The sequence below is a fragment of the Neopelma chrysocephalum genome, unplaced genomic scaffold (assembly GCF_003984885.1).
Source record: "Neopelma chrysocephalum unplaced genomic scaffold, ASM398488v2 Primary Assembly neopelma1_147, whole genome shotgun sequence".
In the NCBI taxonomy this organism is placed as follows: Eukaryota; Metazoa; Chordata; class Aves; order Passeriformes; family Pipridae; genus Neopelma; species Neopelma chrysocephalum.
Window position 1 is genome coordinate 5,372,085 of NW_020897809.1, and position 143,724 is coordinate 5,515,808.

Genomic DNA, 143,724 nt, shown 5'->3' on the forward strand with positions numbered 1-143,724 from the left:
AACTGGTTCACAACACCTCTCCTCTGAAAATTTAATCTGATATATATTTTAATTATTTTGGTAGCCTGTTATACCATCACTGCACAGCACTCAGAAATCTGGCACTGAGTTCCCTATAACCATGCTCAGTGTTTTTCTTTTTCAGTCAGTTACAGTCAGTTTAGAATTCACCACAGGCTTCCCACAGTAAAAGATCTCAATTTTCATCAAATCATTAAGTTTCAACACTCTCAAGCCAAAATCCAGATGTTTTTCAGGTATGCACATCAACTCCCTCTGCTGCATTTCATCCTCCTGACACAGACACCAGCTCTTTAGGGGACGAATGTGCCATTCCCCTCCCTTCCCCTTCCCTTATCCAAGATGGCTATGGAGAGGGCTGTTTCTGCCCTCAGCTATGATGGCTATCATAACATTTTTATGGACTTCCTGCCCGGAAAAAGGACGGACACCTCCGTGGGATCCTGCTGCCCTTACCCAACATGGCTGCGAGGTGCTCTGCCTGCCTCGGTTGTGACAGTGGTTTGCAGAAGTGAAGCAGGAGCTGACACATCCTCCTCCTCCTCCCCCGAGCGCAGCACAACAGAGCACTTCACGCCAAACTCTTCATCCACCTGTTGCTTCCCACAGTTCTAAGAGGGACACTTTCTGGTAAGCATCAAACACCTCATAAAACACTCATACAGTAATTTGTATCCTCATTTCAGAATGCAGCCGCTCTCTGTATTTTCAGCTTAGTCTATGACTCAGCCCTTGACAAATTCTGAATTCATTAGGTAATTTGAAATAGGAGTTAAAAAGTGTGAGGGATAACTACACCCATCCAGCTTCTCTGAGAGCTGGCACTCACGCAGAGGAGGGCTCAGATTAATGGCCCCGATGAAAAGTAACTCGGTTGTTACATGAGGCATTTGGCAGTGCCAAAAAGATCTAGAAAGGCAGCTGGCACATACCATTGCTTTCCCCATGAGACTGTCAAAATGGGATTTCTCCAGGGGATGAAGAAGGGTTCAGGATACCAACTATGCCAGTGGCTTACAGTTTAAAGGACACAGATGCTCAGAGTATTAGTTTGTTCTACTGATCACAGCAAGGCTTGGGAAAGACACTGTACAGACAATACAGTATGGAATTTGAATCCCAATAACAGTATCTAAAAATTACAAATACTTAGAACATCAGAAAAAGATATCCAGTGCTCAGTTAATTATTTTTACTCTATTCTCTTAGGCCCTACAGATGGTAATGGATCTTCATCTCTAATTTTACTTTCAAACTCCTTTCCCCATTAAACACGCACGTCTCATAAACATTCTTTTCATTCCACCTGTATAACCACTTCATAACACCTGTAGTGCCCATTGAACGAGCACCTGTAGTACCCCTTGTTCCCACTTTTTACACCTTTGCAATTCCAAAGTGCTCTCAATTACTTTTACTTTTGCAACTCTCTCCCTCAAATGTAACTCCTAATGGACTTTAATTTATTCTCTCTTTCTCCATTTTCTTTTTGTATCCCTTTCCTTCTCCCCTTTGATTACTTATGGAAGCTTGTGTGCTGTAAGCAATAGCCATACTGAATTTTAATTTATTTAAAAAATTAGTAAATTAGGATTATATTTATCACAATAGTACAATCTTTTAAACAAGCTGATGCAAGCCGTGAAGTGGTGTGTCAGATATTTCTTTTGTTTTCTCCTGTCAGGAAAATTAAGACTATGGATAAACAGTTCTAAAACTTCCACCTATCAGACTTTTTTCTGTGTTCAAAAATCAGACTTGTCTTTAATCTTGGATTTCATTTTTTTGCTTCAAACACAGACACTCCAGTCTGGTTGTGCTGTCTTTTTCTCATTGGATTGTTGGAAGAAAACTAGGCTGTAACGAATCACATCCCCCTTCCCCAAATTACAGTGCAGCCAAAAAGAAAGGGAAAAAAATTAAGACAGCCCTGAGATTTTATTGTGCTACAACTAAACCCACAGCAATTGTGCCTTGTGTCACACGCAGCACTGCCTTACCTCGACTGCTGCTTTCCCCCTCATCCCTGGAGCTGCCTGGCCCTGCTCCATTCCTCTCCTCCACGTCTGCTCTTTCTGCCATCAGAGAACCCTCCCATGTCCCTAATCCTAACACCTTGTCACAGGGTAATTATAGCGCTGGCACGACCCCAACATCTATCTTATATCCAACAATTTCCACTTGTTTGCTCAACAGGGAATGACGGAATTAAAAATGAATTTGGACCGGAGAGGCCCGTTCAGCACCAACGACCTTGACAAAGTCATCTTTCCTTGGCTTCTAGAAAACGGGGATAAATATGATTATAGATGACGCTCCGTGACTTACTGAGGGAAGACACTGCACTAGTGACTCCACCCCAGTCCTGTCCCTGTTCCTGCAGTCACCGCTCCAAAGCTCCCCCTGGTCCAGCTACACACCTGCAACTAGAGAAGGCAAATACGGCCAGCATTCCTCCCGCCCCGGGACACGGCAGACCACACTGCGGCTTCCAGGGATTTCAACCCGGGATCATAAAACGAGCAGAAGAGCACGGGGAAGGCAGGAGGATGGCCAGGAGACTCCTGCAGCCTCTCATGCGAGCTCTGCTGAGAACGTGTCACCCCAGGTTCTCCTCAGAGCTCCCTTATTTCACAGAATCACAGAATACCCTGAGTTGGGAGGGACCCACAAGGATCATCGAGTCCAACCCTCAGCCCTGCAGAGGACACCCCAAGAATCCCACCACGTGCCCGAGAGCATTGTCCTAACACTCCCTGAGCTCTGGCAGCTTTGGGGCCGTGACCACTTCCCAGTGGAGCCTGTTCAGTGCCCAACCACACTCTGGGTGAAGAATCTTTCCCTGATATCCAACTTAAGCCTCCTCTGACACAAGTCCAGGCCATTCCCTCCCCCTTATAAACAAGGTCTGACGGGCCCCGCTCGCTCCCTCCCTCCCGGCCAGGGCACAGCCGAGGAGAACGGGGAGGGGAAAGCGACCGCACGGGGCCGGGGGCTCACTCACCTCAGCTCCTGCCCCCGTGCTAACTCGTCCCAGCCGTGCCCTTCCAGCAATAGCCCCTCTCCCCTTTTCCCGCTCCCCTTTCCCGGTTCATCCCACCGTTTTCCCCGCGCTCCCCCCCCCCCACTCCCGATCCCAGCGCCCGGAGCGGGGCGGGGCCCGCGCGTGCCGCAGCCTCACCACTCCTAGTGCGCATGCGCGGGGCGCGCCGGTGCGCACGCCGCCCGCCCCCGGCCCCGCCCCGCCCGGCCCCGGCGCCGCGGCCACACCGGGAAGGGCTCCAGGCGCTATGGCGGCGGCTGCGCGCAAGGTAAGGGGGGGAGCGGGCGCGCCCCGAGCCGCCCGCGGGGCCGCGCCAAGCGGGGCTGGGGGGACGCGCGGGGCCGCGCCGAGCGGGACGCGCTTGACCCGGTTTGTTTTCGGCCCCACAGGTCGGAGGAAAGTTCCCGCGGTCGGCGGCCGCCTGAGCGGCAGGAGCGACCGAGCGGGAGCGCCCGGGCCCGGCCGCCAGGCCTCTCCCGCCACCGGGGCAGCGGAGCGGCGCTGGGCGGGCGGAGAGCGCGGGGGTGCGCAGCGGGCCCGCCTCATGCGCAGCCACCTGCGGAGGGGCTGAGCGGAGCCGCCGCCGCCGCGCCGGGGGCTCCCGGCGGACACTGCCCGGGGCAGCCCCCGCCCGCCCGCCCCGGACCACCGCCGCCAAGGGACGGACGGACGGACGCCGGCCCTGCCGTCGCCAGAGCCTCTGCCGGGGAGCGACCTGTCAGCGCACCTCGCAGGCCGGCCCCGAGGACCCTTCCCACGCGCTGGTTTGTCCCCGGGAGAAGGAGAGTTGGGAGCCCTCTCCGTGCCTTATCAAGTTCCTTATCTGAGCGGCTGCCAGACGCTGTAGACCAGTTCGGCTTTATCTGGTGCAGGGGAGGAAAACAGTGTATCTCTCGCACCCCATCCCAAATCGAGGACCACCTATTCTGCCGTGGTTTAATTCACGAAGATGGTGAAATGCAGATTGCCGTGTGAAGCAGCTAGATCCCTGTTGTGGACTGAGGGCTTCGTATTCACCTTCCAGCTCCCGATCTGTGCTCTGTGAGAGAGGACACTAATTCTTCTCCTTCATCCCCTTCCCTAAACCTTTCCTTGCTTCCATGTTGCATTGGTCAGACTTTTGGTCAGTGTTGTTTACGGAAGGGGAGGGGAAAGAAGGCAGTTGAGGTTACAAACAAAAGTACTTGTATGACTCATCTACTTGGATTTAAGACATTATATCCTTCTTTCAAGGGGCCTTTGCTTCTCTCTGAAGGAATCAGATGCTTGTTCCTATTCTTCCAGAGGAGGATGGATTGAAAGTTGTCCATTTTAGACTTTTCTTGGGCCACTGCTGATATTATTAAAGACATAATGGGGCTTTTTCACTGGATTATTGCCAGGATTAGTTTACACACTGAAACAATGAGTTGTTAGGCCTCTCATACGATAATATTTGTCCTGCTTTAATATAAAGTTGCTGCGGAGGTGCGTTACAAATTGTGGAGGACAGTCTGCATCAGAAGAGGCTCTCTTCATCTCTGGTTGGTGTGGCAACCAGCAATCTGTCCTCGATGCCTTCAGCCTTGGCCATCTTCACTTGCCGCCCGAACTCTCATCCGTTTCAGGAGCGTCATGTCTACCTGGACGAGCCCGTCAAGATCGGCCGCTCCGTGGCTCGCTGCCGGCCAGCCCAGAACAACGCCACGTTTGACTGCAAGGTGCTCTCCAGGAACCATGCTCTTGTCTGGTTTGATCACAAGACAGGCAAGGTAAGATGTTTTTCTTTATTTGAAAATATACTGAGCTGCACGTTGGCTTTAGCAAGTCCCTCTAGGCTGCAGATCACCCTGGTTTTGCGGTAATAAATATGGCTGCACGTGGAAGGGGTAAGGTTTGTGTTAAAATGATGACTTTTCAGGTAAGTTGGTGATTTCTGACTAAGCAGAAACTTTGAATATTATTAAAAGTATGTAAAACTAACAGTTGAAAATGGTGGTAAGTACTGAAAAACTTATATGTGTATTCATTGCTGGAAGTAGGTGATTTTCAGGTGAGTCATAGAAATGTGAAGGCGCAGGCTTGTATCAATATAATTGTGTAATAGTATTTGTTCAAATGCTGAGAAATTACCGTTTTATTTGAGCATGTAAATGATTCTCATTGTGAGGAGTGTCGAAAAATGGATTTGAAAAACCCCATTGTGTTTTGCACACTCACTGTTCCTACTTGCCCTATTGAAATTTTATAGAGTATTTTGTTTGGGTCTGGTAGAAGTTTTGTTGCTGGCAGCAGGAGTGTAACAAGTGGCATACAAGGTGTATTTTCTCGTTGATAGTGAAAATGGTTTTAAAATATGTCCTGTGTTGCCTTCACTGTTCCTCTCCCAAGGCTGGCGATCTTGTTAAGTGAAATTGAGGGGTTCTGTAGTGCGTGTTTTGTCCACTAGGGATTGAACTGGGACAAGTAAAGTTGTTTTACTTAATAACTGTCAAGTTAATTTTAAATATCCAGCAAGAAAAGAACAAAGTGCAGACCTCAGTTCCTCAGCACTGTATTTTTTTCCGAATATATTCATGTTACACCCTAGAACTTTATGTGCTCTAAATCAGCTGATTGTTAACTTCACACCATGCCCTTCTGTGAAATGCAGTCAGTGTAGCTCTGGATTTTAAGAATAATGTGGTCTGTAATTAATGCAGGTTTTTTAGTAATATGACACAGCATGAGGAGCAGTACAAGGCAGTCAAAGTTCTTAAACCTTCCATTGTTAACTATCCTGTGTTATGCAATCCTTGGGCATGATGGGACAAGACAAGCATTTAATTTCTTAAGGCTGGGTTATGGCATGGCTTTCAAGTTACCTGCAGGTAATTGTGCAAACTGCTATCTGTATGAAGTGTTTCATTAAGCATATTGCTTTGGCTCTGCTGTGTGTGTCATGTGCATTCTTGGACTCTTGAAAGCTTAGGTGCTTGAAATACTTTCAGTTTAAGCTTAGTTTTTAACATTTCGTTTGACTCAACAAAGTAAAATGCTCCAATTTATTGTGCTGTCTTTAAATTAGAAATGTTGTGCATATAGCTTTGTATTAACATTTCTCATGACTAACAAATATTTTAAGACACCCCCTCGTGCTCCATTATGTTTACAAATAGCCCAGCCATATTTTAGATGGTTAGCTTGGCAAAGCACTGAGTGTCTGCTGACTAATAGACAAGCTTCAAGGACTATCAGCTGTGGGTTTTTTGGTTTGTTTTTAAATTTCAGTTAGCTTTGGCTTTTCTAATATAGGTCAAACATTTATATGCTTATTCATTTTATCTGTCTGTTTTAAAGTAGCAACTTGGCAGTAGGAAGTAAGAGGATGATATGTGATAGTTCTTGAGATTCCATGTGAAGATGTGATGGGAGTCTGCTAAAATTGCCCAGGTGGAGATCTGTAGCCATAGTGGTCAGCTGAAGAGTGAGTTTGGGATCATGGATAGGGATCCATTCCTCTAAGTGTTGCATGTTAGATGTGGTGGTGCTGTAAAAGGTTTTTTAAAGCATTGGTACAGCAGTGTGGAGAATTTCATATTCTGTGTATGTTTCTTGGCAATATGGTCTGGTTTTTCATCTGGTAGAGTATCTGAATGATAAATTGTGAGATACCTGGAGGAGAGGGGTAAGTGCATTGTTAGAGATAATGGATATCAAATGCTGTTATGAAAAGCCAGGTGAAAGATATTGATAAATACAGGCTTGATCCTGAATTGCAAGAACCACTTCAAAGAATTCTGTGGTGTTTTCAAAATACAAACAAAAACATAAAACTATGCCAGAACATTTGCATGCAGGAACATACATTATCATTGTTTACAGAACTGCTAATAGGCACATCTCATTTAGGAAACTGTCATTATCCTATCAATGACCTAAATTTAAACTTGCACGAATTGTCACAGTATTTGTAAACATTTTTTAGAAGCTTATATATAGGACTCTTATCAATTCTAGGTTTTTTGAAAGATAAAAGACATTGAAATGTTAATTTAGTAACAGAGAGAATAATTCAAAATGGTTCATGAATGATCTGGAACTGCAGTTTCATTAGTTGTGGACTTTGGCCATACCAGTTTCTGGCATTCCCAGTCACTCGGTCCAGTCTGTGCTGCCTCTTGAGCTGCCTTTCAGTTATACTCTAATAGTCTTTTTTTTCTCTGAGGATTTGGAGTTTATTTTAGTGAATCATGTGAGTGATCCTGTTTACTACATGGTCTGTAAACAATTTTATCGGCATAATCTGTAAAGAGGGGTAGAACCCAAAGAGAGGGAGCATCAGTAAACAGTGGCAAGGAAACTACACAGTGTTTTTTCTGAGGCAGAGGTAGGCATAATTTGAAGTATGTCACATAAGTAGACCAAGTTGAAGATGACATGTTACTTACAGCTGAAAGATGTCAATGTTTACTTTGTATAAAGGCACTTCAATTATGCATGGAAAAAGTTATGTGCCCAAGGAGATAATGTCTATGTAACACCAGCATTATTAAGGATGAAAGTAGGATGGGTTTTCAGGATCACCAGTAAATAGCAATTAAAAGCAGATATTTAAATTTGGGGTTGCTTTTTAAAATATTTTTAACAGAATATCTAAGCTTAAATGTGTGTAAGATGAAGGTGGGAGGAGATGGTGGTGGGATTATCTGTACTTGGACTTTTTCTATGCTTAGTAATACTTTTATAGACAACCAGTGAAATGTCTCTTTTTGCTTTTGTTTGTAGGTGAGCACAATAACCTCTTGTGAATTTTTCATACAGCGATAACATTAGAAGATTATGCTTAGAATTAATTTTTATTTCATTTTTTTTAGTAATTACAGGTTAATCAATCTGGGTTTTTTTAGAGATGCCTGAAAAAGTGAGTCACTAGATATGTAGGAAGTAGATGTTGTGCTGAGCATGGAGTGTTCCCAATAGTGTGAATCAAAGCAAAAGGAAAAGTGGGCTATAGTTCAGAAAATGTAAATCTGTTTGCTCAGCTTATATCACTGCATATAGGAAGAAACTCTTTCAAATTGCTAAACTGAAATAGTCTTAAAGTTGTTTTTTTTTCTCTGTTTTGTTTCCATTTTTAAAAATAAGCAAGTAGAAAACCCTGGAGAATTTGTATGTGACTTCTCCCAGGCTGAAATGCTTCTGACAGATGTGGTAGAAGCTTTTAGAAGAAACGTGAAGCTTCCAACAGATATCCAGGCTTTCAAAAATTGGAATTATTCAGTGCCTTAGATTGTTGTGACTTGCTATTATAAGTACCTTTTATAGGGAATTCATTGCCACAGTTTACCAAAGGCTCTGTGAAACTGTGTGAAAAATAAAGTATTTTCTTAGATCGAAAGGACTCCAAGTAACTGGTTGTTTTTAATAACTGAAAAAAAAAATGTATAGGCACAAGTTTCTCAGTTAATGGTATCCAATACTGCTGCTTTTGTTTAATTCAAAGTGGATATGAGTTGAATTGAGCACATTCATAGTATCTTGGGGACAGAAACACTAACTAGTATATTGGAAGCCATAGTCCACATAATAGTAAATGAGATTTATGAGGGCTGTGCTTTATGGCTTCTAAACTTAAAATATGTGAGATAAAAATGTTACAGAATACTTCCTGCAGGTAGCACCCTCTTTAAAGAAAGCAAACACAAACAACCCTCCCCACCCCCAAAAAAACTCCACCAAACAAAAAACTTCCAAACAACAAACCAAAAAAGGCACAAAATAACCAACCAAAAAATCCCAAACCCCAACAAACCAAACACAACCAACCAACCCAAAACCCAACACCTCAAAGCAATCACCGCAAAGGCTAATTTGCTTTGAGTCCCTGGGAAAATCATGGAACAAGTTGTGGAACGCTTTTCTGGGCACATGAATAAGATGATTTGGTAATGGTCAGTGTAGAGTTGACAGGGGTAAATCATGGCCTGATGAGTCCAATTGCACTGTGTGATAAAATGGCTCATTTTGTGGGCAGGACAGAGCAGGGCACACTCTGTCCCTTGCCTTTAGCAGGGCTCTTGGCTCTTCCCCACAGTGACCTGTCTAAGTTGGGGCACTGCAGTCTGGGTGTACGAGCAACTCGAGCAGTAAAACAGAACTGGTTTGGGATGGGGCTCCACGGTGGTGCTGGGATGGGGTGTTGGTGACGAGCAGGATGCCACAGAGTCAGTGCTATGAGCTGTCCTGTTCAATGTTATTATCAATGACCTGGGGGACACAGTGAAGTTTAGTCGTGTTTGAAGGTGACACCATATCTGTTGGTGTGATGGGGAATGAGTTGATATGCTCAAGGGCACGGCTGCCCTCCAGAGGGACCTGACCTTGCTGGAGGAATGGGCAGACGGGAACCTTAGGAGCCTGAACGAGGACAAATGTGAAGTCTGCATGTGGAAAGGAAGAACCCCTTCCAGCTTATTAGACCCTGTCTAGGATACTGCATCTAATTTTGGACCACCAGTGCAAGAAATACATTGATAAACAGGAGTTGAAACGCTGGATGGTCTCTCTTTGTGGTGTGTTGTACTAAGGATAAAAGTATATTGATCATGAAAGAAAGAAGAAAGAATGTGTAAAAAAGAAACGTTTTTCACTTAACATTACATAGAATGTTTTGTGGATATCAAGAATTTGGCAATATCCCGGAATTATAGAACATCTCTGGATATCTTATTTGTTCAGAAGTATTTTAATAAATCTATCTTAAGTGGGGTATGAAAAATGGTATTTAGAGTTGCAGGATTTTTGTGGGAGATTTTTTTCCTACTGCTTCCAGTGGAGATTTCTTTATGATGCTCGGGCCTATTTAGTGTTGGTTTGTGCAAGGGGTGTTTAATTTCTCATGTATCAGTAGCATTTATTTTGGTAGGTACCATGTCCGTTATTTATTTTTTCCTCTACTGCATCTTTTCAGCTTTCTGTTAGGATTGTTGTCCTTTGAGAGATGAACAGATGTTTTATTTTTCAGTACTCTTGATGTTGCTGTGTCCTTACAGTCTGCAGTGGAGACACTTTATCTTCCAAACATTGAATGTTTGTTCCAAGTGCCCTGGGGGACTGACCTGGGATCTGCTCTAATGCACTGAGGTGAAACTCCAGTGCGTGGATGCTTTTGGTAAGAGGGTGATGTCAGGCAGCCCTTACGTACACCTGTTAATATTTTTATGTAAGTGCTTTTCACCCTGAGTGAACTATCCAATTTTATGCTGATGTGATCATAAGAATATTATGAGGTAGAGAGTCTCACTTTCGACAAACTTCAGCACCATACTTTTAGAACCCAGTGTAGGAGTGCGGGCGGCCATTTATAGTAGAGGTAAGTCAGTGCTGACAAGGATTTCCCTGCAGAGATACCATCTAGAGCCACTGCTGCAGAGCTAATACTGTAATTCTTGGAGCTGATCCATTGCAGTCATGATGCATCCATCCTGAGCCAGGAACACCAACACATTGATTAGGTTTTAAAAACAAACAAAAATCCCTTTTGTATTTGCAATGAATTTTTACAAACCTCAAATGAATCAGGTTACTTAGTAGGCATGAAGGCCAGTAAATGTGTTTTCCTTAGATCTCTAATAGGATGGTCCTTGTCCCAGGCTTATAAATGTAAAACCTTGCTTTCCTGTTTTATATAATCAAAGTTGTTCTTGACATTTACTTTTTCCCGTGCTAGTTGCAGCAATCCATTGGTCATTTACAGGTGGATTTATGTTGCGTTGGAGGAATACTTTGATTTGGCTTTGCCTTCTCATTTTTCTTGCTGGATTTGAACAGTTTCTGTTGCTTATTTATCTAATTAAAGTAATTGAATTTATGTATGCTGTAAGGGCCATGTGGGTGAGGAGTGTCTGTCAGTGGGCTGCTTTGGTTGGGTTGATTTGAATCTGATCTAGCTAGAATTCAGCAAAATGTACTGCTAAAGACTCAGCTGTTTTGTTGCATTTTGGGTTTTGTCATTTCTTTTAATAGGTAAAGTGAAAATGATTATTGTTCGTGGAACCTGGCCAGTGAAAAGGAAGGAAGAATGCTGTCTCCATCTCTGTAGCCAGCAATTTTACAGCCTATTGCTGCTAAATTATACAATTGTTTGTTGTCTCTGGATTTTCTTTTGACTCACATCAATACTTGCTTCCTGTTAACGTTGCTCACTTGCTGAGAGTTTGGATTATCCAAGAGCTCCGAGTTTTGTTAGATCTTGCTGTGTCAATGCATTAACGTTCCCAATGTTGCTTTCCAGAAATGTTTCTGCTTGTGGCAGAATTGTTGGAAGAAAGCTTTGCAGCATTGTCACATTTTGGTTGAATATAGACAAGTGTTTTTCAGTCTGCTTTAGGAGTGGGAACATCAGGCAGAGAGATAAGTTGGACTGTACCATCTTAATCCCCTGCAAGAAGACATATCTGTCTGCCAGCGGCCCAGAAGAGTTTCCTTTATGAGAAGGAAAATCACTGTGGTGGAGCCAGACAATTAATTGGATACAATTTCTATGTTGTATTGTAGCAGACGTGTATGATTGAGCAATGTCTTAGTTTATTTCAGTCCTGAGAAAGTATAAATAAATGATGAACTTCCAGCAGGCTTATAATAGAAAGTCCAAAATCCTGTAGTAACACTGTAGTTGAGTGGAAAAACACAGAAAATGCTAGCAGTAATTTGACCTTTCTTTTTTTTTTTTACTTTTGTAAAAAGTTAACATAAGAAATAAACATAAAAAGTACTGGGATTAGTCGAGGGTAGTTTAGGGCATGAGGAATTTATAATATCTTTGCAGAACTAAGGAACATTTCAGTATTGATAGTTGAACTATGGTGTGTAGTAGAGGGAAATAGCTGCTGTTGGTAGACCTTTTAGTTCATAAAATAGCATTAACCAACCGTGGGAGAGACTGAAGAATTGGCAGTGAGATGGACTCAATTGCAAACGTCCTAATAGTGTAAAATAGTGAGAACTTGTAACTAAATACAAAAATATTGACAGTATTGTGCTACTATTAAAGCAAGTTTGTCCCTGGTGGGAACATCTTGTTCAGTTTTAGTCTTCACATAATAATTCAAATGTGCTGGAAATATTATTGACAGGAAGTTCAATATAGGAACCATGCAAGGTCTCAGATAATATATAAGCCATATAAGAGCAGACAAGTGACCTTCTGTTCTTGTATTAAGAGGCTATTGAATAGAAAACTAAGAACAAAGTTGTTAGTGCTGTATATTTTCATAATTGCAGTTGTAATATTTCTTCCATAAAAATAAAATTAATGCAAGGGCTTAAGATGCAAAAGCTGTGGATGCTTGTTAACTGCGTTGAGTAATAACCTTTTTAAATGAAGGAATAGAAATGCTTATGTTTCAAATCCGAGATGAAAAGCTCTGTTATGGGCCAGATATTTGTACAGCAAGTTCTTTTGAAGACATTTGGTACTGGCTGCTGCTATTTGTATATGCCATTAGTCTTATCTGATAGGCAGTTTTTGCTCTTACCTGGCACTTTTCCAAAGTTGTTCCTTTTCTGGAAGTTGAGCAAGATTAAGTTTAAACATAAGTTTTTCTAAAACTTAGTGTTTGATGCAATATTGTTAATGTTCTGTAAGAGGTTTAACTGCACCCCAACAGAGTTTGATCGTTATACCTTGCCTTCTGTTTTTTTAATTGCTTTTCTTGAAGTGTAATGCTTAATTGTGTAGGTTAGAAGCCAGAAGTCAGATCTCTTGGTTTTGCAAAGCTTGGCTTTTAGCCTACCTACCTTTTTGCCTTTTAAATTTCTGGTGACCTTTCCCAGTAACTCCTAGTACAATTAACTGTCATTCTCTCTTTTTTATTTTGTTGTTGTTGTTGTTGTTAGCTGTAATAGTTGCCTGAACTTATGGGCAATAGAATTGCAAATCAGTTTCTATAGTATTACTTGTGATTTTATTCTGGTATTGCTGGTGTTTGCACTTACACCTGCTGTTTCCAGGTGCTTGAAGGATATGAAAGCTTTCAGGAGGCATAATGAATTATTTGTAATTCTTCACGTTTTTAACTTTCTTATTAAAAAAAAGCTTTGCTTTTTATATCTGATTGTGAAAGAATCCATTCTGCAGCCAAGTTATTTTTGGAGGTTTTTGATCTCTGTAGGTAATTGCAACTCCTTGTTGTTTTCTTGCAATCATTACAGGGATTCCTCTTGCTGTGTGCCAGAGGATTTTTAAGGTTGTGTCAATATTAACATATATTTTTAAAGGACGAGGAATAAGTTTAATGAAGTTTCTTTTGTTTCTGTGGATTCCAGAACTTCTAAGTCATTGAGTAGTTAGGGTGGTATCTACTTTGAGGGAAGTTACAATACTGTGAACAAGAACAGCAAATTCTATGATATGGATGAACTGTTGAAAGAACTAAAGTTGGTGTGGACCTCAGGAGGTCATCCAGTCCAGTCTGCAGTTCCACAGCAGGTCTAAGCAGTTGAGGTTACTTTTGGACTTGGGATAGGATTTTGGGTGCAAATTAACCCCTACCAGCAAATAAGCTTCTGAGGTCAGACAGATTTCCTAGGTGGGTTAACCTGTGTTGCTCTTGTCTTAAATTATGTTCTAAGTTTAAGTGTGTGTATATATAAATAGAAGTGAGTATTATGAAATATCTGGAGTACTTCTTTTATAGTGTAGCTTAAAGTTACATCAAAATGTGTCAGCTAAATGTTAAAAGAATTTCTGGAGGAAAAGAAGCACTGAATGAAAGACATAATACTGTTCCTAGTTCCACCCCTAATTCCATAAGGGTGGAAATAATACAACACTTTCACTTGTAGCTGTCAACCACTACTTCCTTTTTAAGAACTCAAAGGGGAATTTATTTTTTTTCAGTCTTCCTCTTTGAGGACTTTTCCTAGACTGCATAGTCCAGCACTTGTAAGAGAAAGCCAGGAACACAGATTGTCATAGAGGGGGCATATTTGTTTTTGGAATCTCTGTAGCTAGTTGACATTAGGTGAAGTTCCTGGTTGTGCTGTTTAAGCAGAGCTTTGGAAGGTATATAAGTACTGTCTTTGACAGCAAAGGCCAGTGATTTGGTCTATGAACAGCGGGCTTGCTATGTGATTAAAGGGAGAACTGATAGGCTGCTATTTATACTAATAATATGTTACCTATACCATGGAAAGGCATGTGGATGTTCTCAGTCTGTTGAGTGCTCTTTGCCCACAGCGTCATCCTGATCCTTAGTTACGTTTATGAACCTGACTTAATTTGGAAGTTAAAAGTACGTATGCTGTGCTTGGCTAACTTTTAACTTCCATGTAAACAGAGGGGAATATGGTTTTGGAGGTTTTTGTACTTGAACAAATGCATTGCACGGACACACAAGGACAGCCTTTCTTTCCCAACTCCTGGTTTGTTTTGGGATCTGTGTACACGTGCTGCCTCACTGCCCGAGAGCAGCAGGGATTGCACAGCCATCGCTTTGCAGGATATTGCCTCCTGGTAAATTCCATGCAGATCTACATTTTAGCTGCAAGTTGACATTCTGTGACCCCACGTTCCAACAGTGGGCTTGGGAAGGGTTAGTTTGGCAAAACACTGCACCAGCACAGCTGTCCTACTTTCTCTGAGCCACTCTGGGGCATCCAGATTGCATTCCTGAGGGCTCTTCAGGTCACCCTGTTCTGGGATTTTGCCTGCTTCACAGGTCAGCGTAAATGTGCCTGCAGTTGAACAATTTTGGATGCAGATGTGCAGGTAAGAGGGTTTTTTTGGTCTGGTTATCAAATGCAAGTGTGCTCATTTTCCTTCGTTGCTTTCCCACACAGCTTTATGTTGAGTGTTCCCAGGATAAGTGTTGCTGGATAAATTTTAGATGATGATCTAAGTTTTATAAACTAATATTAAAGGATCTTGATGACTACTCTTTATTTTGAGATCTGTAACTTGTCCTCTCTTTGGTGTGTTTCATAGTTTAAACTTGCTGTACGCATCTCCTTTTATAATTGCTGTTCTGTATTTCCAAAAGATTTAACAAAAAAAATTGCTTTGTAAGATCCTTTAAAACCTCTTATGTAGATGTAGTTTTGAGTCTAATATTAGGGTACCTGTAATCTTGTAACATCATTTGAGTGACTGGATCTGCTTGCTGGTGTTATACCTCAAATTAAGTCTAGCAAGTATGTTATACAGTTCTGCTTTAAGTATTGCCTCAGACAGTTATTATACAGGTGAGCAAAGCTGAGTGGAGACTTTTCTTTCTTATCCAGAACAAAACTTTTCACACAATAGAGGGATTTAAGAAATAGTAAGTGCTTGCTTATACTTGTGGACATTCTTTGCTGTTATGATTTTTTTGACCCATATAATTCCTGCTCTGGGGTTTCCTTTCCATAAAGCTGAGATGATACAGTGAATGGACGGGACCAACCTGCTACTGATCACAGAATCATAGAATGGCCTGACTTGGAAGGGACCTTAAAGATTATTTCCTTCCAACCCCCTGCCGTGGACAGGGACACTTTCCAGGTTGCTCAGAGCCCCATCCAGCCTGGCCTTGAACACTTCCAGGGATGGGGCATCTTCCAGTTGTTGTTTGTTTTGTTTTTCTCCCCCCCCCATCATTGTTCCTTTCATGGTCTTTTTTTTAACTTCATTGCGCTCGTTCAGTACTAAATTAGTTGGTATTATTATTATTTATTAATTATTCTAAAGCAGTAGAATTTCTATCAGTGCTTTTAATAATTCTTGATGACATGTCCCATTTCAGTGGAAGAGAAGAACACCAGTAATAAATTACCCCCAAATCAGATGGGTGTCAGATGCACTGCATTTGTTCATACAGCTGGCCAGGAGTGCACATTTTTTCAGTGATGTCTGAGCAGGTCTGAGGACCTTTTTGGCATCTTAGCAAGGGTTTTTTTTGGTTTATGCACATGCTGTGTGGACTTAGGCTGGTGCAGATGAGCTCCTTATTTCCCTGATGCATTGTATTTCTGAGCATTTGAAAGAGTATGAGCTGTACTAGAGCTTGCCTTTTTAATGCAGCCTTTGAAGTATGAGCGTTGTTTGCTGGCATCTTAAGAAGGAGAAAGTTTATCTGCTTTGATAAACAAGCCTTGAGAAAGAGCTCTATGACCTTGCTTGAGGAAAAATTATGATGGGAGGAATGTCTTGTATATTTATTTTCTATAATCACAAGTGGTAAATTCAGTTAAATGCAGCTTGTTTCAAGTGTAAAACACTTAGATACCTGTCTGCACTTCAGGCATAGTAAGGGTATTATCATTTAAATGTTGGAATTATGATAATTAACATATATGTTTAACATGCTAATACTGTATGAAGCCAAACTTACAAGTTTTGAGAACATTATAATTTAAATACTTGGGTTGTTTGGTTTTTTTCAAGTATTAGAGCTTCGAATTCTGGAGAATAGACGTGGATGACTGTTAACAGGGTTTTTTTCAGATATGTTGATATTATGTTTGGGAAGAACTATTAAAGATGTCCTGTAGCAAGAAAGCTGCATATCTTGCATCTTCCCACAATGCTAATGAGCAATTGCATTATGAAAACTGTGGTGGAATATGGAATCTTTGCTATTTTCTGAAAACTCAGAGCTGCAATTCAGAGAGAAATCATGCTTTTCGGTTTCAGTTCTATTCTTTGACAGATGTTTGTTCCAATTCAAAAGGTACTTTTTTCACCATTGATTTCTATGTTCCTTTGTGCTTTCTGGTTCCCTTGACAAAACCACTAAAGCAAATAGCATGGAACAAAATCTTGTCAGCTTGTTCTGCAATGTCCAGTCCAATGTCCAAAATCCAAAATATATTAAGGGTTTCTGAAAATGTGGGTGATAACACTTTAGAGCAAGATGCTCTCACCAGCATTAGGGAGATAATCTAATTGAACTAATTGAAGAGCTAATTGAAGAGTGAAATGGAGTAGGCAGCAAAAAAGCACAATGAACCCCAGCATCAGAGTAGGGTGTTCCTTGTTTGATTTATCTGATCCTCCTGGGACGTAAATCCTATGTAGCAGTGAGTGCCTCTGTGTATTGTGTTTCTTTGTGGATCGTGGAAATGTAATATAAACATTTCATTTGTAATGTTTATCTATTACCATTAGAAAATACAATACTTCAGAATGTGGAATTCAGTTTTCCTTTATTTTTCCTATTGAGAAGGCAAAAAAATGTTCTGCAAAGTACCAATTCTAAGCCAAGTATTTGCAAAACTGAAGAAATAAGAAGAAATCTGTGGCAGAAAAGGTTGTAGGTGCACAGAATATTTCTAAACCAGTTGTCACATGTCAGATGAGCCCTTGTGCATAACTGGTCCTTCGTCTATCCTGTCCTTTGCACGTTGACTCTCACACTTGGACCACTCTTGAAGCTAGGCTAGACTTAGACTTCAGCTCCCTTATGCTCTATAATGTTGGTGCTGTCTTCTTCCACTCTTTGGGATGAAAAGAATTCCAAGTTTTTATGAGGAGTTACCTGTCAGTTTTTGCACAGCCCTTCCCCACTCGAGTCTGTAAGGCTGGAAGTCACTGTAATCCCCTTGCTACTGTCCCTTTCTGCAAGGTAAGAACAGCATGTGGTAGCATTCCCTCAGTGCACCTCGCATTCCTCCGATCTTTTGTCCATGTGACTTTGAGGTGTCACGTGGTGATGGAGCATCCAGAGATAAGTGGTTTTAGGGGCTGGAGGGAGGAAAATTAGGGGAAAGGGAAGTGCGATGAAAGACTGGAAGAAACTTTTTTTCTGTATCTCATTCCTTCTAAAAACAAGGAACCAGTTGTGGAGATTGGTTGCTCTGATTTGAGCCTGGTGGCCATGTGGAAAGGGGCTCTGCAGGTGCTCAGGTGCTGTGGGGGGCAGGAAGCACATCTGTGTGGTCTGGTGGGAGAACTCAAGGTAAGCTGCTTGTCAGCACTGAGGCACAAAGCAGTATGCAGAACTGGGGATAGAGGGTTGGGTGAGAAGAGCAATGAACAGTGAAGGTACTGGAGTTTACTCTGGGAATTCTATGAGAATGGGATAGAGACAAGGGGATCAGTGTTGCAAGTGGATCAAGCGATGCCAAGGGGAATATTGAAACTGAAGAACAGTTGAAGCCCTGATTACACACTTTAGACTGCAAGTTGCCCTTTTTTTTAAAGAAAAAAAAAGAAAAACAGGAAACATGTATTGCTACTACTTCTCCTTTCTGAATTGTGCCACGAAGTTCAGGTGCCTGAAGAGCAGAGTTCTCCGCTGTTGAAAAATGATTGTAAATGCTGAAATTATCACTTAAGGTAACAAAGCTTTTTATTGGCAATTTTCTGTGTTCTGCTGTTTGAGTATTTAGTTTTAAAAATGCTTACTTCTTCCAGCTTAATTTAAGTTTTATCAAAATATTCTCAGCATGTTTGGAAGAGCCATCGTTATGAGCAATGCAAGAATGGTGATTGGAAGGAGCTTCATTTGTAGTGAAGTAGGTATTTGTAGAGCAGACTTTTTTATTATTGAACTACTCTTACAGTTGGAAGATAGGTCATCTTCTGTGAAAGATTTTAGGAAAAATAGTTTCATCTCTTTTATATAAAACTTTATATAAGACTGCTCCTAGTGAGGAATGTGCTATCTATGCCATATTTGAGACTCTTATTGTTTACCACTTCACCTGTTTTTACAACAGGTTTGGTTTTTGAAGGTTATGTTGTGACTTGCTAATGAGAGCATTGGATGTTAGAATCTCCTTCAGTAGTTTTGGTTTATGTTTTAAATAGCAGCTTGGAAATGTTTATGTCCTTTACATGTTTCCTGTCAGGGCTAAAATAGTTTGTTTCATACTTTGAGTGTGTTGTTTCATGAAGAAATCTAGTAATTCAGTTTGCATGGTAGTTGATACTGAGTAGAGATGAATGTTTTTATCCTTGAACTGACATGATGATTACTCTTCATATCTGCAGAAGGCAAAAGTTCTAGTTGTTTTCTTTAAAAAATAATGGTAATTGTTTTTTCTATATTAAATTAATTATTTGGTTGAGTCAAGTTTGTGGCTTGGTTCTGGTGGGTTTTTTGTTTTAGGGTTTAGTTTTTTGGGTTTTGAAATTTTATTTGCTTTTTTTAGTTGTATGGTTTAGAGACTGAGTCCTTCTAATCCACATTGAATTTTCAGTTGAAATTGTGCTGCAGATAAATCTGAGAAAATACAAGCAGTAAGCTATTGCAGTTTAAGTGATTTTGAGGTTCCAGCTGATTGATTGACTCACCATGGCCGCACTTGCTTCTGGATTGCTGAGCAAAATGTTTGTAAATCACACGCAGTTGGTAAACCTTTAGTAAGAGGGGAATGAAAAAATGAAAGGATAGCTGTTCCTGAGTGAAATTTTGTAATTGGTATTGTCTAACTGGAAAAGAAATAAATACGTTGCAGTCCATCATAAGCCCCAGTGCAAGAATACTTCTATTGTAATTTATGGAATATTATAAGTAACTTATATGGGCTATTAGTGACTTGCTTTGTGTAAATGATTATTAGTTTTCTTGTAAGGTAGTAAGTGAAAACTGGATTAATAATTTGCACATTGGTTATTCTATATATGAGTGACTGATAAAATCCAGAAGGACTTTCTGAAATTTTAAGAATTTCTTTGTAAATTATTTTATACAAAATATGCAGGTGTTGATGGAGTACTTAGGAATAAAGGTTTAAATTCAGTTGGTTTGAAATGCTGATCTTTTTTATTTCAGAATAATAGCTGTTTGAATTGCCTTGGGATTTTTCTTCTCTGTTTTGTTACTCTGAACTTTTGATGTGGTTTACACAATTTTGTTTACTAGTTTACTGTTTCTGGTACTTCAATTCTCAAGCTAAACCTTTCAAAGGGAAGTGAAGAAAACATCAACGTTCCTGATGTGCCTGTTAAGAAACACTGAGGTTGAGAAACGTGGCAGAACGCTGCTGGGTGGTGGCTGATGACAGTGTGTCATGCTTTGAATTAATTCTCCTTGGCACTGGCTGAGTTGATGGTATTGGAAGTCTGGAGACGTTCAGCTGCTGAGTCTGGAAGTTGTCAGTCCATCCAGTTTGTGCAGTCAGTAGGTGGAAAAGCTGCTCAAGTTGTCAATTCTGAATTAAGTGTGAAAAGTGTAATGTAACAAGGTAAATGAGGGACCTTGGTCTTTAAGGGAACGTGTTTGTTTTATCTGACTTAATCTAATTTTAAGAAACAGAGAATCAAGCCCTGAAATCAGAAAGTGTAGTAAAAAATACACTTTGTTTGTCCCATGAGAACTTACTAAGAATTAAATAATGGAATTATATTTAAGTTCAGAAATGCAGCATCCCATTGTTTTTAAGGTACCTTGCTGAATGCTGAACTGTTGATACAGGATATTCTGATTTGCTTCCAGTCACTTGTGTGCTTTGCGTGTGTTGCAGTTGCGTGCAGGGAGGGGACTGGTCCACACTCAGTTCCTCCCTGTGTCTGTGTGGTTTTTTCCTATTCCAAAAGAAACCAGAACATATAAACAGGGACAAAGCTGGAGATGTCCTGTGGTGCAACTCTTAAGTGGCTGTGAGGGAGAGCAGAACAGCTGCGTCCTGCACAGCGCGTCTGTCCTGCTTTGGATGTGCTGTCAAATGTCACTGCTCCAGCACGGACCTGGGGCAACAGGGAGAACTTGTTGGAATGAAAACCAGTTAAAGTGCAGAGAGAAGAAAGCAGAGAGCTGACTCTAGACACTTCCCTGACAACCTACATGGGAAATACTGAACAGTGTGGTCAGGGAATGTGCTGTGCAGTAAAGCCAAGGGGTGTAAAGCTGAGGTTGTGTGTACGGTGCCTTCCAAAAGCTGCTGCAGTCTGTCATTTAACAATATCTAAAGTACAACTTCTTCCTCAGCCCCAAGGACCTACTGTCAGACTACAGAGGCAGGAGGTAATTTTAAGATCAAGTAGGAGAAGGACTAGCTTACTTCTCTCCATGTCCGTGGTAGACAGACAAAGTCCTTCCTGCCTCCTCACGGGAGCAGCCTGGAAAGGTGCTTTCCTGGGAGAGGGCCTTGCCCTTTGCTTGCTTCCTATATCTGGTGGATTTTGTAGCTTCAGTGGATTTGTTTATGAACAATTTGTTTATGAACAATCAGGAGAGCTGTTACTGATCTATATACAAATTTCATATTCTGTTTTTCTTATAACAAAAACATCTCAGTTGTTTTAACACAGGCTGGACAAACTTTTGAAGCATGTTTTCTGGTGCACACTTGAAAATTCTTCTAGTGAAAGTGTCAGATTTTTGTGTTTATTTTTTTTTTAATGACAGGGTTGAAATAGTGCAAAGCTCTAATAATCCAATGAAACATCCTGCCAACCTGCATCATTTATTGGGTTTGCTATGCCTGGTATTTGCTTAGGAACTGAGTATACTACTTGTCTGCAGAAGAAAACTTCTTTCCAGAGAAGCTTAGAAGAAAGAAGCAATGGGGGACACACATGTTTCTTTTGAATTTGTATTTAACCATGTTGCTCTTAATGCTGCCAATTCCCAGTGGCCCGACTTATTTCCCTTTGAAACAAGCTATGGATAGCATCTAATCCTAATTAAAGTTTATTAAAGCTTCATAGTAATAGTAGAGTAATTATAGGTAGTGTAAAAGTCTCACTGATTTTTCTTTAATCAAAGTATAATCTTGTCTACAGCTGTATTAAATTTAAGCTTGTATGACAAACCTCTTGGTATGTCAAAGCTTATTACTTAATAGCAAACATGTTTTTTGTGGGAAGGCTGTGTTTGTACTGGGAGTGCAGTTTGAATCTTATGTGGACTTAATTTGAGGGCTCATCTGTTTTGATATACAGTACAGATTCTCTTTTTCGATGGAGTAGATGGACCAGTGTAGATGGGACTGATTTGATGCACAGTGCCAGTGCATTGCCACTATTATTAAAAGTCATCATTTTTAATGACAAGCTTGCTGAGCTTTCTTCCATGTTCTGTTTGGACTGTAGATTTTGAAATAATTCTTTAAATGTTTTTGCTTTGAGTTGCCAGTGTGTGTGCTTCTATTGGTAGTTGGGTTTTTTTCTTTTAGTAAATGACTCATTCTCCTGAGTTGCTTTTGTTTCTGGACTTTGTTTTTTGTTCTTCTAAGAGCACAGATAATGAATTATAGCAGAATTTAATAAGTTAAATGTCAAGAATACATTTCAACAAAGGGCTATCTTTGTAAAGAAAAAGCCTAACTGTTTTCAGAACAGCAATTTATTTTAAATGCTGATTAGACATGGAAAAGATTTACATATTAATTTCAGTTCTTTTGCAGTGTAAGACCAGTTTCTAGCTACATATTTTTTACCATTGTTTAGAAAGTTCAATTTCTATATTAAATGGGAAAAGCCTTTGACAGCATTCTGGTTTTTACGTATGCTTGTTATTCTGGGTAGTATTTCAGTAACTTGCATAATTACAGTAGCAGGAACACTGAAGTTGAGAAACCTAATTTTAAAATCTGAGAAGTAGGAGAATTGTTAATGTGGATGTTGTAGCATAGAAGTAGCTTGTGTTGGAGGCCCCAGACGGTAAAGATGGAATTAATAGTTTAGGCAACCCACAGAATGCTTGGGTATAGTTCTATAATTAATGGAAATTTCGGTGTTAGAAAAACTCCTTCATAATATAAACAGTCTTCAGCTGCAGTTGGTGCTCTGCTGTTTGTGGCGTTGCTTTGCAGTGCCCAGCCCGGGCAGTGTGTGGATCGTGGCGTTGCCCTCTGCCGGCTGCAGCTCAGCTTTCAGCGAAAGGAAAAGGCATTGCCGTGCTTGGGGAAGGCATTCAAGGATTCTTCCTTGCAAGCGATTAGCTGTGTTGTGTTTTTTACAGTAGCAGTGTGTTCCCAGGTCTGTGGAATGGCATCACTTGTTCCATGACAACTGAATAACACCAGGACTGTACAAAGAAAACATAATGTGTGATTGTATAATTCCATAGCAGGGACTACCACCCTTAAATATTAATGTGGAAATAAAAAACCCCCACAGATTAATTGTATAACTTTTTTATAATGTTATGAGATTGTCATTGGTGCCGGTTGAAATGTGCCTTTGGCCTCTGTATGGGATAGTGGTATTTGTAACCTTTTGGTGGGATTTGGATTTGAATTCCAAGTGAGTGGATGTTTCAAAAAAAAAAAGTATTCATGTCCTTCAGACCACTTTCATTCATTTGCTCTTTTGTGGTTCTTGGTAGGTAGAATATTTTTATCATATTTTATCTACAGTTGTCACTTTTCTGTTTAATTCAAAGCATTATAAGTGAGTTATGAGAAAAATCACCCGATGACCCTCCATTCAAGGAGTTTGGTAGTCAGGGGGGACTAGTCATCTTTCTGTAATTTTGCATATGCTTTTCAGGATTGAAGCCACTTAAATTTGGAATAAAAAGCTATCAAGCTTATCCTAACTGCTTGGTTTAAAACAAAAAAAAAAGAGAGGGGAATGGTGATGATACTGAAGTACAAAGAACAACCAAGTGATTCAGTGTACACAGTGTCAGCAGCTTAATATCTCTGCTCTAGTAGGTGAACTGTGAAAAATTTCAGAGTATGTTTCTAGCCATTATAAATGTATATTGACTTGGGAAGAAAAATGTTATCTTGTGTTTTGTCAGTGTTGGACAGTGTGACCTGAAATCTGCATATAGATGGAGTTGTCTCTGATTTTTATACCTGAAAGGATCTGCCATTTGGAAAATTTCCTTATGGCAGTTAAAGGATTAAAACATTAGTGGAGGCTGTTTCTTCTTAAACTGCCAATCGAGAACACTGATGCTGGAAAGAGGTTCTTTTTGTACTTTAAAAATGTTTTCTGTGTTTTAGAGTCCAAAAAATAGCAAGATTTGATAATATCTTTCAGAGATGTAGACAACTACTCCCTCAGGCTTTTCAGCTGAAAGGGTGTGAGATACCAGCAGGACTTTGCAATTCCCTTGCCCCTGCTCCTCGTGCTTACTGGCAGATTGGTCATGGACACTGATGTGTTCTGCGTACTTTTTATTGGCAAAGAGATCTTAAGAGATTTGGATTATTGGTTGTTTATTTGTGTGTGTGTATGTGTTGTTTTTTGGGTTTTTTAGCGTGTCTGAGGAAAACCATCGATGGGCACAGGTGTTAGCAGTGTAACATCCCTGAGGATTCTGTGGATATGATGGAAAATAGGTAGGATAGTCTGTGTAGAAAGCTGTACTGGAATAATTACCTTGGCAAGTTTTGCCGTGTTAGCAACCCTTTTAATCTGTGAGTCCAACATACCACGCATGTGATTTTTGCCCAGGACTAAGATGAGCATGAATCATGAGTCACTGTTTGAAACCGTAATTACCGTATCCTTGAACACCCCACCTGCCCTCTGCCCATTCCTCTCTGCTGGGGTTGGTCTGGTGTTGGGAACCTGTGAGAAGATTGTTCTGACGTTGGGAACCTGTGAGAAGGCTGCAGCACCTGCCCCTGGTTTTTTTTTGAAGCCAGTAGGACACAGCTAAAGAAATGGCTGATTAATATTCTGTAAGATTGCCTATCAAAAACCAGCTCATACAACCAGCTCTTGTTGCTGGCAGACCCATTTCCATATGTGGATTTCTTAACTTAAGCTTAAAAAATCCATCTTTTTTTAATTGTAAAATTGTGGATCTCAAATGAGCACCAGAATAAATCAGCCTTTGTTCATAAATACCAGCATTTAATTACTACTTGCGTTGAAAATCTTGACCCAGGAATGCATTGCAAATAAATACAGCCTCCTCCCAGACTATTTTCGCTCTCACTTTGTTGGAGGTATGGCTTGGCAGTGCCTTGAGTACAAATATTAAACTCCCAATTGTCAAATTTCTCCTCTGTGCTGGAAAATGAATTTTCCGTCTTTGGATGGAGCCGCACCCTTCTCTTTCGGTGTTTGGTTTCCAGTTAATTGCATTTGCTCTCTGTGTGGAATGCTGGAGTTCAAAACACAGAATGAAAATAAATTAAATTTAGTATTTTTATTAAAAAAAAAAAAGTTTTGGTCCTTACTTGATATAGAGAAGTCTTCAGAAAAGCAAGGGAGGAGCATATTGCTCTGGTGACCCCTTGTTTTCAGTATGAGGAACTGTGTAGTGAACTCTCACTACACTCTATTTGGGTAATATTTGTGGTTTGGACCTGTTACAAAAATATCTAGTTTGACATGATTAAAATTAGTGCAGTGTCATGTGTACTTAGGCAGTTCCTTTCAGTCAGGACTTGTACTTCTGCATCTTTATTGGCTGTCTTGAATTTTTATCACCATAAAATTAAACTCAGTATGGTCACTTCAACTGTAATTCAGGAATGTGCTGAACATTATTTTCCGTGTGACACCTGTCAGCTGTTAATAAATAGTTCAGGAGCAGATGATGTCAGAGAGCAAGAAATCTTTGCTTTTTGCAAAGGAGAGCTGAATTAACTAGGCCTGCTGCAGATCTTTGTTTAAAAGAAATAAAAATGCTGTAGTCAGATTAGACAAGTCCTTTCAGGTAGAATGTCCCTTGTTAAAAGGAAGGGAGATAACTTCTTCCTGATATTTTTAGAGTTTTTATGTAGTGTTATTGTGGCAATACCAAACCACTATTGCATTGCAGTTGGATGTGTCTGTGAAATCTGATGTGGGTTTTTTTCTCTATCTGAATGTGTGATCACTGGGAGTTTCCTCGGCTGTAAACCAGCAGCAGTATGGAATTAATGACAGTGGGTACACACAATGCCTGGTGTGGAAGGAGTAGAAATGAGAACAGCTTGAAAACTTCTCCCTTTATTCGCTAAGCAGTTGAAAAGTCAACACATGAGAGATTCTCCTTTGGCAGGAGTAGAGGAGCTTTGATGTAATGATTAACTAATTTAGAAACTTAGCAGCGAGTAGCAAGACAGTTAAGCAGCTTTTGCAGTTCTGCACCTGCCTTGAAATGTCTGGGGTTATGTTGGGAGTTGGAGTTTCCTGATAAAGTAACGAGCTGCCTCATTCCTTGTGCTTTCATATAAGTAGATCTTCTCTCCTGGTGGAGTATCTGGTAATCTCAGCTTCCGTTGTGGTTTTACTTCAATTTACTTGCAAATGAAAAATGTAATTGTTTGCTGATAGAAGTTTAGTAGCCCAATTTTCTTTAGGAAAATTTCCATTTCAGTTAATTTTCTGTTAGTCACTTGGGTATCTTGTTAGCTCAAGATTTTCGAGGAAGCAGAAACAATGGATAATATTAGTGTTGCGTTTTTCTTTCTGAGTATTTACGGACAGATGCTGATAGTATTTCAAGATTTCCTCTTATTTTTAAAACATTTTTTTCCCTTTATCTTCTACTTTTTGTGTCATTTTTGCCTATTCTTCAGTGTTCTCCCACAAAAACAATTTAGTGGGTTTCTTTAGTAGGTGTTGAAGATATTTGATGTTAGTTTTTATTTATGCAAGGTTTTCATAAGGTCAGTCAAAATTTAAAGACCAGGAGAGATTTATGCCTTACCTTTGTGCTCTTAAATTAAGTCACAGTTCTATCCAAACACGGCAAATCTCCCTTTTTATGTCATAATTTTCATTGCAGTAGTCAGAGACAAAACCACAGTTTATTTTGGTCTTGCACTTCATTAAGTTGGCCGAAGAATGTTAACTATCAAGTTTAACTATTTTTTGATTGTGAATTTAAGAATAAAAATTTTAGTTTTCTGAATAGCCTTAGCATTTTTCCCTAGTGCAGGATGTTTATGGGGGCTTTTGCCTCCTGAAGGCAAGAGTAAATTGCAATCATACATTTCAAACCTTTAGAAACATGTATTTGAAAAGAAATTATGGTTATATATGGGAACCTGCTCTTTGCACAGCTTATTTATTTTATCTGGATTCTTGTGTCCTACAAACACAGTCTCTGGGACTTTGTACACTTCAAGAGCGTGTTTACTTTCCTTATTGCAAAGTTTGACTGTGTCATTTTGCCAAACTCTCATTACATTTATGATAATAAATAATTATGTTTAACTCTCAGTCTAGTTTTGTAGGCAAGTATTCCTGTAATGGCATCAGAATTGATGAGTATTTCACCAATACTTTACACTTAGAAGTGATTATCCTGAGGAAGCCTGAGTTTCTGGGTAATGGGCTATTAAGGTGTTTTGTTTCTTTATTTTAAAGTCATATTAAGTTGCAATGTATTTCCGTAGTTGATTAACACAGAGAACACAGGAGCATTCAATGAAACCTCAGAAAGTCACCTTGGCCGTGTGTTTTCCCCAGGGTCAGTGTTTGATGTGGACATAGAAGTTGATGTCAATGATACAAAGTAATCACTGGTGTCACAGTGATATGTGATACATGGCTTGGAGAAATGTCTGGTGTAACGAGAGGCTGAGCTTCCTTAATGAAATAAAGCACAAAACTTCTTTACAAGAAGTTTCAATTTCCTTCTAGAAACCTGTTCTTCATCTACTTTTTGCTGGTTTTATGAGTCCATTGCACGAGTCAGCTTTTTCATATGGAGCAGGAAAATTTTTGTCAAAGTCTGTATGTTGTGTAAGATACTGTCATCTGTGACAGCAGCAAGACAAAATAAGTCACTTTTTATATTGCTTTAGTATTCTGCTGAGTCAGTTTGAGCATCTTCGAGTGATGTGTGAGTAATCATTTCTTGGGAATCTTTTTCTTGATTGCACTTTATCAAATCTCAGCATTTTCAGGATGAGAATTTCACATGGAATCAAAATAGTAATTGAGAATTTCCATGTAGGCTGAAAATTAAATATCCTTTGTTTTCCTCAAGAAAATAGTATATAGTTAGTACTGAGTTGAGGGATTTTTTTTGTAAGAAACTTTTCTGCATTGTCTATATTCAGAATGGAGTTGCATTTCCTTTTCTGAGGCTGTTAATGTCCTTAATCTATTCTGTGTTTCCTGTACAAGAGGAAGTTTTAAAGCCTGGCATATGTGAAGGGACAGACTTTCATTCATCTGTGAAGAGAATAAATTTGAAATTGTTCTAGTTGTCCTGAAACCATCCAGAATTTGTAGCAGAAGGCTGATATTCAGAAATTCTTGCGAACTGTGAGGACAGAAGTCAAGTAAAAGAGACATTCTAAAGAGTAGTAATTAGTAACTATGGTGACAGATGTCTCACTGTAACAAGTCAGTCAGCTATATATAAACCAAATTACTTGTAAATTAGAACTCTTCCTCTACATCTCTTCTTTTTAAAAATAGCTTTTTGCATCAAAAGTAGTGACATTGATGTGTAGAGAGGGATCTATTTTTGTATGGTGTTGTCACATTTTGTGGTAAAACATTTTATCTTGAGGTTTTTGGCAAGTATCTTGTCATTCTGCTCCTTTTGACAGTGAATGCCTTCCTGGATTATTTGAGTAATCTATGGATAGATCAGCACTCGTGAGCAACTTGTACCTTTCTCAACCTCTTCATTCCGCACCTTGTGCTTCCTGCAGAAAATTTTATGTAGAAGAGGAATTAATATTATGTGTCAAGCCTGCGATTGCTTCAGCTCACATCCTTCAGCATGAACCTTCTACATGAATGTACTTACTACAGTGTTGAGGAAGGAGGCCTTACTGCATAGTGGGGGGTGGCCAGGACTTGTTCTTCTGAGCCTGGGTGTTTGAGTGCATTTTGCCATTGTGGAATGTGATTATTGGGAGGTGTTAACTGCACAACTGTCAAGTTCGGTTAGAAAGTCTTGTTTCTAGGAAATACTTTGTGAGGTTATTTGAATGCCACCAGTTCTGCAAGAGGAGAGTGAAGGCAAATAGGTGAGGAAGGGCAACCATCCTTTCTGATAATGTTTCTATTTGTGGTGGTTGTGCAAAGTTTTGGTTGAGTGCACAGTTGGAGGAGAAATGTTGTTTTCAGTATGATCTATTACTTTAATAAAGGTATATGATCATCTCATAGAAAGGATTTTTTCCTATATAAACTAACATCATCATAATACTACTGTATTTTTTCCAGTTTTCTTGTTTTAGATGTTTGGAGTGTTGATAGTTCCTTTTAGAGCTGAAGTAAATAAAAGCAGTCTGAAAGTGGGTTAGTGATGTTCATGCAGGTCTGTGCTGTCCATGGGGTTGTTGGGGGATTCAGGAATTGTAATGCAGTTTTACTTATATTTTCACAGAATCCCAGAATGGGTCAGGTTGGGAGGGACCACAGTGGGGCATTTGGTCCAGTCTCCCTGTTCAAGCAGGAGCACGTGGCACAGGATTGTGTCCAGACGGTTCTGGAATATCTTCAGTGAGGGAGACTCCACAACCTTTCTGACCAATCTGTTCCAGTGCTCAGTCACTGCACAGGAAAGAAATTCTTCCTCGTGTTGAGGTGGAACTTCCTGGGCATCAATTTCTGCCCCTTTCTTCTTGTCCTATTGCTCAGCAACCCCAAGCAGAGCCTGGTCCCTTCTCTGACACCTCCCTGCAGACACTGACAGACATTGATGAGGTCTCCTCTCATTTGTCTCTTCTTGAGGCTCAACAGGACCAGCTGCCTCAGCCTTTTCTCATAAGAGAGATGCTCCAGTTCCTTAATCATCTTTGTTACCCTCCCCTAGACCCATTCCAGGAGCTCCTTGTCTCTAGTAGTGAGGAGCCCAGAACTATGTATTTATGAAAAAGCATATATTTCATAAAAGCAAAAACGATGCAGATCATCATGGTTTCTGACAGCTGTCTCCTAATGCAGAGAACTTCAAGTTCTGGTTACGAACTGTATTTTAAGTAGTTATGTATTTTATGTACTGATTCTGACATAGAACAGTTGACAGAAATCAGGTGGTTGACATTGTAAATACAGCCTGCTCTCTGCCATTCTCTTCTTGACTGATGCTGCTGCTGTGGAGGTGTGAGTACATGGCTTAGGAACCAGCTTCTAAAGTAGGCTCATTTTTAGCCCAGGTCATTGTTATGTACCAACCAAATTAGGCAAACTGAAACCACACTGGGTTGTTCAGCTGTCCCTGCCATTGAGCCAACTTTGCTGCTTTCTCTGATGGGTAAGAGGCAGATAACCAGGATGGTGGTGGGTTCAGCTGCCTCATTTCTTTTGTCCAGTACCACATGTAAGTTGAAGACCTCAGTCTGGAATGGTATAATGGTTGTGAAAGGTGTGGGGGACTATGGGTTGGAGTTGAGGGCAGCAATGCATAATTACAGGCAGGTGGTAGAGATTTTCCTCCTCATTTTCATACACGTGCACAAACCTTGAATTGTGAGTAGGGTTTTTTGCTTTTGTTTTAAACTGGAGAACTTGGATTGTGATACAGTTTGAGGTCCTATGTTTGAACTTCTAGCCATATTCTGCCAATCTCTTTAGTACTAATTGTTTTGAAAATGCAAGAATACTGCTTGAGAATTATATTTGGTAATAAATAGCTGAAACCCTTTGAATAGAATGTTTTTAAGCTCTACATTCCTAGTTGTAAAACTGAATAAATAAAAGTATTGCTTAATCTTTTTAGTAGCTTTTTTGTTAATAATGACCACTTCCTTATATAAATTTAAAAAATCCTTGTAAAGGAAATGTCTGACATCCTCTTTCTGCATTTTTCTGATGTAAAGTAGATTATGTGGATACCTGCAAATATGAAAGAATAGTATAGAGCTATTGACTAATAGTAACCTTGAGTCCTGAGCTTTTCACCATCAGACAGGTTCTGTTACAACTACTTGCAAATGTGGGGGTCAGATAGTGATTTAGAAAGTAAACACTTTTGCCTAATGGGCTCAACAAGTACGAGGTGGCTTTAACTCTGCAAACATGCTTTCGTGTGTTTCTTTTTTTGTGAATGCTTTTAAAATTCTGATAGGCGTAAGTGTATCTGTAGAGCTCACCAGCTAAAAAAAGCATTGCAAAGTTGTATGTCAAAAAAGAGGTCTGTGCTGAAACATTTGGAGGTACAACACACCTGGGCATGTTTGCTTTGTTCTGTTGAGAAAGGTGACATTTTTATTTATAATATTAGGAAGAAATTCTTTACAGAGAGGGTAATCAGGCATTGGAATGGGCTGCCCAGGGAAGTGGTGGATTCTCTGTCCCTGGAGGTTTTTAAGATGAGACTGGATGTGGCATCAGTGCCATGCTCTAGTAACCGCGGTGGTAGTGGATTAGGGGTTGGACTTGATGACCTCAGAGGTCTTTTCCAACACAACTAATTCTATGATTCTATGACTTTGCTACCGAGGAACACGCTGGAGCAACTCAGGGTTGTGGAAAGCATGTGTTTTGGGCACAGGTTAAGCTGTTGCTTCCTCTCCATGCTGGGCATTGCCTGCCTACCTAAGGTGCTGCTTCCTCCTCCTCCCCAAAAATCCATCCATCTTCCCTTCCCTGTTGCAGCCCCTGTGTCCTTTTCAGGCAAAGTCTGCAGACTCTGCTCACACAGAAGTTCAGCTGAGTGACAGGGCCTGTAGTGAACTTCAAAGCACTTAAATGACCAGGACATGGCAAGCAGCAGAGGGATTAATATTTTACAGCACTTCAAATACATCTGGAAAGGCCGAACTGTGTTTATACCCAGACTTGGTTATGCTGGCACAAAACTGCTTTTACTGCCACCGTTTATTTTGCTTGACAACAGGTATGAGCAACCAGCAGGGTTGTCCTGGCAGTGCAGTCAACAAAACTTCAAGGTGTAAACAGACGCGGAACAACTTGGTCAGCAGAAGAGCATATTCCCTGCTGTCCTTTCCTTCCTGCCCCTTGGAGCTACTGGCAGGTTTGGAAGGATAGCACTGAATTCCTGGGGGTAGCTGAGGATTTTAACCTTTTTTCATCAGGGTAGCTGGATTTACATTAGGCTTACACTTTGAGTTGAAAACTTGGAGTGACTTTTTTTTGTCCAGTGCTATATCAAAGAAGGTTATTTTTTTCTCTTTTTCATTACTGCACAGAAAGAGTGATTAAGTTTATTATTTTTTTCAAAGATGTTACTGAAAACTACTACCAAGTTTTACTTCACTCTGGAGATATTTAATACTTATGATCCCTGAATAGCCAACTGCCACTCCTTCACTCCGTTCAATCTGACTGGAAAATCCCTTTCTTCACAGCTGGTTGCTTTTAGTTTCATAGCGCGTGCCTGCTTGAATCATTTTAAAAAGATCTCATAAGAACTCTAAACTTAATAAACTCATTTTGTTTCTAAGTTAAAGGATCTGGAGTTTAGTAAGCGAAAAGCTATTAGATCTGTGTGTTTAAGAACTAGAAAACTAAATAGAAAAGCAATTTTGCTTGCTGCACCCCACCCTGTGAATTATGCTTGCTTATGGAGACAAATTCTTCTACTTCCTTGATAGGCGGGTGGAGTTGGGCAAGTGAGAGGAATGGAATTTAGGATCTGTCTAAGCAGACCAGAATGAAGAACTCAATCAATTGGATCTGGAGATAATTTAGCATTTGAACTTCTCTATCTTACAGCCAAAGGACTGACTTGGAATTCAGTATGGTTTGCACAGTGTACTCTGTTAGCAGAAGTGCTGCCCCCCAAATGAGAAAATACTCAGTGTTAACACTTCAAGGAAGATAAAATAATCTTTTAACAGTATGGGAGAAAAGCTTCCTAGCTGCAAGTGTGACAGATGTTGGCCATGTTAGTTTGACCCTGGTATGTATTGTTTTAAAGTCTTTGGCTTTGCACAGCCTGACTTGTGCTCAGTGTACTTCTCTTCCTAGTTGAGTTCTCAGCATTAAACGAGTAAATGAACACAGTTGTGCTATTGCTTAGTCAAATTCTGAGCTCAAGCATTACTCCAGGGCAAGTATTCCAGTTTCTAGATCCCTATTTACTTGCTGCTTTTGAGTATTAGCTTTAACACTCGGGGTGCATTTATAATGCCTGCATTAATTGTTCAGTGATTATGTATTGTGAGTAGGGGAAGAATCTGTCATCATTAACTGCAGCATTTTATGGCTTAACTGCTCTGGCTGACAGCCTTGCTGCCCCTTGGTGGCAGTAACTGTGGCGAAAGTGAAGCTGCCATCTCCTTAGTGGCTGTAGTTCAGAATTTGACAATTTAAATCTTTCTGGTTTAAGCTAATGCCTCAAAGCCTCAAAGGTTTAATGGGACCCTGAAGCACATGAGAGTTGTGTTTACTACTTTCACACAGGAAATAAGGGATGAGGAGAAGAATGGCATGTTCTGAAATTGGGATTCTCTTTCTACATTAGTTGTCTAGGCAGTGAAAATACATGCAATAAATAAAATGCAATAATGTTTAACTTTCTGTAAAAGGCAATAGCCTACATTTTGGTACTTATTAATTATAAATTCAGCTATGGAATAAGGCTGAAATAGCTTTGACTATATGCTGTGGTTTGTGTCTGCATTTTTTGATGTAGAAGTGGTTCCTCTTCACTGAATCTCTAATCTCTGTAGACAAACTCAGTTCTCCAGTAATTCTCCTCAGTGTAACTCTCAGCATAACTGCCCTGAATGTCCTGAACTACAGTTTCAAGCTGAGTTAGATGGAGCAGCAATAACATGCCCTTAGAATGGCAATGGATGGCTGTACACAGTGATAGCAAATATTACAAATATTAAAAAGTTGGTCAGTTGTTTGTTCCTGTTGTTGGACTGTAATTAAATCCAGGTAATTAAATCACTGAAAAAGTGTGCTACTTTCTTTGCAAGATTTTCTATGCATCTCTGAGCCTGTTTTTTGTCTTCTCTGAGATCCTTCAGAAGTGTCTCACCCTATATCAGGCCAGCATATGGCTTGGGAAACAGAACACCTCATGACATTCTCACTTGTCAGACTAAGTAAGGAGTTCTTTTCAGCCTCTCTCTCAAAGGTGTTACAGTAGTAATCATGAAACAGAATTGACTTTGTCATTGTTATTTGTTTTTATTTCTTTGAAGAAAACAGTTTACCTACATTTCATAAGTAAGGTTAAAATCTGTCCTCCTGGAGCAATTTGCAATTTCCTGATATCAGTTAAAATTGATATATTTTATGTGGTTAACATAAATATCTTATAGTCTGGGACCCCTGCGGAAGAATTTTAATTTCACTAATCAGGAAATATTAGGAATTTATTATGGGGAAAAATCGTAGTGGTATCTAACTGCATGAAAATAACACATGGACTGTGATTTAACAGGTTGTTGATACTCCTCTGAGTCATTGACCTAGAAAGCAATGGAACTTAAATGGAATGTGATTTTTATACACCACAGGTCAGAGCAGAGGAGGTACTTTTTTGTTCAGTTTGCAAAACTGAATAGTACCTTGAAATATTATAAATATGAAATGTGTGAAATAAGTACATAATTCCTTGCAAAGCAGGGAAACAAAGATCTGTAGGGAACTTCCTCAATGTAGTTTCTAAGGATGGGCTGTACTGGAGAAGTTTGAGTGTACTGATGAACTACAAGTTTCATTTTAGAATAAAGTTTTCAGAAATTTTGTAGAAGCAGCATGGTAAGGTGTCTGCAATTAACTGAGCTTATTAATGGTGTATAAGCGAGAGGGGATGTAAAGAATAAATTATTAAAGAGGAAATATGGGCTAGGATATCTCTTTTTGTCTGAGGTGTTATGATAATGGAGAATAAGTTTCTTGAATACTTTGTTACCTTGTATTTTTTAAGAAAGGGGGAAACCACCACTCAAATGATACACATAGTTACTGTGTGAATTAAGGATGTGATAATCCTTTAAGAGTCCTCAAAAGCTGAGTTGTTTTGAATGTGTGTGAGCTACCTTCTCTGCTCTGCGTCCAGCTCGTCGTTAATATGAGGAACAAAAAGGCTGGGACTTTCCTCTGAAGCGAGGTGTGATTTATGAAAGCTGGTATAATTAGGCCAGTATATGCTGCCCTTTTTTCCGGCAGTACCGGCTGAAGCACCTTCTCGTGTAACTTGCGTCAGCTCTCGAAACTGGTTTGCGGTGACTAAACAAACGCCTGAGCCGGTCCAAGTGAAGAGGTGGTGGAGCAGCTCGGCAGCGAGCGCTGGGAAGGGAAGGATTCATCCCTGCTCCGTGAGCTGGCACTGCTGCCCGAGCCTGGGCTGCGCTGAGGAGCAGGAAGGACAAATGGTGCTGGTTTGGCAGAAGGCGCTGTGTGACACAGCTGCTGTGGCAAAGGCGTTGGTTCGGGAGTTGGAGAGCCCGCCGAGGGTACTGCATAATTAGTAGTGCATCACATACCAGTGCACGGCCAGGAGTGCTAGTTCATGTATGGACACGTTTGATTTAGGGCTTGCGCTTCATTTTGTTTCCTAAAGATAACTTTGCTAATTATGCAAAAGTGATGGAGGGACTGACCTTTGAGAAAGATCACTTGAACTGGTGAAAACTGGTATGGAAGTAACATTTGAATTCCCTGCGTGGAAGGGACCAGCTCAGCGGGTTGCTGAGCAGTGGCTCCATTAAAGATAACTGAATCCTTTATGCCAAGACTTGAAGTCAGTGCATTTCCCCTTCCTTAGACATCAGCTATTAACATGTGGCTGCTATTACTTATTTCTTTACTAGATGCAGGAAGAAGAGTTTACAAACAGGATGAAAGGACTTGAAGATTATCACTTTCCTGTGTATGTTCAGTAGTATGCACTTACTGCACACCAGTTATATAATATTACATGTAATTTGTATTTTCTGTGGCCATTTGTTTACGAATTTCTTTTTGCAGTTTGAACTTTGTGTCTGCTCCTATTTTGTGAGTTTTGTGTGGCTGATGCTGTGTTGCACTTCTTTTCCTGTGGTCACTCTCCTGTATTTCCTTGTGCTGTCTCGCCTGTGCCCTGTTTGCAGATTCTGCAGAAGTGTGTTTGCAAGGGCAGTGATTAATCAAAAAGTTGGGAGGGATAAAAGGTAGATATTATGCATAGGGAAAAAAAGGGTGGGGAAAAGCAAATAAGCACAGTATTTGTTTCTCCTTGCCTGTGACTCACTTTTTCATAACAGAAGAATTTTCAAATGAAGCAGAAGGCTAATTGAAAACAAACAGGAAGCAAAAAGTAATTATCTGTGCACTGAATCATGAGAGGGTTCAGTCCTTTCAGACTATTAAATTAACAAGCTAATTAATTTGATTGGCTTTTAAATGTATAACTGTTATAAAAGCTATATTATATACTATTATATTAATAGATAGTATTTCATAATATGGAGAGTATTACTTAGAGTAGGGTGGGTCTGATTATTAATGCAGTGAATGCAGTCATAATTTGTTATCCTTAATTTGTGTTTACCCTCATCTTTATTTTCTGTTCCTTCAATTTAAGATCTAACGCGTATCTGTTGGGGTAAAAAAAAAAGTCTTTCACATACTGCTTTTCATTCTGTTTCTTCATACACCTATCTGAGCTTTCCTGTGCTGGCATTCCCGAGTCCCATGTCCTGGACAGAATGCAATTCAAACTCTCCAGTTAGGGCTGCTGCTTTATGCTACTTGGGGTAAACATATAAGATAGGTTTCATATACTTGGTGTAATTTCCCAGTAAAAGATGTGAAGAGCCCTAGTGCTGGGCTCTCACTGCATTCTAAACCCACCTTCTCCCTCGACACTGTGGTTTTGAGTTATATATCACTTTTTCTGAGGAGTGCAATAATAGAGGCAAATAAAAGCATGTCAAATTCTGCATGGAATCCTGAAAACAAAAGGAGTCAATTGCTTCTGTAAGCAAAACATGGGAATACATTCATTTCACTGAAGGCAATATCTTCCCCCAACCTTATGCCTGCTTTGGGACTTGATGAGATCCTTTATGAGTGCAGGAAGCCAGGGATTTTTGCCATCCCACCAGGTTTCTGTAGTAGCTGTTGTCAGCTTGAACTGCTGTGACTGACTCATTTCAGTAGTTACACCTGGCCAGTTTGTAACATCCTAGTCCCCTCTTTGATGCTGTCTGCTCATGAGCTCTTAGCCAGAGACTCCAGTCTCCTGCCAGGTGACTCATTTGTAACCTGTTCTCAGATGCAGCAGTTTTGACTACAAGTCTTGTGTCATGAGCAGTTTCAGATTCAATAAGTTGCTATTAACATTTAATTAACTCTACAAATGGATATTTACAAAGGCACTTGATGCAGCAATCTTGAGATTAACTTAGTGGCGTGAACTAGTGTTGGCTGAGAGGTAAAAGCAGCCTGTTGTTTTCCATTAGTTTCACCATGGTCTTATGATTCCTGAATTCTGTCTTCTGATAAAGCTTTTCCTTATGTCCTCAGTGCTAATCTTCCCTACAACAAGTTTGTCATGGAACACTCTTACCTTAAATGTATGAGGAGTTAGAATTTTTGTGTGTTGACCAACATAAATATAAATTCTTACATATATGTGGCAAAGGGTATTGTTGCTAATGGTGTCTGTTCCTTTCTGTGCAGGCAGTTGTTCAAGTATAGTTTGTAGCAATTATTTCCATAATGTTTTTACTAGAATTCAATTGTATGTTAAACAGCTAAAAATCAAATACAAATATTTCTTGATAATGGGAAGGTGTGGCATCCTGAGGAGGGTGTTTTGAGCTTGATACATTTATTCTCTTCTATACTGGGAGATCAGGTTATATTTTCTAGCAAATAAAATTCTACTTGAGCTTATGTTTCATCATACTTGTCTTATTTTCACAGATATTTTACTATTCTTTTTGTTTGTTTTTACAGTTCTATCTTCAAGACACTAAAAGTAGTAATGGTACCTTTATTAATAGTCAGAGACTGAGTAGAGGATCTGAGGAAAGCCCACCATGTGAAATAATGTCAGGTGACATCATCCAGTTTGGTGTAGATGTGACGGAGAACACGCGGAAAGGTAAGGGTATGGATCATTTTCTGTTTTTTCAAGTGTTTTAATTTAGAACATCTTATTGCAATTCAATGTTTAGAAGTAAACAGTATTCCCATTGTAAGAAAATAGTTTTGTTTGGGGTTTTTGTGTTACTTCTCTCCTCCTGTGCTGGCAGTGAGTCCTGTGGCCGTGCAGTAAACCGGATCAAAAAACTGCTCTGCTGAAAACACAGGCTTTATTTCCACTCCCACACCCTCAGCTAGATTTTAACTGGGCTGTTTCCACAGCCCAACTTCTTCTCTGGCTGTACAGGTGCTAGTGTGTGCAGTGGAAATGCAGGTCTGGAAAAGGAGGCACAAGTGGGATCCCATGTTCAGTTATTACCTCACTTAAATTCATCTACAGCAATTTTAAAAGTGCAGCATAGGTGTGTGTAGTGCTGTCTTGGGGTTTTTGTGCTTGGAGTTCTTTTATTATTTTATATTTGTAATTACCTTTCAAGCCTATGAACCCTAATCATGTAGCAGAAGTATGAAACTGCATTTCTTGATGAAGTAGTCAGCATAGGTTTGAAATCAGCTAATTTAATTCTTGTCAAGAGTTTCTTTCTGTGACTGCTACTGATTTTGATTTCTTCAGGTACTTTAAAATGAGGATAGAAAAAGTTGTCAGCTGAAAAATGAGGTGATGGGATTTTTGTTTGGTTTGTTTTTCTTGCTGTCCTCTTCCCAGTGTGCATGCTCAGGAGATCTTGTATTCTGGCAATAGCTATTTGTCTGTGTTAATTCAAATGCAGACCCAATCTATTTTCTTTTGAATTTATGTAGTGTTTCAGGAGCCATTTCTTTCTCTTTCTGGAGACTGGTCTATATGGGGATTATTAACTGTAATCAGTATTATCAAGACTTTTTAAAAATACCTAATAAGTATGTTACTTTCTACAAACATTGAACTTCTGACCATATCTTGTAGAATCCTAACCCAGAAACACACAGATTTGGCAATAAAATGGCAGAACTGCCATCACTCCTCTTGCACTTTACTACTTTTCTGAACAAGACCTTCATAGAGCTTATCCTTAAAGAGAAGTGTATTAGAAAAGAATGAAAGAATTAATATTAAATTGGAATGCTGATGGTAAGGTTCTTTAAAACAAACAAATAAACAAGACTCCAAAACAAAGAAGCCTCTCTCAAACCAACCCCTCCAAAGCCCAACGAACCAATCCATAGTACAACAGTAGAATTTTTTTAAGAGAATTAAGTGAACAAAAGAAAAAGACAGTGCCTGCTCCATCTGTTACTCATGATTTCATCTTTAGCCAAGTAGGTTATAGTTCTCAACTCCGAAGTATCAGAGGAAGGTTAATGAAGGTTAAAGAAAACATTGTTAAGCAATGGTCGTGGTGAAATGTTCCGTCATGGAGAGCTTCTAGAGCTGTAGTGTTTTTGAGTGATTCATTGTAGTGAAGGTCTCATCACATTGTTTCACTTTTCTCAAAGATGATGTTGCAAAGGTTCAGCTCCAGGAGGTCTAGTTGAAATTGTCTGGGAGTTACTTAAAATGTTTCCATGAGAAGTGATTACAAATATTTGTGAATACTAGCAGTACACATGGAAGAAATCAAAGGAATGCATTGCATCTGATGAACCTGGAACTATTAATTTGATGAGATGCTACCCTCACTCAGAGAAGCTGAATTTGTTCAGGTGTATTTAGACTAAAACAATTTTTATTATAAGATTTAGGTGGAAGAAAAATTAGATTTTACTTGTTTTTATCAGCAATTATTTGCAGTTAGTTTATGGGAAAGTTTGTGGAAAGTTCGTGGTAAGCAAAATCCTTGCCATGAATTCATGGCAGTAGTAGTTCTTTCCAGTGGTTTTACAAAACACCATCCCAGTGACCTGTCATTTGTGTAATGAGTGATCAGATTGTGCAGCCTTCCTTGTCCTTTTCCCAAGCTTTGAACATAGGAGCTGTGCTCATGTTACTGATGAATGTGTTGAGCTTGCTAATGAGGAAGAGCATACAGGTTTGCTTTCCTCGCTCTCTGTGCTCCCCCAAGCAGTGAAGGGAGATCATATCATCATGCTGAGACACAAAACAGCTGCATCACAGTTTGGGTGTTTACCCATGAATGCCATTGGAATGCATATAGACACAGTTTTTTCACCAGTTCATTTCACGAGTCTTAGATGTTCCTGTTAATCTAATCTAGTCATGAAACAGACACGAAAGTAGTTTTTAAATTAGTGATTCCCTTTAAAACCACTTTGCATTTTGTTATTTACATAATGCCTTACTTGCACAAGACATTTCAGCATTCTGCTGGGTGTAATTATAAGGTAATGACAGGATGGGCAGAGTGTACTTGTCTATGTAAATTCTGAATTGTGTCAATATTGCTAGAATACATTTATTTTATTGTTCTGGCTTTGTCTTAGTAAATAATTTCCTTGCAAATGTAGTCTGGATTTGGTTCATTAAAATAGTGGCATGTTCAGTATGTGATTTTTCAGGTTATCAGGTATGAGCACTGATTCCTCAGCTTCCTGCTATGCAGCCAAAGTCAATAGCGGGCCCTGGAGAAGTGTTTCCATGCCTCCTGCTTCCTTATTTGTCCACTTGCTGTATTACTGACAAGCACAGAGGCCTGGCCGTATCCCTCTCCTTAAAACAGTACTTAGCTATTAACATCTTGCTGCGCTTTTCTCTGTGTTAGTGTGGTTTATACTCTTTTAGCACTTGTTAATTTTTCCAGTCAGCACCAGAGCACTCCAAGAGTTAACTGGTGGTATTTCCCTGCATGGAAAGGAGGAGCAGCCTTGCAAAGCAGGGTCAAATAATACCAGATGATTTAGTTCAAATACAGTTTATGTACTTTTTTCTAGTCAGGTTTGGACTCTTTCGAACATCTCTTCTGTCATGGGGTGTTTGAGGGAGCCTGTGCAGTGAGGAGCCCAGTGTGTTCTGGGGGGTGGTGCACAGACCCTCAGGGGTGTGAGGGGCTCCTCAGGGCTCCATAGCGGCTACCGAGGCTGCTGTTACCGCACTAGTGAGGGAAGAATAAACCCAGAGCGTTACTTGCGAATTCTTTCTCTAGGAAGCAAAAATTGAGACAAACAGAAATGTTTTTTATGTTCCCATTGTGCTCCCTGTGCAGCATAATCCATTGGGGTTCAGGGCAGCTCTTGGAAGGGTTTGGAGTGGTGAGATGAAGTGTGGGGCAGCACCATGTTTCGGAGGGGTGCAGAGAGCTCATGACTGGAGTGTGCCACAGCAAATGGAGCAGGAGCGGGGTTTAAGTCTGTGATGGGAGTGGGGGGAGGGTATCACTCCATGGTGGGAGCTGTGGATGTGGGGCAGGTGTTTCACTCCATGGTGGGAGCTCTGGATGAGGAGTGGGATGTCACTCCATGGCTGTGGGCCGGGGGTCACTCCATGGCCATAAGTCGGTCACTCCATGGCTGTGGGGCCGGGGGTGTCACTGTGGGGCCGGGGGTGTCGCTGCGGGCCGGGGGGGCCGCGGGGGGCGGGGGCCATGGCTGCGGGCCGGGGGGTGTCGCTCCATGGCTGCGGGCCGGGGGTGTCTCTGTGGTGTCACTGCGGACCGGGGTTTTCCCGCCCTGGGCGGTTCGCGGGGAGGTGCCGCCGGGCCCCGCGTGTCCGGCGCTGTGGCGCCCCCTGGCGGCGGCGCGGCCGCTGTGCCGGTGCCGGGCGGGAGCGGCGGCCCCGCGGAGCGCCCGAGGTGAGCGGGATCGGGAGACGGGAGCGGGGAGCGGGGATGGCTCAGTCCCTTGGGCAAACCAGAGCTTGCTTCGCTGCCTTGGCTTGGCATAGACCTGAATTGAAATGGTTGCTGCTGTCCTGTGCAGTCAGCGCTGTAGTCATGTTTTCTGTGTCGCTTTCCCTTTCCCTTAGGCTTTCTCATTATTTTTGCAGTTACAATTAACTGATAGCTAAAGGTCAGACTGCGGGGTTTGGGTTGTATTTTTCTTTCTTGTTGTTTTTATTTTATAAACTTATCAAAATGCTTGGTACCTTTTCCCAGTCACTGTCTTTTGCTAAATGCTCTTTATATTGTAATATTTTACACAAATAAAGCTCCTGCAGCTTTTAGGAGGTTTTTTTTTTTCCTGTCTGGGTGTTGACAGAAAAACTTCACAATTATGTAATCTCACAGCAGACCTACCTGATATGTGACCCAAAGGTAAAGGTATCTGTTGGTATTTAATTGCAGATACCCTAATGTTTTCTTATTGAAATCACTAATTTCCTCTTAAAGATTCTTCATTATGAAAGCTATGTATTACAGGCTACAGTTAATATTACTTTATATAATGTAATTTTTAAATGTTTTTGCAAGAATGGATTTGTTCCATTATAAATAAAGAGCCCAAACCTTGCAGATTAATCTATTTTACCCTGGCATATAAGTGTAATACTTTACCAGATCAGCTTGAAAAAACAAGGTGCTGTAGCCAGGAGGATGTGTCTCCAAAGCATTAGCTTTTAGCTATGGATAAAGGTTAAAAACAACTCGGCTTAGTTGGATCATTTCTCCTGTATTTTTAGATTCTATTGAGGTAGCTTCCTCAAAGACTTGTCTCATTCCTCTGGAGTATTACCGATGTCCTAAAATGCCCACTGCCCTTTTTTTCAAAGCTAGATTAACTGTTTTGCTGATATTAATAACTGTGAAAGTAGAGCAGCTATTTTGTATGTTGATAGGTGCTTGAGGTATAGTAATACATGATAGGTGACCACATACTCATTTGTATCTCTCTTGTGGTGGTATTTTGGGTACAATGTATCTTTCCATGTATCCAGAAATAATTTTTACTTCCCAATTCATAGAACCATACAAGGTAAAAACCAATTAGAACTCAGATATAATTTGGCTGTTTGCAAAGACATTGAAACTGGTATCAGTAACATTTTTGGGAAACATTGTGAAGAAAGCTTCATGTAGGAATCAAATATTGCATTTCCTCGTCTTATTCCTTAGAATCTCTCTGGAGTTCAAAGAATCTTGAATTTAGTCCTTGAGAAACAAGTTTTCCTCTCTGAAATGAGAGGCCACTTGTCTAGGGCTGTGCATTAGATGTGCACAAGCATCCCAAAATAGAGATGTTTTGTCTTGAATGATGCTGCTTATGGTGTTAGAGAGGATGTACTTCTCAGTGGTTCCTACACACTTCCTCTGCATTTCCTTTTTGATCCTTGTTTGTAAATAACAACTACTTGGCAAGTTCCAGATGTTGAAGTGAGTGTCAATGACACAAGTTGAGTGTGTTGCCTTTTGTCCCTGGATATGCTTGTAGGAATCTTGTCAAAAAGATGGCTCATTGTTTTGTTTATACCTCTGCATTCCCGTTACCTAGCTCAGGTAAGATGCATTCCTCCTTCCTCATTTTAGGTTCAAAACACACCATTAACTTTTTAAATTACTATAGAAAAGACAAGTTTCAGGTATTTCTTCTGCACGTGGAAGAACTGGAACTGGAACTGCTCCACAGCCAGGACTAAGTACACAGCAGAGCCCCTTTGAGTTTGTAACGCTGAAATTTCCTGTCTCCAGAGGAGACTCAGGAAGGCAAACCCAGGCACTGGTGCTTGAAGGTGTTCATGCCTCTTCTTCTTTGCCTGTCTCAGGGTTTCTTAAGATAGTTTGATTGTTACTATAACATTAACCATTGAATTTACAATGCAATAGTAGTGAATCATGATGACTTAGTATTTGTTTCTTTCCAGTTACCCATGGATGTATAGTCTCCACAATCAAACTGTTCCTTCCAGATGGAATGGAAGCTCGATTGCGATCAGAGTAAGAATAAATATTCATGTATAGCAAAACTCAACTACTGTATAATGAGGATTTGATTGATATTATGTTTAAAATCAGTGTAGGAACAGTTTATTTTCCCGTGACTGTGCAAAGAAACTGCAAGGAGAGCATGGTTCTTTTGCAGGCATTATGAAAAAGAAATCTCATATGCTTGTAGCTTTTAGAAATGAACTATGAAGAATAAAAAGGTTTTCTAAAAGAAGAAACGATTTCTTATGAAGTTGGGCTTTTCTGACTGTTTGTGGTTTAATCTGCTGAAATGGGTATTAGAAGCAGAAAAATATAGGAAAAAAGAAAACAAATGAGAAAATTCTCCTTCCCTCTTTCTTTATTTGAGATTATTATTTTTGCTCCTTTAAATGCACATAGACTCTACTAAAGTGAAGTTCGTGGAAACTTAGCTGAATATTGACAGGTTTTCTGTGCATGTGTGCATACTTTGAAGAAATTTGCACAGAGTAGTAGAAACCAAAACCTTAAACTTTTTGTTTGCTCTGAGTGCCAATTACAAATGACATAATTTTAATCATCTTTCATTATCAATAATTGTATGTTTTATATTGCTTATTTAAATATTCTTTTATCATTACTGTCCAGAAACACTTGCATGAAGCTTTAGGGTGTCTTGTCTTCTGGGAAGATAAGTAAAAATAAACTGTTATGGGAAAATTTCCATATAATTTCATGTCCTAATAAGTAATAGTAGAAATGTAGAGTGTTAAACTTTTAGTTCTTCTGAAAATGTGCAAGTATAACATTTACTCTAGTGAAAATGTACAAAATTCTGTTAAGTTACCAAATATTATTTTACTCAGTTTGTTGAATTTGTAAACAAGAGTAGTATATCCACTCCTTTAATATTTACTGTTTTGTGTAAATTGGTTTAAATCCTAATAAACTAATTTTTAAAGAATCAATTTATGTGAATACTGAAATAAAAGTTGGTGAAGAGAGCTTTTAGAATAGCTCCTGTATTTATAATTTGAAGTAGTTCTGTAACTTTGAAAAAGTCTCACAGCATAGTATTAACTGGTTTTACATGTTTATGTATTAACTCTTCAACTTTATCTGAAGAGTGAACTTGAAAATACAAAGCATCTTGATTAAATGCACAGAACTAGTGATCTTTTGGATTTTTGAGCTACTATTCTGCACTTTGTGTTCACTTTCTTAATTTTTTTTTTTAGTGTTATCCATGCTCCATTACCAAGTCCTGTTGACAAGGTAATTCAGTAATTTACTGGTTTATGCCTTATTCAGCCACATGCTGTTTTCAGACTTGTTATAAAGATGAAGAAGTGGTGGAGTCTGTCCAGTTACATATGTTTTCCACTGTCTGTTTTTACCTAGTTTAATATTTTGAGTGGCACTTAAGGTAGAGAAGGTAATGCAGTATTACAGTGTATATTTCAAGGTAGTTTGACTTTTTACATTATGGCACCTGAAACATGTCTTTGGAACAAAACTATTGATATTAAGATAATTAATTTCCAGGTACAGATTGACAGACCAACAGGTTTGCATAATTTAATGTTTCATCTGTTCCGTGGGACCCAAGAGCAGCTTATGATTTGGTGTTTAGATGAGCTCTGTTGTCTTTGTATCATGTTTTTTATGGAGGAGAAGCTGCACTGCAGTGTCTGCAAAGTGCTCTGTTGTGTTCTGAAGGAAGATTCAGACCATACCTCTCTGCTTCTCTTGTGTAGCCAGAATTGCTCACTGTAGAGTCTTGGAATCAGTACTGTCAAGTGTAATTCTTAAACTCAGTTTTGGTAATGTGGGGGATTTGTAGAAAAGCTGTTAATAGATACATCCTTGAGAAAAGTGATCAGGAATTATTTCTCAAGCTTCTAAAAAGAAAAATTAACTTAAGTAGGTTCAAATCAGAGAACCTATATCTGAAGAACAAAATTTCAAGGAACTGTGGAAGCTTACTTGTGAAGTCAGCAGCCCAAGGGGTTTATAGACTGTGCTTAAGTTGGTTTCGAAACCATGTATGTGGCTTGAATCCAGGGGAAGGGTGGAAATTCTGAGGAGTGACTACAGGTATAACTGTGAAAACAGTTAAAAACCTACAAGATTTAGCAAATAAATATATTCCACTGTCAAAAAACTCTGCAAAGCAACCCAAACAGTTTGTTATGATTAAAAATAGTACAGGTATTCCTGAAATCTGAAATAGATACTTATAAAGGGGGATGGTGACTGGTAGGTCAACAGGAAACGTGATTGTAGCGTGTGTGTGATGACAGTGAATTGGAAGCCCACAATTTGTGTTTGTCCTTGGGTTGAGTGGCTTCACCTTTGTGCCCCTCAGGTTTTTTTGTCAGTTGAATCTCAATTGTAACAATAGCCTTAAACTCACTGGTGTGTTGGTGATTCAAGAACTTGTGAAGACATAAACACAGTGGGGCCTCAGTCCAGAGTTGGGAAGTTCTATGATAAAACAAGGCATAAATAGTAATGGAACAATAAATGAATGAAAATGCTATTATTACATAATTGTAAGTTTACCTTCATGGCTAGATTTAAATGAATTTTGCATTATTTGACTTTAATGGGAAATCCAAAACCATTCTGATTCTTACTTTCTTTTTCAGGTTGCTGCTAACACTCCCAGTATGTATTCTCAGGAATTGTTTCAGCTTTCACAGTATCTACAAGTAGGTTTTCTTTTAAAGGCATTTTGTTTAATTATTGTTCAAGACAAACCTTATGCTTTGTCTTTGGGCCTGTGTTTTGTAAACGAGAACACCATAAACCTTTTCTGTAGTGAAACAATGTAAAACAATGTAATTGCACATGGTGTAGTTTCGTGTAAGATTTCAGGGTTTTGCATGAGCAGTATAAACTATGTCTTTAGAGGAAACATGGAAGTTTCCTATATAGAAACTTCATGAATGCTGTGTACTTGCTTTTCCTGGCCTTTCTTCTCTCCTACCCTGCTGTCCCCAATTTTCCTTTGCTCACAATATTTTTGTTATCATCCATTGCTCTGGATGTGCTGTGTATGTGTAGGAAAGTCATGGTAACACAAGAAAGGCAACACAAGAGGTCATTTAATGTGTCAAGAAATAGTTTGTTTCTGGGAATGTAAACTCAGTGTGAATATTTGTGACCCCGTGTCCATTGGAAACAGTGCTGGCAGCCCTTCTTCCTCGTTGGCATCACCAGCCTTTCTGGACCTGCTTCTGTGTCAGTTTTAGTAGGTGTGTTTTTTCCCCACAAAAGATGTCATGTCACAAAAGGGTTAGACTGCAAAATGGCAACACATTAAAGGGTGTGCTAATAGATATAAGTACACGATTTAGAAAGGATCACAAAATCAGCTTTCTGCAAAAGATAAAAAACCATTTTTACTGGTAAATTCTGTCTAGGTTTAATTTATATGTAGTTCTACTTATTTATTTTGCCTGTTTTTGTTAGATAATGGCAATTTTTATTTGTTCACATAAATGCTGAGACTTTTGAGATAGATACTATCTTTATATGTATTTGCTGACATAGCAGGAAGCAGCTCAGGCAGATGTTCTTTCTTGGGAAGCCAAATACATACTCACTCCCCAATCTGTTCACTCTCCATATCCTGGAATTGTTAACAAAGATGCTCTTCTATCTCACTGACATAAACCAAATATTAAACAGAAATAGTAGTTCTTGCTTGGCATTTTTCTTTTGCGACCTGATTTGAGGATGAACAGCTCATTCCATGGGAGCTGCCAAGCTGCCTTTTGGTGTCTGCAGTTTTGTTACTCAAATTATTGACAAAAGACAAAGTGTTTTCAAGTCTTGGAAAGAACAACCATGTGTCCTCAGCGTGTGCAACAAATGCATGAAAAAAATGAAGGTTTTCAGGAACCTGAGGTTACAGGATATAATTTTCTAATTACACTATCCAAATAAATGTGTGGATGGATAAAATGGAACGGGGTTATTATGGTTTTGAATATATGACAGTGCTTGTCATTCACATTTCCTTTTTTTTCTTGTATTTTGTGATCTCTTCTGTTGCTTCTGATTTTCTAAGTTGTTCTAGCTGAACTGACTGGTGCCCTGCTCTCTTCACAGGAAGCCTTACATCGGGAACAAATGTTGGAACAGAAGCTGGCAACCCTTCAGCGATTACTTGCTGTCACACAAGAGGCTTCAGATACTAGTTGGCAGGTATCTGCAGGCATCCTTTTCCTTATGGACTGAACTATGCAGTGACATAAATTTTTAGCTACCAATTTACAAACAATGGGAGGGGAAAGCAGGAAAAATAATAAAAACTTTGTGGTGGTTCTTTAAAACTGTGAAAAAGATAATGTTTAATAAATGTAGTGATTGTGTGCCATTTTGAAATAGCTGTTAGTAGTGAATACTCCAACAGAATTCAGGTCTTTAAAGCAGAACTCTACTGGCACTGCATAAAGCACATATTAATACCAAAGTGATGCTTCTTTTCTGCTAGGCTTTAATAGATGAAGACAGGCTGCTATCAAGACTAGAGGTTATGGGAAATCAATTACAGGCTTGTTCAAAGGTAAGTAGTTCACCTAAAGTTAAATGTTAGTAATTCTGAAAGATAGCTCTTTTGGAGTTATTTTTGAAATTAGCTGGTTGTAGGAAAGCAGTTGGAACATAAACTTTCTAAAATGAACCTGTGCAATTTTGATAATCTGAGTAGCTCTGTTCTGTATTTCATGGAATCTGGATAAGTGGCTATTGTTTTCATTGTCCATGTACTGTCTGATATTCAGAGAAACAAATATGCACTGCCTTGATTGTTGCTTAGGCCACTTATGCCTGCCTTGAATTTTAATTTTTGTTTTGTTTCTATTTCCTCTCAACTACCTACGTTATAAGAAATTTTTCTGCAGGTCCCATTGAAGGTATTTTGTATGGGACCTCGTAGGTCTCCTAGGCTTGACATTGTCATAACAGTGTCCAATAAAAGCTCCATCATTTTCCTGTAATCAAATCTGACATTGAATGTGTGCTACTGTACATACACTTAAAAAAAAAAGGTTTACGCCCAGTTATGTCAAGCATCTTTGATCACTGATTTGTAGATAGCATATTTCCATCTATCAGAAATTGCTACCTACTTTTAATACACCAGGCTTTACCATGGTCTATTATATTTAATCAGCAAAATACTAATTTACGTTCCATCTTTGAATTATTTTACATTTACAGAATCAAACAGAAGACAGTATACGAAAAGAGCTTATAGCATTACAGGAAGACAAACACAACTATGAGACAACAGCCAAAGAGTCCCTGAGGCGGGTCCTTCAGGAGAAAATTGAAGTGGTCAGAAAATTGTCTGAAGTGGAGGTAAGGAAGTTTCATGCCAAGTCTTTTGGAAATGCTGAAATAGTTGTAACTGCTGCTACTTAAATCCCTGTTTTGTTGCCTAATGTGTAGTATGCCAGAAGCTATTGTACCCTGACACTTGCAGGGTATTAAGTAGTACTGTTTATTTTTGCTGTTGGACAATACTAAGATTGTTAAACAGTTAGAGAAGCTATTATTGCAGCTCCTCCCTTTTCTACCAGGTTTCAAAATTCGTGAAGCTGTCTTACAGAAGTTAGTATGTGTGGGAGACAAGTGAGGGGAAAACGACATACATGCTTTAAAAAAATGCTGTAAGACCTTGTTTAAACTGTAAAATTTATGGAAACATACACTTAACTACTTGTACAAAGTACACTTAAGAATGAGCTTTTATGATTCAAAGTGATGGACACTTTCTTCAAATAAGATTTCTGCCCCTATAATATCTCTTTTCCTTTATTTTCTTTTTCCTTTGTCATTATTTGCTATGTTCCCTTAGATCAAGAAGTCTCATAAGACTTAAGTGCACAAAGTCTCTATTCTCTTCATGGTTTTTAGAGAATGCAATGCTGTAATAAATAACCTTAGGAGATTTTACTTAAATACACCTTCTTATGTTGTAATAGTTCTTGACAGGTTGGTTAATGACTGGAGTTTTATGTTTACTTCTAGCTTTCTTCTCCTCTCCTATCCTATACTAAGAGAAGAATGTGCTGACATTTATTCTACTTGATCCTCCTTACTTTGATTTATGAGGGAGAAATAGTAATTTAACTTGAGTAAGAGATTTGCTTGAGTGCTTCCTGCCACATACTTATCTTTCCACACAGAAAAGTCATTGGCTCTTGGTTGAGAGTTTTTCTTTAATGATTATTATGTAATGTAGTTTTTAATGCACTTTTGTTTAAAGGTGTTTTGGTTGTGAAGGAGAACTAGGTCAGAGCTTGTTAACCCCCCAAAAAATCCTAAACCCAAAATGAATCCCCCCCATCACAGACCAAAAACCAGTTGATGATCAAAGAAACAAACCTTGAGCTGTGAGGAGGCAACTTTCTACGCTGTTTATTTGTGCTGCTGTCACCAAACTTCAGGAGCATTCCTTGCCTCCTGGAGACCCAGCTGCCTCTTGAGTAAGGGGATCTTAGTTTAGATGCTTTTCCACATTATAAAGTTCAAAAAAAGATTTAGAATGCTTCCTTGGAGCCATTTGGCTGTTATAACGTGTTAAATCACCTTTTGCTGGGTGAAAGGTATGATGAAATCTGTTGATTACATTGAATTAAAAAATATTATAGAACTTTCACAGTTTATCATAAAAGGGAAGAGAATGGTGGAAAGAGATCACACTTTTCAATTCTTTATTCACAATTATATAGCCCACTATGGGGTATTTGGTTTGGGTTTTTTTTTCCCACACACATAAACCAATTTATTTTTTGCATAATCTGTTCTTTAAGTAGAGCATTAGAGTTTTGTATAGATAATGTTTTTGCCAAGGCCTGATCTATTTGTTTAGCCTTAATGACTAGGAACAAAGCAGCTAAACATGATTAGTTACATATACTGTTTGGAAAAAGTAAATAATTTTTAGTGTTTGGTAGTTTATTGTGTCTTTTCTATTATTTATTGCATAATAATTCTGTGTTACAGCGGAGTTTAAGTAATACAGAAGATGAATGTACACACCTGAAAGAAATGAATGAGCGGACTCAGGAAGAATTAAGGGAATTAGCTAATAAATACAATGGAGCTGTAAATGAAATTAAGGATCTTTCTGACAAGCTAAAGGTAACGACAGAACTTAATCTGATATATGATGAAACTGTGATGAGTGCAACAAATAAATACAATTTCATTTCTATTGTAGTAATCAAAAAAGGTTGAGAAGCTTTTTAAACAACAGGTTAATGATAGAAAGATGCATATCATCTTTTACATATTCTTTTGGTTTGATTTTAATGTACTTGAAGCTGTCATAAGTCACTTGCTAAAAAGGTTTCTTTTCCATTCATTTTGAAAGTTACCAAATTTTTGAAGCCAAAATATATTTTAGGATAGAATTATGTAAGGTGTAAAACTTCACATTCAGCTGCTTTTGTATAGACAAATAACTTTCAACTTAAACATCTTACAGGTAATGGAACTGAGAACTAGAATTAGAAATAAATTTGCAATTTGTGTTGCCTCTTTGTGCAGTTACAAACATAACTAGCCCACCACATAGTAATAATATGGCTCAGCTGCCAGGAGGTAGGAACATGCTGTTAGGTTTGTGATTAAACTACATGTCCAAGTATATAATTAAAGGTCCTTTATGCTGGAGAACAGAATAAACACTTCATGATAAATCCTGTTCCTCAAGAGTTTCCAGTCTAGATAAGTAGAAGCTGTGGAGAGGAAGGTAGTGGTGCTATCTGTGGAGACCTGAGATACTTGTTGCATTTGTCTTGGATAAATATTCTTGGGTTCTTTGAGTCCTAATTCAGCATCTCAGACAGAAGATTTTTCTTTCCATATTAAAAGGTTCAGTTGCTGGTCTTAGAGCAGTTATGAGTTAATGATGATGCTGAGTATACACAGAAGGGTCAAAACTGAACCTTATTACTTAGCTTTGAGGGAGAAGAGTCTTTGAAACTTACCATGAGATCCAGCAAGCAAAAAGCTGTGGCTTTAATCAAGTTGGTCTGTGCAGTCAGCGTGCGTTCAGTTCAAAAGGGCTCTTGAGTTTTGATTGATTTGAGATGCTGGGAGACTTCAGGGGTTTCTTAGTTCTTGGACCCTGCTACTGTAAAATTTATGTTCCTCGGACAAAAAGTTGGTTAAGATATTTTGAGATTCTTTCTGTCTTACTGTTCTTGAAGAGAAATTTATAGAAAAACAATAGATTTTGCATTTTTTCTGCTTTCTTTATCTGACTAGCAAAGACAGTTACTGAGATCCATTCAGCTATACAAAAATCAAGGAGACATCTTCTTTCACGTGTTTGATTTGTTTGGGAATTTTTTTCACCTTTTTTGAGCAGGTAGCAGAAGGAAGACAAGAAGAAATCCAACAGAAAGGACTGGCTGAGAAAAAGGAATTGCAGCATAAAATAGATGAAATGGAAGAAAGGGAGCAAGAGCTTCAAGCAAAAATAGAAGCTTTGCAGGCCGACAATGACTTCACCAACGAGCGCCTGACAGCTTTACAAGGTTAGTCACTAGCGGGGGAGAAACTTTGGTTATTTGTTTTTCTTTTAATCTGTGAAATATCTTTTTCTTGGACTTCTGTTTACAGTACGGTTAGAACACCTTCAGGAGAAAACTCTTAAAGAACACAACAGCTTAGGTAGGTGTGATCAAGTTTCTTGTTTCAAGCTGGTTTCCGGATTTTCTGTTCGTTTACTTTTGCTATGACAGTCTCGTATTCCCGGTGTCTGGCAGAGGAGTTGTGTTTCCCCGTTATCCCAGCAGGGAGTTCTCCCGGGCATGGAGAGGGGACAGGGGTCGGCAGAGGGCGCCGGTGCTGCGGGTGTTCGGTGCTGGCTCAGGGCCCGATGCGGAGATCGGACTTGGAGGGGTTTTACGTCCTTATACATTTTTAAATCCTTTTATATATATATAAAAGTATATATATATGTATGTATGTATGTCATAGGCAGTCATTCTTTGGATGTCAGTAACCTCTCATATGTTTAAACAAACAGGAACGTGGTCTAGTGCAGAAAAAACCATCACACTTTGCCTGCTTTGTTTGATTATGTACTTAGAAGGAGGAGGTAGCATGAAAAGCCAGATACATTTCACAATGCTGTATTTATAAAGAAACAAAACCCAAAACAAAATCTTGCTTGGTTCCAAAAATAATACCCTTTCTTGATCCTAGGCATACAAGTTGACGACTTCATACCTAAAATTAATGGGAGCACAGAGAAAGGTAGTGTATCTTAAGGCTACCTTTTGTCTTATGGTTGATGTTTGAAGTTGAACAAATTCCAAATGTTCTTGAAAGTTTTGCTTTGAATAATAATCTCTTTAAAAATTAAATTGAATTTGTCCACTCCACTGACCAGCATTTTTTTGCTTAGACTTTCAGACTGAATGTTTTTAGAAGGTTCTGTAAAATGTACCAAAACAACTTGGAAGTCGTCTTTTTCTTTTTCTTTTTTTTTTTTTATGGGCTGTCACTGGAATCAGTAGGAGTTTACTGAATCATATCAGGCTTGTGACACAAGAAAGTGGGAAACTCACTGACTGCTTTTCCTCATAAATTTATTTTCTCTTGCAACACACAGACAATACACCATTTTTCTAGTAAATTTGTTATCGTAAGTAAAGTCAGCAAAACCTATTGTTTTGTAACTGACTTGAAAAATGTGAGTATATAAAATATATAAATAGTAGAAACTAATTTTTTAATGCTCAGGATTGTCTTTATGTGAAACAGGAATTAATACAGATTGAACTAAATGACAGAGTTTCTTAAAGACCAATTAGTTAGAGCCAAGTATTTTAGCTCATGTGTCTTAACATACACTTGAACTTTTCTTGAATGAAGTTATCCAGTAAGAATATGGCCTATATCATAGAGAGTAAAGAGTATTCCAGTTTGATTCCAAATTCACTAAATTGTTTGATTGGCTGATATATATCTGTCCTCCTGTGTCAATTTTTATTTTTTCCTTGACGTAACTTTCTTTTACAGTCTAAGGAATGGTGGTAGTGTTAGTTGAAAGGTTGAGGCACCTATATAGAGAGCTCATAGTTTTAACTAATATTCACAGTGTTGAAGGATTACTGTGTGTATTTTTGAAACACAGTTTTAAAGCTCTCTGTGCGTATTTGTAAACTAAGAGGTTTTTAACTAGGGACACCAATAGCAAAATAAAAAGTTTAATCATGGCAAAACTTCATGGTTGTTATTTGGAGCAGGAGGAAAAGTCTGTTAAACACCCACAGGAGCTGTACCTAAACCTCCTCTTAATGTAAGAGTGCTGGTTATCCCTCAGTGCCTCAGGAATTCTTCATTCTAATCATGTAAACCATAAAAAGATGTTGAAAGTGAGGTTGTTGGAGGTTATTAGAAAAACAGGCAATACTGTTAAAAACAGTAGCCTAGAACTAATTTGAAACATTTAGTAAAAACTGTTGAGCTCAAATACAAATCGTTTCATAGAGAAATAATTTATAACATCATATAAGATATAATTTTTAAAAAAAAAACACTTCGTGTTTGTTTTAAAATTGTTGGTAGGAATGTCCTCTTAATTTTTTTAATACTGATACTTCTTACCAGTCCAGATTTAAAAATTACCTTTTAAAAATCATGATGTGATTATAACAAATATCTTTTGTATTACTGATGCTTTTTTGTCAAAGTTGAAGAAGCAATCCCTTTTTGACTTACATTGGATTACATAAGAGTCGATGTCATCTGGATGCATGGATGGATGACAAAATGGATTCCTCTGTCCTATGAGTAACAGTGGAACTTGTGCTTAAACCTGGTAGTTCTAGGAAGCTGTTTGCCAATTTATTTGTCTTTATTAATACAGACAACATGTAACTGCTCATTCAAGTTGTCTTTCTGTGTTTATACAGTCTATCACCTTTTTTGTCCTGCACATACCATGCTATTTTATTATTTTGTATTTTAGCATAGTCTTCCATTATTCTGCCAGTTGTACCACATTCTTCTGCATCTCTGCCATACTTGGTCCTTCCACATTTCTCTGGCATTTTACAGCTTTCTGCCCTGTGTTCTCTTCATGACAGTCTGTGCCTTTCTGGATCTTCCGGTCCTGTACCCCTTGGATGACAGATGGGCAGTCATTTGCTCTGCCAGATTTTGGATTTTGTTCTCTTAAAAGCAGCAGGAGGCAGTTACTGTGGTTGGGGTTTTTTTGTTTTTCTTTTTTTTTTTTGCTGAGTAGTCTTGCATTATTTTAAAGAGCTAAGAATTTTGAGATTATAATGCAGATTGAGCAACTTTGGCAACAAAAGAGAAAAATTGTAAAACCGTGTAAAATCAGTATGTTTTTTAAGATTCCTTTTGTCTCTCTCAAAACTTCAGATCAAGGCCTCAAGGTGTGTGTACAGACACACTCCCTGGCCATGGCAAGAACAAGGGGTTTGCACTGCTTTTTTGTGTAGCAGCATTCAAGAGCTCTGTTCAGATTAGAGGAACTAAAAGCTCACGTTATAGACTTTGTAGAGGCTTTTTAAAACCAACTGTATTCAGATGATGGTGGTTGGGCATTTTTTTTCTCTCACTGCACATATGGAAAAGCTGGTGCAGAAGAGAGGAACTTGCTTATACATCAAGCCCCTGATAACAGTTGTGTAGAACTGAGTTGTTTCAAAAAATGGTATTTTTCTCAGTGAGTTGCACCACACCTGGCTTTCATCTTTAAATTTTGTGAGCCATGTATTACATAAGAAAGGTATGAGAAATTTGCATACAGTCTCTTAGAGGATCGTGTATAAGGGGAAAAAAAAGTTTAAATACAGAAAATAAATACTTTTTAGAATAACTTTGAAGTATAGTAAAGCTCAGTATTGCAGCTGAGCTTCTGATGTCGGAGCTAGTGACTGAACAGTTTGGTTAGAATGTCCCAGATTCTGTAGGTATATACTAAAAGCAGTGTTTTCAGACTGCTGGACTCTGGCTCAAATGGTTTTTGAGATTCTCCAGGAAGGAAGTGTTGGCACTTTTCACTTGAAGAGATGCAGGGGCATGATGGAGCTGGGAGCTGAACAAAATCACGTGGAGCAACTTGAGTAAACCTGGAAATTGAGCCCAGTGTTAGGATCTCTACTGTAGAACAGTCCTTTCAAAAATTGTTTCTGTGCAGTGAAACTGTTTAAAAAGTAAAGGAAGATATTCAACAACACTTTTAAAATAAATGCTTTTCATTCCAAGAGGGTATTAGAGATGAAGAATCAACATGAAGACTGATGAAAAACTTAAATACCCTTTTAAAGCTAATAAAAATGCTGAAGAATATAGGTTAAATACACATTTCTTTTGAAAAGGCAATTGAAGTACTTCCTTCTGATCAGTTCAAAAGAGTAATCTTATTTCCTAGTATCACTCAGACATCATTTCAATTTCATGTCTTGTCTGCTTGCATATTAACTCAGATTTCAAAAGTTCACTGTGAATACACAATTACAAATATGTTAATATGCCTTTCAAATTTTCTGTTGCATCAATTTGAAAATGATAAGAAGGTGTAAACTTAAGTGTTTCTTTCTCTACTAGAGCACTTTCTTTCAAAGAGTGGAGGGGACTGCACTTTTATTCATCAGTTCATAGAATGTCAGAGTGAGTACAAGAGTGTTCACATTTGCTTTAAAAACAACAGAAAACCCAGAAAAGGTGGATGAAAACCAGAATTGTCACTGCTATTTGATTTTTCTGTAGAATTGTGGCATTGTGATATCAAACAGGGTCTGTAGGAGCAGTGAGGGTATCTTTGCTCTTGCAAAGCAATCGTCACATCATCTCTTTGTAGCAGTTAATCCATTATTGTGCCCTGACCAACAAAAGGGTGGTGATGTTGCAATATAGTGTTTAAAACTGAGTGTAATTTTCACCTGGTACAAATTAAGTTGAAAGCCTATCTCTGTCAATTTAAACAAACATCACAAGCTTTTAGGACAGAGATAAGGTAATGATGCCTTTTCACATATCAATAAAAATAGAGAAGAGTACTGTTAAACTTCAAATAAAACTGGTTTGTAGCATAAAGAATTAATTTTTTTATTTAAGAGTTTATAGAAATTATGTACCTAAAGTTGAGCAGAGAGAAGCATTTAGAAGCAGAAACAAGAGAGTATCTTTTTCTGACATTATGTCTGTTGGACTCTTCCCTTTTAAATTTGGATGAGGAAGTGAAACAGACTTGTGTGACTTTACTGCTGGTGATAAGGGTTGCGGTGCTATAGACTGAATGACGTGATACTGCCAGTGTTTGTCTAAGCAAATTTAAACTTTATTTGAAAACTGTTTATTTTTAAAAATGACTGGTAGTTATCTTATGTCAGGCTGCTGTTTAAAATAATTCTAAATTTTGCAAAGATCACATATGAATCATCTTTATTCAGTACATAAAAATGAAGTTAAATGTTTGAGTAATCTTTATTTTTGTCTAGACTGAGCATGAAGAGCACACTGAATGATGTTCAAATACAGATTGGTTGCCTGTTTTCATTGTTTGGATGTTAGCTTAACCTATTTTAGCAGAACTTGGATTAGTATCACTTCTGCAAACTAAATGTGACCAATCTTGTAACTATTGGGAAGGAAAAGTAATTCTCAGTATCTAGTAAAAGATTCTAGGATGTAATCAAATCAGTAATAAGAGTAAAATAAAGTCCCATGTGTTTATGCCCTACCCATTCTTGAGAGATGGAAAGCTACAGGGTGAAGACACTTTTAGGCCTCGATTGCCTCACTTTAAAAAGAATGAGTATGAGTTCAAAGGGTTCAGGATTTTGCATTTTTTATGACAGTCTAAGCTTTTAATTTCCCATGAGAGCAAAAAAAAAGATTCCAAATCAGCAATTCATACTTGGGTTGAAAGTTTGCCTTTTCCAAATTCAAATATGTTTAATCAGACCTCACAATATCATGAGGTTAAAAACTGCAAACTGCAGGATCTGTTACTTTCCTTTTGTATGTAAATGCTACCTTTCACTCTTACTCCTGTTCTTTGCTCTGTGTAACATTGAGGGTTAGGAACTTCTGGCGAGAAAATTTATAGTTCCAGAGACCTTCAGGAACTTGAGTTTTAAGGTGTGCAGCAAATACTGAAGTGTAGAATTGGCAATATAAAGAAAGAATATATAGTTCATCATGTGGTAGGTACTATGTAGGAGTTTTGCCCCAAGGATTAAGTATAGAGAGAGGAGCAGGTTTATTACTTAAAACATAATAGTGCAATAAAAATCCCAGAAACAGGAGTCACTCATTGAAGTTATGTTATGTAGGGCTTACTGTTTTGTAATTGAAGCAGAGGAACTGAAACTGTAGGATCTGCAAACCATAAGAGAAATCTAAAACCAAAAGGAGAATCGAGACAACCATCCGGTTGGTCAAGAAGGGAAGGTTCTGAGTTGGTGTGCTTGTACTGCGTGGAAAGTGTGCATCTCCATAGATCTGGGGAAAAAGCACTTAAACAGGGAAAGCACAAGCAGAGAAATTAGGAAAACCAGCTTGAGTAAAGGAATTGGAGTATGGAGGATAGCTCAAGAAGAAAAACGAGCTGTTTAAGCAGTCTGGTATTCTATACAAACAGTGGCTGTGGAGGTATGAGGCAGTTGAAAGTGCTCATCAGTTAAGAGCAATTAAAACCTCTTGAAGTACTAAAGCTGGAATATTTTTGGTGGGACAGAAATAACAGGACACTGAAGTCTTAGTTGCAGTGCAGCTTGAATGCTTGATTTTGGTGGTACTGTTTGTAAAATCTGGCTTTGTACGTTTTTAAAGGTATTTTTAAATTATTTTGATTTTTTTTAAGCGCAGTATGCTCACAATTTCATTCAGTAACGTGTCCTGATTTGCAACATCCGCACAGTATTATGAGATCTGGCTCTGAATGATCTGGGAAGTCTGTTACTTTCTGATCATTACATCCAGTTCACTTGTTGCTCATTCCATAGCTTTTCCTGTTTCAATAACCACTGGTGAAAATCAGTGATACCGACAGCAAAAGTCATGGTGCTTTTTTTGATTAGTTCATAATATGAATTATTCCTAAAAATGGTGATGATGTATAGACAAAAGTGAGATTTGCCCTGCTAACTTCCTGTCTTTTGCTCCAATCTAACCCTTCCTTGTGTCCTTATTTTTTTCCCCTTATTTTGTGATTTTTGCATTTATGATTTGAAATGCAAGTCAATGTTTTTCCTTTTTACCAAGCTGATGTCTAAGAAGCTGTTATTAGTGGGTTTTGGATGGATTGAATGGTTATTTTTAACTTTGCCATTTGACCTGCATGTGGCAAGTAAAGTTAAAGCTCTTTAGTATCACTTTTTTCAGATGGTTGGAAATTTGTGTGTTGAGGGCCAAGTTTGCTTATATTTTGGTTTTCAAAACTGGCCTCCTTCAAAGACTATTTTGCTACAAAACCGTTGATGTATCGGGAACATGTTACTTAAGTGGTAATTTTAATGTTAACAGATCTTAGCTATTATATTGCACACAGTGATAGGCAACCCAAATGTAAAAGGGAGTTCTTAAATTGAAAAGATAGGAAATGACTAAAAACCTAAAGGGAAGCTGCCTATGAACTGCATTCATCAGCAAAAAGGAATATGGACTATGTGAAAGATGAACTGAAAGCTTAATTTCACAGCAGATTGTTTCAGTAAAAGCATTTATTTATTTTATATATATATCTCTCTGCTACTTTCTGTGACTTTAAGTAGTTTCTGGATAGCATGACAGATAAAATTCTTTTGTGCCAGAAATTAAAGATAGGATTTTTACCCAAATTTATATTTTGGTAGCCAAAACCGCATGACTTGATTCAGGGAAAACATTTAAAAATAAATCACATTGGTGAAGTTTTCTGAAATAGCAATGTGAAAAGATGCAGAGATTTGAAAGAGATGTTTTAAAGAAGACATGTCTGTATATTTTACTTTCTGATTGTTGTCTGGCTTCTGCCATTTTTAGTGACTGGGATGGTAACAGAGTGGAAAATAAGATTCTGTGTAGTTCAGTGATAACATCTAATTTTCTGTGTATTATGTAAATACATGCCAGCACACTGAAATAAACTATTTTTGTTGGCTTCAAAATACCCTAATGGTAACATTCTTTAAACACAGAGAATGCCCATTGTTCTGTAAGTTAGGAGAGATGTTGGTCCCCAAGTGAAAAGTACTGGCTGTGCTGGGCAAGCTGGGCAAGGGACTCTGGTGCTGCTGCTGAAGGTCTTGGCTGAAGAAATAGTGTCAAGGAGAAACCATGTGTACAAATAGTGAAATCTATAATGTACACTAGAAAACAGCCATGGTGGAAATGAAAAAAAAAAAAATTGAGAGTTTCTTTTAGCCATGGGAACTGAGTGTAAAGAGCTGCTGCAAAAGTTCAGTTTGGAAAACATTTGCCTCGAGAAGATTGGTTTTGTTGTTTTGTGCTGTAACTATTCTGGATTTAGCAGTTACTGCATTCAGAAAACTACTAGATCCATCACTTCATAAAGCTAAGTTTTGCTCTGTAAACTGATTATAGAAGCCTATTTTAAGCTGGCAGTTTAGCATAGATGAGATGTTACCCCTTCAGATCAAGCAGTTGATCACTACTTGGATTTTGCATTCAGCTGCTTTCTTCAGATCTATAGGCAGAATTCCCGGCTGTTTTCTTGCTGCCTTCCTCTCCACCCCACTTTCAGCCTCAGATGAGTCATGGACTAATCATGTATGAAGACTTTTGATTAGATATATTTTATTTTTAAATGGAAGAGGGCTCCTGATATCACTCAAACTCCTGACTTGTGGCAGCAGTAACTTGATTCCCTCCACGGTGCCTTCCTCGGTCTGGGGACAGTCATTCTCTCCAGCTCTGAGGAACTTGAGGCTGTCCTGAACTTGGATGATGAGTGATCACCTACAGTTGCTTGAGACCTGAAGCCAATTCTAAAAATCCAGTGTGCTGTTCAGTGTATTTCTGAAGCAGTATTAGTAAAATGTTACAGGAATGCCAGACAATATTTGTAGATAAAAGTAGTTGGAGGGAACATCTCTTTTAGACTGGTTTACTTGGCAATGGGGGAGGAAAGAGGACAGGACAATCTTTTGGCCATGCAAACCCTTCTTCAAATCTCAGGGGTTTTTTTATTTTGTCTGAAAGCTTGTCTACCATCCAGGGTTGAAAATATTGCCTCCTCACAAATCCTGTCCTGCATCTGTCCTTAGATTGTCATGGTTACAGCAGCGTGCCATCGGAGGAGTACAGGGACAGGCTAATCTTCGGAGCTGCTTGAAGCTGGAGATGCTGACTAAAGCTCACTATTTTATTTATTTTTTTTTAAATTAAAGTTTTGAAAAGGATTTACTGTCATCCAGCTTCCTGAATCTGAACTCTCCTATATGTGCTGTTCATCCAGTCTTCTCCATGTCTCAGTTGCCTGTTATCAGCACACGGAGTAAGCAGCAAACTCAGTTCCCTGCCTGGTTATCAGGGATCTGGCAGGGAAAGCACAGAGGGAAGACAGAGGCGGCTTCAAGCCTGATGTCTCAGGGGGTGTTAACAGCTTTCAACAGGATCTAAATAGAAAGATCTACTGCATAGAAATTGAGAATGTGATCTGCAAGATGCGACCCTCGATAATTTTGTATGTTGGCGTTTCTAGTTGCTTCTTAAGTAATTTGCAATAATGAAATCTCATCTGAAAAAAGAAATTAAGTAATGATACAATAGTTCTTTTAGTGTCTTTGATTAATCCAAACCTGTTCTTCCCTTGGTCCTCCTGTTTGCCTTCATGTCCTAGCTGGAGTTAGGATGAAGTTAGCAATATAATCTCAAATTGAACTTTTTAGGTTTTTGTGCACCTGACATACACAAGTAGGATTCCCAAAAATTGACTTTATATAAAAACTCAATTTTTGTGAACTTGAATGTGATGCATTCCTAGTTTTTGAAAGTTTATGCAGCTCTCTTGAAAGATTTAATCTAAGAAAGGCTGTTTCTGTGTACCTTTCACAGTTGTGATGTGAAGGGGGCTTCTCTATTGCTGTTTTACTCTGCTGTATTTCTAGATTTCTGCTGTATTGGGTGAACACCTATTTCAGGGAACCAGCTCTTAGAATTCTTTTTTTGATAACTAGAACTTGAGAAGCGTATTCATAATTTATTACTTTTGGTTAGGTTTTTAAAAAGTACATAAAATTAATTTTCCTAAATTCTCATTAGTGAACTGAAGGATTATGTAAGTTAATAAGGAGAAGTAATTATGCACTGTATCACAAAGTTCCGGTAGGCTTGTGTGCTCTGTTTCGTTATTCTGTGCCAGAATAAAGTTTTTGTTCCAGCCTGAGTAGGAAGTAATATTATCAGCTTTTAATTTGGTCATGGAATGCGCTCTACGTAGATGCGTACAGGGAAAAGCTTGTTAAATTTGAGCTTGGAAAGTAACACTTATTTTGTTTGGCAGACAAGATCATAGATGAAGGACATCTAACCAAAGTGGAAGAAACAAAGCTTTTGAAAGGTTAGACTTCTGGATTCTTTCACTGTTTTTGAAGCATGCTTTTTATGTCACTCAGTGCATGTTCTGTGTTAAGCCAGCAGTTTGAGTTTTGATTAAATACACATTTGAGAAGAAATTCAATAAAAGGGAGGTAAATTGTTTGCTGAACTCTGCTCCAAATACTATTGCAGGGTAAAAAGATTTAATGGAAACAATTTTGGAAGATTGAGTGCATGAAATGCTGATCTCAGTATTGACTGAGTTCTGACCTTAATATGCATTTTTTAAAAAGTTAAAGTACAATAATTTTTGAAAATTGAATTCAAGCTTTAATGTCTGCATAAATTTCAAACACGATCTTGGTTTTGTTACAGGGCTAAATAGAAATAATATTTGGTCTCATTTTAAGTTTTAAATAAAATTGTATTTTAATTTGACTATTTTCTAACTTAGACCCTCATAACTGTAAAATAAGCATTAACCTCCTAAATGTGCCTTTTCCAAGTAAAACATATCTGTGCATCTCTAACTCTCTTCTCTAATGTATAAAGCAAGTTAAATTAAAGGAGCTAATTAGAAAAGACTTATCTTGTCAAGGAACAGTCATCCTTATCTTGCAGTGCCAGTCAGGAATGCTACGAAGTGTGGAGGTCAATATTTCCCATGTGTCCAATAACATGAGATTGTTTGGACTTGTAGCCTGGCTCCTCTTTTGTAGCTTTTTATTGGTGTCTAGACGTACTAACTCATTTCTTTACCCTCTGTCCTTCTGCAAAGTGTTGTTTTGTTGAATGAGTGTAAGCATGTTAGAAGTTCCAGTATTCTAGAGACATTTTAATTTCTTATCTTCCTTTAGTGCATGGAATTGCACCTTTAACTTCTTTCTGTATGTGAGGAAGCTATAGACAGGGTGCCATATTTGGCAAAGAATGCATACAATAACTGTAATGTAACACTTGCATGCCACTTATTGCAAAGCTGGGAGCTATTTTTAGTGCTGGGTAATATATTCTAACTCATCAAGTAAGTATGATGTCAACACATTTTAATATACTTCATCACTTTTGCTATATTTATTCAGCTCAGTTTTATTATGGGAAATAGGAACAACTGCTGTGAAGTAATATAGTACAGGAAGGAGTTTTGTGCTTATGACTCTGGTTCCAGAATAGGAAGGAGGTTTCTAAATCATTTCTCTTTTTGACTTCTGCTGTTTCACATGTAGATGCATCTTTCCTCTGGTGCCTGATCTTTTGTGCCTTGTTCCAGAGGGAGGAGGGCGGGAGGGAGGAAGAAGCTGGTGTACCCGAGGGTGGGTGGGAGGGAATTATGAGGGGGAGGTGGGGGAGAGAGCATTAATTCCATGGTTGGAGCTCGCCTAGTTCCTCCCATTTTGCACAGAGCAGGAAAGCTGTGTTTCCATGGATGCCCAGATATGGTAAAGTTAGTTGGATACAGATCTCGTTCAGCTTAGCGCTTCTGGATCGGCCACTCATATAACTGACATGGGTGAGGCTTTTAGGTTATCCTTTGCTTAATATTTTAAAAAGGATGTATTACTTTTAGTAATTTTTTAGTAATTATTAGTGACAATGCTGTGACCTTGGTTCTGTGTGATACATGTAAAATGCTTGATTTGTAGCATCTTTAGATATTAGGTAAAAACCTTATTCCTAAAAATAGGGAAGTATCCTTTATGTTTGGGGGTGGTTATTTGCTAAAACAACAAGTTTTTAACTACTCCAATCATTATGAACTCTAAAGTCTGCTACAGTCATGGGAGTTGTTTGGAATAGCTGCCAGGTCTGAACCCCTAATGTGCTTTAACTGTACAGGTGTTTTCCCCTTCCTTCTCTCCAGTTATTTCGGTTGCATTAGCATGAGAAGAGTCTGGCTCTTCATCAGCTGCTTTGTTTGTACTTGCTGCCTTCTGTTTCGTGTACAAGGAGATGTTATTCTGGCACACAGAGATAGAGAATTTTTCATGTTAGATGAAGAAAACTTTTTTTCCTGTTAACCTATCTGTATTTTGTCATTTTGCTGATTTTCCCATGTAGGTGCATCAGTTGTCTTCAGTTTCAACTTCTTTCATTTGAGGGGAATTTAGTTTGAAAAAGCTTTCTCATGTCTCCTTTGTTTTTTATTTATTTTCATATGCTAACTCTGTTGGTATAACACACTTGATTTATTTCTTGGTGTCCTTCTTTCTTCCTGTGTCCTGGTACTTCTTTGTTGCATGTACATTATCTATATGTGATGAAATGATTTGCGTTCACCTTGCTTTTCTGCATGTATGGTAGAAGTAAAGTCTGTGTACTGGGAATGTTGCACTGACCCCTTTTAATATGTATCTCTGCCTGGAACTTGAGACTCAGGGGAAACCTCTTCTAATCTGCAAGTGGGGAGCAATGCTGTCAAACCAAGGCTCTGAACAGTCAGCCTAGAAAGATTTCATTATGTGTAACCTCACCTGCATGTTGGCTCCTCACTGAGAGACCTTCTGGGTTAGCCCACAGCAGAGATGGTGTGTCGTTCTTTAATGGACCCATCAGAACTGAACCAGAATTATTATTTAAAAAAATTAAAAAGAAAATATTTCAGTTGCGTAAAATATCTAGACTTTGAGTCAGGGATGGTTCTGTGTGGGAAAAAGATGCACTGGTATGATGAAGTCCCCTCATCTTTTGAAAATGTCTCCTTGAAAACCTAGAACTGGGAAAATAAAAAAAGGAACAGCAAACAAAACCAAAAAGAACTGTGTGGCTTCACTAAGTTGCATGTAATAATGTGGTGAGTTATGTGTGAACAGATACTTCATGAAGGTATTTTTTTAGTGGAAAGGACATACATTGCTTTCTCTTAATACAATTTGAACTGAAAATTCTTTCTAGAAATTCCTGTATTATTTTATATCTCTGTGGTTGTTTAATGGTTCACGCCACACTTCTTTTTAACGGTACAGCATGTACAAGACTTGTTGCTATTATTTTATTTGTCCTAAATACTGAAGCACAGTTTTATTCTTAACAGCACTTTCTTTCTGACTTGCTACAGTATCTGCATTGTTTTAGTTTCCTTTTCTTATTTGTTTGCTGGTTGAATCAGCTTTTGCACAGTTCCAGCTGGCAGGAACACAGCGTTAACCCAAGTTCAAGCTGTGCACGAGGCAGTTGCATCCCCTATTAGAGGCGAGGGTGGATTAATGATCCAGGGATGCGGAATCCATTTTAGCTCAGACTTGCAAAGAAATTAGCTACCACAAGGTTTTTAACTGTTTCTTGAACTGGGTCGTTTTCTATTGACATTTAGCTGTACTTGGGTGTACAGGAGAAATTATGAACAAAGCATTTACTGATTGTAGTTGCTTTTCCTTGTCTCTTGCAGAGAATCAAGCACGAGTCAAAGAATCCAACGACTTGTCGGACACTCTCAGCCCAAGCAAGGAAAAAAGCAGCGACGACACTACAGGTGAGAGTTTAACTGAGGTTTCTGTAACATATAATTAGTTTGATTTAAATCACTGAATTAATCATGAGTATCTTCTTACAAGAGTGGGGTGTATTATGCAGAGTCGGATACAAACTTAGAGCAGTATTGTCTATTCTGCAGCTTCATAATTAACTCTTGTAAATTGAGAAGAACATAACAGCTTCTCTCCAGGTTAAGAATGAAACCTGTCTGCAGTCTGCCTGCTCTCTGAAAGGTTGGGGTTTGTTTTGGTTTTTTTTTTTAGATGCTCAAATGGATGACCAAGATCTAAATGAACCTATTGCAAAAGTAGCTCTTCTAAAAGGTAAACAAACTTATTTTTGTAACTTTAGGTGCATAATCTGTATATATAATCTTTTTATGTACCTGTTTTTTATCAAAAGTACGTTGAAGTAGAGTGCTTGAATTCAAAGGTTTTAATTATGTAGTATGGAAGAGTTAAATTTAAGTATCAATAATGACTCCTTTGGGTGATATAACACAAAAGCACACTTCTGAGTGTTAGTATGGAAATAATCTGTGTATAAGCGTAGTCTCTGCACTCACCAACACTGTTTTAGGAATTTACATGTCGTGACTTCAGGTAGGGTTGAGAATTAGTCAGCATGCACTTAAGTTAATAGCCGTGGGGAGGAGGGATTCTTCCCTCACTGATATGCTTTAAGCATTGTCTAATTTTACTTGCATAGCTTCCATCACTGTCAGAAATGCTACTGTTTGTAGCTGATGGGTTAACCAAAACAAGACTTTAGTTTTTCTTTTTAACACAATCAAGAATTGAATTTCCTATTGTAGCTGTATTTAGAATGATTACTGAGCTGTAGCTTTGAGCTTTATAGCTATAAAATTAAAATTTTTTACTGTTCTTTGCACTGAGGGCTTGTGATTAAAACTTGATTAACAAGGTAATATTTACATATTCATGAGCTGGAAAATATGGCATATTAATTAGTTGTTACATTTAGCCTACTGAAAATTAATTCTATGCTTTTTGCGCAGGTAGATATTTGATAAGATTTGTAAAATTATGCTCATGTTGTGATCACAAGTAAAAAGAATGTCACAGTTCTTTGTGATTCGGAAAGACAGGAAACCATAACAGAACTTAGGAGACCTGTAAAAGAGCTTTTTTCTGCAATTGTTTACACCCCCTAATTTTACGACAGAAAGGCTTCCAAATATTGCACAAATTACTTTTGCTATTTGGCAGCAATATAAAATGGAGTTTGATATTTCCCAGTAGACATCAGTTCAGCAAAGCAGTTTAGAAAGGAGTATTTGAGATACTGAGCATGTTCCATTTGGAGTTTGCTCTAATACTTGCAATTAGTAACAAGTATATTCAGTGACTTCCTATGCTAGAAGGTAGAATTTGATAATGTTGTTTGTAGTGATTGACAGTCTTATTTTCAGTTATAAATTTGAGGTTGGCAACAATTTCTATTTGAAAAAAAAAAAATCAGTTGAAAAGCATGAAGTTCATTAAGTATCAGAACTTTTAAGTCCAGAATGGGACACATATTAAGGAGTTGGTTTTCTGTAAGCATTGGCACATGCACTGAATTCACAGCTGGAACAACCCTTCATGTGTAAACTGTATGGTGGAGAAACTGAATTCAGCTCATGTCAAAGTTTTATTTTAATTCTAGTTGGTCTAGTTTTAAGATGGCCAACTGAAGACTAGTCCCAACTGGCTCGATGTCTTAGTTATCTTCTGCAAACAAATTAAAGGTAGTTTGTGGATCCCTTAGGCTGAAACCCCATGGATTCCTGAATTCTCCTTTTATGCAAGACAAGTCTTAAGTTCTGCCAGAAAGGTTCATTGAACAGCCCAAGACCAGGCTCAGGCAGCTGTGACCCTGCTGCTTCCTGCATTGCAACAGTCCCGTGTCACAGCAAGGGCAGGTGTAGTTACACTTGCTCTGTCCAGGGTGTGTTAAGCTGGCAAGGAGGGTTAATTGAACACTTCAAAGACTGAAATCAAGTTTTCTATAGTAATATAGAAGCAGTGTTTTGCTAGTGTAGATGTTTTTATTGCTTCATCTGTCTTTACTCAGTTGAAGGTTTAAACCATAACTGTTACTGAATTTTAAGTGAATAAATAGAAAAATACCTATTTGCTTAGAGAGCTTTGCTATTGAATTAACTAAAATAATTGGAATAACTCATTCCCTCTTGAAGCTATTTATGGACATTCCTATTTTGCTCTCATGAAACCATTACAAAATATCTGTACAATGAATCATTTGCCCTTTTAATTTTTATGCAGAGCCTATAAACCCCCACAGTGTTGAGGTTTTTTTCAGAGAGCTACTTCATGTGCCTGACTTTACCCTAAAAAGGATCTTACTTGCCACAGAAAGGCTTTCAAGCGGCCTTGTCGTGCTGTCATATAATTAAGGAAGAGTGAGAACATTTCTGATCTGGCAGCTGTTTTGGACGTGGAAACATCTGCTGGAAAAGGCAGCGGTCTTGTTGGAATTTACAAAACAATGGAACAAGAAAATTATGAGACTTCTAATTGCTCTAGTTTCATCCAAGCATTTTCTATCAAAAATTTTGAGTGCATTCAGGATTAGTTTCAACTTTCTACAAGTCAGAATCAGGCAAAGAGGGGAGGGGGGGAAAGCTGTCACAGATTAGTTGGTTTTTCTTCTCCCCTTTCCCCTCTCTCTGCGAGGTAAATGACTTTAAGAGCCATTCATAACAGTTCCCTGGACACTTCTCTTTAAACAGGCTGTTTGTGACTACTTATTGCAAAGTTAAAGACAGGTAAATGTTAAACAGATGGAAAGAAGCAATAAATGTCATTGGTAGGTTGCTGGTCTTGTTCCTATCAATGCCCCTGTGTTTTCATAGTAACTACAAGACTGATCCATGGAGTCTTAATAGAAAGTGTTTTCAATTGAGGGTTTGCTGAATAGTGGTGGTTTACATAAGAAATTTTGAAAATCATCAATGGTCTATTGATGCAGAAAGTTTGGTAACTTTTGTTTTATGTTACAGTAGCCAGGTCCTTTACTTTAAATATATGATAGTTTCCTTCATGTGGATCTTACAAAACTAAAGAAAACTTAGAGTTTTGTTTGTTTGATTTCACTGGAGTACCCCGAGTATTGTCTTCTGAATAACCTGAGAAATCCTGCAAAATTCTGGAAGTGAACTACTGTGAGACTTGGAGAAATACCAGCCTGCTAATAAAGTTGCTTCCACAGGCCAGGCACATACAGATAGGGGATCAGTTAAGACCACAGCCTACGTGTGGTTCTGTGTCATCTCTGCTATCAAAAGTGTAAAGGCAAACAGAAACAGAGCTTGGTTAATATCTTCATATCTGTAAATACTAAATTTTTAGTATTTACATAAATGAATGAGGGTTTTCAAACAGTTGTATTTGACCTTTTTTTTTTTTTTTAACTTTTATTTCTTTCTGGCACCTTGTTGTAATTAATGATAACTTCTTTAACCTTCTCTGAGAACGATTAGTCCAAAGCTGAACACTTCTGGAAATTGCTCAAATACTTTTTAGTTGCAGCCTTTTACACTGATTCTCAAAACAGGTTTTTGTGATGTGAATTTGCTTAAGGGAACTGATTCTAGGCATGGTGATATTTAGTAGTTTTGTTATTTATAAATAGAGCAGTCTTACTCACTTAACAATTATTTTTCAAAACATAAATTACCTTTTGATTTAGAAGCATGTCAGGCACATGAAAATTCCCCTTTTGGGTTGGAGTAGGAAAGAGTTTTTACCTTGATTGTTCCTTTGCTCAAATGATAATGTTGTCCCTTAAACTGAGCCTCTCGTCTCCTTTGAAGCAGTACTGTCTTTTATGATGTGTGCTTTCAATGACTAGAAAATCCTGTCCACCAGCAAGTTCATTTGGGGTGTCTTTTATTGGATTTGGGACACTGCTTCTTTATCAGGAGTGATTGGAGCATAATTTGTCAGCTTCCTCATCCATTTCTTCTGAAAAGTCTCATTAAGGAGTGTTGGAAGTCTAATTGCCCCATGTCTTTATCCATGAAAAGCGAAGAACAAAACATGTTCAGTAAAGAGAAACTTGGATTTGAAACTAATAAACTATAAACCAAGGTATTTGGATGAAATATGGGGTCCTCTCTGTTCTTTCTGCTCTCATAATTTTGTTCTGAAAAAGTCTAAAAGCACACGTGTGTCCTCAGCTCTACTCAATCCCACCAATTCATTACTGTGAGAACAGAAAAAACAGCCCCTTTTTTAGAGGGATGCAGTATGAATACCTAAGCATGATTTGATAAACAATTGTTTTCATTAGGAGAACAAGAAAAAATGTATAGTTACTTTATTGGTAGCATATATAGTCCAACGTCAATGTCAAAAGCATAATGACGAACTAAACTATAGCTTCTTTTTATTTTTTTTCTTATTAGTGAAGGATCCAGACAATGAAAGTAATATTTTATTCAAAGTCTTTATCTTAAATCCATATGGTCTCTAGTTGCAGATGTTTATTAACCAGGTAGCTGTGTAAGTCCTGTACCTTTTTTTTTCCTCCCTCTCCCATGAGATGCACCTGGACTTGTTTCACTGATTACCTTCCTTTACCTTTCTCACCAAACAAGCTTTGTATCAGGTTTTAGCCCTCTACCTAAAAAGTTTATTAATGCTATTTGAGCCTATTGAAAGATCTGTTTCTGCACAGACACTGCTAAAGGAAAATCTAGTGAATGAGAGTTTCCTGGATGCAGTTCCTGGCATTGCAAATGCCTGCAGGCTGGAGTGTTCCTGCATCTAGTTTCTAGTGTGTGTCCCTTAGAGGGCGCTGCTATTGGTTACAAGTAACTTATTTTTCCTCTTTTAAATTCCTCCAAAACTTCAGCTGTAAAAGTATTTACTTTGTCTGTGACTGCAAGTCATGTCTTATAAATGCAAGAGGCATTCAATGTGCATTTTAACTAATATAAAACTTATGGGAAGAGCAAATGTTTTTATTTAAATAACATGCATAGATATCTGATCATAATAAAGATATACCTAATTAAGACAGTGAAAAAAAATGTAAAGGCAAAATTTATTTTAGTACTCACTAAGAACGAAATAAGGAGGCTGGACTTTTCTTCTTTTTCTTAACTTTGTTTTAGAAAAATTCCCTAATTTTTCCCTTTCCTCATTGGTCCCCAGAGGGAGGGTGGCAGTAGCAAACTCCTTAAGAGCAGCTCTTTGCCTGATCCCTGCAGCTGATGGGCATTAGCAGCCTCAGCAGGAGGCTGGGCTGGGTGTGTTTGGGAAAGGGGGAATGCAGGATCATTGCTCAGGGACAGGCTTAGAGTGGCTTCCTTCAAAAGGAGACAAGTCGTAAACATGTGCTTGTTGTCCCTCGGTTTTGTCAATCCAGAAATCCTTGCCAAGCTATACAGTGTTTTCAAAAACTCTCTAGTTCTTGTTTGTTACTTCTTGTTTTATACTGCATGTTATATGTAATGAATGTGTTAAAGTTTGCATATGTTTTACTCCTTTTCTAAGTATATTAATATTTTGGCTAATATTTACCTAATCCAGTTTTGAGTTTACTTTAACTAACTTTGGAAGATTTGAGTAAAAAGTTGCCAGTCATCACGTGGCAGTGCAAATTAAACTGTTGTTCAAATTTATGATTTAAAGAAAATGTTTTTTTATCAGATGAATTGCAGGGTGCACAATCAGAGACTGAGGCTAAGCAAGAAATTCAGCAACTGCACAAGGAGCTGATTGAAGCCCAAGAGCTAGCTAGGACAAGTAAACAAAAATGCTTTGAACTTCAAGGTGAGACCCAGATCAACTTGGTTGCGTAGGGTATTCATTAAAATTGTATTTATCAGGTAGTCTTAAATGGGGGTCCAGTTTCACTGACTGTCTGTTAGATAAATCTGGTTCATAGCATTCACATCTCTTGCACAGAATGTCAGAAACTTTTGCGCTTTTTTTTCCGAACTTTTTTCTTTTGCTTGTTTTTTTGAACTCTATGCACTTCAATTCAGCTCTGTTTTTTTAGTTCAAGTTAAACCAACATGTTTTCGTAGTATTGAATACATACTTGAACTCTGTATATTTTATCCTTATAGAATATATTTCTCACCAGGTACTGATTAATCTGCTTTTCAGTCAGATAATGCACATAATGGGATGTGTTTAGATCATCCTCCCAGCTATGTAGCTGTATCATTACCCTCAGTAAAGTTGTGGGTTGTTTTTTACAGGAAATAGTATAGTCCAGTTGAATTGCATATTATCCAATGTTCTTTATAGGATGTATTTACAGCTTTTTCTTTTTTCTCCTCCCACACCAGTTTGCATTTAGCACACATGGAGTTTTCGGAGCAGGCAACAGATTACAATAATTTCAAATTAATTGTAATACTACCACAATAATGGAATGATTTCTTAACATTAACTTTTATTAAACTACTCACACAGTTACTAGCTTTGATAACTTCCTGAAATAATATGTTTGTTTAATCTTTTCATTTAAGGGGAAGTTGTGACTAAAATTAATTACACGGCTGAAATACGTGTTACTAACAAAACCTCTGGGGCACATTTTCACTTTTGTTTATAGCACTCTTGGAAGAAGAGAGAAAAGCATATCGAGTGCAAGTTGAAGAATCTAACAAGCAAATAAATGCTCTGCAAGGTAGGAATTTATTTTTTCTCCCCCCACTCTTTAGGGAAAATATACAGCTTTGACTTTCTGTGGCATCATAATTACTAATAAAGGAAAATGTTAATTGAGTGTATGTTTTAAATCTGATTTCTTTCACCATTTCTTTGAATTTTATTGTGAAATGTTTCCTGTCAATTCTAATAGTAACTTAGAAAATGCAGAAGATGTAATCTGTAATAGATACCTCTTCATTTCTCTTCAGTCTTCCTCAGTTCTGAATGATGTAGGGCTTCTTACTGTGATGACCTTCAGAGCACTGAGAAGGTTTAGTCTTCAGAATGAGAGGAGCAATTTAATTTTGAATGTTATCCTGCTAGTAATGAAAACTCTCCATGTAACAAATGCTGTAACAAAAGTTAGAAAATAAAATTTGATAGTTATTTTAATGCAGAAAAAATAAATCTTTTTTTTCCTCTCAAAAAAAGAGAATCAGAAATAGAACCTTGACAGAGCCAAACTTAACTGCAAGATGCCCCTTGTTGGTTCAGTACTTTTTTGTTTTCTGATCCTTCTCAAGTGAGGTCTTGCTAATGTTTCCTCCTCTTCTCTCTCCACTGTAGTTCAGACTGTTCTGATGTTCATTGTGTGCTTGCTGCTTCCCAAACATTTAGGGTGTGACGCATCTCGCAATTTCGAAAAAGTTGTCAGGATTCTTCCTTGGCAACTGCTGTGAACTGTAGGGAGGGGAAAAAAAAACCTGGCAGCTTCATGCAGTAACATTTCTTGAAGTATTTTCATGGAATCAGTGTTTTAGCCCAGCCAGTGCTGCATGGCTTTTTATGTTTGTCGTGGAGAAGAGGAAGGACCACAGAAACAACTGAGATTGTGTCTCTACATTTGAAGTTTGTTATATGAACAGATAGGTAGAGCAAGGAAATTCAAGTAACTTGCTGTGCCTTATTTAAAAAAATTAAAGAAGTGAAACATTCAATTTAGATGAGGTAATGGCTTATATAAACGAGAGATGTAATGGAAGTTTTCCTTCTAATTGTCCTTTCAAATTATACCCAGTGCTTCAGAAACCATTCCAAGATTCTTAGTAGTAATTTTCATGTGTAAGTTATTTCTACAACTCCACCAAGCTTTAGAAATTCTTTTGCATCTTTGGATTTTCCATCATACTTTGCTTGTTTTCACGCCTGAACATTTAAAGGGACAGTTATTCATCAGCAACACAGATGGAAGAAAAGCACACATTTCTTTGAAATGCTGCCAGTACCAAGAAGCAGGAGTTTAGCTTGGCTTGATAAAGAAAATAGTATCAAGAAGATATAATTTGCATTTCTTTGCTCAGGAACCTGCTTTATTAGCAAGTCGTAGTTCATTGTGTTTTAGAGCATATTACTTAGGTAGGCTCAGGGCTTCCAAGGATACATGGAAAGGCAACTGTTGATACACCAGATGTTGTATTACTGTCAGGTTGTTCTCACCCACTACTTTGTTTGCTATTCTGTTACAGTACAAGCCTGTAGAAACTATTTTCAAACAGATGAGGTGGTAGTAAGCCTCATGTTGCACACATATATTTAAAAACCCATCATGCTGCAAGTGCTATGGAACAGGTGGACTGTTTCATCTCATACAGAATTGCTGTGGAATGTAACTTACTCTTGTCTATAATAGCTCTTATGTATTGCAAAATACAGTAGCTATCATATTTTTCCCATACTGTCTTTTTCCTCCAAAGTGGGGAATTGGGTAATTCATAGGTTCTTTAGTTTCTCTAATGAGCTAAATGTCTTGCTTGAGTTTAGAGGAGAGCAGAAAAAGCTGAATTTTTCTTCTTTGCTCTACATCAACTAACAACAAAGTTTCTAGATTGTACTGGTATATGATTTTTTTTCTGTATTACTATGTAGCTACTGAAAAATATCAAGTATAATTGTCGTGAAAGTGCAGGTGTCTCTTGAGTAGCTTTGATGCTGTATCAGTTAACAGCTAGACTCACTCACATTCTCCCTGTCATCTTCTGTAATGGATTGAGAGGACAGAAATAAATACAAGTAATCTAGGAGGGTTACTCAGTCTTGTTATCCACCCCATGCTTTCCACTGTCCTCATTTGGCCCTTTGCTTCTGAAACATGTAACTTTAAATGTGTGATCCTGACCCTCCACAGTATCTTACATTAGGTTTTCAGGTCCTGTGAAGAATTTTACCTTTTCTTCTCAGAGTAATTCTTCATTAATTTAATAACTGCTTTTTTGCATGTTAAAATCAATAAAATACATGTGAACTCTGATACGCGTTCTTTAAAAAGTAAAACAAAACCACAGCAAATTAAACACTTTGCTCCCATCAGTCAGGGTTTTAACTGTAGTTTTTCCTCTGTACTGTACTTTTTTGTCCAACTGTTTGCACTGGATTCTGTTTGCATGTGTGTTTATGAAAAATCGTTGCACTCAGAGATGTCTTTGGTAATGAAACAGTTTTGGGTGGGAATAACCTATAAGGTTTGCTTCATGCAGAAATGTCACATAGCCTCCTGTGTACGTGCCTGCTGCACATTTACAGTAGCTGTAAATGCTAAAGGACCTTCTAGCTCAGTATATTTGGTGCAGCTGTCCCTTTCATTCAGAATTCATCTTGCGCTTTGAAAAAGTCTTTTTGCAAAGAAATAATGTTTAGTTCCTCTGCTACATGTTAAGCATGGAGTGGAAATTAGACCCTGTGCCTCAAATTTTTATAGACATCACAAGTTAACTGCTGAACAGGCGAACATTTCCAGTGTAGCTTTGCAGGTGTTTGTCTTATCAGAGAAGCCTTCTTCCTTTTCCTCTTGTTCCTGAAAGCCCCAATGTTCTTGTTCTATAATCCTTGTTCTGCTTACAATGAAGTTGAATCTAAATCTTGCTTCAGATTTTGGAGAGTTGCTTTAGTATCACACACACAACACAGCTTTGTCTAAGAAAGCTTTGTTCAGACATCATTTTTGTTTCTTTTGACTCTGTGTTACATGACCCACATACATGTCTCTGTCAGTACAGCAAGACAAGATTAATATATTTTTCAATTGCATTGGGCTTCTTTAGTCCTGTTAAATATCGACAAGTTGAGAAAGGGAGTTCTGTTTTTTAGATTTTCTCTAAATACAGTTTTAAAAAATACAAATGTTAATGTTGCTTTCCAGCCCAGTTGCGAAGGTTACAAGAAGAAATTGAGAATCTTCGTAAGGAAAAGGAGAACGAGATTTCAAGCACTCGAAACGAACTAGTCAGTGCTCAAAATGAGATTCTGTCACTTCAACAAGTAGCAGAAAAGGCAGCATCAGAACGGGACACAGATATTTCCACTTTGCAAGCAGAGCTGCAGACAGTGCGAGCAGAGCTTGAGCGATGGCGGAAAGATGCCTCGGATTATGAAAAAGAAATTGTCGACCTGCAAGCCAGTTTTCAGCTCAGGTGCCAGCAGTGTGAGGATCAGCAGAAGGAAGAGGCCACTCGCTTAAAAGGTACTCCTTTGAAAGGATGTCACAGACCGGTGCTAACACAGCATCCTTCTCACTCTGGGGAGTGACAGTTACTCAAATCACTGTTGGTCTGTCCCTTTGCAGTCATTTACTGTGTCTATATATATATACTTATACACAAATATGTATATTTATGTATGTGTGTCAAGGCTTGTAGTGTTATAAAAGCTTTTTTGCATGCTTCATTAAATAGTAATTGTCTAAATTAGCTCATGTACTTTGATATCAGGACCAACTATAATTCCACTTTGAAAAGATGGAAAACTTCTACAGTTGAGGGACTCATACTGCTGCAGATTTCCAAGAGGATTTGTGTAACTTCTGTAACTTAAGCCCATAAAAGGAGAGCTTCAGACTTTTTAATTCTGGCAAAGCTTTACTCAAGACAAATAACTGTATTTTGTGTCTTAATGAAACTGTTGATACCATCTCATTTTTAACATTAAAAATGCTGTATTTAAAATTTATTAGCTTGTGTTAAGTGATGCAGTCATGAAATAATTTTACTCAATTGAATTAAATTTTATTTATTGCAGGTGAACTTGAAAAGCTGAAGGCAGAGTGGCTTGCTCTGGAAGCTGAATGTGTTAAACTGAGGAAGGAAAATACTTTGCTTACATCTGAACTTCAGCGACAAGAGAAGGAGCTTTCTAGGTAAGGGCACTGTGGGTTTGTCTAGGAGGTACCATAGTAGCTGAAGAGTTTTGTTGGTGATCTTTCCTCACAAGAGAGGTACTACATGTGTGAGAGTGTTTCAATAAATGCATTCAGATTTTGTTTATATCAGAGTATTGGGCTGAACACTTCCATGTCAGTTGTTATCCCAAGTTATGTTTTTCTGTTTTACAAATGCTTTTCTCATATTTTATCATAAGGTAAACCAACTTTGCTGCTTTTAATAAGGGCTCGGAAGCATGCATTGTGGAAGAATTTAGACTTAACAGTTATCCTTCCACTTAAAAGATAATAAACTACATGGATTTCCTAACCTCAAATTTTCTTAGCATTCAGGGTGGAAAATGATTCTCAAAGAGTTGGGTGTCTCGTGATAGACACAGTATAAATAGTAATGGTGGGCAGAAACTGTGTTCTAGATCATCTTTTCCTTAAGAGAAAAATATAAATCTTTTTTATCACAGTGTGCTGGTTTAAAAGTTAACCAGCGAGGGAAAATGAACTCAATTCAAAAGAGAGATTTATAAGTCAGAATAACAATTTATTAAAATAATGCAATAAGTACAATTATACAGACAGACAATTGGTTTTAACCCACAAAACCCAAATGTATACCCAGCACCCTGGGATATGAACAAAAGTGGTGTACCTTGGCCCACCCCCGAGTCCAAAGCAAAGGGAGAGTGGATAAACCTGCTGGTGGGAGAGCTGCTGCAGTCTGGTCAGAAGTGGTGATTGCAGTCCAGTCGAGGGTGGTGGTCCCAGTCTGGTTGAACGCGGTGGTCTGCAATCTTCCTCTGGATCCCACGAGAGGGCCCCAAGGCTCTGAAACTCCCAGTTATATACTCTCCAGTTCAGGCGGGAGTGCTCAGTCCCTCCCTCAGAGTAGGGAATTCCATAAAAGGGCATGCGGATGCTCAGTCCCTCTTCCATATAAGGATATCAGAGCGGGGAATTCCATATAAGGATATCAGAGCAGGGAATTCCATAAAAGGGTACAGGAACATCTTCCCACCTTGCAGGCCTCTACTGACAGCAGTTTTTGGGAAATGGCATGGAGGCTATAGAATACACAGTTTTGGGTTACACCCATCCAGGGATGAATTGGTCCCAGCCGTTCTAACCAGGACACACAGGTGGCATCATATCCTTTGGGAGGGGTTTTAGAGTGCAGGAGAATTTGTATTGTGCTGTATTTCTTTTGCTGTTTGAGCACATGACATTGCACAAGACCATCTAAGTCTTCTGCTTGGAAACAACTTCTCCTCTTATCCCTTCATCTGCCTTTTTTTGGGTTTTTTTTTCAGTTTTAGATAATGGAATATAATTCACAGACTAAATATGGGACAACAACTTTGTTTTATTGTGGATCTGAATTTTACCATCATGCTTAGATATATGTATGGTCTTTTTTCCCTTGTGGCTTCCTCAGTGTTGTAACATCTAATTGAAAATTAAAAATGTCTCACAGTAAACATTCAAGAAGTAATGTATTATTTTTCAGTATTCAAACCTTTCTTTTTTGATTCATTATGCCCTCATTTCTGGTTTTTGCATACACAAGGTCACACGAGAAATTACAGGATTTGCATAATGGAGATATGCAAGATCTCTTCCTTATTTTTTTTCTTGCACAGGCATAAAATAACACTACTTGGCTATTACACTGATGTTTAATGGCCTAATTTTGAGCTCTCTGATTATTACCCAATTGCACTAAACAGTTGAACATACTAGCTATTAGCTTATGCAAGGGGAGCAAGCAGAAGCACATGTGCAAACAAGTGAAATGCTTTGAACAACCTTGAACAGACTTCTTAGTACACATTTGTTATATATTTGTTATATATTTGGAGTATATAATAGCAAATACTTCAACTAATGAAATGTAGAATAAGAAAATAAAAATTAGTTACAACTACTTTAAATTATAAATTATGGTTAGTTATACACACTAAACTGTGGACATATATTTTAAAGCAAGACTGTGGCCAGCCTTTTGTGTCAGTACTGTGTACAAAGAGACAAAGATCTGTTACTGCTCTGAGCTGGTATATCAAAAATAATGTGTGAAGCTTTTGAGGATGAAAAGTGCCCGTTTGTTTAAATTTAAGATACATAAGGAATCAATATGATTTTGTTTTGCAGCTCTCAGAAACAGAGTTTAGCACTGACCAGCGATATAAGTGTTCTTGAAATGTCTCGAAAGGAACTTGAAAATCAGATGGGATCTTTGAGAGAAAAACATCAACGGGATGCAGCCAGTCTGAAAACTCAGCTCAGTGAAGCTGAGAGTCAAGCAAAAGACGTTCAGAAAGAGGTAACACAAAATACTATTTCCATTTTGAGGGAATGTAATGCCCAATGACTGGCTTTTAAGCTAAAAGAAAAGGAAAAGTTTTCTAGTAATAAAAAAGATTTCTAGTAATGAAATTTCTTCATAATTTTATTGCAAGCACTTAATGGTAACTAAGAAAATATAAACTAGCAGTTAGATTTAAAAAGGAAGATTTCAGGTAAAATTACTTCTGTGTTCATTGGGACCTTCCTAAGCTTTACTTTGCGTTACCCTGGTGAATTTACTTTTAAGGTGTTCAAATGGGTAAATTCTTGTTCAGTCTTCTGAACATCATGGTCTAGAGTTTTATTAGCTGCTGTTATGAGTCAAAATTGATTCGAGTCAGTCTGATCTTTCTGGTTTATATGAGTAAAACTATACATTCTTTACAAAGATCTCTTTTCATCTTACTGGATCATTGGGCTGCTGAAGATGACTTGCAAGTGCATAAGGGTCAGCATTTTGAGCATGTATTTCATCTGCCTGGCATCTAAGGATTGCCTGAAAGAAGGACGTATTTTCCAACACTTGCTTCCTCTCAGGAGCATTTTGAATGTTTCTTCAGTCCCTGCTCTTAGTTTCTTTTACAGTACTTTTCTTTGATAATTCATCCATGTCACATTACTTACAATTTTCAGAATTTCAAAAGCCCAGTCCTGTTAGTCTGTGTTTTTGTAATAAGATATATTTGCAAAGATGCCTAATCTTCTAAATTTGTGGTAAATGCCAGTACTGAAAGTCATTGATTCTGTCCCTGTCAGGAGGACTACTAGAAAGTTTGTGATCTCTAGAAAAAATGGGATGTGGGTTTGAAAAAGGAAAGTCTGTCCATCCTGTAGGAACATGTGTCACATTCACCCAGTACTGTTTGTAATTGAGCCACACTGAGGATTATGGCATGACAGTACAAGGCATAATAATTTTTAATGCCTGCCTTATGTTTGAGTTTGCATTGTGGGAAGAGGTTTTGATTTACTTCATATAGAATGCTGATTTTTGCACCTATTTGCTGGGTGTAGGGATTTAAGCTGCAGCCTAGATGTAAAACAACTATTCAAACGTGAAGGACTCCTTGTTCCCCCGTTTTTTGTTTTATCTTCCTAATTTTTACAGTCCTTTCCAGTATGATAATGAATAATTGGTATAAGACATGAATTAAGGCCTTGCATTTACTTAGTATTTCCTTGGTTTTAGTAATTCTAGCCCTTCAAGTCAGGCAAAAATCTTCATTTAGGAAAAAAAAGGAAATCTAAACTCTACACTGCTTCTGTGAAAAAAGAGTGTACTGATCCAAGGCAAGTTATTCCAGGCAGATGACAGAAAAGGAAGCTGTGCACTGAGCAAATGTCAGCATGTGTTGGGTGTCCAGGGGTCCACAGACTGTTCTCTCTTTGTCTTTAGTATGAAAGAACACAGACTGTGCTCTCGGAGCTGAAGGCAAAGTATGAGGTGGCTGAGCAGGAGAAGCAGTCACTCACAGAAGAGCTCAAACAGTGTAAAGAGAACCTGAAGCTGCTACAAGAAAAAGGAAACAATGTAAGTCTGTACAAAATCTGTGGGGAAGTCAGATTATGACACTGACAATCCTGTTGATTGAAGGAATATGGAAGAGTCAAATAGAAAAGGACAGACTTAAAAAAAAAAAAAGGCTGTGTACTCTATTTTTTTTAGTATGTATATATATATATGTGTATATATATATATATATATATGCAAAATTCCATTCTGGTCCTACCTGGGCAAATTTGCAGATCATTACACTGTTACAGTTACACATGAAAGTTCAATTTACGGTCGTGTGACAGGTTTAGATATGTCCTTAGATATCTCCTCTCTTGAAAACATATGACTTAAATGCTAGTGAACCAGAACTAAGGAAAACTCTTTGACTTCAAAAAATGATACAGGGGTGAAAGCTTAAAAACCTGTATCCAAATGAATTAAGCAACCTTTTTCAAGATGCTTTTTATTTTTTTAGTGTTTATTATGATGGACTCCTTACTCTTGCTCATTCTTCTTAACTGGTTATTCCTGATGGGCTCATGCTTTAAACAGTACAGTAGAACTGCCCCTTCTATTCACTAATGAAAATACTGTTTTCTATTGCAATTAATTTGAGAGGTTGTGTCATTAGAACTGAGTTTACAGCTAGAGACAACTTTTTTTTTATACTGCGATTCTGAAATCCTCCAAACATTAGGGGTGTGGCAGACACATTATAAGGGGGGTCATGGCCTTATCTTTAGGTACCTTACTACCCTGGGAGGGCTGGTTTCTTGTCTTCCTTTGCTGCCTGTGTGGTCACTGCAGGGTGAACAACTCCTGTAGTGGACAGTACAAAACAGGCGAATAATGAATGCTCTGTAATAGCCTTCTAGAAAACTGTTTTTCTCACTACAAAGAAATTTTACAGTACCCCATCCTCTAAAATCAGCTGATTCCTAGATGCCCAAAAGTTTGTATGAATACCCTTGTCATAATCAATTCCTGAATATAAACCTGTAACATTGCAGAGCTGTCAAAGATGTAAAGAATTCAAAGCCCTTCTCACTTCTTTCAACCATATTTTCAGAAACATGATTTTATAATGTTTTAATTCTCTTGGAACCTGATTCTTGCTCAGAACTCTTCTGCAGTGCTCAGGTAATACTGAGTTACTTAAGTAGGCAGAAGTCAAAAACAACCAGCAAAAAACCCCACCCCATTTTAGTAGAAGAGAACATACTGAATAAAAAATAGTGAATGTGAGGTTTTCTGCTCTGTTAAAAACATTAACCTCAGAATTAAAATGATCAGTGGAAAAGGGTGATAGTAGAGGGAAGACATACTGTGAAGGGAGTTGTCACACCTGATGACAGTGGAAATGCTTGTAAGGTAAAGGAAATTTTAGGAAGAATTAGAGGTAAGTAAATGAAATCAGGAATCACAGCAGTTGCCAAAATCTGCTTCCAGAGGAGGAATTAGTTATGACAGTTGAAACCTGGAGGTCAGGGTATGATGAAGAGCATCCAGCCATATAAGGACTTGCAGGACAAACTCGCTGTTGAGCAAACATTGCTCCCCATCAGTAATGTAAAACATGTCCATTTTGGGGATTATTTCAAACATTGTGGATACTGGGCTGAGTTCCAAGGTCAAATTTTTGAAGTACCATTGTCCTCTTTTGCTGGAATCATTATCTGCTACTTCATTTCCGAGGAACAGAAAGTGGATTCCCACTGTGGGATTTGTTCCTTTTTGCAGCCCATCTGTCTCTGAGTTTGCATATCTTCATATTCTAATAAAAGATGCACATTTTTGTTAAAGCACCTAGTTAAGTGCTCCTTGACAATAAGAAGATTTGTTACATATTGATAAGTTTGTGAGGGGAAAAATTTAATTGTTTGGAGGCAATTCCATTGGATGCAGTGGATATTTATCACCGGTTTCATGTGCCAAGATGCCCCAGCCACGGATGTGTGTAACTCACCAAAAAAATAAATCCATAGACTTGTTCAGTGAACTCACAAATGTTAGAAAAGACAAGGCTTCTGTACTCCATTTGGGATATAATTTAAATTTAAAGTTTTTATACTTCAGTTTTACTTGTAAAAAACTTGCAGTGCTGTGTTCTTGACACGCTTAGCGGTGTGGTGTACTACTCGTGCTTGCATGCTTACAGTCACTGGTTATTTCCTGATGCGCTTCGTACGACAGATTTAATGGTGTCAATGGTTTGAGAACATCAGCTGCTCTGGTTGATTTAAACTTCTGGCACTTTTGTGAACACTGCTGTGATTATTTCTGCCAACATGCTTTCTGTGGGAAGGTGGCACTGTGATTTGTGGCACCAGTGACACAAAAATAATCCTGCATGAAAATTACTTCAATAGTTACACATAATTTTTCTGTTAAATATTTGCCTTGATTGAAAAAAAAAAAGTGATTGAATGGCAGAGACTAGAATGCCTTCTAATATTCCTGTATTTTGAACCATATTGGAGGTTCTATGATTAAGTGACTTCTGCAAATTCATAACAGGATGAGATTTGATTTATGAATCACAATGTTTTAGAAAATTCAATCATGAACTTATTATTTGTTTATTTATTTGACTGAACAAAAATCAAGGTAGCTTCAGCACAAAAAAAAGCTTTAAAAATATTTGGCATGGTTTGAACTTACCCCTGTGTGTCTTTGTGTGTGCACAAATATGTAGGCTAGGATACAGAGAAAGCAGATGTCTTCCAAGGACAGCTTAAAAAAATTTAGGTCCATTTTTGCTTTTAATTGATCATATCATGGATAGAGGCTGTCCATCCAGAATGTGCAGTAGTTTACAGCTAATTGAACATAGCTGAGAAAACGTGTGGCTGGTTCTAACGAGGCCATAAGCTGAAGGAACCCTACAGGCTGGTTTGGCCCAGCTGCAGCATCTGATCCATTTTCAGAATTGCATTTGGTCACAAGGCTGCTGACCTGGCAGAGATGCTGAGCTTTGTGGTATCTCTGATGGAAATGTGCTTCTCTGCTTTATAGTAACTAAGTGTTGATTGTACAGTCATGTTACAATCTCACGGAAATGTCTGAATGACTGGGTTTGCCTGTGGACATAGTTAATTGACTCACTAATGGAGGAAAAAGATTGTTTTTCCTGGAGGCTGGTGATGGAAAATGGGAAAGGCTAACTAGCAAGGAATGAAGAAATACCTGAAAAATTCAAAATCTGGTGTGAGTCTGTCTACCTCAAGAAATCCAGATGGGATTTCCTCTCACTTAGAAAAACTAAAACCAACTATAAATAAGATACAGGCAAATCAGTTTAAGATTTGTATTGTTTTCAAGTGCTAAATTCCAAGTTGTGACAAGAGGTTTCTTGGAACATTTTCTGCTTACTTCCCTTTATTTTTAAACATCCCTGTTCATTTGAGTAGAATGGTGTACTAACTTTGTATACCAGATTAGATAATGCTGTAATGTGTTAGATGTCTTTAATACATTTCAATTAAAACAAAACTTACTGACTTATTTTCCCCCCCTCTAAATCATCTTTACCTGATTGATTTTATAGCACAAAGTGATTTTTAATATCCCTTCCCTTCTTTAGCCTTCCATATTACAACCCGTCCCAGCCGTATTCATCGGCCTAATCCTGGCTTTCCTGTATTGGTGTTACGGCCCATTGTGGTAGCGAAAGGTACAAGCACTACTGTTCAGTCAATGTATGTTTGTCCCTCTCACCTGTTTGTGCCATTTCTGTATGAAATTCTGCATGGTTCAAATGCTCACAGGTATTTCTTTACCTGAAGCAAACCCTTCATTTAATATGCCATTCTGTTGATACTGACGAGCTGAGCGATCAACTAATCATTTAACATCTATGTGATTTCTTTAATTCTAACGATTAATTTCATCCTAACTGGTTCGGAACGTGCCTCTTCTAACTCGGTCTCAGTTTGTCTTTAGCAAATGGGCTGCCTTTTGCACAATGCTGTGATGCTAGGGCTTGTAAGAAAACTTAATTGCTTGATTAACTATGGAAAATGAAGAGTTTGCCTCTAATAATAAAAATCAACAAGCTTTGGTTCCTATCTATGGACTAAGAAATTCCACTCTGGCTCTAAACACTTTAATTTTTCTCACTATTGCTGATGGAAAGATGGAAAAAAAGACGAGAAATAGGTGGTTGGTTTGTATTCTGAACTCTCAGCTTGCATTTTTTCTAATGTCTCTCAGTGTGTCCTCCTCTTGAAATGCCATTGTTGTCATGCAATGTTGTGACAGTCCGTTAAAAATGATGTCGTTAGGATCTGCTCCAAACTAACGTCACAGATCTGGATTTGAACATGCCAAAGTTAAAGATGCAGTACTGAATAAACCTGTGTCTAGTGATGACTTGGCACAAACCATGTTTCAAACACCTCAAGCCCTCGCATGTTTAAGAGCAGATTTCTGAGGTGCCTACACTAACGAACCTGGGAATTCGGAGCTGCCAAACGTTCTCCTGCTGATCCTCAGTCCTGAAGAGTTGTGGAGTTCCCTGTGCTAGAGAACACGGTTTGCTGTGATGCTCCGAGTCAGGACTAGCCTGCAGCAGGGCTCGTGGGTAACATTGTAGTGATGCCTATCGAAAGGTACTCAAGCCTTGCAGGAACCATGAGGTAAACTGATTAGTATGAACTAGAACAGATATGATATTGATTTCTTTTTTCTCTCCACACAGAGACAATGGCCTTGGATGCCTGTGATGGCAGCTTTGGTTGCTGTAACAGCCGTGGTGCTGTACCCAGGCCTAACCAGAGCTTCTCCATGAGAACTGTTGTTGAATCCATACACCGTCCTCCCTTTAGAAGCTGGCAACATTCATATACTGAGGGAAAACAGATTAATTCTCTTCCTTTTTACCTCTTAATACAGCACAGCTCTGCGTGAGAACAGCAGTAGGGTCATTTGCTTTAAACTGTATAAAATGTATCTGTCTATAAAGAGGGAATAAAATTGTGATTCATCATACTGTGAGCAATATTTTTGCTTACAACTTCATGCAAGTTTTAAATTAGTATGTTGGGGTTCTGAATACTATAATGGTGGCCTAAAGTAGGCTTCTTGGTACCAAATTATTTATAATGGCTAGGGTTGTGGACACTGACTTTAGAATCTGATTGCCAGAAATAAGAGGAAAATACATTTCTGATTTGGACATCCAAGCCAAGTAACTTTGCAGATACTTGGGAAACAGATGCAGTGTGCTCAGTGCCTTTCAGTATGATCTATTTTTTTTTTAACTAGTATATCATTTATTTGCTGTTAGTCACTGAGCTGTTGGGAACAAGACTTTAAGAAAACTTCTCTTACCACGCCTTTCGAAGGAAGCATATTTTTCTTTGATAAGGATTGCTTTATTAATAGGTTTGGGGAATAAACACAATTCATGTCCAGCCTTAAAGAGATAGAGATATTGATGGTGAAGACCAGCCTAAAGTATTTAGTGTGCGCGAGTGCGAGTGTAGCATGTGTGTGTTCTTGAGTGAACTGAGGTGTTTCTGGGAGCAAGTACTTGGTCATTTGATGGACATAGTGCAGTGATTCAACTTACGTTAACTTTAGTTTGAATGTAATTTATTAAATTTCATATATTTAAAGAGATACGTTCTTTAAAAGTATGAATACCTTCTCACATATCACATGTATCAGTTTATTTTTTCAGTCATTTGATACTCTCTGACTTGAGCTGGAGAAGCTCTTTAGATAAGCTTTTGTTGACGTAACTTTATTAAGAGAACTGCTACAGTATGTCTGTGATTAGCTGAAAACATCTAAGATACATAAAATACTACGAAATTGGAATCATATGCCTGCTGAAGTATTGTCAGGTGAAGATGATTTTAATTTGGTAGTAAAATTTTGTGCATCCTCATCACATGGCTGTAAGTATGATGCAGTGGTCCCCATTACAAAGTTGATTTTCCTTATCTAAGTACTATAACTATTGCTATTTGCTGACTTTTGGTGGGAATCACTGTAGTTAGTGCTGAATTAAATGTAGACTGTAGTTGTCTTGTTCAGCTCAACAGTTCTGTCAAAAAAGTTTATTAAAGACTTAAATAATATGCTAAAGAATGGTAAAGTAAAAGGAAACTTCAAAATAGGGAGGTAATCTCAGCAATTCAATTGGCTTTAAAGGATGTTATGGCAATCGACAGATAGTTTAAATAATTAAATAGAAATTTAGCATATAATTTACTTTGTGAGGTTTTAAGGGTCATTGTCCTTTAATTAAAGGTTCTATCTTAAGTTACATGGGATTTGCTAATGGGAGGATTATTAGTTGGAAAAAATAGTCCACAAGTGACTTGTAGAAAATAAATATTGTCATTTAGTTCATTCATTTCATCCTTTTCAGTTGCAGGAAGCCACCCAACCACAGAACACTCGTATGCCAGTGGTACTTAGTACCTCTTGTATATAGGTTATTGCAAATATTGTTCTGAAATGCTTAACTTCAGAATTACATTTTTTAAAGTAAATAATTGTTTTAAATCTATTTTGTAAAGATATAAAAATACAATAGAATTTCTGGAGTACAGATTAAACTATTTGCACTAACACACGTGATGTGCATGATTTAATAAAATAACTTTACTCTCCCTATGCATGTTTGAGTTGAATGTCATTTGAAAACAAGAGATTCATGCTAAGTTTCTTTTGCACTAGATATTGCCACAGTTATAGGCACAATGTCTGCAGCATGTCCAGTAGAAGCAAAAGACTTTTTTTTTTTTACTTTGTATTTCACATTTGCACTGGTTTTAAGTTTTTGTCTGGCTGATCCCTCTCCTGTTTGTGGTTTTCAGAAAGAAATGGGGTAGGAGAGAGCCGTGGAAGGCTTAGGAGCGCATTTCCATGGGGGAGGAAAAAGGTGTTCAGAGCTGAAGGGTGGCTGTGCCTGTGGCAGGGTGGTGAGACGGGAGGAGCAGTGGCTGCAGGTCCTGGGCAATAGAGGAAAAAAGCCCTGCTGGGGGAAGGGACCTGATGCTGCCTCCTCACTTATTCAGCATCTCAAACTCTCTATTTGTCCCTCTTTCAGCTACTGTTTCTTTTTCAGTGGATTCTCTTCTCTCCTCCCTGTATGTAGACATGGTGTGAGGAGGTGGAGCGGAGCCTGGTGGAGCAGGGGTCCCTCCTGCCTGGCAGCAGGGAAGGTGACAAGTTCCCTGGGAACAGCTGGGAGGGACCTGAACTGCAGCAATGCTGCCTGGGACACAAGTTTGTTCATGTATTGAAGACTAATGTTGAGTTTTCAGAAATCTTTAGAGCATCAGAGAGCTGCAGCTTGAGACCCAGCGTGGTTGTATTAAGGGAGAAATATTTCTAATCTCATTCTGTGCATGTGTGCATATTTATATACACATAGTACACATTGCATGGGGGTTTATGCTTACAAGTATACCTGTGGTTCCCTAATACAGTGCCTTTCCCAGGAGTTCTTGACAACTGCATGTTCAAAATGATGAGGAATGAGCTAAAATGCACAGTTCACTCTTATGTTGTGAAAATCCCTGGAGAAGGGTTGAGTAACTGGGAAGCTGCTCTTCTTCAGTGCTTTGATGCTAAAACAGAAAGTGGAGTTATTTTGCAAGCACTCCTTGCACAAATCTTTCTGGTTTTTCGTTGCTTTTTTTTAATGGTAAATATGTATGTTCTTTTACATTCAAATTTAGGTTCTTTCTTCTGTAAGGCTTGATTAGCTAAGCCCTGGAGTTACTGTAACGAGCAGCTTTTCACAAGTGTGAGATGCTCTACTTGTAAAACAAGTGCTCTGAGCTTGCACTGAAGTTTGAGGTTCTGAAAAGGTTCCTCATACTAGAAAAGTTAGAGAGTTGTTTTATCAGTTGCTAGTTCAATTTGGAAGATTTACTATAATAGAATATCTGAACACTTCTTCAGGTTTGTCCTGGTGTCCTGACTGAGGCACCTTTTTTAAATTCTAAAAGAATTCTACCTACACAGGGACTACAATAGCAGGCCTTTTATTTAAAAATATATAGTATGTAAAAAAAATATAGTGTGGTTTTTCCTGTTCCTTGTAGCTGAATTAAACGCATTCTTCCAGAGTCTTAGCCTCATCCTTCTTGCAGAATCTCTGGATTTTTTTGGTGCTAAATGGAGAATTGGGAGCCTGCACAGTATATTGCCAAGTGTTCTCATAAAACAGTGAGACTTAGTATCAAATGACTGATGGCTGTAGCAAAGGTAATCACCTGTGCATGTATTTTTGGGGTATATTCCTAAGTTATTTTTCTAAAGTATGTTACCTGTTCCAGAATTTCAGTATGCTTTACATAAGATTTTGAATGTCTCCTGCCTTAATCCATAGGGTTCTACCACTTGCAAGAATCATTTCTTCAGCTTGAATCTTCTCCATGACAAAACCACTGCCGAATTCATTCCACCAGCAACGTCTGAGTGCTTTAAAACACCAGGTCACCACAACAGCTTTTGGGAAGCCACTGTCTTTTGCACTGGCTCTGCAACTGGGGCTGGCTGGGTTTCACCTCCCCTCAGGCTGTTCATCCACCATTAGCGTTTCATTAGCAACTGTCTCAAGACTTTGAGTCTCCAGTTTTAATAGCAATGGATCATATAAAAGAATTACAAGCCATATTCTTTCCTTCTCTCTTGCGTATACCTCTGTTTGAAGGGTGATTGCTTCCAGCAAACAGCTGCATTGAATTCCCCAGATCCAGCTGATTTACTTATCCCAGTCCCTCTTTGCGCATGCTTATGGACACAGAATTCTTCTTTCTCCTCTGGTGGGGAATTAGGCTGCAATACGGGGGTTTTCGGCCTTCCTGGGTTTTTAGTTTGTATCCATTTACTGAAAGTGAGCAGAGGTTTGCCCACAGAGCCAAGTTCTTCTGCTTGGAAGAGAGGGTTGCACCCACTACTGTTTTATAAACTGGTTGCTACCAGTATCTGACTAAAGGCTCCCAGCAGGAGGAGGTGAATGAGCCATTGGATCCCAGGTTTCCATGTTAAGGGCCATTAGAGGCTCAAGTTCCCATTTGGAAAGGTAACGGGAACCCATCACTTTTCTGGATGTCACAATCATAAAACTTCACTGCTTTCAACATCAGCAGCAGAGTGTCAAGAAGTTAAGCATATGTTAGAAAAAAAGAATTCTTGCTTTAAGGACTTAAGAAAAAGGATCACTCTCCTCTGTAGGTAAGTTATGTGAGCAAATATTGTCCCCTCAAAAAGACCCCAAAACAAAACCCAGCCTTGTGTTTGGGTTCATCTTGCTTTGGCTCCCCAAAATTGGACTTCAGTATATCTCTGAGGATATTCTTTGGAGGATATTCTGCTGCAAATGTCATCCTGATCTAGGGATTTGACATGCCATGATCATACCTTCCAATCTTACTTTATATGAATGGATTGAATTTCTGAATTTTTATTTCTTTATCCCTCTAGTTTTTGTTGTCAGCTTTTTAAACAATATGTAATTTTCTGAATGTTCTTTTTTTGAAGACTAGATGCCAGAACAGAACACGTCCTTACAGTAATTACCTTACTGACATCATATAAATAGACAATAAGCTTTATATCCTGTTCTGGTATTCCCGGTTGACTGTCTACCAGAACTTATTTTGGGATTCACAGACTTCTAGCATCTGGATTTTCATCTTGTGAATCAAATCAGTGTATTTCTTGCAATATTGTTTGGTAAAAATCACTGTAGGCAGCATTCCAAGGCAGCAACGTGTTCCCATGACTGTTCAGCACTTGAGAGGTTTTTTTTTTTCCCTTCAGGTTTTTACAGGGATGATTACTGAAGCTCTTCTAGACTATTGATCATACACTGCTGAACAGTAGTGAGCCAAAACCAGATCCCTGAAGCACAGTAGGGAAAACATTCATAGAATAATTCCTTCACTTAGTTTTTGCAATCTGTCAGCTGTTCTGTAATCTGCATTATTAGTTACAGTGATAGTAGTGTAGTGATCACTTTTATTGGAATGTCATGATTTACAGAAGCCTTGCTTTAACAACACCAATAAACTCATTTTGTTGGTAAACTTAGAAAAGTGGAATTTTATTTTTAAAATGTTTTGACAGGCACAAATTATTCTACATTCTTGAATTTTGTGCTGACTGCTTCCCATGGATTGCTCTGATTTGCTTAGATCTTAGGGTGGAGCAAAGCCAGTCCTTTTCCCAAGATCGGATGTTTTACCCTCTCCCCTCAGCCCCATTGTGTTGTTTGCCCATTAGTGCCACTTCCCTCTGCAAGGCATTGCAAATCCGAAATGATTCCCTGAATTTGCCAGTGTGCCCGGCCTGGCTCAGCGTCGTTCCCAGTGCTGGCTGTTGGCAGTTCTGAGGCTCAAGGGATGTGCATGTGTGTTCGTGGCTGTTCTGGGGTTGCGCTTGCATGCGGCAGAACAGATCGTGATCGCTGGCGTTTGGCAGCCACGGGAGCGGGGATGTGATGGAGATTCTCAGTGAAATAATTCTCAGCTGTCGGATGGAGGTGTTGATAGGGAGGTGGAATTCTTGTACTGTGTCAGGTGACACATTGAAAATGCAAATGTGCTTCCAAGCATGTCATCTCTTCATCGGGTCTGATGAACAAATCCAAAGCCTGGGTTAAACTAAAAGTAGCTTTTTATTACCTGATCGTATTAGTTCAGTAACTTGAGGCAAAAGGTTGAAGTGGTCAATTCATTCTGTTCTATTGGAATAAACTTAACCAAAACTTGCCCATATTTCTTTCAGTACCCTCTGTTGGGAGATGATGGTTTGTTGTTTTTTTTTTTAAAAAACACCACACACACACACTATGAGTGGTAAAGTACTGCCTTCAGTATGGAATGGATTTACTATTTTAATCTTTTCATGCTAGATCATTTATGAAGTTTATATTCTATTTATATTTCTTGTAAGGAGTTCTTGCTCTGGAAAATAATATTATTGAGTATGTCATCAGTTTTGATGTGACAAAACTACTTCTTGTCTTGAATAATACAGTGGCTCTTACTTTAAAAATGTTCCAAATATGCAATATGTCTTTTTGGGATGAATAAATGGTAAAAAATATGAGAATAAATTTACAACACAACAGAAAGCTGATGTGTATTGTACATAGTCTTTCATTCAGCCTAACTCCAAATTTCAGCACTCCACAACTTCCGAACCTGCTACACTCTGCTTTATTGCGGTAGAAGACAAGTTACTAATTAAAGAACCAATTAAAACTTATTTTAAAATTGGAATCTATTTATCTGCTTATTTTGTACGAATGGGATTTGCAGCCACATGACCTTCCCTGCTCTGTGTGACGTGGTAAAGCCAGGCTGCGACAGGGCTGTGTGTGAACCCAGGGAGAGGAGGGCTGGATCAGGGGGCAGGAGTTCAGCCTTGGTTTGTGCAAGAGTTAAGTGGGTTTTGGTGACCAGACACCTTCAGGATATCATTCTTTAAGAAAACCAACAGTCCTATGGTCTTTTATCTACACTGTGAATCAGATGGAATTCTGGGGCTCTGTTTCGGTGCTGACTCAGAAGGACAGTTACTGAGTCACTTACATAGTTTTCAGCGAGTTTGAGGAAGGGCAGTCCCCTCCCTGTTTGCTCTGTGGTTTGGATCCACCCCAGGGTGCAGTTTAAGTGCACATGGTCGCACTCCAGACTGTGGTAAGTCCTGGTGTAAGACCCTACGTAACTTGTCTCTGCTATTTCTCTGTTTAAAAAGTTTGAGTCAGAGTTAACATGAAAACATTCTCCCAGGGGCAGTAGATGTTTGGGGGTTTTGAAGGGGGGGGAAAAAACAGCCTACAAAAGGGTTAAATACATGTCCTGCTCTTCATGGGGTGCTGTTGGTAACACCTGACGTGTGTCAGTGACTTTGTCTTGACTTCTGGTCTTCCAAATAGCAGTGCAGAGCACTCTTCCTTAGACACTGAGTGAGTTTATATCTGAGTAGCCTAAAGGTGAAAAAGGATGATAAGGTTTGTGCCTTTGTAAAGGTTCAGTATGAGGATTACAGGCTCATTAGGTGTGATACTCGAGGTGTTTGGTGTTTCTGTTGTATGTGTAACAACCACAGCTGAGTGGCAGCAGAACCTGACTGTAATCCAGCTGTAGCTGGGCATTGTGAGACACATTTATTGTGCTTTTTTTTCCACTTCGTAATTATTGCAATGGCACGTAACTGAAGATGTAGCCTGCAGCAACTTCAGTCATTTTTAATTGCACTTACACCCTCGGGCTAGCCAGGTGTTGGTGTGTCTGTGCTACATGTTGCAGCAATAGTATGCCCTTCCCCTGCAGACTTCTCTGAACTGTAATTCTTCCTTAGTTTTCAGTCCTTTGAGATTTAAAGGACTCTCACCATTTGTTTAATCAGTAAATTTAAAGTTGCTGCCATGGTGCACCTGCAGGGTAGTACCATGTTTATATATTCCCTAATATATAATAAGTTATTAACAGTTTTCCTTATTATTACTTCCCATGAAGACTGCTTTTGCAGCGAGTGAGGGTGTTCCTTAGCACATCCACACCCCTGTTCAGGAGGAGACTTAGTAGATAAACAGCAAAAAAATCTTTAATGACTTACATGGTGTTTCTCATTTAAAATCTAGAGAGAGTGGTAAAAAATTATTTGCCCCAAGCTAATGTTTCTCCTGGTAATTAAAAAACAAATACTGGAATAATTCCATCAGAATGAGCTCTTCTGGGATGTTTCTTTGGTGAGAACTGAATTGCTTTATCAGATGTGTAGGATGTCGCATCTGCTTGGAATGTGGGTCTGCAGGATGTCCCTGCTACTGAATGTCTGTCCTTAGATGGGCAGGGAAATGTATCAGGGAAGCCTTTGATGTAAAGTTTATCGAGATGGAAGATGAGACCTCTGCACTGGCAGAGATCCTTCTCAGCTCAGGAACCTCAGTTCTACTCCTGTGCACGTGGACTCATGTAACAGTGGTGTGTTCATTTGGTTCATTTAATGTGAATTGTTTCCAGTTCTCATAAAATACATTTCACTGGAGATTATTAAAACACGGTAAGTTTTTTTATTCTAAAATAAAGAACAGTAATTGAGTATTTAGTAATATCCTGCAGCTGTGTGGGTTAACATTTTAATTTCTTGGACTGTAAGTAGGGCCTCGCTGAGATTCTGCTGGCTCAGATATTTCATCAGGAAACTGCTGTATTATTCTTTAGATTTTGAGCACGTATTGGAGTCCTTTGGTCCTTCTGGTTGTGAAGATAGTCTGAAAATACAGAGTTGTAACTGTGTGATATGAAGATCGCTTCCTGCAGCCTCTGAAGAGCAAGCTGGGGGAGCAGTCTGTTTGTCCTGATGAGTTTGACCGTAGGTGTCTGTGATCCAGGTGTGAGCAGACATCTCCAATTGAGGAGAAAGAGGATGATGACTCAGGGCAGAGTCACATCCTGTTAATGCTGGTTAGGGACACCACCACCTCACTCTTCCTGCTTCTGATGAATGGGAGCTGAAAAGCCATAAAAAGAGAATCCTTGAAATGTGAGAAAGGGAAAGCCAGTCCTTCAGAAGTCTGTGGCTGTAGGTGTAGCTTACCTGTTCAAAAGCAGCTCAAGCTGAGCACTGCAGGTGCTGGAGTCAAGTGGACCTCTTTCCACTGCTGGTGGCTGTTGCTGCCCCGTTGTTGAGAGGCCGCTGGCTGCAGACCCAGGCACACACATACAATGGCCTTGCTTCCCTCCAGCTGAGACTCCTGTGGTTTTCTCTGCAGTCGCAGACTGAGATATTTGCTGTGATGTGGATTCTGGTGCGTTTGGAGAAGTGGGTTCTAGGGTTGATTTCATTAAATGTGATTATACCTGCTGTAATGTCCAGAGTGGGAGAGCTGAGCCTGGTAGTTGGCAGCACCCACGAGGGGAGGCTGTGAACACCTGTCAGTGAAAAGCAGCATCTGGCTCTTGCATCTCAGTGTACTGTGCCCTGCCTTGTTGGCTTTCAGCTGGAGTCCAGCATTTATGCTAATGGATGGGTTAGATTGGATATTGGGAAGAAATTCTTCACTGTGAAGGTACTGGCACAGGTTGCCCAGGGAAGCTGTGGCTGCCCCATCCCTGGAAGTGTTTGAGGCCAGCCTGTATGGGGGCTTTGAGCAACCTGGTCTAATGGAAGGTGTCCCTGCCCATGGCAGGAGGGTTGGAACGAGATGATCTTTAAGGTCCCATCCAACCCAAACTGTTCAATGATTCTGTGATCAAGTGTATTTATGCAACTTGTGTTTTACCAGCACACATTGAGTGAGTGAAGCTGTGTTCCTGTGACCTCTGGAGTCAGGTGAACACTGTAGCAGAAACAAGCAAGTGTAGCAGAGCTTTGCATGAAACTCCACTTATCTCTACATTGTTATAGCAGGATGAAGCTTTGTGCTTCTTAATACAGTTTTAGTGGCATAGAGGTTCAGATAAAGCTATTTCAAGCTTTTAAAGTCCACTGTCTTAGAAGGATAAAGTTGGAGTTGAGATGTGGCGTGTGCTGTGTGCACAGATCTCTGCTGAGGCATCTTAGTTTGCAAAAGGGTGTTCAAAAACCTTCCCCAAATATATTGGCTTCCTCCCAATAACTTTTAAACTGGCATTTAAGCCAGAAAGGATTTTTTCTTTTATTTCTATGCTGCATTGCTTAATGCATGCAAAACTGACTCTTTTAAGCAAGGAGCTTTTACTAACAGCTTGAGATGTCAAATCACAAATTTCAAATACATTTCAAAACATATTTTGTGATGCAAAATACTTCCCCTACAGCCTTCAGGAGGAAGTCCTTGCTGGTAGTTGCTGCTTCTGTTTTTCCTCAAATATGTCAGGCTGTTTTTGCTGAAGTAAATTACTTGTCATCTTCAGTACATAAAAGCCCTCGTAGCTGCACTGGCTCTGAGTGTGTTGCTCCAGCAGCCGTGAGCTGCGTGTTTGTTTGGTTTGGTTTCATGGACAATAAGCTGGTGGCCTGGGAAGCGTGGCCTGGCCTGTGTCACTGTGAGGGGTGGCAGGAGCCTGCAGGAGGAAGTTCCAGGTGTCTTGAGAGGAAGGAAATGAGGGGAAAACAGCACGTTTTGGGGAAAGTTCCCACACAATGCAAAGGAGAAGCACGGGGGGGGGGGGCATCAGAAAGGGAAGGGCAAAGTAGGTTTGGGAAGGATGGGGGTGTTCCTGGGTTTTACCTCAGAGGAGAAAAGTACTCTTCCTGCCTTGAGGGATCATCCCCATCCTCTGTTCCTGTCTGCTGCCTGCCTCCCTGAGCCAGTGTGGTGCCCAGTGCTGGGGGAGCTGCCCTGCCTGACCTGGAGTGCAGCGAGGTGGAAGGTGCTGTTTAATGTTTAATGCATTGTGCAAGGGAAGGGCCTCAGAGACAGTATCTGCCTTCCTTCCCTATGCCTGAACCTCATGGGAAGCCTGCTCCATTCTTATCCCCTTCCTGGCATTGACCTGTGGGTCTGCTGTGACCAGAGGCTTCCTCTCACCTTTGTGGGGCCAGCATTTTCCACTGCTACATGAGAGCCAGGTCCATGGACTTCCCTCTCCCTGAGTGCAGATTTCTCCTGCTTTTCACAAAGGGGAGGTGACCTGGAGCTGTGCTTGCAGCCTTGGGCAGGTGAACAGTAAAGTAGCTGCCAGTCGTGTCCAGAGGGTTTTAACTGGAGACACCCTTCTGGTCACTGAGGTGTCCAGGAAGCAAAGTCTTTGGTCTTGGCAGTCATGGCTGCAGGAAACGTTGTGGGACGAGGTTTGGTGGAGATCACCTTGCAGGATGCAGCTGCACGTGCTGCTGGGAAGGCACAGTGCCCCTGCAGGGTGGGCACAGCCCGTGCTGACAGCAGCCCTGCTGGTCTCGGGGCCAGGACTTGTTGTAGGGCACAGTGGAGGGTGGAGCTGTCCCTGACTGCACCAGGAGAAGGTAAGATCTGGGGACCTTTTTTGCTGTACAGGAATGATGTTGGTGCCAGCACGTCCTGCGTGGTCTGACTATTGCCTTGGCTAAACTGTGTCTTACGAGTGAGATGCCTTTGGTGCATCTGTCGCCTCATTCATTGCCTCATCCATGGAGCTTGACTTAGGCCATCCCCGTGGCTACGAGAGACAAAGATCCTTTTAAAACTTAAAAGAATCTTTGTTCTAGTTTTGTTTTGTCTAATTCTCACTTGTATATAATAATGTACATAATATATATGGAAAAAATTATCTTCACTTAAATGTTTTGTTCTTAAACATATGCCAGTGGAAAATGCTTCATCAATACTTCCTACAGTCCCGCAGATCCAGACAATGCAGTTCACAGTACTGTTTTCATCTACATTTACTGTTAAATAAGTTGTTAATTTTACCAGAAGCAGATGTCAACTTTCTAGACTCAAAGCAAAAAAACCACAAACCAACAAAACCCCCCCAAAACAAAAGGAAAAGAACCTTTAGACTCAGTGTGTGGCCTAAAAGCAGCCATCCCTATTCCTGTGCTGCTAATTGGGCCCTGCCTGTCACCCCCCTTAGCCCTTGGGGTTTTGGACACTGCTGAGAAGGAACCCTGCCTGTTACAGAGCATTGCAATACTTGTTACACGATGTCTCTCTGTGGGAAGAAACATTCAGTTCACACCCTTTAAGTCCAAACTACAAGGTAAAAATAATCCCTTTCTATTCTCTCCTAAACAGAACTGCTCCTGGAAAGCAGAAACAAACCCTAGTAATTGCTCTATGTCCCTGGAGTCCTTAACAGAGCATCTGCAGACATGACAGGAACAAGACCTGCTCCGGGATCCCTGCAGTTTTCCGCAATGGCAGAGCTCAGTTCATGCGTTACTGTTTCGGTGCTGTGTGTGTGCTCAGTGCTGTGGCTTTACAGAGAAGATGACTTTATTTTCCTGCTGCAAGGAGGTTGAAATCTTAACATCCTGAACATATGGAAGGAGAGTTTTCTCTGACTGTCCAAAATCTCATAAAATGTAAGCTGGGGGGAGAGGGGAGGCCACATGCATGCTCGGTGTTCAAGAAAAAGCTATTTGTGCTCAGTGTAATGGCAATATTTTTCAGTTGCAGCTCTCCTGTGCAGGAGTTTAATCTCCCTAATATGGACAGAGTGAGAGCAATGAGAGCTGTATCACTTTTAATTTAGCCAGTTTTCCGAGAACAAAAGAAATCTGTGTCAAGTATGTGTTTTGGGTCAGTTTTGCACCTTTTTTTTGTCTATGTTTCTATTTATACCCTGGCCAGTTCTTACACTCCCCAACTTAGTAAGAAAGTTTAATGTGGTTACTAAACTTTAAGAGGGAAGGGACTGGTTTCCCAGATTTGAGCTGAGCACCATTGCCTTTATTTATATAAACAGTGACATCATCTTTTATGGCAGAACGGGAACCTTAAACAGTTATGGGAGAGCAAATTTTAGGAAGTGTCCCTATGAGACATTTGTGTTTCATCTTCAAGTGTGTATTTAAGAAAGACGCTACATCCTGAGTCACGTCAGCTCTGTGATCTTTACTCCATTTCAAACTGTAATTTATTAGCAAAAATTATTCACTTTTTTTTCTTTTTCTTTTGAACTGTGTGAAAATTGCTGCTTGCAGCCTGCTGGGGAGTGCGAGGAGCAGCACAGGCAGCTCTTTTGTCCTCTTCCAACTTCCTCCAGAAATCTGCTTTTGCACTCCTCCAAAAGCCTTTTGTAAATGATGCCTGACCCGTGTGGTGACGGTAACGGTTTCTGGGATTCAGTGTTAGTCATCCAGAGTGGGGATGTTCAGGGCACTGATGAACTGCCAGTAAAGCACTCGGTTTCCTACCAGAGGAGCTTGCTGATGTCTATTAAAAAGTATCCCCCCAGTCAGGTTCAGTCTCTTCTCCATCACACAGCGTGGAGGGATTGTGCAGCCTTTCTGGCCAGAGCTGAGAAAGCAAAATGCTACACTGCAGTATGGCTGAGTTGCTGCCAAGGGTGAACATCTGCTCCACAGCTTGTCATTCAGCCTTTAAAGACGTGCTGTGAGCAGCCAAGAGCACTGGTCTGGCTGGGTTCTTGCATCTGTTTGGTACCTGAATGGGAAATCACTTGCTCCAAAGGGGAAAGCCACGGACTGGCAGGCCCCACCTCTGTGTCAGCTGCACCTTGGCAGCAACACATCGACCTGTCTGCTGGAGAGAGAAAACCCTGTTTTCTCCTCACCTGGATTCTCTGTGCCATATTTACTGAAAAAAGTTGTTCCTGCTGTGAATTGCCATGAGGAAAGTAGGTGTACACTTCCCATTTCATAGCACCTGCCTTGGTGCAGGGACGTCTCTGTGCCCCTCCTCGCTGTCAGGAAGCAACTTCGTCTGTGCTGTCAGGCAAGAACAGAGGTTGAAAGTTGTTTGGGTTGGTTTGTTTGTTTAAAAAAAAGGGACAAGTGTTTAGCAAGCATTAGTGATTGTTTTCAGTGAGTCTGTTTCAAACCTGACCTCGTGCCATGGGAAAGGCTGGTGTTACAGCACTGCTGGACAACTGGGGGTGCCATGTCCCAGTGTCCTCCAGCCTGTCTACCTTCTGTCCTCTCTGAATTGCTTCCATGTTGCATTATTCCAGGGGCAGAACAACATTTCCCAAACCTTCCTTGTGAAGTGACTGTTGCCACTTCTCCTTGGCTTTAAGCCAGGGCTGGCTCAGCAAACTTTTGGGTCAGATTCCTGATTTCTCTCATCTGGTTGTTGCCTTTTCCCATTGCTGTTCACAGCCCTGCCAGGCTATCAGCCAGAGTGGGGGAACACTCCTGGACCAGCCCATCAGCCCAGGGTCTGGCCCTGTGAAGGGCTCCAGTGCTGCCAAGGTGGTTTGGAGGAGGTCACCAACTTGCTTTTTATAGCTCCTGCCAGGTTTCACTTGCTCTAATGCCTGAGTTTCACGCTAAAACCTGAGGAAGACCACATCTGAAGGTGTTTTGTCTTAGCAGCTCCCTGTGGGAGGGGTAACTCCGTGATGGGACTTCATACTTTGTTTGGAGCTTATCGAGTGTCTTCACCCTCATCTCAAAACAGCAGCTTTATAAAAGCAGATGAGCCCAGCTGGTGTGAGAGCAGAAGTGAGATGGTTTGGGGCATCTCACAAACATACACCAGCTCCTCGCTGGGTCCAGGATTGCAGCTGTGCCCCAAACAGATCCTCACTGTGCCCCTCCATTGGCCTGGGTCTGCCCAGGGCTAAGGGCTGCTGTTCTGGCTGACAAAGAAGCATTTTTTACTACTCCTGCTTCCAGGAAGGTGAGGAGATTTGGAGAGACTGGTCCTTTTTTGAGAAGATTTTGGGTGCCACCTTCATGTGATGATGCTCAGGAGTACCCTTGAGATACCATTTATCTAGAGGATTTGCTGTGCCTGGTAACTTCAGGGATGTGTGTTTCCTCCTGGTCTTACTAAGATCCTGGTGAACCATCTGGAAATTTCATCCTGTGATTACTCCAGAATCTGGAAGACCTTTTGTAACTACTAATCCCAGAAACAGATTTTTCCTTCATCCTGTCTGTCAACACAGCCTTTAACTTATTTTTATGGGCTTCAGCACATGTTTGAAGCATCACTGCCTTAGGATACAGTCTATTTTTTTCCAGACTATTTCAGTGCTCCTTATATCTATGTATAGCTCTTTCTGAAGAAGGGCTGTTTAGTAGGATCTTCAGTGTCCTTTAAAGCTTGAGACATCTCCAATTGCACACCTAGAACAGGAATCAGCATGACTTTAGCGTGCCACGAGCGTGAGATCCTAGGAAATTAAGCTTTACCATGCAATCTATTTTGCTGCAGTAGAATTAAATAATGTTTTCATTAGTAAGATGTGATTAAGATTGCTTTAAAAAGTACTGATCCAATTAAAGCGAGGGGGATAAAGCAAAAAGAATAATCCAAGGTAACTGGTGCCATGGTAGACTCTTTAATTTTTTTCCCTTTTTTTGGAGTCTTGCCCACTAGCACTTGTTTACCCACCAAAATAACTTGTGTATGAAGTTTGCTTTATGCATCTTAACTGCTTTATGGAGGCAGCAGCATCTGACAGGTAGGAATCGATCCTGTGTGCAGGAAAAGCTGGTTGATAGAGTGCCCTCAACATCAGGGGAGTTTAGGAGGGTCTGTGTTGTGATCTTGCCTTTTACCATGGCCCTGTGTTCCTGCAAGAACATAAAGCCCCAGGCAGAGGTTCAGAGAAACTCACTGGAGGAGGTGTGCAGGACATCTCCCCCAAGGCAGGAGCGTGCCAGTGTGATGGAGAGGGCAGGAAGATGTCTTTCTGTGTGCAGCCCACAGCACTGGGCTCACTGCAAGTCCACAGTGCTTCCAGGTTTGTTGGCATCTGTGTCTTTGTGGGAGCGGGCCCTGGGCCACGTGTATTCCTTGTGCACTTGCAGAGCATCCTTCTACAAGTCAGGAGCAATATAGGGAGAACTGCCTCCTTTTTCTCTCTTGTTAAGGAAGGATTCTCAAGAAATGCTTTTCTTGGGAACAACAGGAAAGCTTGACTTAATTGCTGCTCTAAATTTATGCCTATGGCCCCTGAAAGGCCCAGCAGGATATAAAGCCACCAGTTACCAGTTCTCATTTTTGCCAGAACTTCAAAGTGTTTCCTTTTATGCAGTAATCTTAAAACTAGTCCAAGAAAACACTCACGCGATTACTTAGATATTCCAGTTATGCCACCAATATGGAAACTTAAATTAGGATATTTTCCACAGGCGAACCTTCCATTGTTAGTTAAACATTATGGTCTCCTGCTTGCTTGTGGGGAAGATACAACCTCCTTTCCATGGCCTGAGAAATGGTTGCAGCTCAAAGCTGAGCCAAGTGTGATGACTGAGGACTAAGAAAATGGTACCTAAACCTCGTCACCTAAGTCCTATTCAGACTTTAAAAGCTTTTTAATCATAGTTATATCCTTCTCTGGAAGAGAAGCTTCACATGGACCAGCCAGTATTAATTTAATAAACACTCTGCTATTTTAGTGTTTGAGATTACAATTTCCATTGGTATCAGTCGTGCATTGTTCCAGACTTTATCGGTAGAGATAAAAGCTCGTGTACCTCCATTGATTAAAAGTAAAATTATTCAGGCAGGGCCTGATCCTATCCCCTAAGCCTTAGTCACTTCTTGAAAGCATTGTAAGTTGTGGTTTCCCCTATCTCTGCCCATGTGATCTGGCAATGCCTTTATTTTGTTAGCGAGGCCATTGCTCAGGCTTGATTCATGTGTACTCAACAAGCCACAGCTGCTGTGCTCCAGAGGTTGTAACTGTATAATATCAATATGTTATAAAATTGAGAGGGACGTGGGGGTTTTTTGGTTGGGTTGTTTTGGGACTTTCTTGGTAAGTGCAGCTTTGGGGCAGGGTCTGACGTATTTAATATTTGCTGCTGGAATGACCTCACAGTAGCACTTGACTTTGCAGTCAAGCCAAGGTAGGTTTGTCCCTTGGCTACTGGGCCCGGGAGAGCCACAGCAGATGCACCAGGTCCTGGTCAGGAGGAAGTCCTGGAACACCAAACAACAGCCACCAGGGCCAGCAGAGACCCATCACACTCAAAGTGGTTTCAAGGACTGCGGGATGCATGGTCAGAAATGAAGAGATCATTCAAGGATGGTTTAGACGTAGAGAATTCCTCCTGGTTAAGCAAATATCCTGCTGAGTTTCTCCTGGAAAATAGTTCAATGTGTAAGGCTGTATCTTTTCCAGATTATAAGGGATAGGATGTAAAAGAGGAAAACTTCTAGTTCTCCAAACTTAGAAAGCATGTGGGCCTCAAACTCTTTTCCCAGTTGGAAAATTTACTGTTAAGAAAAGGAAATAAATTTTTGTAAAGCAATATTTAATTCAAACATTTGGCTAATTCTCCTGCTGCAAAGTTTTTAAATCAAAGTCTGATTCATTGACGTGGATCTGGAATGAAAGGGATTACGAGAGGAAGTAGAGTCTGAAGTTAGAAAAGCTGGTTTCTTGTCCACTAAGCACTTTTTTCCTACTCATCAAATGTATATTTGACCTGTGTTTCTATTTTAAGTGTTGTAGGGAAACTTACTCCTACGTGTCTGCCTTTGCTCTTTCTCTGCCCATTGTCATCAGCTCTGCCATGGGTGTGTTCCATTTTACTCTTGCAGAAAGGGATCCTGATCTTTCCACATTTGGAGAAGTTTCTGGACATGATGTTGTTGTACAGATGCTGGGAATTTATACATTTAGTCCATTAGGTTAGAGAATGGAAAACGGGTGGTTTGTTATTCTTATTACTCATTAAAAGCCTTTGTTACAGCAGCGCCCTGTTCACTCTGGGATGATCTGCAGTGGTGTGGGCGCTGGGGGAGCCGTGGCCAGTACCTTGCTTTTGTTGTGTGTGGTTGTGTATCCTCACAGGTGTGTTGTGTTCAGGATTCCTACAAAGATCTCTTTGGGGATCCATCTGAAAACTTTTATTTTGGCAGTAAGGGCAGTCTCCCTCTGTCTGTCCTTGCCTTGTCCCTGTTGTGTGTGTGACCCCCAGCTCCTGCTGTCCACCATCCCACTCCCTTCCAGCCTTCAAAGCCTTCCTTTTCCCCCATGTTGGTACTCCCATTCCTAGGTCTTGGAGACCTGGCAGCCATCAATGTAATGTCACTTAAAGCATCCCATAACATCATGAGTGGTGGTTGTGAGTGCTTTTCCTTGCTATGTCCGTAAAGCAACTACAAAGAGACTTGTTGGAGGAGGCAGGTCTGCATCCCACCCCGGCTCTGTTATGTGGAGCTGTGATGGATTTACTGCTCCCATAAATGCAGCAGATGGCATTGCCAAACCCAGTGATTCATCTGAGGCCACCCTTGTGCTCTGCAAAAGATAGCTCATCCTTGGAGAAAAGAATAATGGGGGGGGTTCCCCAAGTTTGCAGTAATTACTTCGGGAGTAATTATGTTGCTCAAAAGAAAGAGAGCTGCTGCCTGGTTTGTGAGAAAACGGAGATAAGAACAAGGGGGGTTAAATGTGACAAGTCTTCAGGCAGACAAGGGTGGGGGCAGTGAGACACCAGCCCTGCCCCTGCTCTGGAGAGCGGGGAGAGCATTGGTGATGGGCCATGTTCACCTTGGGGCCAGTAATTAGCCAGGTGGGAGTTTCCCACTGGAATTGAGGATGTCCTGGGAGATCTCTTGGAACAGGGAGAAAAGAGAGGGTTTTGGCAGTGCAAAGGACCTCTTCATTTTTCTCCCAGTTTTCATGATGTAATTCATGCTTTGCTCTGTAAAGCACTGTGATATAGTTTGTATACATTATGTAAAATAAGTTGTATTCTATTACATTGAAGAAATACAAATATAAAATAAAGTCAAAGGATGGAGTAAAGTAGCTGTGTGGTAACTGGACCCCCAGTCCCCAATTGCACTGGTTGTCCCATTCCCCAGGACTGTGGTTGCAGGTCTCTGCCATCCCTAGAATGATTTAGGAGTTTTCCACATGACGATACGATGTTAAGTACAGACTGTCCCGGATGAAAAGGGAAGCACAGATCAAATTCTGTCGCACATCACTCACCAGCAGAGCCCGTCTCCACGATCCCAGGCTCCCCTGCTGTTTGTGGCACTGAGCGACTCTTGTGTCTCAGGGGTTTTCAGAAACAATTTTCAACTGTGCTTCAGTTTTTTGAGGCTGGAAAAGCTCTATTACATCTCCAGGCACAACTGCTACGAGGGCCCTTTAGGGGTAGTACCTGTAATGGGACAGCATGAGGCAATTTGTAATCTAGGGAAAGCAAAACCCTGAATCTCCAGAGTTTGGATGGGGGGAGGCTGGGAGGGCGGTGAGGAGGGCTGAGAGCACTTCACATGGGCAACTTGCTGTTGAAAAAGTGGAATCTGCCCAAAAGTGCCAAGGTGAATATTTTATGGGAAAAAAGATGTCGTTGTGAGCTGCCTGGCACCAGGGAGAGACCCTGCCTCTGCATGTCATCCCCGAGACAGCAGTTGCAGCCCGAACCCCCATCACGTGTTGTGGGCCAGCCACCCTCCCAGCGCAGGCGGGAGGAAGAGCCATAAATCCCAGCGGCTCCTGAGCACGGCTGACGGGGCGGAGGAGTCGGGCTTTTGGCTCTGTGAGGACTGCCAAGGAGGTCAGCACAGGGGGCTCCCAGCACAAATCCTTCTGCTCTGTGGGAATTTCCCTCTTGAGCAACTGCTGCACTTTTTAACCCGAAGATTAATGGAAGGGGCCGTGGAAAGGGCCAGAGTGCCGGGTATTAGTTCATTAGTCTCCAAGCAAACATGCAGCCGGTGAGTCACCAGCGCTGCTTCCTCCACGCTGATGCTGTGCCTGGAGCTCTCCCAGAGCCGAGCGATCCGGCCCAGCCCTGCAAAGGCTGGGAACTCGTGGGACCAGATCACCGCATGCTGCGACTGCGGGCTGCTAATGCTATAAAATGAAAACTAATCTAGATTAATTACACTGCACATGTTATTCATCTATAATCCTGCTGCTTGGCCTCTTTCCCTCCCAGCATAGCTGCCCATTGTGTTCTTTTCCTCTCTTAAAGTGTCTTTGACTTCCTTTCCATGTCTTCCAAGGACTGGGAAGCTGAAGGTGCCCGCTCTGCCCAGTCTGCTGGGGCAGACCCCTGTCTGTGTATGTGGAGGCATAAATAGCCAGTTGGAGCTGTCCTTTGGCTTTGATGGGTCACCAGCTGCAGCAGTGGCTTGAGATGGCAGTGAGGTGCTGCAGCACAACAGGGTGGGTGTCTGGAAGTGCTCCTAGTCATAGAATCAAGGAATATCCCACATTGGAAGGGGCCCACAAGGATCATTGAGTCCAACTCCTGGTGCTGCACAGGGCAACCTCAAGACACTAGAAGTGATGATCCTGCAAGGGGATGTACACATGATGTGTGTTCCATGATGTTACTCTGAAACAGAGCATCGTGTCAAACCAGTCGTCTTCCTCACATGGAGTATGTGCAAACTCAGGTACAGTCCCAGACACAGCACTTTGGGGAGAGCCAGCCCCAAAGCTTTTGCACTGCCAAAGCCTGGAGGGAGAGAAGCAGAGCTGGGGCAAAATGCCGGAATTTTTCATTCCTAAAACACAGCTCTCACCTGCAGTGCTGCCCCATGGCCAGGGAAGAGAAGCTCCAACCTCAGGTCCAGGGCTGGAGGGCTGGGGGCAGGTGGCCCCAGCTGGCCAAGGGGCCCCTCCAGCTCATCCTCGACTGCAGGGTCCCAGCACAGGGTTTGTTTAGCAGCAGGTCGGGGGTTGAGCTCGGAGGGACCTGCAGCCTTCGAGACTGAGCATCATCACCTGCTTGTGCGGCTGTAGAAGGCTGTTGTCTTTCCCACTGCTCTGCTTGGAACAGTCTCAGCTGTGGTAAATCTGTTGCTGTGATAGGTGCTAGGAAATGAAAAAGTGTCAGTTTGACAGAGCAGTGTGTAGGATAAGATCTGGTTGCCGTCTGGTGCCTGTGGCAGCATTCCCAATGACTCAAGTGGGAGAAGCATCAAGACCCTGATCTCCTGAGATGATGAAGATCTAAGACTTGCTAAATCTGGACAAAATAAGCTGTACTTTTGTTTAGCTGTGAGTTGTTTCAGGCAAGAAGAGACTTTGAAAGAGTCTTACTGCCTCACAAAGGATTGTTTCACTTTCATGTGATGCCAGTGGGATCAGCAGATGCTCTGGTGGGGTCCCAGAGTGAAGTGCCCAGAGGTCCCCAGCCCCCTCAGGAGCAGCGGTGGGTTATGGGCATCATTCAGGTATTTTCCAAAATGTTCTGAACTATTTTCTCTTGCAGTCACTTCCAGCAGGTGTTTTTAAGTGTGGTGACCATTCGTTCTTTTCCCAGCCCTTGTTTTTCTCCCCTTTTCACCTGTTTGAACACTGTTGCCATGGGGGAATGGATCAGGAGGGTTCGACCATTGGGCTGCATTTTTTTTTCTTTTTGATTTCTTTTTTTTTTAACAACTGCATTTTTAAATGACATGTTTATAAGTATGGACCTAGTTTTCAAAACAAAGTGCACCACTAACTTTGCAAACAGCTGTTGCAAAAGAGCCCAGACCAGAGACCTTTTGCATCTGTATCTCTGAGTGTGTCCCTGCAAAAGTGGTGTGAGCACAGAGGGTTCCTGGGCTAAGTACAGGAGGGGCTCATGACTCTGTGGGGCAGTAAACAGCTGTGCTTTGAACTGTTGTTTTATCCCCATGTTCCCAGGCAAGCTGGGCCCTAACTTGAGCAGTCACTTGACTTGAAATTGGTGAACATGCTGAACCCCTGGGGAGGACCCCCTTGGAGGCCAGGGACCCTCTTAGCAGGGAAGAGGATCCATGGTAGAAGAACTGACAGCACTGGGCAGTAGTTGGGGTGTTGAGGGACAACACAGAATGGATATCTTGGCATAACTGAATGCCAGAGATGTTCCCTGCCACCAATTGCACAGGAGGTCTCTGCTCATCATCCCTTTGTGGGTTCAAGCTCTTCCACCAGCTCAGACATGCCCAGCAACACTCTTCCTTGAAAAAATATGCAATTTCTCAAAGGGTTTAAATACAGTAACTTGGGGAATTGTTGTCTTGGTGAAACAGACCCTGTCCACACATGAACCCCTTCCCTCTGCACCTGCTCCCCAGCAAGCCCCAGCCTTGGGAAGTCACGGCATTTACCAGCAAAACCAACACATCCACAGGTATGTTTTCAGTGGCACTTTGTGCATCTGCTTTAAATTATAGCAAGGGGTCAACTGTGTTTAAATGGACTCAGAGGTGAGACCAAAGAAATGAGGCTTAAAATTCAAAGCAATCCGACCTGCCCTGCCATGGTGTAATGGTCTGAGTAACGTGCTGGCCTGGAGCCACCTCCCTGACTCCTGGGAGAGATGCTTTAAAAGCTCCTCACATGGGCAGTTCAAATGATGTGCACATGGGGGGAAAAGAAAATAGTGTTTAATTGAAACTCAGCACATGTATATATGTTTTTAGGATAAACAAAACAGACTGGGCAAATATTTATTTCTGCCCCTACTGCTACAAAGCAAACTTTCCCACAGCTTTTGACAGAGATAATCTGTTTTTTAGCCATGATGGTGAATTTGTAACGACAAGTTTTCGTTCTGAATGTTTCAGGATTTCCTGATTGGTTCTCACGCAATTATTTTGATTAACAATGAGGTTTTCAGACCAACTTGAAAGGGTCTCGAAGGCTTAAGAATAACCTGGCTCTTGGTTATTCCTCTCACTGGGATTATTTTCTGCAGCTTTCTAACACTTGAATCAAGTTCTTTGGAAATCAAAGAAAACTACATCTTAAAAATATTTCATATCTCCACCCCCTTCTGAGAAGGGTTTCTTTAAGTTTAGAAAAATGCTTGTACCCATATCAAAAAAAGAAAAACATAGGACTGTAATAAGAATGAAAACCAAATGTATTTTTTTAATGAAAAGATGTATTTTTAATAAAAAAGATGAATGCCTTAGATGGTCATTTCTGTGAGAAGGCAACATCTGAAAACAGAGACTGAGAAGTATTTAGGGCATTTCTGATTAACAAAGAAATGAAACCTCATACTTGGAACCTCTGGATGTTTCTCTTTCATTTATAAACATAGGAGGCAGCTTAAGGAATTAGGAAACATCCGTTAGTGCTGTTTGCTCATATATCATAGTTCTTATCATTTATACTTTTTACCCTTTTTTTAAGATGATGTGGAAATCTCAGACTACCTTTAGAGTCTGAATGCCAGCAGATCCACTCCTCACCGCCTGTCTCTGTAAAGGGAACAGCCCTCAGGAGTTCCCATTTCCACCAGAAAATGCCTTCAACAGCAAGTATCCTTAAGTAAAAGGGATGTATAACGTGCTTGGACCCAGTGTATCCTGGGCAGGGTCCAAATCAGCAGGGACTGCACCTCCTTGAACTGCCCCCACAAATATCCACAGACCACCAGGCTCCGGCTCATGGACAGGTGAAAAATAGGAGCCCTGGCTTCTGCTTGCAGGAGATGCATGTGGGGTAACCCAACCGCTGTTTTCAGCTGAGAAGTCACCTTTAATGAACTGCTTAACTGACATCAGGGAGGGCTGTGGCCAGCATGGTCTGAGTGCTGGAGCTGCCCTGTGCTTCACGCTGCCCATCCCGGCACTGGCACTGCCATCCTTCAGAGAACCAGAGGGAAAGGTGGGAGGTTGGTGCCAACCAGGTGAGCCTAAAATTTTGCAATGTATTCTGTGAGACACCTGCTGGGACAGGTCTTGCATTCACCATGCACGTCCTATATTAGTTTGTCACCTTATAATAAATTAAAGATAATAGCGGCTTTAAGCGTCGTAGTGGCAGAACCCAGTGAGGACTGAGAAGAGTGGTTTTGATACAAGCTGAGGAGCCTATAAATTAAAAAAAAACTAAACAAACAGTTTTTGCTTTCCCTGACAGTGAAACTTTCTAAGTTCAAGCAGTTACCCAACCAAACTGTCCAAGTTTAGCAAACACACCATCTGAAGGTAAGTACGTAGCAGCGTATTTTCTTTCACACTGCAGAAAGTGGAAACATAAGCCATGTGTCTGATGTCATCTCCATACAGAGGGGTTTGAAACACTGGCTCCAGTCTGAAATACCATTACTTTTACAGTGGACTTTTGAAAAGTCTATTATTGCTGCTAGCATTATGTGTATGTATTTTAAAAGTAATTTCCCTGGACTCCAATAAAGCGTTCTAACAGAGTTTTGTTCTCTAAACAATTTTAACCCTTGTTTTGCCTTTTGGGGAGTACTTTTGGCCCCCAGGCTATGCAGAAGAAAAATTGCTGGCTAAGTAACACCAGATGCAGGAGAGACTGCTGGCCACTAGAGAGCTCCCAGATGAGAAGGTCTTTCAGGCTGAAATACAAATATGTTTTGTAATGAAAGCAGAAACCCTTTTTTACTTTAGGGCACAGGGACCAGCCATGAAACACAGAAAGGTTTCTTGCTTGCACTACAGCAAGAGGCATCATTATCCATAATTACACTTTTCATACTTGAAATCAAAAGCCCCAAAGCTGCTCTCCCTCCAGAGCAAGGTTTGGAAAATTATCTTAAATATTGGTTTTGCTGATCTCAGGGATGAATGAAAAGCTGCTGCAGCCTATCAGTAAGGGTGTCTGCACAGGGATTATGTGTCAGCCACCATCTCATGCGCTGCTGATGGTGGAGCCCCGGGGATGCTGTGCTGCACCTGGAATTACAATACTGCAGTCAGAGCCTCCTGCTCTGGGGAAAACGGGCAGAGGGGCACCTCTCCCCTCCCTCTCCCTCACTCAGGCTCCTATTATTTGGGACAAAAGTCACCTTTTGTGTAACTCGTGATGCCTGGGAACTGAAGGGGGCTGGCTGTGGCATGCACCAATGGTCCTTGGAGAATCACCTGGACAGGAAGAGGCTCTGATGGGGCACCCACTCTGGAGGGGCTGGCTGAGGGTCATCTGATTTATATGAGGCTCAAATGCATTGGATTGACTCAGGGGTCTCAGCAAAGCTCGTGCATGGGGAGCTGGCAAGTGGAGCCCAGACACTGGGGGCAGGGTGGGACATGCTGGTGTCAGAGCCGTGTTTGCTCTGAGCACTTTGTCACCAGTGGTGAGGACCCATATGGATTCCTGTGGATGCACAAGCTGGTGCACTGGAGAGGACGTGGAGGCTGAGCAGGGGTGGGCAGCAGGCTGGCTCAGCACAGCAGGTGCCAGCATGCCCGGGACAGCGTGCGCTGTGCCCACAGGGCACTGCAGAACCCTTGGGTGCATTAGGGCCATTAGAAAACCTCCAGTGCAGCTTGGCCCTGCTGTCTGAAATTAAATGCTCCTATCCCTGCCACGTGTGGCCTTCCCTGTGAGTCCCTGCAGCCTCCCCACCTGGCGCGTCCTCCTTCAGAGGAGGCTGGTAAGTGTTCACACCTGCCCTGTTACTGCAGCCGGGCGAGAGGGCAGCCCACTTGTGGCAGCAGCTCCGAGAGCAAGGTTTTGTTTTCAGTCATGATTTCACACCTAACAAGTGGTGTTTGAAGAACCCTTGCTGAGAGCCAGACTTAGCTTAGTTTCCTGGGGGGCAGGAGCTTAAAAATTCCCATCTGCCAGCACTGAAGAGGCTGCAGGGGACAGTGTGGTGGCTGAAGGTGAGAGTGAGCCTGCAGCTGGGGGTAGGGGGACAGAGCACAGCCACTTGAAACGCAGGAAGTGTTTCCATTGCTCAACAGTCAGTGCAGCAGAGGAGTGCCAGAGGAACATGGAGGTCAGGACTGACATCATCATGTAAGCATTTTATGCATCTTTCTGGAAATAGCAGTATTTTCAGTCCCTGGTGGCTGGCCCTATGCATTGTGGTAGTACCACGTGCAGGGGCCAGGGTTGATGTACAGGGAGCTGGAAACCCAGTGGGTTGCGAGGGCAAAACAGAGGCATCTTCTTCCCTCTGCTCTTGCACAGGCATCTTGACAGCTGGACCACAAAATAACTCCAGGAACCCCTCTCTGATCATAGAAAGGAGGTAGGTGGGTGCCCAGGCATGGGCATGGCCAGACTAGGGCTGTCTGGGGGTTCCTGGCAGCAGGCCTGGGGCTGGGATGTTTTAGGGCCACTCCCCAGTGCACCCTTGCAGATCTGGGTTTCTCCTCTGCCAGAAGTGATTTCCACCCCCTTCAATTTCCCAGGGGCTTGGTGAGAAAGGGGAAAAAATGCTGTCAAAGGTTTTCCCCTTTCCTTCCGAAGCGTAAGCCCCTGGGGTCCCTGGCAGGGATTTGGCAGCCACAGGAATGCGTGGGAATATGGGAGACTTCAGGACGAGGCTTAATGGGTGTAAGTCGTTAAGAGGAAAATCTCACCGAGGGCTTCTCTGCATCTCACTCACCCCGACATCTCAGAGCAAAACTGTCCATGCCGACCCCCCATGTCCTGGTTTGCCTCACGTGGATGTCCTTGTTCTCAGCAGCCTGGGGCAAGGGTGTGCTCAGTGTCCCTGTCAAGGGACAAGCACAGCGCCACGGTATTTCCTGATATTTTGCCTTCCAGGGCGTGAAGGAGTTAAACTTTTCAGCTGGAAAGCGAACTGAAGATCAGACCAGCAGCCTGGTGACCTCCCGCTGCTGGGACAGCAGCAGCTCTCAGCCAAGCCCGGCAGTTCCATCCATCCACCGGCTTGGTGGGGCCACGAGGAGCAGCGGACGATAGGTGGGTGCGAGGGGCAGCGTGGTTGGGCACCATGTGAGACCTGCCCTTGGCTCCAGCGGGACCCCCGGGGCCGGGACTGGAGGGCGATGGCAGGGTGTGAGGGTCTGTGGGATGGAGGGAGCAGCGGGAGGGCTGTCCCTGATCTGCTTTCAGAAAAGGGGTTGCTCAAAGTGAGCTTGCCCTGACACTGCCAGGGAACTGTGATTTCTTGCCTTTTGGGACATCCAGTCGGTTGATACTGAGAGTTTTGGAACAGCATAGTTCTGTAACTAAACTGCTTGCATGCAGCAAGGGAGGATACTGTGGGTTTATTTCTCCCTGATGAGGAAGGAATGATGGCCACATTATTTAATCCTGTCCTCCTGTGATGATCAGCTATTTACCAATAAATAAAAAAATCCTTTTAGAGTTTCTAAACAATGAAAGATTTTGATATAAATGGAAATTGTGTGGTTTTTTCCCTTGAACTGAAAACACTGCGATCTGATTCTAAGTAGTGTCAGGCATAGCCTGTTAAGTCTGTGTTGTCTCCCTGGCTCTTCATTTTATTGAGCGATAGCAAAGACTCTCTGGTTCAAAGACACAGTGTCAGCATATTGTCAGTGTCAGCATCAGAATGTTTATTTTGCAGTAATAAAGTGGTATAGTCTTACCTAAGGATTTGCATAAACATTTATCATATTTACATTATCAAATGTAATCATTTTGTGTCATAGAAACAATTCTTCTTGTTCAGAAATCATAGCTGAATCAAGTCATGATAATTTCTGGTGTAGAAACAAGGCTTACGCTTACTTAAAAGAAAACCAAGTAGAACCACAACCCTTTAAAATTAAAACTAAAGTAGTACATCATTCGCCGCGCCGCGAGAATATACTCAACCCTTACGGCATTGTATGTCTTTCCTTAGAAAGAAACCAGAAAACATATTTCCCTAAAATTTGAGGCTTTTTTAACTGAAATGCTCTTGGGATGGTGTCTGAAGGAGGTTGCCAGGTGGATGGCTGCTAAGCGGTAGTTTCTGACCAGGCAAATGGAACTGCAATCACCATGTTACAGAGTCAGAACAGCTCAAATTGCTCTTTACTGGCCTCCCAGTCGCTAGAACTCGATTCCCCCAAGGTACTTCCTGGCCAGAGATGAGGCTCTTGATTGCAGAAATGCAGATCTCCCGGTAATTGCACTTGATTTATTCTTCCGTATCACAGAGAACAAGTCAGTGTTATTCTTTGGAAGCATGAACACTTCCAAATGCTAACGTGTGGGGAGAAAGAAAACAGCAATTTTTATTATCTTCTTAACAACAGCCCACAAGAATGTGCTCTGCAGTGAGTGCAGCCTGTGAGTCCTCCTGCCTCAGCTCCAGCACCTTTCCTGGGGGCTGCTGGCACAGCCAGAGACCCCTCCGCCGATTGGCCAAAAGCCCAGCAGGGGAAGCAATAATCCAAGTGGGAGGAAAGGAGGCTGTGGGATGTTAAGAGAGGAGCTCTGAAAAGTCATTAGTAGAAATGCAGTGGGAAGCCCCACTCCTGAGGACACCCTAGAGACAGCCTGTGGCTGCTCAGCGAGGTCCATGGGGAATCTGGGGGCACCTCCTCTGGCCAGGCAGCACCTGTTGTAGGTGACACCGGATGGGGCCCTGGTGATTTGTTTCTTAGGACTGCTGGGAAGGGATGCTGGATGCCTTTGGCATGAGGCTCATTGTCTTAACACCTTCCTACAGTGGTGGGATTTGCCCTGCAGACATCCCTGTCTGCCCCTTGTTGTCCGTAACTGATGTCACAGAGAAAAATATCCGTACGTAGATGGCAATTTGTCCGAGGGGAGCAGAACCTGCCCAGGCAGGTGGGGTTTATTCAGTAGGGCCTTAATGCTACTCCCATTCAAGTAGGTAATAAAACTCCCATTGATGTTTTTCATTTACTTATGACTTTCCATGGACTCTGGATTACCACTGCAGCCGTGCCCGGAGTGTGCGAGTGTGCGGGGGGTGCACAGCGCAGAGGAGTCTGCTGTATCCTGTTTTTGTAAAGGGCTTTTCCTCTTAGTAGTTGTAGTGAAAACAAACATGGGAAAGAACAATGGGATTTTTTTTTCTGTTTTCCTCTACATTTTTAAATACAATAAAAAAGCCTATTAAAATTAAATAAAGCATGATAACAAAAAAAAGGGATTCCTATATGTTAACGAGGAAAGTAAGCGTAACTACATGAACAAAGGTCATTTGCCTTCTTGATGTCAGCCTGTATTTTTGCAGTTGAAAGCCTATTCATTAAATACCTTGTGAAAACAGGCACTGGTAGAGCAGAACAATGCCTGTGCCATAAAACTGTTATCTGTAATAGAGGAGGGTCAGCTTCACACCCCAGAGAAACACCCTCGTGCGCTGCTGCAGCATTCTGCAGACTTCTGAGTCGTAATCTCAGCAGGGAGCAAAGGGGAGTCCACAGAAAGGATTTCCTTTCTTCAGATAAACACAGAGATATTGTATTTGTTGTGTCTAAAATATCTTGCTGTGGTCACATACAGATAGTTCTAGTTGCTGTAAAAATGGAAGTGATACTATAATGTTAATTCTTTCTAGGAATTAGAAACTAGGAGTAAAACTTGGAATCACTGTTCATAGGACAAATGGAAACAGGGACTGGGATGGGGTACAATATAAAAGGTGGTACAACCACCTTAAACTGTTCTTATTTAAATTATATGTGTTTTAGAGAAACATCTGACACTGATTCTTCCAAATGAGAAGTGGAGGATCTACCATAAGAGATGGCTAAGGGTACAGTTAGTTGTTCACAAGGTCAGGTTGCTCCTGTTTGAATATATATTTCTCTATTGCATGGCTGCTTAGCTGCAGCTTTCTGCCGTGAGTCCTTTTCCCCCAGGAAGTGGGAAACCCTCACCTCTGACATTTCTCTCTCCACGCAGGTGCTGCAGCTCGTGACCACTTCTCAGCAGCAGATCAGGCTCCTGAAGCCCTTCGCTACAAGGTGGGTTTCCTATGTCATAGCCATCATCCTCCTTGCTGGTCTCCCTTTTCTCACTGTCCTGTCTGAGTGGCACATACCACATGAGGATGCACTTTTCCAGTGTGTTTCTATGGAATGAGATTATTCATGCCACTGACAAAGTCCAATATTCTTCTGACAGAGGAACTTGCACTTTACTTTTAGAAGAAACCACATCCAGGGCTCTCCAGATATCACAGACTTAGTTTCACTTTGTGTTTGGGTATCACCTGTTTATTAAATAATGGCTGCTTGTCACTGCTGCCTCGAGTGTGGCTGTGTGTGGACCCAAGATGGGGACACCTTCCAGGCCCCATCCATCAGTGGGGAGATAAGAAAGGCTGAGGACATACTGGTGGGACCAGATTTCATCCCAGTGTGTTTCGTTTCTGTTGAGATCAAAGTGCTTTGTGAAAGCAATATGAATTTGAAGAGATGGGAGAAAGGTGCAGTAATATCAAAGTACCACATTCAATGTTATTTGGGGTGTAAGATTTTGGATTTATTTTGAAACAACGCATCTTTTCAAGAATTAGTTTGCTTTTATTCTGTTCTAACACAAAATACAAAGTCAAAAAGAACAGTTTTGAAGTGCATGAAACTGAGGGGAGCAGCTTTTTGCCATCCTCCTCCTGAGAACTGTATAAACTGGGGCTTTGGCTCTGAGTCATAGTGATGCTAAATTTAACAAGCCTTTCAAAGTAGGGCTCAGCCTTTCTCACAACTTGCTTCATAAGAAGATCAATGTTGAAGCGATAATGTTCGGAACAAAGAACACTTAGGATAAACATTTAGCTCGTACTAAATAAATTACATTTGGTCTTAGAGTCACGTTATTGGTGACAGCTCGTACAGCCTGCACCCTTCCCCTGTAATGCACCAGAGCGAAGCAAATATACATTGTTGGGAAAAATTCCTTGTCTTTTGTCAAAGAGCCCAACTGCTGTCAGCAAACATATTGTGGGAATATGAATCTGGAAACAAACAGATCATTAGAGGGTGAATTAAGGTTTTGTGATTTAATTCTAAACATATTGAGTGAGGGAACCAGAGATGTGCAATGCCAGAAAAGCTACGCACCAAAAGGGTTTTTTTCTTTAATGAAAGCTGGTATTTTTATTGAATACAAAGTGTTTTGGGTGACAAAGATGGTTACATATGGAAAAAATGAATTTCTGCTTGTTCTGGAGAATTATGAAGATCACTTGATTAGAAGTAACATTGTGCCAATGCAGGTCTTACATTCTTTCCTTTGTGGAAAATATTCATCCATTTACAGAACTTTATTAACAGAGTACAATAATTTTCCAATGTTAAAAAGAGAATGTATATAGAGGACCTCTGCTTGCACAGAAAACAGTGACCTGGGCTTGTGCAGTCACATCTCTAGTTGGATTTCATCTCTGCTTTGCCCTGTTGCAACAGTGACAGGGTTGAGAAAATAAAACAACTTCCCTGATCAGAGCATCCCTGGTGGGAAGAGCCTGAGCTGGGGTCGTGGTACTGCCCAGCCTGCTCTGACTGCTGGAGCCACTTGGGTCAAGGATTGTCAGGAAGGCAGGGAGCTAGAGAAGCTCTTTGGAGGTCTCCTAAGAGGACTTAGAAATCATCTGCGGAATCCTAGAGGGCACAACTGTTCTCAACCTTTTAGAGGAATGCAGTCACAGCAGGGCAGGAGGAAGGGAGCCAGGCCCCATTCCCCAGCATGAAACCCTGCATCCCCTGGGATGGACTGTGACCAGGCTTGTCCCTCTTCTGGGCTTTAGTTCTTGTGACACATCTCAAAGCCCTCCTCCGTGTCTGGACGCATTACTGTAGAACAGATATCCTGATCTGCCTCTGCAGGGACAGCCACAAGACAGTCTGTGTCCTTGTGTATTTTGGCAGATGCTGGAGCTTGCACTCTCAGGGAAAAGCTGCTTTGGTCTCTTCCCTTGCTATAGCCAGACAGCTACTGTCTTGGCCCTACTGCTATCCTAGTGGCAGCCTGAGCTTGCTCCACTGTGCTTCAGAGAAGGTTAGGGCAAGGAAGCAGCAGGACATCTCCACATCAGAGTGCCCCACCAAGCCCATGCAAACCTGAAAGACTTCAAAGGCAGCTCCTCTTGTCTGGCACCTTTCCCTGGAGCACTTCAGGCAAGAGCAGCTCTGCCATTAGTGGTTACATCTAATGATGGTCTGAGGTGGTCAACCTTGTTTACCCTCTAGCACATCCAAGCACATCCTGGTTTCTCTAAAATTCAAGGATTTGCTTCCTGCAGTGTTCAGAGTATCCCACCTGCTCAATTAACCCAAATACAAATAGGATATTAGAAAGTGGAGAAAAACATTGATTTCTGAAAGTCTTTGACAAGATAGCAAAACATTCCTCTTCCTCAGGAGCAGAAAGATGTTTTTATTGAAGTAAATCCCCCTGCAAAGCTGGCTGCAGCCCCATGAGCTGCTTATGGCTGGGGAGACCCTCCCTGGGGAGACAGAGGAGCTCAAACTTTGAGGTGGCTTCAGCTGCCCCTGCCTGCTCATGGTCCCTTCACTGCTATGTGCCAGAGTCTTTCTCAGTGCCGTCAGCACATCTTCTCTTGCCTGGCCCTTCTGCTGTGCTGTTTGCAGTGTGGTCAGGCTTCCAGTTATTTCAATACCAAGTTTTATATGCTGTTAATTTTATAGCAAGGCAGAGGTTCATCAATACTTTCTGCTATTTCCTGACTTCTCTCACAACACTGATTCAAACAAACCAAAAACCCCAGCCAGCTCTGTGAATCCAGCCCAGTACTCAGGGTATAGTTATGGGGGATGCACAGAATGTTCTGATACTCATCCCAGGGTGAAGGAACAGCTTCTTGCTGCCCTTCATTTCCACCTGGGAGAGAGCACTGATGCAGGGGCAGACTGTGAGAACAAAGGAGCACTGCCTGGAGATGTTGGGCTGTCATGAGAAGATACCAGATGATAGTTTCAGAAAATATGCCCATTGGGATCTGAGGTTCGGAAGCGCTAATGGCAGAGATAGTGTGTTATTTATTGCAAACAGGCATTTGCAGTGGCCTCAAATGTCTGGGTGTCTGACTGCCCTACTACATGCATCAAAGCCCTTCTTAAGGGTTTCAGCCTCAAATTTAGCCTCCAAAGCTAAACGGTGATGGTATCACATTCGCTTTTCATTTCTGTGTGGGCACTGTGCCCATGCAGTTACAACACAGCTGAGTCTGATTTTCATATAGTTCATTGTTTACTTATGACTTACTATAAAGTTGAGCTTGTCTTATTTATGAGCAGCCATGAAGATATGGGATTTCATCCACTGGGTGATGACTCATTCATGGGGTTGGACTCTTTAGCTCTTAATATGTGACATATTTTGGACTATTGGATGAACAGCCATTTCTGCATGAGCCCAAATTAAATGAAGTGAATGGAAATAATTAGTTGTTTGTTTTTAAAATCATGTTTGTAGCTGGGTTTGTGCTGGTTCAGCTCCCAGCTCATTCTACCAATCTACACAAGGGCAGGATGAGTTGCTATTCGGATATGGTGGAGAGGTGATGTACAGCATTTCAGAGTCTAAACATGTCAGGAGTTACTTTGCTTTGTTTCTGTTGCACAGGGAAAAGCTTTGTGGCACTGGAGCATTTGGTACTTTCTATGAACTTTAATGACTGCAACGTTTCTTGTGCTGCTGCAAACAATTTGAGAAACTAATTTGTTAAATCACTCATAAAAATCTCGTGTTCTTTCTGTGATAATAAAGCTCCTCATCTGGAAAAAGAAATACAAATCCTCAGAAAAAGCAGCTCAGCAGGAGTGTACTTCAGCCACTCTTGTCTCGGGCATGCTCTCCCCTCCAGTGGGTGCGTCATGCCCCATGAGTTCACAGGAAGGATTCATGCACAGTCAGAAATATCACGCCTGGTAATGTTCAGCTATGTAAGGAAAATCAAAAGTTTTTAAAACCTTTTCCCCCTCTTCCTGCCCCCAGTTCTGCGGAATGGGACTGGGACCATGGGAAATGTCGGAGTAACTTTGTCGCAGTGAGCGGTTGTTACGGCTTACAAGTTTTCACAGCCAGGAGCCCTGCCAGCAGAAATTTATGCCTCTATTTCAGCAGTAACGATGCTTCCCAGAGCTGTCGGCCGGCGGCCGGCTGGGAGGCTGCGGCGGGGCGTGTGGGGGACTCGCCATGACATAACCACATTCCTGAGGCATGAGGAGATACTCCCAGGCCTCGGCAGGGGCAGCACAGCCCCTTCCCTGCTTCCACCCCACTGCTGCAGTTCCCAAGACTTGGGGTGAGATCAAGTGAACCCATCAGCTGCAATGGCTTTGGGTGATTTTGGGGCAGAGTGGCTGGAAAGTTGCCCATTGGAAAAGGCCTGGGGGTGCTGATCGATAGTGGCTGAACATGAGCCAGTGCGTGTCCAGGTGGCCAAGAAGACCAATGGCATCCTGGCCTGTATCAGCACTAGTGTGGCCAGCAGGACCAGGGCAGTGATTGTACCCCTGTATTCCTCGTGAGATACCTCAAATCCGGGAGTCAGTTTTGGGCCCCTTGCTACAAGACACACATTGAGGTGTGTCCAGAGAAGGGCAATGGAGCTGGGGAAGGGGCTGGAGCACAAATCTGATGAGTGGCTGAGGGAGCTAAGGGGTGATATCTCTGAGATTAACTCAGTTGATTAGAACATGGTGCTATAACACCAAGGTTTTGGGTTTGATCCCTGTATGGGCCATTCAATCGATGTGGGTCCCTTCTAACCCAGAATATTCTGTGTTTGCCCAGGAGAAGAGGAAACTCGAGGGATCTTATGGCTCTACAACTACTTGAAAGGAGGGTGTAGCCAGGTGGGGTTGGCCCCTTCTCCCAGGTAGCAAGTAGAAACAGCCTCATGTTGCACCAGGGGAGGTTTAGATTGGATATCATGGAAAATTTCTTCACCAAAAGCACTGTCAAGCACTGGAACTGGCTGTCCAGGGCCGTGGTGGAATCATTGTTCCTGGAGGAGTTTAAAAGACTTGCAGATGTGGCGCTGAGGGACATGAGTTAGTGGTGCCTTGGCAGTGATGGGTTAATGGTTGGCCTTGGTGATTTTAGAGGGCTTTTCCAACCTAAACGATTCCATGACTCTATGATTTCACCGCCGCATTTTTTTTTGTTTGTTTGTTGGAGTTTTTTGGGGGATTTTGATCAAATTAAACCTATCAAGGCGTTTCGCTGGGGCTTGTCCGGCGACGGGAGCGGCGAGGCCGCCGTGAGGGCCGGGCCGGGCGGGGCCGCCAGGGGGCAGCAGTGACAAGGGTTTGGGGGGGCGGTTCGTGCTTCGCGGCGGGGACGGAGCCGGGGCGTGCCCACAGACACCCCGGGCTGTGCCCACAGAGACCCCGGAGTGTGCCCACAGAGACCCAGGGGTGTGCCCACAGACACCCCAGAGTGTGCCCACAGAGACCCAGGGGTGTGCCCTCAGACACCCCGGAGTGTGCCCACAGAGACCCCGGGGCGTGCCCACAGAGACCATGGCTGTGCCCTCAGGCACCCCAGACTGTGCCCTCAGAGACCCAGGGGTGTGCCCACAGAGACCCCGGGCTGTGCCCTCAGACATCCCGGGCTGTTCCCTCAAGGACTTTGGGCTGTGCCCGCAGGGACCCTCCCTGCCCTTTTCCACTTCATTAGTGAAACTGTCAGAGGGGCTGGATCTGCCGGGAAGGGAAGCCTGCCTGCCCCAGCCGCTGCCCTGCTGTCCTTAGCCTTCCAGGCCCTGCTATGGACAAGGAAGCCATTTTCCACTTGCACTTAACTTTGGTTTGCAACCACTTTGTCACCCCCCACCACTCCACTACTGGAAATTTGCTGCTGTCAAGGAACCTCGGAGGGCATTTCTGCTTTGCAGAAGGAAAATTTGCAGCTTCTGCGAGAGCCACAGAAAACACAGAAGACACTGCTGAGGCTGGCAAAGGAGCAGGAGGAAGGCTCCTGTGGAGCCAAACCAGCCTGTCATGGGACAGGGAATGGCTTGTCTGTCTGCATGGAGCTCCCAGGCCCTGGGCTGTGGCTGCACCGCGGTACCTGTGCCAGCTGGGCACCAGCAGCACCAGTGTGTTAACAGCTAGATCGGTGCTTTCCTCACAGGAGTGAAGGCTGTCACTGCAGAATCTTCTCACCTACTGCTCCCAGGGAGATGGAGATAACACAGGTGTGCTGGCATGTGCCCCACTTAGCCCCATGCTTTAAGACACAGTCATACCAGCTGCCTGCCAGCCAGTGATGGCTGTGCCAAAGGGACTGAAGTCCATGCAGAAAGAAGAAAGAGTTTTACGTACAAAGTTTAACAAAAAGGAGATATATCCAGAAGACTATTGCCATGCAGAAAGCAGAAGGGGGCTTCTTGTGGGTGCACCTGGCCCTCCTGGTGTGTGTTGCAAGCTGGAAGGTGTTTCTGGTCCCTAGAAGACCATCTCCCTCCCTAGGCTCAAGCCTCAAAGAAACCAAAAGCAAACAAGGGCCCTTGGAGGCACCTGGGCGGCCACCATGCTGTGCCTGTGCAAACAGCCAGTGCCTCTGAGAGGGCAGCAGTGACAGCCCAGAGCTTTGCAGGGCCCCTGCAGCCCTGCCTGGGCACGGGTGGTGTTGCAAATGCCAGGCTCCTGCGGGGCTCCCACAGAGAACAACTGGCCCCAGCTGGATTGGATCACCTTCATCCTGCTGCAACCCATGTTATCACCATGGCTGTAAAGATAAAACTACATACCTGAGGCTGCTGTATCTGTAACTCACTCTTCCCTCCCCCTTCTCTAATACCACTACTGCAGCAATGGGGCAGCTGGAACTAAGGCACAGTGTCCACCCTCAAAAAAGGGTCTCAAGCCATGCCCCAACCCTGCTCCCCTGTTCCATTCTCTCCTATTAATCACTCTTATTAATAGGATTGGGCTTGGTAGGGCTCTGTTTTTACCCTCTGTGTCATACCAGACTCTTGGTTGGTAGGGAAATGACAGTGCTCAGAAAGACAGGGTTCCTTGCTGCGAGCGTTGTACCAGATGGCTGATGTGAAGTGCAGTGCCAACTGCTGCAGACTGAACTGCCCTTTGAAATACACTGTTCTTCCATTGAAAAGGATCTATTTTTACTTGTTGGTCCTTTTCAATCAGACAATGTGTGACTGGGCTCGTTTTTGATATTATCTCCCATTTCAGATCTCTGTCAGGCATGTGGAGCAAGGCACCAGCTGTCCAGCCTAGCTCCACCAGTGAGACCTTTCTGATGCCATCTTCTCCCGGTAGCATACCTTTTATTGCCTTTTTTTTTTTTTCCTGGTGATTTTGGATCTGCTTTGCAAAATCGAGGAACCACCATTTCAACACAAGCAGGAACATGGGAATTGCAGGTTTTGCCCTACAAGATAAGGACTGAGTCAGAGCAGAGCCAGGATCCCCGCAGGGAAATCTCACATTTTTTAAGGAAATATTTACACCCAGAGAAGTTCCTAGAAATAGGTAAGGCACTGATTGTTCTATGGCAATGGGTGATCTGCTCAGCTTTCTTCCTGCCCTGTTTTCTCCCATCTGGGAACTCCAGTTTCTCTGGACAAACCCCTGCCAAGCCACCCCTGGATACCCAGCTGCCTAGTTCCTGCTGGAAGCTGTGCCAGCACACACACAGCCCAGGGTTTCCCAAGCTGCCACCTTCCTCCTGCCCACCCTGGAGTGGCATGTCCCATTTTTTCTGGGACAGTGGCAACACCCTGCCCTTTGCCCCTGGCTGGTGCTTCTTGCACCCGCACACCCGCCCCCGCCTTCCGTCCTCACAGGGTGTTGCTGGGCAGAGCTCAGCTGCAGGACATTGTTATGCTGCAGTATATTAATGGCAGAACTGACTAACAACTACGCAGGGGGAACGGTGATTTGAGGCTGCTGACTGCTGGCCAGGTCCAAGTGTTTTTCTTCCACCCTTTATTTTCCTAATTCTCACTCATATCAATGTCATGCTGTCCACAGAGGCTTCTACCATTCCTTCTGCTTCTGCAACATGTTAAAAATGTTAGCTTCCTTTCTAGTAAAGAAATGCCCCCAAATACACAGTCTTACATGTACAAGCATTTATGGAGGAAGTTAAATTCTCTAATTGCTTGGCTGGATCAAGCCCAGGCTGCTAGCACTCCACAAGGCTGAGCAGCAGAACAATGCACAGCCCTTGTGTCCTTATGCACCAGGCAAGGCTTATCAGCCCGTGTAGGGGCTAATAAAGCAGCTTTCAAAATGAGTCAGTAGACTTAGGGCTTCTTATGCAAGATTTCTGTCTGGGAATATTTTCCTGAGAAATGTTTAAAATAGAGAAAGGACCATGACTTCAGAAAGCAAATCCACTTAAAGTGCAACCAACTTTTTGAGTTGGTTGCTGCTCACCATGAGAACACTGTGATGAGGATGGTGGCTGTAAGTGCTGTGCAGCATCGTGCCTTTCCTCTGAAATAGCTGGGAAGTGCGTGTTTTCACTCACCCTGTGCCCTGGCATTCTCATCCGCGCGGCTGCCGCATCCGGAGCGTGTGCCAGGAGAACCGAATGACCTCCCCCTTTCGCTGCACATAGGTCAACAATTTTGTTTATGTCACACAGAAGAGTTTTGGTTTGTTTAAAAAAATATAGGCTGTTCCCCTGGAAAGTGTTCCTTCCGACGCTACCTCCAGCTGTCCCAAGGAGGAGCTTGGCCGCTCCTCTGCAGTCAAACACAACTATTCATCTCCATCTCAGGTTAAAACAGCTCCTGAAGAGTAATTGGGGAACACTTGGAATTCTGTGCAGTTGATGAGCTCTGGCAGATGTGAGATGTTTAATTCTGATCTTACACTGCCACGCCTACAAATTCCAACACACAGAGTAAAAGCACAAGGAAAGAAATTCAAATCCTGAGAAAAATGGGTGTATCATCTTAGGAAGAGAGCTCCGGTTACTCTGAATGCAAACACAAGCAGTAGGTAAGGTTGGAAGTAAGCACAGAAATGTTTAAGGAGGCCCTTGCCTGTGGTATCTGCTAGGGGCAGGAAGCTGTGATTAGCTGCACACTGGAGCATTGTGTGGGTTTGTATAGGATCTGACTTCCCAGGTCATGAAATCAGATCCTGAGTTATTTTAAAAATGAGCTGCTATTTCAAATTATTTTTCAACCTCGTGTTTGATATGTCAAGTCACATTTATTTGGGTAAGCTATGTTTCACTCGGACACCCACAGTGTGGCCATCGCCGCATTCCTGGTGCTCAGTGGGGGTTCTGGCTGAGAGCAGGCACTGCCTTGGGGATGTTTGCACTGCCAGGCTTCGTCCTCAGGTACAAACACAACTTCTTTTGGATTTTGGAAAGAGACATGCTTATCCATGGCTGTGAGTATATGTTTTTTCGTTTAAAACCGCCTTCACAAATTAGAAGTCAAACACCCTGCAGCAGTTTATCAATCAGAAAAATAGATTAACCAAGAGAAACAGATGAACTTCGCAGCATTTTCATGAGAACAAGCAGCAAGGGTATTTTGGACAAATAAATGAGGTGAATTCCTGCATGAGACACTCCCTGGGAATGCCCTGTCCTTGCTCTTCCAGTATGTGCTAAACAGATTTCAGTTTGGTTGTCTCCTCTGATTTCAGGATAGCAAAAAGCATAAGCAGCCTTGCTCTTGGGCTGTTTACAGCCTGTGTCAAAAACAGAGCTTTAAATTCCATCTGCAATTCTCCCTGAAACCCAAAGCAAGAGCAGCACTGTAGGTTCTGGCAAAGCATCGTGTTTGCCAAATGGATGGCTGCTTTTGGCACCAGTTTCAGCTTCTGGATACATATATAATGCAGCAAGACATATATAAACACATATATAATGCAGCAAGAACTCTGCACAGAAGAAAAATCCTACTCTTTCAGACACAGAGATGAAAAAATGCCCCAGACACAACTGCTACTACAAGCAACTGTTGCCTAAATAGACTTTCAAAAGATTAATTTCAATACAAATTCCAGAACAAGTCATATTTTTCAGCACATTTCTAAAGATTTCTCTGCCTAAAGACATCCCTCTGTCTGATTTGGACCAAACTTTTGCTGCATATCCTCCTATTGCTGTCTTCCCTGGGTAACAGAGGTAGGAGGAAAAAGAAGATGGAAAAACTCAGAACAAGTTGTATCAAATGCCCCAGCCAGTATTTGTATAACGCAGAGCTTCTTTGCCTTCCATATAGCTGAATAAGGAAAACGCAATCCATGACGCAATCCATGGGATTCATGCTTTGACTTGAATGGCTTGTCTCGGTTTTGCCTCGCTTGGGAGAGATCATGGTAACGTAAGGAGAGGCTTAATGACTGCTTCATCAATCGAGAAGAAACAACTCTATTGTCTTTCAGAACCCAGTAAATAGTGTAACGGGTGAAGAAAATGTGCGGAGTGTTTGGAAACCTTTGACGCGGCAGGCTGGGTGCTGCTCCCGGGGACCCGGCTGTGGTGCTGAGCCAGGAGTGGTGCTGCCAGCTGCACGGCACTGCCATTTATGGTCACTTAGTCATGAAATCCCATCGCGTTACAGTGCCTGCGGCTTCTGAAAAAGCAAACCTTTAACTACTGTGAGCCTCAGCTGCTCTGTCTTTAGCATTACTGGCTGGGTGCTGGGTTAGCGGATGAGCTGCCCCGCAGGCTGTGAGGATTAGCATCTGCACACTGGTTTGAATGTGCTACAATTTATTTTATGGCATTTGTTGTGCATGGCTTTTGTTTTAATGCACAATGCTGTCCTGTGTTTGGATAAGGCTATTATGTGCCAAAAAATTATAAATATTTAAAATCTCCTGATAAATTTCTAAAGCTACCCGGGTGCTATAGCACATGGCCCAGTTATCCTTTTTCCAAGCCAGTGCCCTGACAATTCCCAAGTTTTGTCAGCCCCAGGGTATGAACCCTCAGTGTGCTGCGTTTTTGACAGAAACCTTTGGAAAGGATGGAGGCATCTTGCTGGTTTTTCACCACACATTTCTGCTGAGACATGATGCATCTTCCAAGTCATTTGTATGGGGTTACTTGTAGTGTGGGGGAAAAAAGTCGTTGCTCCTCGTGTAATAGCAGCTCCACTGAAATCTCTAAAAGATAACTTTTCTAGTTGCACAGATCCTCAGAGAGGTGATAACTGAACCACGATCTGCCAATGGCAGAGAAAAGGCCTTCCATCTGTGAAGACTCAGCCTGAATGCTCAGCCATGGCTGATTCTGCTCTGAGAAAACTGTGCAGATTGGGTTGATATTAATTCTGATTCCTGTCCTCTTACAATCAAAGCAAGCTGTTGCTGAACAATGCGTCAAGCAGAGAGCATGTACAATGTCCCAAATGGCCGGGATCTTTCATATATGGCCCATGACTTGGAAGAATCCAAGAACACATCATCACATGAGACTGTGACAAGCTAATTACCCTGAAGCAGTCCCGACTTCATTAGTCACCCCATCTGCACTGCCTGTCCACTGATGTCAGCGGGGGCCTGCTCCCCACACCCTTCTGCTTTTGCAAGCCAGGCTTCAACAGACCTTTCCGCAGTGAAACAGCCAGAGTCCAGGCTGCCATTTCCCTCTGCTATTAGGATGCTCCAAAAAACTAATGGCAAATGTCCACTGTGGAATTCCATGCTACAGTCCCAGGGCCCTGGACGATATGATAAATAATCTGTGCTGAGATTAAATTTTCATTAAGGATTATCACAGATCCTAGAAAGAGCAGCAGCAGACCTGTAAAGGCCAACCAACTTTTATTTACCTTTACAGTTTAAACTATGCTCCTAATTTTTTTTATTCCTGCCAACAAAGCAACTCCCTGCATATTCAGGGAGCCTAATGCCATATTCTGGTTTGAGAAACATTCTGCAGTGTCTTTTTGCTAAAAAAAGAGCATGCAATAATTAATTGCCCTTGCGATTCATTCCATTTGTCAAGGCTGTATTTTCAAACACAGCATATATTCTGAGCAGTTCCATGATAAAACTGTGAGTGTGTGGCAGTGGAAGCCCTCTGTTGCTGAATTAAACAGGGTCTTTTTAAACCCAGCCTTGCAGTGAATGACCATAGAGGAAGAGTATTTTTAAAACAGTGGAAAAAATTCATTGCTGTGTTTTTGCAAGTGCTTAAGCAGAACCAAAAAAGCAATGACAGTGTTCTTCCTTCCTTATATCTGCATCTAGCGAACAAAGGAAGAGTGGGATGGAAAGATCCTTGTCATAGAAGACAAATCAAATGAAAAAAGTATCCACCCCAGACTGTAGTGTTGAAATCTCCCTCCCTTTCTGCCTATATACATACATCCACACAAACATATACCCGTATAAATATACACATAAGGTATTTCTGCAAGGCATACATTAGTTCATTTGTAATAATATACAGTACCAAGACGTTATTCCAGCAAGTACAGATTCATGGCTTAGCTTGTTTTTACTTCTCTGCCTCCTGATGAAACTTGAAACACAGGTTCACTTGTGCTAAAGTGTCTTCCAACTTCATTTCAAAGGAAATGCGGCTTTTCAGGTTGAATGTGACCCTAAGAAGAATTCGATCACAGAGCAGTACAGGCAGACTCTCATTGGTGGGTGAGGACAAGGCATTGATGCCCAGCACAGCAGTTGCTGCCACCACTGGATATCAAACTTGGGGTCCGGCAGGTCCCAGACAGGGCACCTCTCCTGATCTCAGACAGCCAGGCAGGTGATGGGGTGCACACAGGGGCTGCCTCTCTCCGCTGCCTGTCAACCAGAAACATTGATCAGACCATAGCTTTGAGGGTCATCTGTAGCTGGAAAGGAAGGAAACAAGATCTGTTCCTCAGAGCAGAAATTATTCTGCTTTTTTTCATTCTCTTCCCATAAAGCAGTCTTTGTTTCCCAATAATCCTGAAAGAAATCAGGATGCAAAAGGCTGAATTCTGTTCAAAAGCCCTGTGATGTGCAGGGAAGGGCAGATGTGACATGGGCTGCCACATCCAGACCACCAGTATCCCACCGATCTCACGCTATCCCAAGCAGCAACAGTCCTGACTGTGCCACTGCCCTTTTCCCAAGGCTGGCAGGGTGAGCTGGGCTTGCATGTCTGTCCCATAGCTTTGCTGAGCACTTCACATCTGGTTTTGTGCCTTAGTGCTTCTGATGGGATGGATGGATGGATGGAGTGGTGCAAACCCACTCAAAGAAACTGCTGTCCCTATATGTGCACAGCATGTTGTTGCACAATACATGGGATGAAAATTTTCTTTGCCGAATCTATGGAAAAAATTACCTTTACTGAAAATTTTAACTAAATATTTAAGTTAAAAATAGAGGTCCTGATACTAATTCTGCCTTTTCCCTGTTTAATGTCTACTCACTTCTTTTCTTACAGAAAAAAATGTCTGAAGCTTCCAATTTCGGTGTGGCATGGGCACAAAATGATATTAAAGAGAGTGTGCATTACTAGGTGTGGGAGTGGAAAGGAACGGAAATTAAAATGTTATAAGCAATCAGCTAATCCGGATGTGAAATGGTTGCTAAGGAGTCCCAATCCAGGCCAAAGTCAATAAGCAATTAGCACCTATTAAAGATGAAGTATAGGATGATGGGAGAAAAACCCTTGAGAAAAGACTCAGCTCCATTTTTCCAGGCTGCTTTCCCCTGGGCTGGACCACCTGTGCTGACAGCAGAGAGCTGCTCATAGAGGCACAGCCTGCCCTGGCTGCAGCATCTCTATGCCCTGGCCCTGGTTTTGCTCTGTAAAAACAATCCCTCAGTTAAAGTCAGTTTTTATTTGAATCCTTCCTGCTGCTTGGCTCAGTAATTTGAGGAAAGGGCAGTGGCTGCTATGACATGAGATGCACCTCGATATTTCAGTGTAATAAATCTGATCTCCAATATCTTTGATAGTTTTAAAATAGGAGGCAATGCTGGTTGGGGAACAATGGAAGTTTAGGCATAACTCTCACTTTACCTCACCTTCATATTTTCTTCTTTCTTATTTTATTGTCAACAAATGAAACTAATATAACTTAGTCTGGGGGAAGGACCTGTTAGATCACTGGAGAGAAACCACAGTGTCACACTTTAGGGGATGCATTAGAATAAAACCCTCGAAAGAAAATAATGAGAAATCTGTATTCCAATTTTAACTGAGAGTGGCTATAGTAATATAATTAAATTAGACTTTATTGACTGTGTCTTATTGGATTTGTTTTCTCTGACAGAATCCTGCACTTTTCAGTGTGGCAGCCTTGATGTAAATAGATACACCCGTCGCTTGAATTCGGGGAGCAGCTCCTGGTAGCAAAGCCAAGACTGTAAGTGTGTGCAGGATTGGACCCCAAGGAGAGGGTGAGCGGGTGGGCACAGGCTTCCCTCGGGGCAGGGACACGGAGGGACACCTCACCACAGCTTTCACTGCCCCAGTAAATGTCATGAGATGTCCCGGCGGCCTGTACAAACCCAGCATGTAGCAACGGCAGTTGGAGTAGTTCTGTTGACTCTGCTGTCATCAAATGAGTCAGCGGCAGTCACAGTCTTGTAGGTCAGCAGGGAGTGGCGCGCCAGGAAATCAGTCACAAAAGTGGGGGAGAACCCCCAAGAATTCAAGCCTTAATTGACTGCTTTTAGAAGTTTTTATTTTCTTCAAATGGCCCATAGAATCGTGTGTGTCGGCACAGCGGTTGCTCTTTCGCAGAACCGCATCTCGTGAGAGCACCCTCGGCCTCTCCCCGCCCGGACTGTGCAGAACGGAAAATCCCCCCAGCCCAGAGCCCGGGGTCTGCCGACCCCGGCCCTGGGTCACCCACCCACGGCTGCCTCTACCCCCGGTCGTCACCTGGCCAGCGGCCTGACCTGCCCGAGAGAGGCTGTGGTGGGGGTGCGCGGGTGGGTCGGGGGTTGCGCTCGTGTTCCCACTGAGGGGTTTGGTTGTGTCTGTGGGGCGAGGGGGCTGTACCCCTGCCGGGCACTAGCGCCGGGCCAGCTGCGCTCCCGCTCGTGCCCCGGTGCCAGGGGGTCGCGCTCCCGCCCGCGCCGCGGTGCCGGGCGTGCAACGGTGCCCCGGGGCCACGCCCCGACCCCGCCCGGCGCCTCGGCCAGGTGCGGGTCGGCGCAGCGGGGGCCCTGTTCCGCCAAAGGCTCTTCCAACCCAGCCCACAGCCCAGCCCTGCCCGGTGCGGCGGGGCGCGGGAGGCTGATGCGGCCGAGGGCGTGCCGCTCCGGGCGGATAAAGCCGGGCGGCGGCGCGGGGCCGCGCAGAGCGGCAGTGCAGCGCGGAGCGGGCGGGCCGGGGCAGCGGGGGCGGCGGCAGCGGCAGCAGGAGGAGCGGTCGCAGCATCCAGCAGCGGGGCGGCCGCGGAGCGCCGCACTCCCTCACTCCTTCACTTCTTTCCCTCCCTTCCCGCAGGCGGGCGGGCGCGGCCGGGCGGGGCGCGGGCGGAGCGCAGCGGGCCGAGGAGGCGGAGCGGGGCCGGCCATGAGCACGCAGGCGCGGGGCCAGGGCGGGCGCAGAGCGGCCGATCCCGACGGCGAGATGCCGGCCACCGAGAAGGACCTGGCGGAGGACGCGCCGTGGAAGCGGATCCAGCAGAACACCTTCACCCGCTGGTGCAACGAGCACCTGCGCTGCGTCAACAAGCGCATCGGGAACCTGCAGCATGACCTGAGCGACGGGCTGCGGCTGATCGCGCTGCTGGAGGTGCTCAGCCAGAAGCGCATGTACCGCAAGTACCACCAGCGGCCCACCTTCCGCCAGATGCAGCTGGAGAACGTCTCGGTGGCCCTCGAGTTCCTGGAGCGGGAGAGCATCAAGCTGGTCTCCATCGGTGAGTGCGTCTCCGGCGGGCGACTTTTGTTGTTTTCTCATTTTATTGTGTTTTATTCCTGCGCCGGACCTTTGCCTGGGTAGCCGTGATGGGCTCAGGGCGGTGGGGGCCGCGGGCTCGGAAACTGAGGGATTGCTGCAGCTTCTGTCCTTAAAGAGCTGTGTTTGCCATGAGGCTGCCCCACAGCCCGGCTGTCGGGGCTGGCAGTGCTGTGTGTGCCATGGGGCTGCACAGCCCGGCTGCCGGAGCTGGCAATGCGCTCCTGTGCTCCTCAGCGTCTCTCTTGGTCACTACTTCATAGGTGAGGCTTTGCTTTCTGGTCTTTCCTGAAGAAAGCCAGTGCTAGAGCACGTTCTCTCCTTGTGCAGCCAGTTTCCCCAGGCACTGACCCCTCCAGCAGCCCGGCAGGAGACGGGACTGGGGCGATGCCTGCCTTAGCCGGGCGTACCTGGGCTCTTGCAGAGTGCTGGAGCCAGACTCTCACAGCTGTGCGTATATAGCTGCTGCCGTAGGTAGTACAGGAGAGTGAGGAGACTTTTCTTGCTCACCACAGCCCAGTAGATGATGCCAGTGTTCAGATTAGCATTGATGCTTGCCTAAGCACAGTTGCAGCTTTTGAACAGGATTGCACTTTCTCCTCAATCTTTCTGCTGCGGTAGGTTAGGATAGAAAATGTACAAGGAACCCTGCTGACCCCAGGCAATGGGTGCTCTGAGGTACCGCCACCCTGGCTGGCATGAGATTTGCCCGTCTGTGCCATAGTGGTAGATAACTGGTGGCTTGCACAGGAAACGAAAGCTGCTGGCATGCACGTCAGATTTCAGATCCCTCAGGAATGCACGCGGTGACCGTTTTGGGAATAGCTCAGGTGCGGCCACAACGTAGTCTGTAAAGCAGTAATTTGAATGCCTGAGAGATCTCTGGGAAGGAATGTGACTGCCTTTTCTAGCTCTTTGCCAGATAACTCTAACTACTGCCTCCTGATGACTCTGGCCTCGATGAATTGCACAGCTGAATTTGGGTGAGTGCAGCTCTGCTCAGTTGTCTAAAACTCTTGGCCAAGGTGAAAGCTGTTTCCCTTCAAAGGATTCAGCAACAATAGCAAGAAAATAGAAACTTCTGCAGTTTGGGGGAGACCTACCCCTCTCTGGGAACCCGTGGCTAGGTGGAGTAGCTGGGTACTCTACTAATGTGTAAAAGCAGCTTTGGACAAGTAGAAGTGAGTACTGTTTGCGTCCCGAGTGGCTGATTTTCCTCCCAGGGCAGAACAGTGAACGTACTTGCAGCTGGGAATGGAGCTGGTGCTAATTATTTACTTAGAGATGAATTCCCTTCTCACACGGTGGGGTTCGAGTTGCAGCTGCTGACTCCTGGGCTGAGCTTTTGCTAACATCGGAGCTCACCTTTCTGTGGCAGCTGCTGGACTGGCTCCTTACAGCCACGACACAAACACTAGGCCAGCGCTCCTCTCTTATTTATTGTTTACTCTAGAAGAATGTTGCTGCTCCAACTGCCTTCCTATTTGTCTGTGGGACTTCCCGACGGCTGCGGGTTTGGGAGATCAAGGTTAGTCCAGCCAGGTCTGGCTTCCAGTGACTTCCTTTCTAGAAACACTGCTGCAGCAGCACAGCTCCCTTACAGGATTAGACTGCGCTGCAGGGTAGCTGTAATCATTTAAGACGCATCTAATTGTTTTGCAGCTTACTTGCATTGTGTTGGCTATTAAAAAAAAAAAAAAAACCCTAAACAAATCCTTGAGGAAACTTGAAACTTTGGCAGAATGGAATGACTATGACTAGTAGCGCCTTTGCCATGTCCCAGCCTCTGCATGAAGGGATATACAGCCCTATCCATGCTCTGCTATCCGTTCTGGAGCCAGGAGGTAGCACAGGAGCTCTACTGTGCAGTCCTGGATAAACTGAGCCAGTCCTGAAAAAACATCCTGAATGTCCTTTCCAAAATGATGTTCCAAGTGAGCCTTGCAGTGCTCCACTGGCTTGGAGGGCTGAAGCTCTCAGCATCTTTCCTGCAGGCACAGCATCTGCTGGGATCACTACCTGTTCCTGCTGTGATTCTCCCTGCAGGTTCTGAAGAACTTAGAGCTTTCTTTTTGTTTCTACTGTTTAGTCTCTTTTGTATTGCTGAACAAAACCAGGACCGTTGCAGGTCCTGGAGCTAAAGTGAAAAAAAGAAACCATAAAGGCTTCAGGTGGAGAACTTTTATGACCACGTTGGTCTTTAGGGCCTGGGGTGTTTAGGGCTAGCTCTGGGCCATATCAACTGGGAAAACCTGACAGCTGCGCCTGCTGGATTTCTGGCATTAATGATGCCATCAGACCTCTGCTAAGTGGATGCAGTGCCTGTTCCAGTTATTATTTAACTTCCAGGAACATTTTGGAACCCATGTATTATGGCTCAGCTACTGCTGCTATACTACAACCACACTAAACCCTTTCAGTAGCAAGCTTTTGGCATTCAATGTTTGTCCATTTAAAATAAGTCTGCTTATACACAGAGAACTCGGTTTAATTTACAGTTTGACCACAACCCTTTCTGGATGCACATTAGCAGCCCAACCTCTCCTGCTCTTGTTACTCCTTGTTTAGTGTCTGCTCAGAGTCTTTTGGTAGTTTCAGGAAGCTTTTCTTCTAGGCATGAAGTTCCTTCAGTGCAAGTTTGACTGCATGTGTGATCTACTGTAAAAAAGGCCATGAAGCACATGTGTGCTTTGTGCCATCCAGCAAGGACGGGACTGATCGCTCTGAAAAAGTTGCTCTGGGGGCAGGTGACTTCATGGAACCTTCTGCTCAACATGAGGTGGCTGCTGTGCTGCCGAAGTGCTAACAAGTGTTAAGTCTAGCTTTTTTCCTTGTCTGCTAGACTGAGATAATTGCAGATTCCTGGGTGCTGAGTGGCATGTGGCATGACAGGCACTGAGAGTAGGATGCCAGGAATGTGGAGCACAAGGGCTTTGCTCTTGGCTGAAGGGGCTGATCAACTCTACAGATTGCTTAGCAGAGAAGGGAGGGGGGTGAAGCTTATTTGGCACTGAGCTTGTCCCTAGAAATCCTGATAACTGGCAGTAGGAGTCAACTGATTTAGCTTAGAAACAGAGGAGTTGGGTGTCTGAAGCCTAGCAAGAGGTTTTGGGCTGTGACCTGCCAAGTTACCCACAAGCTTGCAGCCAGCACGTCCTAGGTGTGTACTCTGATGCTGCTCAGTGCCTGTTGACAGTGTTCTCTTGGCTACTGCTTGCCCAGCAGCCTCATGTCACTGGTAGAGGTGGGATGGGTGCCAAGCTGGCTTGTTCGATAAAACTGCAGTCTTGGACTGCCAGAGTCAGACTGATCAAACTGAAAAATGTGGTTTCTCTGCTAGATTGCACATTCACCAGGTAAGTGAGCTGATCTGGCTTGCCTTGCAACAGCAGGATGTCAAGTGGTGATGCAAATAAGTGGATGGGCAGTGGCAGGTCTGCTGCCTTGGCACTAGGATCTGGTACTGGCCTTGGCTATCGCTGTGTGGTTTGTTTTCAGGCTTGTCTTTGTGGTAGTCCTGAGTGCCACGGCAGTGCCTGCAGGGAGTTGAGCTATGCCAGAAAGGCGATGGATGAGGAGACGATGGGGTTATAATCATGGTCTGTTGGTACTTGCCTCATGGATACTTTGGTGGTCTTGGCATGTCTCAGCTGCAGGGGTATTTCTGGAAGGGCTGTCTCTGACCAAGCCTAACCTGTGTGTGGGGTGGGGTTTTGGTTAATGACCAAGTACTTGATGCACTCACTGTGGTCTATAGTGCAGACCTCCAGCGTGCACTAAAGGTGAAAGTATCTTGACCTGTGAGTGAGTACCTTATGGAAATCTCATTTTAGGAAAATGATTGAAAACCAACTTTCTTTCCTAGATTGTTGATACACTAAAGGATGACAAAACGAACTTTACATTTCTAGAGGAAAACTAGTGTCTCCTAAAACTTGGTGAATGTGTTGTCCTGTAATACCTAGAGCTAGGTCCTTGAAAACTGAAAAAAAAAAAAAAAAGTGTTTTCAGCCTGTGTACATTTAGGGGCCCTTCTGTCTCACTCCGTGTTCTATTAACACATCATAAGGAGGTAGTCAAAATACACTTGCATTTTGTCTGCCACTTATCTGTGACTTCCCTGGGGGCTGTTTTCTGGAAAATATCCAGTGTATCTTGGAAGCAGATTTGTGCTTCTTGGAAATGTGACACTTAATCTTTCCCCTTGAAAATAATTTTTGACGAGAGTCAAAAATTTTGACAAGACCGGCAGTGGACATCACTGCTGGAGACTGGAGGGGGCTTCAGCTTTAGAGGGTGCTTGGTCTCCTCAGGACCTTCTGTTTCAGTTAGACTGCTGGTCTAATGAAAAAGTGCCTTTGCCTGAAGTATTAGTTCCAAGTTACAGGAAACTTTAAGGTAGCTTACACAGACTGTTCTTGCATTCTTTTACATATGAGCGGAAACTTGTAAAGTGATCAAACTTCAGTAAAATTACTTGGGACCAGTTAGACTAATGTGCTAAACAGCTTTTTATTTAAGGCACTGAAAGCTATGCCAGCTATTCAAGAAGGACTGAAGTCTTAACTGCTCCATATTCTAATGCCATGTCCTGTATTGACTTACACGGGGATGTTTAAATCTAAATGGGTTACGATAACTCTTTTCTAGCCTGCAACTGGAATCTAAGAAGGTGGTTAGCCCTGTGTGTGGCCATGCTGCTATGTTGCCAGCATTGTTCTGTGTCTGCTCCAAGCAATGGGAAGTAAAACAATGGTCTCTGAATCCCCCAGGCTGCAGAGGAATTCTGTTTTCTTTCTGCCCCTCAGAAACAGACTTTGATGTGCAGCTAGTTTGGGCCCTGAACAAGGGTTTGCCGAGTTTAGACCACTAATGCATGCTTAGCAAGCTCACCAGAGTGAGAGTGTGTTGCAGGCAATGCTGGTGTGAACAAACCTCTGCTGTACTGTGACACCAGGTCCCAGCCACCAGCATCAGTTGGATCTGTGTTCCTTTACTGCCTGGCATGATACTCAGCTCATGAATGTGGCACCTGACCTATAAGTCATTGCAGTAAAAGAGATGCAGAGCTCAGTGACCTGGGGTTTGGCTCTATTAGGGCTTGGTACAGTGTGCCTGAGGAGCCTGTCACAGTAGCTCTTGCTTACAGAGCATTAAGCCTGACTCTGGCTGTTGGTGAGGTAGCCAGGCTTTCTGTAGAGAAACCTGTAGGTGCCTGTGGGTGGAAGTATGTGAGGACTGGTAGCTGCAGTCTGCTTGGACGTGTCAAGAAAAACGGAATCAGATATCAGACCAAGTGTATCTTTTATGGAGGAAGGAAATGCTGTGTAGCTGAATGTTAACTGTTAGGGGAAGAATCCAAAAAAAATATATGTAGAAAAGGCTAGGGGAAGACACTGCCCACCTTGTAAGGAGATCTGAGCAGTCTGCTACAGCCTTCAATGGCGCTGCTTTGTTTTGTTGCAGGTTGAATTAATGTTAATAGTGGTAGTGTTAGGGGAAATAAGCGTAGCAGTTTTCATGAAAATACTGTATCTGTGAAACTTGTGCTGCTTCTGTATCTTTTCTTGATGTAGGAGTATGTGTGCGTGGTAGAGGTGGATACTCACCCACCCTCTTGAAACCACCCACCGGGTGGGGTGAGTGGAGCTACCCTTGCTTTTCCTAGGAACTTGACCTCAGGTTCAGAGTTGTCAGCTGAGATTTGAGGTTCTGTGCAATGGGCTAAGCGAGCTCTGCCTATTGATTTGGATTAATGCAATGAAGCTCTAATGAGGTTTTTCCCCTAGGCCTTGCTTCTGGGGACTTGGTGCTGATTTTTTTCCCCACAAGACAAAAGTTTTTGTAGCTTGCAATCTGCCTGTTTGTGTTCCTCCTGAGGAGGAACCAGTGCTCTGTAATCTAATAGGGAGGACTTTCTTCAAGGTCATCATTAGGAGATAAATCCTAGTCCTGTACTCAAAAGCTTTGCAGTAAGTGTATGTTGTATCTTAACCAGATGGTTCTCTGGACTGATGTGGTCGCTAACCTGTTAGCTTGGCTTTCCATCCCTCCTGCAACTAACTTTGAGTTTTGAAGGTGCCTACATAGTATCTGATACATCATAGTGAAGATTGGATCTGCTGTGGTGAGCTTCGGCTTCAGCTAATGGATTGCAATTCCTTGTGTAAGCACCATTCTGCTGTAAGCAGTTGGAGTCTAACATCTGTAGTGAGATGTATGCAATGTCTAGTTCCTACTGTGGTGGTACATGGCAACGGTAATACAACCACTGCAAGAATAAACCGGATTTTTTGTGTTAGTGAGAACAAGCTAGGCCACTTCAAACAGCAGCCAAAGCTTTGCTCAAGTTCCTGGGGAAGCAAGGGTTGCCTGACACATCCTCCCTTGTGCTGAGTAACCCAGCAGACACTGCCCTGGGCTGCCTGAGGGTGGGCAAAGGGTGGAGCAGCTGAATCCTGTCTCCCCTGGTGTGATGGGTTGGGGTTGCTTGGACCTCCTGCTGATACTGCCCTTGAAAGAAGCCATGTCTCTTTAAACTGTCTGAAAAGAGTGGCCACACATACAGCTGCACTGTCTGGTTGCTGGTGAGATGCTTCCCCTGAGTCAGAGAGCTGATGGTCCTCCTTCCTTACAACCCGTAGAAGTAGACAACTAATCTAATGGAAAGTAATCAGTAAATACAGAAGGCAGTCTCTAACTTTAAAGCATAAATTCAGCAGTTAGCTTCAGAGTTAATTTCTCTGGGTCACTGAAATATAACAAGTTTTACTGATCAGGCTGGTAAGTTGGTAGTGGCAGAGCTTTGATCATCCAGACTGGGGCCTTTCTTGCAAAGGAACAAACTGTTTTCATCTAACAGCAGCAGCAGGTTGCATGAACTCTCCTGCCAATGTTACCCAGTAACAGCACAAAAATCACTGTGGGCTGCAATGACATCATGGGCTGTGGCTCCTTCTCCTTTGCTTCAGGCCATGCCATAAATCATGACGCATTTATTTGTCAGTGCATTGAATTACTCCAGCATGAGCTGGCCAGGCTGCGTGGCAGCACAGCTCCCAAACGATGGGTCCTCTGGGGGCGAGGTGGGCACAGGCTGCCATGCTGACACCCAGGCTGCCTGCTGAGAAGGACAAATTGGGCAAGGGCTGTCTCAGCAGCACGTCCCAGTGTCACCCACACGCATTGCTGCGGGTGGTGCTGGCATGGTGTGGGTGCTGTGCTGAGCAGCCAGGCAGAGGCTGTCAGCTGCCCCCTGCTCTCCCCATGCTGCTGGGGTGGCTCTTGCTGCCTCCTGCTTGCCTGGGTGGGGTGCAGGCACTTGTGACACTGACCACATCCCTCTGCACAGCTGCTCTGCTGCAGAGCAGCAGCTGAAAGCACTGGAGCCACCCTTCCTGCTAGCCCGTGGCCAGTGTGCTTCCATCCGCTTTTTCTGCCGAAATCTGGGGTTTCAACTCTCTGTGCTGAAACCTGTGCAATGAGCTCTGGGCTGAGCTGTTAAAAGCTGCTCTGAAATGCCAACTCCTGTGCTTTGCATGGGTGCTGTGAGTGCATCTGGACCTGGGGGCTGCCTGAGCCTGACCTGGGAGTAGGATGCTGGTGGCTGCTCTCCTCCATGGCTTGCAGCTCACGGCAATTTTGGGCTACCCTGTATGCTTGTGGCTGCCTACTGCTTTTGATTAGTCTGTGGTTGCTCTTGTGAGGAGACAATGTATGTGTCTGTATTTCTGAGCCTATATGAAAGGGCACTCTTGTGGTTGGTGGGCCCAAAATCAGCTGTAGGTGGCAACTGGTGAGCTATGTTGTGTACACAGCTTTGAAAATCTGCTCTGGAGCCCTGCAGCAGAAGGCAGGGCATACAGAGCTGTGCTGAGCAAACACTCATGATATGTGCATCTGAAGGTTATTCAAACACAGAAGAGGAAATACTGTTCCCCTTGGCTAGATACTAACATGTTCTATCTATGCTTCTTTAATTGGTGTAATTAACTGTTTTGCATTCCCTTTTCTCACAACAATCTTGCAGTAGTAGGTGCAGCAGTTTTAGTGGACTTTCCATAGGCAAATACTGGCAAGCCAGGTCTTGGAACTAGTTTAGGTCTTGGTGCTAAAACACTGACAGGTACATCTTGGAGGTGAACTTCACCTTTTTGCAGATCCTCCCCTTGTTATAAGGTGAGTGGTAGGAGCAGGCTGCCCTGGTCTTGGACTGCAGAAGTGAAGAGCCTGAGCTGAGGGGTGTGTGCAGGATCCTGCAATTGTCTCTGCATCTTCCTTGCTGGGAACTGGCAGTATTACAAATACACCTTGTATCTGTCATAGTGCGAGACACAAATCTTGGATTGATCTGTCTGCTTTTGATCCTTGCTACAGAACAGGAAATGCTGGCTTGCTGAACAAAATTGGTGTCTAACTGTCGTTTTGATGGTGCAAGATATCAAGTGTTACCTCACCATCACAGCTAGAAGTGAATTTCTGCAGGGTTTCCTTTTTTCTGCAAGACTGTAAGTAATTCTGCTTGTCAGTCTCCCAAATAATCTGAAGCCCAGACACCTCTGAGCCTGCTCCAGCACCTGGGTGCTCCTGCAGAGCTACTGTTTGCTGGTGTCACTCCAGTTGCGGTGGCTCTCTGAGCAGTTGTCGCTTGCTCAGACATGGCTTGTTATCAAATTCCCTTGTGGGGGAAGAATTGGTGTCTGAGCAGACTTAACATACAGGCTGTGGGAAGACTGAGGATGCTAATCGTGTTGTTTCAGCTTTGTTCCGGCTGCTGATTAACAGTGTGGCTGCATGCAAATATCCGATAGCTCATGTAACCGCTGGAGCAAGATCAATGATCTAATTAAAAGTCAAATAGAAACAGCTTTAGTAGTCTCTGGGGATTATTTCTTTTGGTAACTCTTTTAGGCATGTGGTAAAAATGCTATGAAGAAGTAGAAACACTAGGCTGGTGACTGCCAGGAGAATTTGTGGTGATACTTGAAAGGGCAGTGACTTCCAGTGCCACAGCCCAGGCTCAGCAGTGCTGGACATTGCGGCTGTCATAAGTCAGGACATGTAGGCTTTTAAACTGGGACCATGGGATTCTCTATAGTTGTGCCATCTTAATGCTCTCAATGCTTTGTGATCATGTAGCCCTGTGCTATCCTTGTGCTGGCTGAAGTGAGTTTGTTGCTCTTAACAGAGGATGTGGCATATGTGCTAGACAACTGAGCAGCTGCATCAAACATGGGTGGCCAAAGGGAGGAGGGTGACTTGTGACCACCCAGTGCAGCTGCTGTTGGAGAAGACCCTGGCTGGCAAAGCTTGGCTGCATGTTGATAAACCAGCTCCTATAATAATAGTACTTCCCTGGCCTCACCTGAGTGCTGAGCAAGAGCAAGGATTGCCAGCTCCATCAAGTCACCAAAGACCAAGTGAGATGTCCACTTGAGAGGCCATGAAATCAGGCTACTCAGGAATGCCTGCAGATCCCCGTGGCCCTGAGCTGCAGTGTACCCTGGGGCTCCCCAGAGCCAAGCAGAAGCAGGTGTAGCTCCCAGGTAGCCAGTTGTCTTTTGTGCATCCAAAAAAGTTAGAAGAGCCTGAGATAGTTTTCCAGTGGTTCAGGCTCCCCCCAAAACCACGAGTGAAGAAGCCCTGATTGCATTCAGCTCACAGCCACTGTACAGGGGGGCGGCTCAGCACTGCCCTTGGTGCTGTCACACCGGATGATCCGTGGCTGCTCAGTCAGCATTGCTGAGCGTGCTAATGACTTGCAGACATCTGCAGTTATAGGGATAGGAGCATGTGGGACTCCTGGACAAGGGTATTGCAATGCCCTTGTCCCAGAGAATTAACCACTTTGCTGTCAGGATCCTCACCTGAGTATATCCCTTTGTCCTGATTTCTGGAAGGAAGCAGTTTGGAGCTGCTCTGTGAGGGTCATCTCATGGAGGTGTTTTGCTCTGCTGTGAAAGCACCATGAGCAGCAGACTTCAGTGAGGAGCTGCTAATTCAGGCCCTGAAAACAGTGGAAATGTTTGGCGTGTCCTGGGTGGAAAGCTCTGCTGAACAACATTTGACTCAACTAGGGAAGCCCCCTGAAGTTAGTGGCATAAACCCCTACTTCAACAAATCCACTTCAAATTTTGCTGTGGTTTTGTAGCCTAGCTCCGAGTTCAGTGTTTAAGAGTGAAGAAATACTTCTTCTGATATAGATAAATAAGAAAACCTATGTCCCTTTGACAAGTTTTAATTGCAAAGAGAAAAAATGAACTGCTTCACACAAAGTGCTGCAGCTATTGGTTGAAAGCACTGCCTAAGGTAGAGGAAGCTCAAATATTTTAATTAACCAGCTTTATTACTTAAACATAGGCTTTAAGAATCTGCACAATATTTCTTACTCTACCTGTAAGAAAAGTAACTCAGGCTCCTGAAGCAGTACCTGGACAGCAAGAATATTCAAGCTCAAATGTAGAAGATGAAAGAAGCAGCCCAGTCTTCATCTAGGAGCAAGATAAACACCTGTGGTGCTCTTGTTCTGTCTGGGTATAGGTAATAGCATGCTACTAAACATTTTTTCACTGCAGAATGGAGGAATTGCTAACAAATGAGGTGGCCTAATGCTGTATCAAGCCTGGTAGGCAACTGGAAGAGGTCTGGGAGATCAGGCAGAACAGTGTAGCTTGTGATGTTGCTGCAACTATTCCAACTCTAGAAAAATTGCCCCTAGAGCGAGTGCTTTATTTTTGTGTGCTGTGTTAAAAATGTGAAATACAATAGGCTTGCAAATTTGAACAATGTGAGACTGCAGATTAAAAATGAGATCTTGCAGCTGGTGAGGATTTGGGTAATTGCCTGCACCCTGCTTGGTCAGCATATGTGTGGTGGAGTGCTGTCCCTGAAGACTAGGGAGAGCTGCAAGCTTGTGAAGTTTGGAAAGACTCGTGTGAAGCCTTTAGTTGGAAGATTTGAAGTCCAGCCTCTGGAGAGGAAAGGTGGTATCCCTCTGAGTGCTGGCTAGTTTGGAAATGTTGTTAGCATCCAGAGCCTGTTACGGCTGAGCAGCTCCCAACAAAGTTGGATTAGGCTGATGGTGTCAAATGAGCAGAGCTGCTTCTGCCTCTTGCTAAGAGCAACCTGTGGGGGGGGAGAGAGCAAGGATAGCCACTGAGCAGAGCCCTTGCATGGCACAGGACCTGCAGGGCAGGAGGGTAGCTCTGGGGGCTGGGACCAGCCAGCCCATGGCAGCTGGGGTGAGACGGGGGGGTCTGCTGGACTACTCAGGGTGATGCAAAACCCCCACATTGGAAGCAAAGCTTTGCTGTGCAGTGACTGAGTGGGAGGAGGGGGTACATGGTCTCATGAACTCGCATTGCACAGCTGGGGCTAATGTGTGCTCAAGCTGTACCATTAATCCCATATGGTCCTCTTTAAGGTGCTTAGAGACCACCCGTGCAGACTGTGCCTCTGCAGATTCACCACCACTCTCCCGCTCATGAAAGCTCCTCTCAAAAGAGGTCTGTCTGATAGTGGCTGCCACCGTTGGATGAATTACCTGGGCCTCAAGCCAAGCGTCTATTCCTTATGTTAACGGCTTGTAGCTGAAACTGTATAAACACAGGGCTGTCGTGTGTGGGATGTTAAACACACAGGGCTGAAATCGCCACCGTGCAGGGGCCAGCCCTGTGTGATCTGCAGATGGAAGTGTGTTTTCTGCTGGTTTGCATAAGTATACAAAAATGTGTTCAAACAACTTCACTGTTTCCCCAGAAAGAGGGGAAAGCTTCCTCCTTCAAGAAGCGGCTGCACAACACTGAATATTTTTTTATTTAAGATTTTACATTCTAGGAAGAAAATTACTTTCTTCCTTCTTGCCCAGGGATGGTCATGGTTTCCTGTGGAGGGAAGAATAGGTGTCTGTATGTGAAAGCTCACGAAGGGTTAAATCTATCTGGCTTACACACAGAAACATTAAGACATCTTCATAGTGGTCAGAGAAAAGCAGCAGTGCTTTCCTGGCCCATGCATGTGTTTGTAGTGACTGTGTCCTGAGCATCCTCACTTGATGTGTGGCTGCAGAAAGCAGCCTGGATGTACAGATGTGTCACCCCCTCCTGATGGGCCCTCACATTGCAATGCTGTGGCAGTGACTGGAGCTCGAAGGCAGGATGATGGCTGGTGTTAGTGAGTGCAGGGCTGCTTCTGGTGCTGTATGTTTGTGTTAGGAGGGTGTGCTATGTCTGAATGTCAAAATGAACTGGTGAAATGGCTCAGATGTTGGAGGGGTGTCTCCAAAGCGGCTGTTCCTATCTGCAGTGGGGGTATGGCAGCTTGTCGTGGTTTAAACCCAGCCAGCAGCTCGGCCCCGTGCCGCCACTCACACCCCTCCAGTGGGATGGGAGAGAGAATTGGAAGAGTAGAAGTGAGAAAACTCGTGGGTTGAGATGAAGACAGTTTAATAAGCAAAGCAAAACAAGGCATTCATTCACTTCCCATGGGCAGGCAGGTGTTCAGCCATCCCCAGGAAAGCCAGGCTCCATCACATGTAATGGTTACTGGGGAAGACAGGCAACATCACTCCAAACATCCGCCCCTTCCTTCTTCTGGCTTTGTGCTGAGCGTGACTCCATATGGTATGGGATATCTCTGGTGTTAGTGGGGGTCTGCTCTCCCCTCCCAACTTCTTGTGCACCCCCAGCCAACTTGCTGTTGGGGTGAGAGGCAGAAAATGCCTTGACTCTGTGTAAGTGCTGATCAGCAGTAACGAAAACATCCCTGTGTTATCAACACGGTTTTCAGCACAAATCCAAAACACATCCCCATACCAGCTACTGTGAAGAAAATTAACTCTAGCCCAGCCAAACCCAGCGCAGCAGGTTAGCATTTAATTACTTTTCCTGTTGCTTCTCAGGGAAGTGGTTGGACTGAGATAGCTGACCTGCTGATATGTTCTGGAGTAACTGTCATTAAGCTGCAGAGGGCTTCAGAGCACCTGTAACATTGTACCTGGGTTTATATGCTTCAGAACAAGCCTGCATAGAGCAGTGCTGTTAGGTGCTCAGAATCAGAGACTATCAAAACTGAGACAAACCACAAATCTTTTGCATAGCTAAAGTAATTGGCAGGGTGCTTTCTGATGTGTTACCAACCCCAGACCACAAAGTGTGCTCCAGTCCTGTGCTTTGGTGCTGCAGTGTGGAGATGGGTTGAGCTGCATGAATGGGGATTTCCTTTGAACAGCCCCGTGCACAGTGAATCACAGTCACTACCGCAATTCTGGTTTCAAATGGAAAAACTGAATCTTAGTGTCTGTTGCGGCCAAGGATTTCCCCAAACAGTAATCACTTCTGATAATTTCTAATGTGTTGGTTTTGGCTTCAGAAAGT

At 41.8% G+C, this 143,724-nt stretch overlaps 3 protein-coding genes across 31 annotated transcripts in view; all 3 read left to right on the forward strand.

Moving 5' to 3' along the window:
- Positions 1 to 3,216: 3,216 nt before the first annotated feature.
- LOC113976037 (basic proline-rich protein-like) lies at positions 3,217 to 4,067 on the forward strand. Its single transcript, XM_027700792.1, has 2 exons — positions 3,217 to 3,332; positions 3,454 to 4,067. The coding sequence occupies exons 1-2, from the start codon at positions 3,217 to 3,219 to the stop codon at positions 4,037 to 4,039; spliced, it is 702 nt and encodes a 233-aa protein (XP_027556593.1). The 3' UTR covers positions 4,040 to 4,067.
- Positions 3,820 to 91,427, forward strand: SLMAP (sarcolemma associated protein). Of its 27 annotated transcripts, none has more exons than XM_027700979.1 (24): positions 3,823 to 4,815; positions 37,686 to 37,839; positions 43,567 to 43,639; positions 44,848 to 44,884; positions 46,261 to 46,323; positions 47,729 to 47,824; positions 48,114 to 48,185; positions 48,842 to 48,982; positions 50,633 to 50,770; positions 52,005 to 52,173; positions 52,259 to 52,309; positions 52,847 to 52,897; positions 56,225 to 56,287; positions 62,127 to 62,183; positions 65,547 to 65,630; positions 65,896 to 65,955; positions 71,314 to 71,436; positions 72,230 to 72,304; positions 75,464 to 75,784; positions 76,339 to 76,456; positions 78,626 to 78,797; positions 80,217 to 80,351; positions 83,902 to 83,991; positions 84,743 to 85,005. In XM_027700979.1, exons 1-23 carry the CDS (start codon positions 4,618 to 4,620, stop codon positions 83,983 to 83,985), a joined length of 2,535 nt encoding a protein of 844 aa, XP_027556780.1. In that variant the 5' UTR covers positions 3,823 to 4,617; the 3' UTR covers positions 83,986 to 83,991; positions 84,743 to 85,005. The 27 variants fall into 27 exon arrangements, with proteins under 27 accessions (XP_027556796.1, XP_027556780.1, XP_027556778.1 ...); XM_027700978.1 differs by lacking the exon at positions 84,743 to 85,005 and adding an exon at positions 85,018 to 91,427 and having other exon boundaries at positions 3,824 to 4,815; XM_027700977.1 differs by lacking the exons at positions 83,902 to 83,991; positions 84,743 to 85,005 and adding an exon at positions 85,018 to 91,427.
- A 38,396-nt stretch (positions 91,428 to 129,823) lies between these two features.
- Positions 129,824 to 143,724, forward strand: part of FLNB (filamin B) — a 71,820-nt gene continuing 57,919 nt past the window's right edge. For 2 of the 3 annotated variants that reach the window (XM_027701112.1, XM_027701114.1), the window contains exon 1: positions 129,824 to 130,313. In XM_027701112.1, coding sequence (XP_027556913.1) covers positions 129,965 to 130,313 — 349 coding nt within the window. In that variant the 5' untranslated portion in view covers positions 129,824 to 129,964. The remainder of the gene's footprint in view (positions 130,314 to 143,724) is intronic. The other variant, XM_027701113.1, reaches the window with a different exon arrangement.

What these genes read in the sequence shown, in the direction of transcription:
- LOC113976037 (XM_027700792.1), top strand. Translation starts at nt 3,217, where the DNA reads ATGCGCGGGGCGCGCCGGTGCGCACGCCGCCCGCCCCCGGCCCCGCCC. An exon ending in TGGCGGCGGCTGCGCGCAAG is followed by an intron (nt 3,333 to 3,453) that starts GTAAGGGGGGGA and finishes TCGGCCCCACAG; the next exon opens with GTCGGAGGAAAGTTCCCGCG.
- SLMAP (XM_027700977.1), top strand. Translation starts at nt 4,618, where the DNA reads ATGCCTTCAGCCTTGGCCATCTTCACTTGCCGCCCGAACTCTCATCCG. An exon ending in TACCAAGTCCTGTTGACAAG is followed by an intron (nt 44,885 to 46,260) that starts GTAATTCAGTAA and finishes TTTCTTTTTCAG; the next exon opens with GTTGCTGCTAACACTCCCAG. An exon ending in TAATGGGAGCACAGAGAAAG is followed by an intron (nt 52,898 to 56,224) that starts GTAGTGTATCTT and finishes TTTCTCTACTAG; the next exon opens with AGCACTTTCTTTCAAAGAGT.